Source organism: Octopus sinensis, linkage group LG3 (assembly GCF_006345805.1).
Source record: "Octopus sinensis linkage group LG3, ASM634580v1, whole genome shotgun sequence".
Lineage (NCBI taxonomy): Eukaryota > Metazoa > Mollusca > Cephalopoda > Octopoda > Octopodidae > Octopus > Octopus sinensis.
Window position 1 is genome coordinate 126,574,144 of NC_042999.1, and position 144,179 is coordinate 126,718,322.

The 144,179-nt window shown below is 34.5% G+C and overlaps 5 protein-coding genes across 10 annotated transcripts in view; 2 read left to right on the plus strand and 3 right to left on the minus strand.

Annotated features, from left to right (window-relative positions):
- Positions 1-8,472: 8,472 nt before the first annotated feature.
- Positions 8,473-92,538, minus strand: LOC115209187 (serine-rich adhesin for platelets). 3 transcript variants are annotated; one of them, XM_036501287.1, is made up of 16 exons: positions 92,519-92,538; positions 83,366-83,459; positions 51,642-51,789; positions 37,351-37,472; positions 33,248-33,324; positions 31,978-32,100; positions 28,458-28,542; positions 26,163-26,257; positions 25,416-25,453; positions 24,640-24,783; positions 22,808-22,879; positions 19,466-19,585; positions 17,716-17,838; positions 16,668-16,785; positions 14,861-15,036; positions 8,473-11,684 (listed from the first exon to the last, which is right to left on the minus strand). In XM_036501287.1, the coding sequence occupies exons 3-16, from the start codon at positions 51,782-51,784 to the stop codon at positions 8,948-8,950; spliced, it is 4,173 nt and encodes a 1,390-aa protein (XP_036357180.1). In that variant the 5' UTR covers positions 51,785-51,789; positions 83,366-83,459; positions 92,519-92,538; the 3' UTR covers positions 8,473-8,947. The 3 variants fall into 3 exon arrangements, with proteins under 3 accessions (XP_036357180.1, XP_029633291.1, XP_036357182.1); XM_029777431.2 differs by lacking the exon at positions 92,519-92,538 and having other exon boundaries at positions 83,366-83,523; XM_036501289.1 differs by lacking the exon at positions 92,519-92,538 and having other exon boundaries at positions 83,352-83,523.
- A 4,135-nt stretch (positions 92,539-96,673) lies between these two features.
- LOC115209293 (leucine-rich repeat-containing protein 14-like) lies at positions 96,674-115,123 on the plus strand. 4 transcript variants are annotated; one of them, XM_036501291.1, is made up of 5 exons: positions 96,674-96,748; positions 103,619-104,134; positions 110,892-110,969; positions 112,221-112,393; positions 114,298-115,123. In XM_036501291.1, the coding sequence occupies exons 2-5, from the start codon at positions 103,693-103,695 to the stop codon at positions 115,054-115,056; spliced, it is 1,452 nt and encodes a 483-aa protein (XP_036357184.1). In that variant the 5' UTR covers positions 96,674-96,748; positions 103,619-103,692; the 3' UTR covers positions 115,057-115,123. The 4 variants fall into 4 exon arrangements, with proteins under 4 accessions (XP_036357184.1, XP_029633484.1, XP_036357183.1 ...); XM_029777624.2 differs by lacking the exon at positions 96,674-96,748 and adding an exon at positions 96,765-97,983; XM_036501290.1 differs by lacking the exon at positions 96,674-96,748 and adding an exon at positions 98,122-98,247.
- Positions 106,801-107,422, minus strand: LOC115209294 (60S ribosomal protein L31). The gene has a single exon (XM_029777626.2). It carries the CDS (start codon positions 107,390-107,392, stop codon positions 107,027-107,029), a length of 366 nt encoding a protein of 121 aa, XP_029633486.1. The 5' UTR covers positions 107,393-107,422; the 3' UTR covers positions 106,801-107,026.
- A 3,147-nt stretch (positions 115,124-118,270) lies between the features above and the next one.
- LOC115209658 (general transcription factor 3C polypeptide 4) lies at positions 118,271-142,454 on the minus strand. Its single transcript, XM_029778126.2, has 19 exons — positions 142,300-142,454; positions 139,040-139,172; positions 137,952-138,069; positions 137,606-137,684; positions 137,155-137,275; positions 134,617-134,785; positions 132,972-133,051; positions 131,865-132,019; positions 130,282-130,402; positions 129,529-129,612; positions 127,084-127,244; positions 126,485-126,548; positions 125,034-125,181; positions 124,115-124,181; positions 122,947-123,109; positions 121,546-121,701; positions 119,999-120,052; positions 119,016-119,111; positions 118,271-118,482 (listed from the first exon to the last, which is right to left on the minus strand). The coding sequence occupies exons 1-19, from the start codon at positions 142,426-142,428 to the stop codon at positions 118,400-118,402; spliced, it is 2,181 nt and encodes a 726-aa protein (XP_029633986.1). The 5' UTR covers positions 142,429-142,454; the 3' UTR covers positions 118,271-118,399.
- Positions 142,455-142,505: 51 nt separating this feature from the next.
- LOC115209869 (histidine protein methyltransferase 1 homolog) overlaps positions 142,506-144,179 on the plus strand; it is a 12,393-nt gene continuing 10,719 nt past the window's right edge. Inside the window, exons 1-2 of the mRNA XM_029778446.2 lie at positions 142,506-142,667; positions 142,943-143,007. Of these exons, the coding sequence (XP_029634306.1) occupies positions 142,583-142,667; positions 142,943-143,007 (150 nt within the window). The 5' untranslated portion in view covers positions 142,506-142,582. The remainder of the gene's footprint in view (positions 142,668-142,942; positions 143,008-144,179) is intronic.

A 144,179-nucleotide genomic window follows, 5' to 3' on the forward strand; every position in this document is an offset into this window, starting at 1 on the left:
TAACTAAACTGACTCTGAATATATCTCTGTATGTGCTAAGTCTGCAAGTGATTATTAAAATGTTATCATGTGAATTCAAATATTTCTTCTAGTTTTATGTTAATGGTTGGAATACAATTCAATATAGCTTTAGTTCCAATCTTATATATTCAGGGAAATTCTAATTACTTCAGCCAAATGTTTTGACATATAGTCAATAATAAAGACACTGGTGAGTCAAAATTTATATTGAGATATGAAATTTTAAAAAAAATATCCAGTTATTTTAATACTTAAAATCTTGCAGGTAAAAAAAAAAAAATAACAGTGATTTCTCACATACCCACCCATTTTTATATTCCCTTAATGTGAATGTGGTCCTTAGCCAAAGGAAAATTTTGCTATTTTCACTTTACTGATCAAAATGTCGATCGGATTCACTTGAAATTAGGTTCAAACCAGGTTTCTCTACTCACATGCCTGTTGCCTTATTCACTGTTTTATTCACAAATATTATATAAAAGCAGTTGAATATAATATTTGTTTTGAGTTACTATATTGCTGTAATAATAAGTTATTAGTTAACTATAACAGGTGTCAAAATAATTTCCTTTCCTGCTTCAATCTTCCTTTACTACAACTACATTATGTATTACATTTAAATAACTTCTTTTAATACAAAATTTAATTGGTTTCAATTACATTTGTTTCATACATTTTAAGATTTCCACTTTGGAAAACATGATCATTTCATGCATTCAACTTTATTCTGCTGAGCCAAATCCTTCTTCTCAACATTTGTTTTATATAAGAAAATATAAACATAAACCCATAGTTGATTGAAATTTATAAGTTTTCTTTTAAAGTTTCCTCCTTCCAAACTTTTGATGAAATGATTGAATCATTACAAAGGAATGAAAAAGAGAGAGTATGTCTGTATGATATGTGCAGTATGTACCTTGCATTTTTTTATTTTCTAAATTATTCTCTTTTTAGTAAAATGAAAAAAAATTTTTAAATGTTTGTTTTGGTGTTCAGTTTTGTCATGAACCAACACTGATTCAATGTTGTTAAATGGTGTATCAAATAAAACCTCAGGCCTGATTGTTTACTTCTTCCCCACCCCTACTTTTCTTGATTATATACCGTTTCCTTGTTATCACTATTTTCAGAGCAATTCATCATTTCCACTCGAAATCTTTAATTAACATCCAATAGATATTACCAATTTAAACACACTGAAAAAAATACTATACTGTATCGAGTTCAGCTATTTCCCTTTTTTTTTTTAAATTAATAAATAAAAAATGAATATTCAAACTTTCCACAAATTGCACAATTTTCTTGATACAAACTTCAGTTAGTTTCCAGTGCCATGCTGCATATTCTAAACCTTTAAATGTCTCAGTGAAAAGTCTCTTCTACACATTGTTATACATACAGAAACTACATTCACCTGTTTTGTTTTATTATAAAGACTTCATTAAATACTACTTTTTAGTTCTCAGAGATATGCAGTCGTGCAAATTTCTAATTTGTTGAGATTAATAAATGCCTGTAGAATGCCAGAACACTGTGGTGCTATTGAAAGTCAGTTTACAACAGCCAACTTAAAATCCAGTGTCATCTGGTGCTACTCTAAGTATATTAAACTGTCTTAATAAAAGGCCTTTTCATCTACCACACATTAACTGTTAACATTTCTATCTTGCTTGATACATTTCAGTTGTTGATACAACACCAAATAGAGACAGTAATGAAGTACCTTTTTATATTCATTTGTTTGTTTTTCTCAACAGCTGAACTTCTAAAATGTTGAACTGATAAGGATGCTACTGTCTTGTCATTTCATTGCAATATGATTTGCTAAACAGAATTTTAAGATCTGAAGTTTTCTTAAACAAATTATTGGAAAGACTTGTAAAAGAATATCTAAAAAAAATGACAAAAATATTCTTTCTTTAAAAAGAACAAAAAGCTAGTTCTAATTAAAAAGATTAAAAAATTTTTTTAACTAATTTATTATTTATTGTTATTTTTCATGCTATTTAAAAAAATCATATTTGTTGATATTTAGTGAGCAAATCTTTAGAGTAAAATACAAAGATTAGAATAAGCTTCAAACATCCTAAATGTTTCAAACTGATACATAAGACTATATCTTTTCCCATCATTTACCTCCTTAAACTTGATTTCTTTGGAAGGACAAATAAATACTTTTCCAGTCTGCTGATGAATGGAAAAAGCAATACATACAAACTTCCAATTTTCAAAATCCTTATCTCTTGAGAAGACCTTTTTAAGAAGTTTTATTTTGAAGTGTTATGTAAAAATTCATCTCACTTTTCAAAGTAATTTATTTCATGTAGTATTTGTTTTATAATATTCTGTTTTGTATTATATTATTTTGCATAAAATCATTTCAAACATTTACCAATTCATTTTATGGAAATTCTAGTGTCAGTGTTTTCCTAGTGAACTTTATGATCCAATTGTGTCAGCTTTATTACAAAATATAACCGTCCATCTTCTAAAGAGAGACTCTAAGATTTTCATCTCAAAATTGGACACTCTTAAGGAAATAATTTAAAAGTTTATATTCAGTTACTTAAATTATGTTAATTATATTACTTATAATAAAATCTAATAAGAATGTCCTGCAGCTTTAAAGACCTTTGCTCCAGTGAACCTATCTTTTTAATTCTTATAATTATGGCAACATTTGTGTGTATAATTCTGAGCCCCTTTTTGTACTAATATGATCAAAAGTCTACAGGATAAATATTGAGGAATATTTTAAAGAATTTAAGAGTTTTGTTATATTTCATTTCAAAAATACAAAAGATAATAATCAACTTAAAATTTACTTAAATATTTAAAAAAATTTTATATCCCTCATAGGGCCCCTCCCCTGAAACTGATAAACTCCTGTAACCAGGGATGTATTGATATCAAAATCCCTTGATAGTCCTCACCTTCAATAGTTGAGCTGTTGGATTTTCGGTGCAGTTTCATAATTCTCGATTAAAAAGGCAGGGATAATACAATCAATGAAAATGTTAAGCTATATATATATATATATATGGGTGCAAGCATAGCCGTGAGGCAAGTAGCTTGCTTACCAACCACATAGTTCCGAGTTCAGTCCCACTGCATGGCACCTTGGGCCAGTGTCTTCTACTATAGCCTCGGGCCGACCAAAGCCTTGTGAGTGGATTTGGAAGATGGAAACTGAAAGAAGCCTGTTGTGTATATATATATATATATATATGTATGTATGTATGTATATATATATATGTGTGTGTGTGTTTGTGTCTCTGTCCCCCCCTTCATTGCCTGACAACCAATGTTGTTGTGTTTACGTCCCCGTAACTTAGCAGCTCGACAAAAGAGACTGATAGAATAAGTACTAGGCTCACAAAGAATAAGTCCTGGGGTCAAGTTGTTCGACTAAAGGCGGTGCTCCAGCCTGGCCGAAGTCAAATGACTGAAACAAATGAAAAAATAAAAGAAAAAAAATATATATATATATATATATACACACACACACAGCACCATGCTAATAGCTTAGGAGTGAAATTTAGGATTTCTCAGTTTTCTGTGAATTGATTTTGATAAAACTTTTCCCAGCTGGTTTGCACACTATGACAACACTTTTCTTTTTATTTCAGATTCTTCAGTTTTTGGGTGAACCATGCTAATGGCTTTTGAATGAAAATAGCCCATGTAGATTTTTTTTTTCCAGAAAATGAAAGGTAATGATACATACTAAGCATACATTGAGTATAGATTTAACAGGAAACCATATTATATTTATTGACATAATGAATTATTTAGCCACATGAACACAAAAGAAATGATCCAATTGAGGGACCTCCAAGACTGTGACAGCTAGGGATTTAAGCAATATTTGCTGCAAGTTATGTGGGAAACGTGGACAAACAAGCAAAGCCATTTTCACACCCTCTGGACTTCCTCATGTACCGGAAACCACCAGAAATCACATCCTTGGGACCATGGTTGCCATGGGAGAACCCCTGAAATTGCCTCTTCACAGGAGTTTGAGGCTTCAATGGGCCCAAAAGTACATGAGTTGTGTTCTGTTTACAGACAAAACTGGAGGCGAGCCTTGATGAACCTGATAGCTGGACAGATAGTTGGATCTATTTTGGAGATGAACATCACCAATGTTTACAATGTTAACAACATGCTGGAAGAGTCATGTTGTGAGCTGGTATCATTCGGGACAGACTTCAGACTTGTTGGCCCAGTCAGGATGCCTGAAGAGGCTAAAGTGACCACAGCTGTCTACTGCAATCTCCTGAAAGAGGTCTTAGATCCCTGGCTAGATGACATACTGCTGTCACTTCTAAGAAATCATCTATTCATGCATGACAACACTCTCTCCCACTCTACCAGGATCACCTAAACATCCCTAGGATCTTATGGCATACAAGGAGAAAGGTTGATGGTGTGGCTGCTAGCATCTCCAGATCTCAACCCTATTAAAAATCTTTGGCCCATCATTAAACAAGATGTTTATGCCAATGGACGCCAATTTACGTCAAAAGATGTCTTATGGGTGACCATCAAAGCTACAGCAGGGGCAGTCCAACTTGCTTGCTACTATTAAGGAATTGGCAGATACCATGACTAATATGGTTTTTGAAGTTATCTGTTGAAATGGTGCCAATGTGGCTAAATAATTCATTGTCAATAAATGTTATAATATTATTATGGTTTTCTATTAAATATATACTCAATGTATGCTTAACATGTATTGTTACCCTTCATTTTCTGAAAAAAAGAATGTCTAGATGGGCTATGTTCATTCAAAAGCTATTAGCATAGTTCACCCAAAGACTGAAGAATCTGAAATAAAAAAGAAAGCCTGTTACACAGAGTAATGAAAACATAACAATGGTGTTGTCATAGTGTGCCAACCAGCTGGGAAAGGTTTTATCAAAATCGATTCACACAAAACTGAGAAATCCAAAATTTCGCTCCTAAAATATTAGCATTCAGAGTGTATATTCCTTTTAGAGTTGTGTGTGTATATAGTTATATCTGTACAATTAACACTGATAGTATGTGTATTAGAAACTTTAATTTATGTGTGTTCAAAATGATAAATGAAACCAATTATTTAACCCACCTGAACTTATTTAGCTGTTTGCGTAATAATTTGTTTTATTATTATTATCAAACAATAATGGTAAGTGATCAAAATAAAAGAAGCTAAACAGTTATGTGAAATAGTTTTAGTACAGAGTTCAGTTTAAACCTCTAGCATATCTAGCAATTTTTTTTTTTTTTTCCTCAATTTCTATATTCTACTATTACTACTACTATTATTTTCCAGATTTCATAATTTTTCACTGGTTTAATGCTGCAGCATTTTATATTTGAAACTCAGAACATCTAAAGTCTTCTGTGTAGCCTACATCAACATACAGAAAAAATGTTTGACTCAGTGGCCATTCAAAACCACACATTCCATATTTGTTTCAACATATCAAACTTTATTTTATTTTATTTTTTACTTATATCAATAAACCTCTTTGCCCCAAACCCCACCACACCCTGCTCAATGCTCTGTATGAAGATAATAAATATTTTTTAAGATAAAGTATGCATTTAATTCTCCTTTGAATCCAATTAATCAAAAAAAAAAAAGATTTTTTATCATTTTTTAATAGAATCAAAAATTACAAGTTGTTCTTTGTTTTTATTATGCTTAGACTTGAAGGCAATATTCTTAAAATAAAAATATTTTTTAACAATATATGTCTTGCATTTCCAATAGAAATACTTTAATGTCTAATGACGCTCATCTCCACTCATTCTTTCTTCCCATATTATGTTGTTATACAATTTCTCTTGCCAATACATATCTTGCATTTTATCTTTAAGCTTCTTTGTACATAATTTAAAGTATCAACTTAAATTTGCCTCTCTCTGTACATGTGTCTGTGCGTACCTGTGTGTATATATTTTGATAACAGTTTGTCTCAGCTCCATATGATTTAAAATTTTGTGGGCATCTAGGATGAACCTATCTCATTAGAAATCTTCTGATTTTTTTATGAGATAGGTTTTTCTATGCAACCATGAAACTTAAAAGTCATATGCTGCTGAGTCAAACTGTTATTAAAAACCATAAAATTCGTACAAAATGTATTGAGTGCCACTTTCTTTCATTTGTTTACTCACTTGTATGTGTGTGTATGTATGTGTGAGTGTGTGTGTATATATGTGTGTGTGTGTATATATATATATATATATATATATATATATATATATATATATTCATTCCTTCACTCTGATTACTAAGAGTTCTGCTACTTAGGTAAGTGTAACTTTTTTAAGAAACAGTTTAAATGGAAAATAAAGCTAAGAACTATAGATATTAAAATCATCAAGCCAGACTAATTCTGTTGCAATTTATAAAGACAATAAAATCACCAAGCTTTGTTCCTCCACGTTAGAATAATATATAAAGGAGTTTAGTTTATTAATTTGTCTGGGGTTAGAATAAGTGTACTGCTCAGACACATTTTTAAAAGTTAAAACTGGCTGAAAATACCACTATACTTAATTCTGAAACACTTCATTAATGATCATAGAAAATTTTGGAGTTGTACTTTCAGCTTCACTCATTTCTCTATTGCTAAACATCTTTTTAAAAAAATAATTTTCTTTATAAATGCTGGCAAATACTCATTTACTTCAACTTCAGATTTTGCCTCCTTAATTTATGATTTTTATCAATTTTCACCATAAAGATCTCTTGTATTTGTTAATTGTAGCAAATTTTTGTTTGTTTATTTTTTGTTGTTATTTTGTTTTTGTTAAATAGAGACCAGCAATTCTCAGTTGGTTTCAAGCTAAAATAAACGATATGTGGTTAGCAATATTTTTATTCTATTCCTTTCTTGTGTATTTTATTTTATTTTTTAATTTTCTAGAAATACTACCCAACAATATGAACCCACTAAACATATATCTAAGACACCTTTATAAATAATTATCAAATACTGTAAGTGAGCACATCTATTAGTCTGTTCTCACATAATTTGACAGACTGAGCAAATTTTGTTAAGCACAATAGTCTAATTTTACCATTTCATTTCATAACTTGTTCAGTATTTGTTATTTCTTTTTCAACATATATAAGCTCATGAGGGACAATGACTGTGGTTGACATATTAAACTACATCTTACTACTTCAACCATTAAGGAAGTACCCTTCAGTAAGGCATATAATGTTTGGTTCTATTAGTTTACTCCCGTCCCTACTTCATGATTGAGTAGGAAAGGTATCTAGTTGTAGAAACAACTGTTTGTTACAAATTCATTTTCCTTCTCATGCAACTATGGTAATATATATATATTAAAATTGTAAATTAGGGTGTCTACGAGATACCCTAATTTATAATTTTAATAATTATTACCTTTGAAGGTTATTTTTTCCATGCTGACCACTTGATAAAATCGTTATTTTATTTTTAAATTAACGATCTTATCCTTATTTATATATATATATATATATATATATATGGATATGGAAGCACTCCGTCGGTTACGACGATGAGGGTTCCGGTTGATCCGAATCAACGGAACAGCCTGCTCGTGAAATTAACGTGTAAGTGGCTGAGCACTCCACAGACACGTGTACCCTTAACGTAGTTCTCGGGGATATTCAGCATGACACAGAGAGTGACAAGGCCAGCCCTTTGAAATACAGGTACAACAGAAACAGGAAGTAAGAGTGAGAGAAAGTTGTGGTGAAAGAGTACAGCAGGGATCACCACCATCCCCTGCCAGAGCCTCATGGAGCTTTAGGTGTTTTCGCTCAATAAACACTCACAACGCCCGGTCTGGGAATCAAAACCGCGATCCTATGACCGCGAGTCCGCTGCCCTAACCACTGGGCCATTGCGCCTCCACATATATATATATATATATATAATATATACACACACACACATACATACATAATGTTCTTAGAAATTAAATTTTTTTTCTCTTAAAATACTGCTGGTGTTAGATGGTAATTTAGTAAAACATTTATCAAGAGTGATAAATTCTTCTTTGATTCTCTTATAAATTCTAACATCCATATAATTGCACCATAATATCCTGTTTTGTAAGGCATTACTGAAGGGACCACTTTTTATAACACAATGCTAATCAGTTAATTTTCAAAACTCAGTCTCAGATTCATAAAATTTCCAAACTGAAGTGGAATATTTCAAAGAACATATCAATAGATACCATCAAAATAATCCAAATTCATCTAACAAGAATATATCTCAGTTGTTAAAATTACTTACGATTCACTCTTACCAAGACCATTGGTCTTCTTTTTGTCACCATCCCCATACTTATATAACTCCAAGTTTAATCTTGTTTTTATATTTAAGGAGTTTACTTGGTGAGTGCATATAGTAAAAGAAAATTGAAAAAAAAGATAAAAAAAAAAGACTGAAGTCCATAGGAAAAGATAATTTAATCAAATCAAATCCCTCAGGGGAAAAAACCTGATAATTGAAATGATTAGCATACATTCACAGAGAACAACCATGTGCTGCACAGCTGTGAACAACAAGATAGATTTACAAAGTGAGAGAAATGGTGGGGGACAACAGTCTGCCAAGGAACAAAGAATGAAAAGTAAGCTATTTCAGATAAAAATTGTCCATGTGAAAGAATACCAACCTCCAATAAATGCCAGTGCCAGAGCATAGAGGAACATTTTGTAGTTCTAATAATACTAATATTCTGAGGCTTTTTACAAGATGTTTCTCTCTTCAACAATAATGGATAGGATGAAGCTGGTGATTTATATCAGATTCAGGCATTAACTTAGACTATTGAAAATTAAAATGGGAGAGAAAACCACAATGACCAAGTTTCTCCTTTGTAGAAGCTTATTTACATAAAAAAAAATGACTTCTTTCTTTATTCACACTTTTCTCCATTTTGATACTTTACCTTCAGCCATCATTTGTTGTTTCTTTTTCTCCTTCAATTGACTTAAGAAACTCTCCAATTCATCAAGAGTTTCTGTTGACTGAATCATTTTTATAGTGTCATTAGTGCTCTCATTGAAACTTTTATTTCCATCTTTATAAATCTGCTTCCCACCCACTTCTTTCATTTGTTTCTCTCCATCAAATATCTGCTCTCTTTGAGTAGTATTACTATTAGAGATAATTTCTGAAACACTTTCATCTTGTTCTTCAACCTCTTCATTGTGTCTGCATAACTTTGAATCTTTCTTTCCTGCTGTCTCAATCAAAGGAGAAGAAGGAAGTGGAGGTAACAGTAAAGGAGACTGTTGTTCAGGAAATGGTGGAAGAGGTGGAGGTGATACACAAGTAGGCAAAGGTGGCTGTTGTTTATCTTCATTAGTCAGTAAACTAGTTTCATTTTCTGAACAGGATTTACTAGAACTATTCATTCCCATATTCTCAAAGCATCTATCAGATTTTACAAGTGTTGTTTCTGAACATTCCTCAGTAATTTGTGACATATTTTTAACTTTCTGTACTGATTGATTGCAGTCACTTTCATCACAATTGCCCAGTAAAGAAACTTTAGTAACAGAGTTAAAAGTCTCATAATTGATTTGTTTTGATGCAATATTTCTACGTTTCCGATTGTCTTCACCAATACTTAAAGTAACAGTGTCTTTAAATTCAGTATTTTCATTATCATCTATAGTTCTTACCTCGTCTGAAGAACATTTAACAAACCTTGAACATCTATCAGTTTCTGGAATTTTTTTCACATTTTCTAACTTCAAAGTATCAGTATCTAGTGTTTTACCACTAGATTCTGAATCTTGAAACAAATTTTTCCTATCCATAAATTTCCTGTCAGCTTCTAGAAATTTATCAACAGAATCATTAATTCTAGAAGATGAACCTACTAATTTATCTGAACCTGATGGGCTCTTTCCAGTAGCTGATTGATGGTAATAAGCATGAGAGCTAGAGTCTTCTTTATTAGATTTTGGAATGTAACATCCCTTTGAACTAGACTCAGATGATCTAGAATTAGTTTCTTCTTTTCTACGTCTAAAATCATTCTTATCATCTTCATGAGACTTTGTGTGTTTGGAACTCCTACTATGGCTTGATCTATGACTTTTATAGTCTTTATTCTCAGGCTTTGATAATTTTTTCTCAGACACTGTCTCTTCTTCTTTAAGTTTTTCAGTCTTTCGTAAACGTTTTGCAGTTGTTTCAGAATCCAAAACACATTTCTTTGATTGATAACTCTTTGATTCATCACAACTGTCATTATGTTTATATTTTAAATTAAAAACTGAATGATTATCTAAAGATCTCTTCAATTTATCTCGAGTTCTGTTTGAAGAAGCAGAACTAGAACTAGATGAAGTATTTGATGAAGGGGATGAGGAAGAAGATGAAGACGTAGAAGTGGATGATGATGATGATGATGACGATGATGAAGATGATGATGATGACGATGATGAAGATGAAGAAGAATCAGTAGAACTACTTCTGTGTCTGCCACATTTTCCTTTCCTTTGCAAAGATTGCTTTATATTAGTATCAAGACTGCTGGATTCCTTTGAACTTTGATGTTTGCTATTAGAATTAGACTTTTTATTTACTGAATGTGTATGTTTCTGTCGTGGTTCAATACACACACTTCTCCTATGACTACGGGTACTTTCAACAATATCTGGTAGTTTGAATTTTTGGCTGCCATCATCATCGCGATTCAGTTCAGGGAGACTTGCAGTTGGTGAATGTTTCCTGGCATATTTATAAGCTGGTTCATTAGACTTGTGTTTTCTATCCCGACTCAGACTTCGTTTCTTGCCTATTTTATTATCATGTGTGAAATACAAGTCAGAATCCTTTCCACCTCCTTTCATTGAGTAGGATTCATCAACAGCTTGTTTACCATGAAGATCCTTCAATTGTCTTCTTTTACTTGATTCTATGTGTTGATGAGATGTTAAATGTTTATTTGACTTTTTGCTGTCATTGCTAGGTGATCGGCTCTTCACCCTATAGTTACTTTTCCTGTCTTGGCTGTCATCATAACACTCCTTAGAATTTAAACTGCTGTATTTACACATAGATTGATAATTATCATCAAAAATGACTTCTTGTAATGTCTTTTTTGACTTGGAATGGCTCTCTTCATTTGGAGGAAATCTATGAGATCTTTCTCGGTTGATATAAATCTCTTTGAACTCTTGACTCTGTGATCTGACTTTAGTCCTGTTCAAATGATCACTGATGTTAGATGAAGGTTTTCTATAAGTGGAGGGCACAGAGTCATAACTATGTGGAGAATTATCTCGAGATAACTTTCCATCCCATACTGAATAGTCAGGAGATTTAGAATTAGTCCTACTCCGTCTGTCACGGATTGACTTATTTTGCACTAACCTGGTTTCTGGATTTATCTTATAGCTTTTCCCAGGTGAGCTATGCCGTTCCCAATGGCTATGGCTGAATTCAGAGACTGTTTGACTATCAGAAAAGTGGGAATCACGAGTATCGGAGCGACTTTCATTATGTGTCTCTGAGTGGCGACTATGCTGGGATTTATGGGAGTCTACATCAAGAGAACGATGCATTCTTGATGGATTCAGGTTTAAAGAATGTGAAGAGGATGCATCAGAAGCTGAGCCATCATGGTACTTGTGATCTTTTCTGAGAAAAAAAGAAGAAAGACAATGAAAATCAGATTGAAAAATAACTATGCATTCATATATATCTACAATATACATATACATAGGTGCAGCGTGGCTGTGTGGTAAAAAATTTGCTTCCTAACCCCATGGTTACAGGTTCAGTCTCATTCCGTGGCACCTTTGGCCAGTGTCTTCTACTATAGCCTCCGGCTGACCAAAGCCTTATGAATGGATTTAGTAGATGGAAACTGAAAGAAGCCTGTTATATATGTGTGTGTGTGTGTGTGTTTTTCTCCCAACCATCACTTGACAACTGATGTTGGTGTGTTTACATTCTCGTAACTTAGCAGTTTGGCAAAAGAGACTGATAGGATAAGTACTAGGCTCACAAAGAATAAGTCCTGGGTTCGATTTGTTCAACTAAAGACAATACGCCAGCATGGCTGCAGTCAAATGACTGAAACAAGGAAAAGAATATAAATATATATATTCAGAAAAAGGAGATTATTTATTTAACACTTTCATTTCATTTCAATCATTCATCAGGAATGATGCTTTAACAGAAAACTCATGCCTTTTATATAAATACTAGCAGTATCGCCCGGCGTTGCTCGGGTTTGTAAGGGAAATAATTATATAAGCATTTTTAGAGATGTAAAGTATAATAGCCATCTCAATATGGCTAACCACAAAGGGGGAGGGGTGTTACTGTAGCTTTTTACGTTCTGAGATTTAATAATAAATTTTAGAGAGTCACTTCCCTTATATATGTCAAAAATGGATTAAAAATGCGAAAAATTGATGGTAAATTTTTTTTTAAATCGTAGACTCATCGTAGACGCGCGCTAATACCCAGACGGTCTCGATATGAATCACGACTATAAGATACCCGGTTTTGGTTAAACTGCACCGCAAAATGTGGGAGTAGTTAGGAATCTAAATCGTAGGAGACAGACACAACCTCACTTTTATATATAAAGATTTCCTCTATTTACATAATATTGAGGTCTCTTTCTTTCTTTTGTTATCTTACTGTTTTTACCAATATATATATATATATATATAAATATATATATAGTTACAGAGATGTACTTGCATAGCAAGTGACTTGATCTGAGATCGTGTGCTGGAACGAAAACAGTTGCAGCGTTGAAGGTGTTTATAAGCCATTTAAGAAACACACAAAAACCGTTAGATTCACTTCAACATTTAAATTTAATTTGTCAAAATATTTTCGTCGCTTTGAGACCGCGACCTGTTAGCACGATATTTTTGTCAGTGAACAGGTCACGGTCTCAAAGCGAGGAAAATATTTTGGCAAATTAAATTTAAATGTTGAAGTGAATCTAACGGTTTTTGTGTGTTTCTTAAATGGCTTACAAACACCTTCCACGCTGCAATATATATATACACACATATATATATATATGTATGTATGTATGTATGTGTGTATATGTGTATGCATGTATGTGTGTGTGTGTGCGTGTCTGTGCTTGTGATTGTCCTCCACCACTGCTTGACAACGAATGTTGGTTTGTTTACATCCCTGTCACCTAGTGGTTTGGCAAAGGAAACAGATAGAATAAGTACAATGCTTACAAAAATAAAACTGGAGTTGATTCATTAAACTACAATTCTTCAAGGCATTGCCCCAGCATGGCCACAGACCAATGGCTGGAAAAAGCAGAAGAATAAAAGAATACATTCTCTGCTTTGGTCTTATGTTCAAGGCATGAGAAAGCTTGAGTTTACATGAGAAGGCCTAACAGACCTGGTAGAAACAGCAGCCAAATCTCCCTCAAATCACACCTTACTGTCTTATGTATGTATATATATATGAGCCAATGAGGGGGACCTCTACATGGTAGCTAGACCTGGTAGAAATAGCAGCCAAATTTCCCCCAAATCACACCTTACTGTCTTATCTATGTATATATGTATGTATGAGCCTATGAGGGAGACCCCTACATGGCAGCTAGACATGGTAGAAATAGCAGCCAAATCACACCTTACTGTCTTATGTATGTATATATATATATATATATATATATATATATACAAGCCACTATGGTTATTTAATGTAAAGTCTTCCTCAAATCACTCTCGCTATTTACTCTCTTCCAAGAACATTTTCACTCACTCTTATCTCTTAGCTTGCCATACATTTTACTCATGTATCTATCAGCGTGATAGACAGAAACAAATATGCCATCGCCATCGCATTCTATTGTCTACCTGTCAACACACACACAGTGAATTACTTTCATTTTATTCGTTGCACACTGCGTGTGCGTGTGGTGTAAACCACATTAAGAAAAGCATTTGACATACACACCAGAATGTGAGTTTTCTGTAAATTTTGCTTAATTGGAGTTTAAATTTTAAAAACTGGACCTGGCATGACCCGATGCATTCTACTCTTAAAAATGCTAGGTAAATTGTAATTGAAGAAATCCTATATTGTAGATTTCTATAACTGACAAAGGGAGGCAGATAAAATCTGCCTTTTATAATAAGAGATGTGAGATAGTTGAAAATGTCTGGAGTTGAATTGGGAAGAGAATGTTTGTGTGTGTGTGTGTGAATGTATGTGTGTGTGAGCATGTGGTTAAGTAATTGGAAGTTTGGTTAAAGGGAGAAAAAAGGAAAGAAAAAGAGAGAAAGGTATCTTTTTCAGGGATGGCAGAAATTTTTCGACTCAGATACATAAAAGGCATAAATTTTCTGTAAAAAAATCATTTCTGATGAATCTCTGAAACAAGATGAAAGCACTAAATAAATAATCATCCAAAATTCTGACTACTTCCTTTTCTTAATATATAAAAATCTCTGTACACCACTTCAAACAATTTATCTATCTATCTATATATATATATATATATATATATATATATATATATATATATATATATTATATATATATATATATGCATATATATATATATATATATATATTTGACATAGAGACTATGCCAAATCAGATTGGAGTCTGGTGCAGCCCCTCAGCTTACCAGCCCTGGTCAAACTGTCCAACCCATGCCAGCACAGACAATGGACATTAAATGATAATGATGGTGATATACACACATACATATATACACACACACACGCACGCACACACACACACACACACGCGCACGCACACACACACACACATTAATTCATAGCACTCTCACTAAACTGCAATCTATTTACCTATAATGTTGATATTTATCAGAGACAACAACCCTCTTGTAGGAATGTCCAGATTTATCTAGTTTAGATTTATGTTGTGAAAAGCTTCCTTCCATACTATCCAAGTGGGATGAATTTCTATGTCTTGAGGAAGAAGATTCTATATTACGGCCAGCTGGAGTGGAATTAGGATCAGCCTGCAAGCAATTGATCAAAGTATGTTTAGTGTTATCATCACAAAAAAGAAAATAATAGTTGCAGATAATCCTTTGTAATTAAAGAGAATCTGCAGCAGATGGGTAGATGTAAAATCTACTGGATAGGCTAAGCAATTGAGCAAAAGAAAGTGAAAGGAAGTTGAGAACATGATATTGATTATTAATTAATAAATGCAAGGGAAACATTTCCAATGATAATATTTTTTACTAGGAGAGCAATCTGGCGGAATTGCTAAAATGTTAGGTAAAATGCTTAGTAGCATTTTGTCTGTCTATATGTTCTGAGTTCAAATTCCGTTGGGAACAACTTTGTCTTTCATCCTTTCAGGGTCAATAAAATAAGTACCAGTTGAAAATTAGGGTTGATTTAATTGACTTAGCTCCTCCTGTAAACCTTCTGGCTTTGTGCCAAAATTTGAAACCAATATTTTTTTTTTTACTAGTCAGTCTAAAGACAAACACTAATTCTCTTCATATCCATGCAATTTGATAACAGAAATAATAATGTGAAATTACTGCAATCAACTCTTTCGGATAATTGTTAAAAGGAAAATGTAGACAGTGAGGCAGACCTAGAGAAGTACCTGTTTCCAAGAAGAACTAAAGATGACATGAGGAGATGAGGTGAATGAACCAAGTGAGCTTAGAGGGAAAGAAACTGACAGACAGTGGTTTCAGCAGAAACAGAATGTCATAACTCAATGGTGAATGAATAGTTATAGTTTAACAGGTAGAGAATAGTTGTCTTATTAAGACATACATGCTGATGGATTAAGTCTATCTTAGTATAGAACATACTTCTTCCATACTGTGAACAGTAGTAAACTCTGTGCCTAGAAAACCATCCTCTGTCATGTAGTCTTGGTTATGTAATACGTCTAGTTTCTACGAAAGATTAACAGAGACCATAAAGCCTAACATTTTTAGGGAATGTAATATTGTTAATGAATGAAGACACAGCATGGAAGACAGACATTAAATAATGATGATGATGTGTAGAATATATATTTCGATGGTGTTGAATGAAATTTGGTTATCAGAAATCTCTAAGCATTTTGTTTAGCATACTAACAATTTTATCAGTTCACAACAACAACAACAACAATAATAATAATGGTTTCAAATTTTGGCACAATGCCAGCAATTTCAAGGGAAGGAGCAAATTGATTATATTGATCCCAGTGATCAACTGGCACTTATTTTATCAACCCTGAAAAGATGAAAGGTGAAGTCAACCTCAGTGGAATTTGAACTCAGAATATAAAGACAGATGAAATGCCACTAAGAATTTTGTCTGGCATGCTAACGATTCTTCCAGCTTGCCGTCTTATATTATTATTATTATTATTATTATTATTATTATTATTGTAATGACACCGCCGCCGCTGCCGATGATGATAAAAATAATAATAATTAACATCATCATTGTCATTATCTATTTCACCATAAATTCTTTACTAATAATTTATCTGCGCAAATCACTTAACTTGCAACAAATTATATTTTTCTTTTTTTTTTGTAATCAAATATCTCATGGAAATCCTTAACCTAAAAGTTAAATATATGTAGATGTTATTCAAAATGTTTTTTGCTTTAACACATTTTCTAACCTTTGACTTAAACAAAATATGCCGCATATAACGACTGGCATCTGTATTAAGTGGATCCACTTGGAGTGCCCGCTTATAGTAGTGCTCTGCTTCATCTGCTTTATTCTGTTCTTCCAGGCTAGCAAATGAAATCATCACAGTTGTGAAAGATAAACAGTTCAGGCAACATTGCAAATATAATTAGATGAAACAGAATCATAGTTATTCACCCCTTTTTATTTCTTAAAATATTTTCATTTCAAAACAAACAAACAAAAACACACACACATGTATATATATTTTAAATCTTATTTCAATTACAATTCTGATTTTAAAAATACAAATTATTATTTTGTTTATAAAGAATTAATAAATAATTTGTTTAATATATGCTTACATCTTTCATTAAATTGATAAAGACAAATTTAATTAAAAGATACAAATAATAAAATCAAACAAAATTATATTAAAATTATATATACTTATAATAAAAATACGAGGGTGAGTCAAAAAGTAATGCCATTTTGTTTAGGACAGGTATAACTACCAACGCAGGAACATGTATCATACATCAAAATGAAGATGGTCCTTTGTGTATCACATCCCTACTTCTCAACATAGTCACCATTTCTCTCAATAGCAACGTTCCACCTTCGAATGATAGCATGTATCTCTGCCCCCAAAAATTCTGTTGACTGTTCTTTGAGCCACTTCTTCACTACCTCCACACTCACCAGATTTAGCGCCTTCAGACTATCATCTCTTCGGTGCCACGAAAGAGGGTTTGAGAGGCAAACATTATTCCAGTGACAAGGAAATGAAAACTGTAGTTAAGAAGTGGCTCAAAGAACAGTCAACAGAATTTTGCGGGGCAGGGATACATGCTCTCATTCAAAGGTGGAACATTGCTATTAAGAGAAACAGTGACTATGTTGCGAAGTAGGGATGTGATCTACAGAGGACCAGCTTCATTTTGATGTATGATACATGTTCCTGTATCGGTAATTATACCTGTCCTAAACAAAATGGCATTACTTTTTGACTCACCCTCGTAGAAAAAAAAGCTTACATTTTCCCATGAGCTACAAGTGTTTGACAAAGATATTTGCAGGCATTTTGATGGCGAGGATTTGTGGAATAAGCTCCTTCAAAGTCTTCAATAGCTCTTTTGTAATTTTCATTATTAGCATATCTGAAAGATTACAAGTTACAACATAAATATATGAATATAGCAGAATATAGTGTGTGACTGTATAGGGATAAAATTATCCAGATAAAAACCATGGTAGCTCTCAGGCATACTCCAGGTTACAGCTAACTTCATCAATGATCATTTAGTGTTAGCAATCATACTATAATTCTTCTGACAGGTAACTCTGGGCTCACTTCCCTGGATTATGAATATGATCAAGAGTATATATTTCAAACAATTATAAAGAATATGGAGACTGATAAGTCATCAATTTTTTCTTTTAATTTTACAGATGCACTGTATGACCAACAGTAAAAATTAAAAAAAAGATTTGTTGATGTACCAGTCTCTATACTCTTTATAACTGTTTTATATATATATATACTGTTGTGTCTGGGGAGAATCATTTTCTTTTTGTGCCTTTTCAATAGTCTTGAGTCAAGACTATTGAAAAGGTTGCAAGACACAACGAAAATTTTAGGAAAATAAAAATAAGAAATAAGTGGAAATTTTACCGGTGAGTGTGTTAAATTATAAGGCACAAAAAGAAAATGACTCTCCCCAGACACACCAAATATGCTTCAACATATGAACTCACATAAAGAATCTTGCAAACCAAATCCAAAAACGATATATATATATATATATATAAAATAACAGAAATTAATGAATACATTATACTCTATTTAAATACAAAAATACAATTTTCAAACTAATAAAACTACAGCAGGGAAATTTTAGAGACAAATTAAATTCTGTCAATTTTGAACAGGATGAATTTTTTCTTTCCCCTCCCCACGTAAGGGTGAATTGATAATTTTTACAGCTTTTCTTAACATTAATCACTTCACTTCCTCTGGTTCTCCTAAATGAGAAAACCCCAGAACTACTCCTACTTCACAGTTGGCAGGTGGTTAACAGTATTTGGATAATAGGGGAAAAACCTCCACTTATCTTAGCAAGAAAATATAGAGACAAAAAAGGAAAGAAACTTACAGACAGTAGTTTGTTTGTGTTATATGATTGTTTTGCCATGCATGAATGGGTTGCACAAATATGTTGAGACATTGTTTTATAGCTGGATACTCTTCCTGATGCTAACTCTCATCTGTTTCCAAATAAGGTATCCCTTTTTCTCCACAAGGCTTCAAACACATGAAGTACCCAGATTATTTGTTGACAGGAGAAACTGACAAAAACATTGCCCACCACATTGCCTTAAAAGCAACTGGCGACAAAACACACACATATATATACATTCAGGTTCCCATCTACCAAATCCACTCACAAGGCTTTGGTCAGCCCAAGGCTGTAGTAGAAAACACCTGCCCAAGGTGCCATACTAAGAGGGACTGAAAACAAAACCATGTGGCAGAGAAGCAAACTTCTCAACAACACAGCCATGCCTCTGTGTGTAAGCATAAAGACTGCATGTTTGCTTACTGAGATCAAGTAACTTGTTTGCAATGTCAGAATCCAAGTTAGACATTGTATTATATGGCTGAACAATTTTTTGAGAAAGTGTCATTTCTTTCCTTTTTTTATATATAAAGTTGTAAATTAAAAATACTAAAAATACATGAAAAAATAAAATATTTAACAAGTCCTGATTATTTCTTATACTTACAAAGCACCTCGAGCAACAAGAGCTTCTACGTTGCTGGGATCTATCTGAAGAGCTTTATTAAACATCTGCATTGCTTCTAATTCTTGGTTTCTTTTAAATAATGCAATTCCTTCAGCCACACTATAACGACAGAATACAAAATAAATCTTAATATTATTCTCATAAAATACAATTTCAGGTTTATTGAATAAAAAACATTTTTATAATAAATCTTTGATGAAATTAAAGATTAATTAAATATGTGGTGTATCCCTGATGGCGAGCTATCATAGATAGGGAGGCAGTCTCTTCTAGAATAATTTGAGGCAAGTTTGGAAGTTTGAAATTTAAAAGAGGAAAGAAGATGGTGTTCAGAACAGTGGCGGCTCGTAGATAAAATTAGTGGTGGTGCTGCTTCAGAAAATTTTTAGCTATTGTTTTAATATTGTGTAAAAGGAAACAAACATATAAAAAGAAAATTTATACATAAACTTGATGAGTTCACAATTTAGCCACTGCTGGGTAGTGTTTTTAATTTGTTCACTGAACACCACTGTGAATTCCACCTTGTTTTTCAAAAATCCCCCTAAATCACAAAATAGGGGGGGGGGGGCTATTTTTCAAATACTGACAACAACACTGAAGCTGAAAGCTGGATAATAATCTAATTCTACACTTTATGACATTCAAGAACATAAACACGTTTTTAAGCACAACACATGTGGAGTCAAAAAGAAACACTACCTTTCACCAGCACACCAGTGCTCTCTCTGCCTAGCATGAAGCTTCCTATCTTGGATACATGAGCATGTGCACAACAGCCAAACACCACATCGCTGGAACTGTGAAGCACACAGTCTATACAAGGATTTTTGTATTTTTTTCATAAATTAAGGGATGGCTACTGACATTAAGCATAAGGATTATATAATGAACAAGTATAAAGAATGAATTAAAGAAAAAAGGACTCATTATATTGAATGTTATCAATAATATTGAGTGGAAATAGGGGGTGCTGCAGTTCTGCAATGCCTATACACAAGCTGCCACTGGTCCAGAATATACACATTTAATATTTCTGTTTCCTATACATAAAGGTATTAAAATTTCTAGTCATTTGTAGTCATGTAAAGCATCTTTTCATCCTTCCTTTAGTATAGTCAGCACACCAAGACAAATAAATTATGCTAAATTCTACATTTTACAAAGTTAGGAAGCTATAAGTTATCCTCACAATTATTTGATTTTATTTAACAGTCTCACTATAAGATCATGTTGTGAAATTAACATTGCTATTTCTAATAGAATGGAGAAATAACAAATTTTAAACACTTATATACTGTAACAGTTATAATCATCAACAAACAAATTAGCAGGACTTTTATATCTACTTGGTCTGATAAGTGAGAAGTCAAAACTAAGGGAGATTACCCATTGACACGATCCAACTATCGTAAAACCAAGAAAAAAATCATCTATGAAAAAATTATCAAAACTATATATAAAAACAAATTAGTTGTCTTAAAACTAATAGAGTCGCTACTAATTATATTAAGATATGGTGGCATCTTAAATGTTAAAAAGCATAAAGGACTAATTCTAATGCTTGATTTCAAGATTGTTTTTTATTTGTTTTCATCTACACTCGCATTTTGTTTCCATTTACAGATTTGGTCATTTTAATAACAAATATTTTTATGTTTGCATTAAATTAAATTTTCCATGTTTCTGTTAGCTCAATTTTTAATCATACTTTTATACTATACAGTAATTCTCAATGAAAACATAGGTGTCTGACTTAGGATTCTTCCAGATTACTTTTATTCTTTCTTCTTTATCTCTCCATTTGTAATCACCATGTTAACATCTTGATTGAAAAGTCGTGAATTTGTATTTGTTCATTGGACATAACACAAAACAGCTTCTCACACGCATGCTTGACTGAATAATAACAGGTTGAGATGAAGCAATGCAAAATGGATTTTTTTTTTTTTGTGCTTATACTCCTCTCTTTTATCTCACTCTATAAGTTCATCTTGCACATTCAATATTTCATACTCATATTATTTCATTTGCGTTCTGGATATATTCTACCTTCATTGTTTGTATGCTCCATCTCCTGCTAGATCATCCTACCAGGCCTTTATTCTCATGTACCAGCTGCAGGCTGAAAGAGGCCTCATGGCAGGCCCCGCACCAAATGGCTGAACATGATTGGGGTGGATCTCCAGAGGCTCAATGTCACCTTGGAGGATGCAGAAGGGCTGGTACGGGACCACCAGCAATGGAGAGTACTGGTGGACCTGATCCGCTCTATGCACATAATGATGTCTCTGGTACCACTAGCCTGGAGTGACCCCAGTCCCATCAAGCAAGAGCATGAACCAAGTAAGCAAGCAAGTAATATATTATATCTGATACAAGCCATCTTATAAACATGATTTCTTATATGAAGCAGAAAAGAGAGAAAGAGAATATATTTGTCACTTGCAAAATAGTCTTCAAAGCCTCTTCTTCGACCTAGAAGCTATGCTATTATTGAGTCAATCCCATGAAGCTGTTAGGCAACCTTTTCAACAGAACTTACCTACTACCTCCAATGAATCAATATATTCTATAGAATTCACACCTTAGACGCACAAACACATTTATTTTTCAGAAACCACTTTAAAATACGTTCACTGTTGGGTTTCAATGATGACAACAACAATAATGGTGGCAACAACAATAATGACAATGTATTAAGTTCTTTAATTCACTTAACTCATCTTGTCTTTGAAAATGTTTCACATTCTGTAACAACTATATACATATCTTCCCAAAGATACCTGGCACTCCATCAGTTCCAACAATGAAAGTTCCAATTGAGCCAATCAATGGAACAGCCTGCTTGTGAAATTAACATGTAAGTGGCCAAGCACTCCACAGGCACATGTACCCTTAACATAGTTTTCAGGGAGATTCAGCATAACATAGAATATGACAAGGCTGGTCCTTTGAACTACAAGTACTACTCATTTTTGCAGCTGAGTGGACTGGAGCATTGTGAAATAAAGTGTCTTGCCCTAGGGCACAATGCACCACCAAGAATTGAACTCATGACCTTATGATCATGAACCAAATGCACTAAGCTATGCACCTTCACTACCTTTCCATAGATAGTTACTATAACAATTGCTCATATAACTTTACATGGACAACCATTTTAAAAATATTTCAGAATAGCATCAAATGTGGAAATATGTTGATGGTGACTGAAAACAGAGCCTTACTCCACAATAACTATAATTTACATACTGCAACAATAAAAAAAGATTCTCAAACACACTTTATATAAATAAAAGAAAAACAATCAAAACTCACCTCTTGTTAGCCATTCGTCTCGACTGAGCATTGCTAAGTCCTTCTGCAAATTCAGTTTCAGGAAGTGAAAACCTAAGAGAAAAGAAATAGGATCAGATAAAAATATGTCAAATACACTTTTTTTTATTATTATTTTTAGGATTTCATGATTAAATAGTGATTTTCATTGTTGTTTTAATTGATTTTTTTTTTTTGAGAGAGAGAGGAATTGTTTTGCATTGCTTGATGTACATTCTATTCAGCTATAAAATAGGTGTGGAACAAGTCTGTTCAGCTATAAAATAGGTGTGGAATAAGACATGGTAAAGAGAGTTAAATGTCATGTACAAGGCAAAAAAACATTGCTATATTGAAGCAGAGAATGAGAGAACTTTTACAGTCACTTAAACCACACCTTAGGATCTTGAAAAAAAAAAAAAGGTATACATTGAATAATCTTTAATAATAAATTCAACAGAGCAATAATGTAAAAAATAAACAGGAAATGGATGTTAAGGAAAAAATGTTCTGATTAGAAAAATAACATTTTATAGATTTCTACCACATGTATAATCTAGTGGAGTTAGAAATATTGGTTTCAAATTTTGGCCCAAGGTCAGCAAGTTTTGGGGTTGGGGTAAACTGATATCAACCCAGTGCTCAACTGGTACTTATTTTATCAACTCCAAAATACTGAAAGGCAAAGTTGATCTCAGCAGAATTTGAACTGAGAATGTAAAGATGGATAAAATGCCACATAGTATTTTGCCCAGCCTTCTGGAGTTGAGTTAGAAATATTAATAGAAAAATATACACAAGCATGCACATATATATATATCATCATCATCATCGTTTAACGTCTGTTCTCCATGCTAGCATGAGTTGGACGGTTCGACCGGGGATCTGGGAAGCCAGAAGGCTGCACCGGGCTCCAGTCTTATCTGGCAATGTTTCTACAGCTGGATGCCCTTCCTAACGCCAACCACTCCGTGAGTGTAGTGGGTGCTTTTTATGTGCCACCTGCACATATATATATAGCTGTGTAAATCTATGTGGTGTGTGTGTGCATTTTGTGTATGCATATATATGCACACAATGGCCATAATGTAACAATCACTATAGTGTACTAATGTTCTACAGACTAATCATAATAGCAATAGAGTACCAGTGATACCCTTGTTTTTCATCTATATCATCAATTATAACAGAAAAATTATCTTTATCAATACATTCAAGTTTTACATCACAACTGGACATGCATACACATAATCATTACAAACCACTGTATGTTTTGATCATACAGTCTTATCAACCTTCATAATGACTAACAAGCGATCCTGTTAGCCATTCAAGTGTATAAGTCAACAAGTAACAATTCACTAGTTCATTACTTCAGTAATATATATATATTTTAGATGCCCTTCATAAAAGATCACATGCATATTCTATATCGATGTGACCTTTCATTAATATACCAGCACTTACTTATAGATACAAACACTACACAGTGAGTCATTTTTTCTTTGCTTGTACACATAAATACATGTATGCATACATACACATCTGAAGTAATTCAAATCACAACAACGATACATTTGTTATACATATTTTTAAGTGTATAAACTCTATCATACACTTAAAAATGATAATTCAAACTAAGAAATTCCTAATATGAAAACACATGAAATTAGCAAATTAGAAATGAAAACAAGCATTATCTCCAAATTATTGTATTTATTAAAGACAGAATTTTAACAGTTCTGTATTTAATAGATACATTACCACAACATAGTCAATTTTATAAGTCAATTTGAAGAGCTAATGAGAAGGAAATAATGAAAATTTACACTTACTTGTTCAAGCTTCTTGTTAGAGAACCTGTGTCTTCAGGATGTTTCAACAACTGTAGCAGGTAAGGAATACAGCCAGAATTGTTAAAGCCAATCACAGTATGAATCAATTCATCATAAGACAAACCACAATAATACATCTTCCGTCTGAAATACAATAATCATAATGTAGGAACCACTATGGTGTAAAAATGTTTTACAGGGTAATATTAAATCTAATAGAGTGCTACTGATATTCTCTGGTGGATAATGGAATGATAGAGATTACTTGTTTCTAGCAAGTCAAATGATTGTTTCTTCATGTCAAAAACATTTTTAACTACACCTGGCATAACAATTCATTAGTAAAGCAACCACACTATAAACTCTGCTTTTCATTAACCATCTGGATTAGAAGTTACTTGAAACTTTGACTTTGTACTGTTGATGGCAATTTTAAAATGTTGACAGGATAGAAAACATATTCTTAATATCACAACAAAAGTATATCATTTTGTTCTGTTATTTTAATCCTTTCATGGTGAAATTAAATTTTATAGTTATTTCAGTAATAACGTTAAATATCTGCCAAGAAATAGAATTGGTGTCTTCTGGAAGTCATGTTGTTACAATAAACTTGATATATCTCAACAGAAAGTACTTTCAAACATGACATTCCTTAACAAAAGATAGATTGGTATATAAAACAGCTTTCCACAGTTATGAAATTTTGAGTGGAAGTATTTGCTGTCTGCAGTAAAATGACTTTAAAAAACCCACAAAACAAAATAAAATGAAACCTGTAGTGAACTGGTAAATCTTCTGTCGTAATAAGGCCCTGAAAAAAAAAATTGGACAAATTTATATCAAAGAGAAATCAAGAAATTAGAGAGAAAATTTTCAATTCCAAAAACAATACCTTACACTTACATATAATAACACTGTAACAGAATTTATACTTTACTTTTGTCTTTGGTCAGTAAATGTTATTTCCTATTTGCTTCAGTCTAGAAATCAAAGGAAATGACTACTATTCCCTTCAAACTTTGCTTTTGTAACCTGGACATCAATGTTTTGAAACTGACCTATTTTCCATTACATTTCAGACAGATTCAGTACTGAGTTGCTGAAGCAGAAATATTGTTATAGCAAATATTTTGGTCAATACCACAGATTTGCTTGTTAGTTTCTTGACCATAACCACTTGAGCATGTCTCTTAGTGGACCACAATATGTGCATCACTGAGTAGTGGGGGAGAGCTTACAGCCATATGTTGAGAAGAATTCTTCGGCATTTGAATAAATGTATTAAAAAAATACAAATTTTGAAGAAAATATTAGCTATTTGTTGTAGTTTCTAGGGGTAAGGAAATAACAATTGCTACCCAAGAACAAAAATTGTGTTACACAGTGTAAGTAGAATTTTAATTTCCAGATGTGGGCCCATGCATTTCCACAATAAAATTGGATCTATTTCCTTCAAGTTAACATACTTAACACAGCAATGATGCATTAGAGAATGAGTAAGGATACAGAGAGCAACTTACCAGCTTAGGAAAAGGGTAATTCTCAGTTGAAAGGTACTTATCAAGCATAGATATCAAGATTTTCTTATTTTCACGGTTGACATTAACAACTACACCTGAAATAAACACCATAACATCCATACAGCCTGTACATAATCACTTGACTTGCTACAAATATTAGTTAAATCTCATTCAAATCACTTAAAAACCATCTTTAAAAAAATAAAGTTGTCCTAGGACTACTTTATGTCAAAAACAAAAAAATGAAGACAGTTTTAAGACATAGGCATAGGAGTGGCTGTGTGGTAAGTAGCTTGCTTACCAATATGGTTCCAGTTTCAATCCCACTACGTGGCACCTTGGGCAAGTGTCTTCTACTATAGCCTCAGGCTGACCAAAGCCTTGTGAGTGGATTTGGGAGACGGAAACTGAAAGAAGCCCATCGTATATATGTATATATATATATATATATATATATATATATAATATATATATATATATATATATATATATATATGTATGTGTGTGTATATGTTTGTGTGTCTGTGTTTGTCCCCCTAGCATTGCTTGACAACCAATGCTGGTGTGTTTACATCCCCGTAACTTAGCGGTTCGGCAAAAGAGACCGATAGAATAAGTACTAGGCTTACAAAAGAATAAGTCCTGGGTTCGATTTGCTCGACTAAAGGTGGTGCTCCAGCATGGCCACAGTCAAATGACTGAAACAAGTAAAAGAGTAAAAGAGAGTAAGAAGAGTTACAGCCGGAACAACTTCATCAATCTATTTGATCAGGATTGACCTGGATTTAAACAAAAACACTCTAATAGGTTAATGATATCATCAACCATGTAATCAAACAAACTGCAATACTGCTCACAATTTGGGACAATGCTGCTGTTGCTGCTACATTCACAACATTTTAGGCTATATCCAGAAGAAGAGCATCTGACTAATTTTCAAAAATTTACCTCTCAATATACACCAACCACTAGCACATGGATATGATGTTGCTTACTGCACTTTTTTATTTCTGAAATGGCCACTGCTTCTCTGAATTAGCTAACTTCAGTTTCCATATACTGAATGTATTCACAAGGCTTTTCCAAGAAGGCTTTTGCTCAAAGATATAATAGGAGGCAATTACCCAAGGTGCCACATGGTAGGATTGAACCTGAAGCCACATAGCTGAGAAGTGAATTTCTTAACCACCCTGGTATGCCTGCATCACACCACACACCATTATCCACAAACCCACACGCAATCTTCAATAGTATCACCACACATACCACTATATGAACAATCACACACACACACAGTTTAACTCAGTATATACACCACAAACCATCATGCACACTCCCACATCCACACAAGCACATAAAACCTGAACACAGACAATATATACACACACATGCAACACGAATAGACAAAGATAACTTTCACCAACAAACATACACTATAAACATGCACACTATTTCATCACAGACATACATACATACATATGTACACACACCACCTGAACAAGCACACACACACACGCACATACATTAGACTCACCCACTCCCATTCACACGTACACACGCACATGTACATTAGACTCACTCGCCCCCATTCACACATACACACCATTCTTGCATGCACACACATGCTTGTGCACCTTAGTTCGTTGGAGTCACCATTACCTTTACCAGTATTATTATTATCTCCCTTTCATTCAACCTCTTTTTTTCCAGTCATCTTGCCATGTTGGACTATGCACTTTTTTCTCTCTCTGTTTTTTCTTTCTCTCTCCATTTTTTTCTTCTTAATCCTTTCTATTGAAGAGCATGGGCTTGAAACATAAAAGACTTTTCCGTTTTTCCTGAGTGTTAAACTAATACACCTGCTTGTTGTTCCTACACCTGTCTTCATCTTTTGTTTTCTATAAATTTGAACTATATATATCATCATCATCATCACCATCGTTTAACGTCTGTCTTCCATGCTAGCATGGTGGATACATGAGTTAATTTTGGTATTCTTTAGGCTTGACTATTAGGTTAAAAAGAAAGACTCCAGCTTATCTCCCTATACTTGCTTTGCAATACAGACATTTCTTTACTTTTAAGCATTCATCTGCTTATCACACATTCACGTTTTTGCAACACTTCTTCATACTTTCATACTCAAAGAGGAAACAATTTTAGACATTAAATGTGCAAACATGCAGCTTAAAAGATTGATATAAAGTGGTGATATAAAGAAGAGTATTAATAAAAAGTCACTGAGATATGGAAGAGATATGTTAAAACCTAACAAGATATGGCATTGATACCTACCTCGTACTTTATCATTGACTTGAAATGCTTCGATAGGATTTGAATAGTTGTAATGCCGAGGCAATTCTTTGCAATGACAGAAAGCCTATGAAAAAACAGAAATAGGTTTGAGAAGAAATGGAAATTACTGTGTGATACAGAGAATACTTTAAACCATTTTGATATCAACCTGCATGAGACAGCCCCTTGTTTTATGATACAAATACTGTTTTAAGGCAATCTAAATTAAAACCTTCCATCAATATATCATGTTAACATAAGTTGCAAACATTATCTTAATAATCTTTATTATAGGCACATCATCATTATCATCATCATTATCATCATCATCATCATTTAACGTCCGTTGTCCATGCTGGCATAGGTTGGATGGTTTGGCTGGGCTGGTATGCTGGAAGGCTGCACCAGACTCATCTGATTTGGCAGTTTTCTATGGCTGGATGCCTTTCCTAACGCCAACCATGGGTGCATTTACATGCCACCAGCACAGGTGCCATTTGCATGACACTGGGGTGCATATATATGCCACCCACACAGGTGCCAATTTGCATGACAGGTGCCAATCTGTCACAACTGCAATTTTGCTTGGCTTGATGGGTTTTCTTCTCAAGCACAACATAATGCCAAAGATCTTGGTCATTGTCACCATGAAACCCAACACTTGAGAGGAACTCAGCCACTTTGCCTCTGTGAGACCCAATGCTCAGAAGAAATATATATACACACACACACATATATATACAAGTGTATATAGACATACACATATATATATATATATATAATTAAGAAAATGGAGAGATTTAATGGATGTAAATCAATTTGTTAATAATTTATATTCATATGAATTGGGATGTGGGGTGGGGGTTAGCTAATTAAATTGACTCCTGTGTTCAACTGGTACTTGTTTCATCAACCCTGAAAGAATGAAAGGTAAAGTCAACCTCTGTGGAATTTGAATTCAGAACATAAAGACGGACAAAATGCTTAGCAATATTCTGTCCAGCATGCTAATGGTTCTGCCAAGTCACCATCTTAAACACCAGCTCAATAATGATTGTTATTTTACTAAATTCTTCATTTTCCCAAAATTAATAAAAAAAACAAGCAGTGTATCTCAACAGAAATATAGTAATGAAAGGGTTAAGATGATTTTGACATTTAACCCTTTAACATTCACATTATTCTATCAAAGGTAACACTTGTTTATTCAAATTGTTTTGGAGTAATCATACATTAGCTTGAAGCTTTGAGATTTTGATGATGTGATTATTTATTTTAAAATGACACTGTAGGGAAGGTATGAGAGGCCAGATCTAGCCAATATGAACATAAAACAAGTTGAATATTTGGGCCAGATATGGCCAGTTTAAATATCAAAGGGTAATTATGTTTTTTTTTTATATAATTATCTTTCTTTTCTGTTGTTCCACATAGTTGAATAAATATCAGTATCAACATGGAAAGAGGTAACAATGATAGAGAAACTACAATCTCTTATTTGATGCTCTATTATATACGATTTGAGACCTCCACTATTTTTAGCTCAGTTATTGTCCAGGCTGATCCCTCTTAAAACAATAAGAATCAGTAATATAGTAACTATATTAAACTAGCTATGCTCATCCTTCACAAAAATAATTAGTTCTGCACCAACACAAAAGAAATCAATATCATCAAAAGAACTGATAGGCATTTGGCAATTTGACTGCCTTCCCTAATATGTATTATTAATTAACAAAAACTGAGGAAAACAACATATTAGGCTACCTGCCACAATCAACCTACCAGAAAATACGTCTTTATCCATTCATAAAATACTAGCTCTAAACAATTGATATAAATGTCTGAATTCACAAACAATACAAGATGGCTAAAGATGATCTATTTTCACTACATAATATTGTTTTCTTCTTTTAGGATGAAATTCAGCTATGTATGTTACATTTTCAGTGATGATAGACAATTTTGATCATGATTAATATATTTTGATGATGACCATGATTATGACAATGGTATTCTTGATCACAATCCCCATTGTAGCTTGGTATGGCTGAAAGAAACATTTAACTATATCAGTATGACAATATATTTTTCATAATGCTAAAATATCAAAATACATTTCACATAAAACACTAGCAGACATATAATTCTTACACTTCTAATTCTTTACAATTCCAATTCAACTGAAAACATGAAGAAGTAAATGTCCTATACAGATTATGCATGGATAACTGAGCTGAATGACAAAGTTAAATACTAACACAAGATAGGTTTTGTGATATCATGTTGATCTTGGAACTATCCATTTTCAAATTAACTCACATAATCTTTTAATATAATTTATCAACTTGAAAAAAAAAAACATTTCCAACATGGGGATGTGTGATAAAATATTTTGAGAATGAAATTCCAAGCAAACAACTCTAAATATACAAAGATTTTATAGTAAAGGAAGTCATCCTCTTATATCGTTGTCATCATCATTGTCATCATTTTATCATTTTAATGACCACTTTTCTATGTTTGCATGGGTTGGAAGGAATTTGTTGAGGCAGATATTCTTCATGTTGTTAACCTTCAGCTGTTTTCAAGTAAGATAATATTTCCCAATGGCTAGGCATGTTTTCACAGAAGACTGGGAATAAAGGTCACTACTAAATGATAGTGAAGCTTACAACAATCACACAATGTCAAAATAAAGGGACACTAACTCTCTCTCTTTCTCACACACACATACACACAACAGGCTTCTACCAATGACAATAATGTGATATAGACTTATGCACCTTTTAAAGAATATTTATAAATAGGTATGATAAATATCTTTCCTGAAAACAAGAGGAATTCATGAAGTAAATGCTTAGCTTTAGAGATAAATGAATAAGAAATAACTGTTCTCCTGAGTATGATACCAATGTAGCATATATAAGATACATATATAATTTACTTGCAAGGCTTTGGTTCACCCAGGGTCATAGTAGATGACACTTGTCCAAGGTGTCATGCAAAAGGGCTGAACCTAGAACCAAGTAGTTGTAAAACAAGCTTCTTAACCACACAGCTACACCTGTACATGGAAATTTGTTGAAAATACTAAAACAATACCAGCTCAGATGAGTTATCAAATCACCAATGACAATAATGTGATATAGACTTATGCACCTTTTAAAGAATATTTATAAATAGGTATGATAAATATCTTTCTTGAAAACAAGAGGAATTCATGAAGTAAATGCTTAGCTTTAAAGATAAATGAATAAGAAATAACTGTTCTCCTGAGTATGATACCAATGTAGCATATATAAGATACACATTTCTAGGTAAATTGGGGAAGACAAAATTAGGTGTTCTTCTCAGTAAAGCATTGACAAAACACTAATAACAAATATAAACTACAAAACCAAGATTTAAAAAGATAGATATGTTTTGAACTGAATTAGGAATTGGGCAAAAAGGAAAAAGCAAAATGGTTGCAGTCTGAATTAAAAGTTTCAGTACGAATGTAATGTAGGTTACTTACAGTAACTTTTAAATGGTCAATATCTCTTGCTTTAACACCATCCATACAAAGCAAGGTAATGATAATTCCATTATCAATTATTGAGGTTACGCTGCCAATAAGAATATCCTTCCTTTCCACACTCTGAAACAAATCACAAATAATTTGCATGAACAAACACAGACACATTGCAAAGTTCTTTTTTAGTCATTTCTTTATGTGAGAAAGAGCAAATGCAAATAATATTATAATAATAATGATGATGATGATAGTAATAATAGTAATCATCATCATCATAACATCCACTTTTCCATGTTTGCAAGGGTTGGATGAAATTTGTTGAGACAGATGCCCTTCCTATTGCCAACCATTACCCGTTTCCAAGCAAAATAATATTTCCCCATGGCCACACATGTCTCAGAAGATTGGAAATGAAGGACACCACTTGCATGGCAATGACACTTGCTTACAACTATTATGTGATGACAAAGCAAGAAAAAAGTGACGTACACACATACATGTATGTATGTGTATGTGTGTGTGTGTGTGTGTGTGTGTGTGTGTGTGTGACGGTCTTCTTTCAGTTTCTGTCTACCAAATTCACTCATAAAGCTTTGGTCAGCCTGGGGTTATAGTAGAAGACACTTGCCCAAAGGGCCATGCAGTAGGACTGAACCCAGAATCATGTGGTCAGGAAGCAACCTTCTTTCCATACAGTAATGCCCTAACACTGAATTTTTGCTAAATCTGTCATTAAATTTGATGAGAGACAGTGTAATATTATAACTTTAAAAAAAGTATTAAAAAAAACAGTAATTTTCAGCTCTAGCTAGTCTTCAATTTGTGATGATATCTGTAACAATATCCAAGACAGGAACAAGGCAACACAACATTGAGGAAGGATGTCTATTTGAGTTAATCATCCTCAATACTTGATTGATATTTATTTTATCAAACCTAGAAAGATGAAGGGCAAAGTCAGACTTGATTAGATTTGAATTCAGAACATAATCCCAGAGGAATGAAAGACAAAGCTGACCTTGAAGGGATTTGAACTTTGAATATAAAGAAAGCAAAACATTTTGTCTGATGCTTCAACAATTCTACTAATTCAATTAGGCACAAGGCACAAATTTTAGAGGAGTGGACAATTGATGAAATCAACCCTAGTATTGTTACTTGATACTGTTACTTTTACTTGTTTTATCAACACTAGAAGAATTAAAATTGGTTGCTCTCAGCATGATTTCAATATAGAATGTAAAAGAACATTTTACTATATTATGCATACCTGATAGAAATGTTCCTTGCTATCCTCGGGAGGTAACCCCATGAATGACTCCACAGGAGGAAGTATTGAATAGAAGTCTGAAAATACAAAAGAAAATAAATCCAATAAAATACTATAACTAAAAGTGAACAAACATACGATTATGTAGATAACAATTATATTTCTACTTATGAGACAAGTTATATGCCTTTTTATGAGACAAATCATATTTCTAGATATTCATACAGTATTCAGATTAAGGGCCAATAAAGAGAGGAGTAAGAAGGGCATGAAAGTAGCATCTTTCTGTTCCTCACATTTCCTTTTCATACACTATGATTGTCTCCCACTCTCATTCCCTGCTCTCACTGCCCTGCTCGCTGTATTGCTGCTTTCAACCACCCTATCTTTATACCCAGGTTTTTGCCAGTTACTACAATCCCTATTTCTGGGTAATATTTGACTGCGTATATTATGACCTTCATACCTTGAGGGCATGCCCTGGCAATTGCCACCATTTATCTCTCTCTTCCTTACTCTACCATCATATCTATGCTCTGATCCTTGTTACTTATGAGCAGGGTTGCCACTCATCAAATAATAAAACACCCAGAATAATTGATGCATAAAACCCAGATCCTATATTATAAACCCAGATGTTAGAAAATAGGTATATAATTGGCAATTTAATGATAAAATATGTTATGTGACAAAATGAATACAGAATTTAATACTTATTTTATATCATATGGCAGCTAATTTGTCAATTTGTCTTATCCACATTATCTTCATTCACTCCTTGAAAGGTGATAGACTCATTTTCATCCTTTTTTAATAAGTTTAGCATTCAGCTCCCAAGAAATGCATGATGCTCCCTTTCTTGTAATTACTTGTTTAGCAAGTAGACAAGTGATCGTTTTAGCCTTCAACCTACTAGTGAACTTTGTCATTGTGCAATTTACTTGGGAAAATATGCACTCTACGCACGCTGATGAATGCGGTAACACTGTCAAATTAGTCATGAATTGTGACAGCCTCTCAAATTTAGTGTGGTCAAGCCCGTCTTTAAGATTGCGTATGGAATACCAGAATTCAGGGATGCTTTTTGAGGAAACAGGAATATCTTTATATTGCCGAAATAATCTCCACTCATCATCTGGTTCATCAAGTGTGTTTTCTGGTGCAATTACTGGAAAGTTTGATGCCAAGGGAATTATCAACTGAGAAGAGTTAGTGAAATCGTGCGCTACTTTTGGATCAAGTATTTCTAAGAGGGCAAACACTCCAGCTTCATCAAGAGGAAAATGCATTTTTAGTTGAGAGCATAATTCTATTAAAAAATTTTGCAATCAGTTTTGAGTCTAACTGAGTCACCAATGATGGGGTTTTGTTCCAGATATCTTATTGCACATCCACTGAGGTAAATATCACTCATATCTTTGTAATTTGTTGTGTTATTAAGATCAATATCTGATAATTTAGATACAGCTAAAACATTCTTTTTTATAAAGTAACTAAGGATATCTTTATATTCACTGGATACAAGTGTATGCAACAGATGCAGTCAAAAGTGTTCTGATTGAAACACAACATTAAGAGCATTTACTTTCTTTAATATATAATGTAAGAAGAGCAGCATGTGCTTTGTCCCTTTGTTAATCATTGTTTCTTAGATCCTTTTTGGTCTGTCTGCTTTTTCTACTTTAGCCTCTGACTGAAAATAAAGTACAAAGGCATCCCACTGTTCTATTATAACGTCAATTACATTTTCATGCGACAACCATCTAGTTTGCAAAAGCTTTGTTTCTTTTGTGTCAACAACACTTTGTATTATATTGAAGTCATTTTGACATTTGCTACTTCAAGAAAAGTAAAAAGTTAAGTCCTTTAAAAAGGACTCGAGATACAAAGGTAACACCTTCACTACATGACTTGAACAAAGTGCAAACGAATGGCAAATGCAGCCTGTTGTAAATACAGTTGGAATATCATTTCTCAATAGCTTTTGAAACCTATTCTTGTTACCCATCATTGTTGAACAATTATCACTGGCAAGTCCAAGTATGTTGCTCATAGATAAATCTTCTTTTGTAAATGTAGACTTGACAGCATCGTACAAACTCTGAGATAAACCATTTTCTACTACAATTGCATCCAGAAGAGCATCCTTGACATTAAGCGATTGTTCATCAAAAAAGCAGACAACTATTGCTAAGATTTGTGTCACTGAGATGTCTGTACTCTCATCTATCGATAAAGAAAACTTTTGTTTCTTGAGAATTTCCAAGATTTCATTTTTGTTCATAATGTGCAATTCCATCTTGCATAATGTATGTTATTTTTGTTTTTCATTTGTAGATTTTTAACTATTTCATTATCGAGAAAGGCCTTTTAACAAATTTCAACTAAGTGATTTATATGGATGAAAGATACGTGATGTTCAGCAACATAACCTGTTAGTAGCAAGTCTGCCTTAGCTACTTTTTCATTTAATGTATCATGTTTTATTTAACAATAAATGAATCTAATTTAATAGCCGATTTCACACAATCAAAAGCTTTCTTGTGTTTGGCAGTGTTTTTATGAGCTAACAGCATTGATTTGTTTGCATTTTTCAATACAACATTGCAGTAAACACTGTAGCAGATGTCAGGACTTTTATCTTCTTGCCATAACCAATTTTTAAGCTCAGCATCCTCCAACACGACTTCTTGAAATTTTAGGCGTATCACTTCCTCTTTTTGGACACACTATTGTCTGCCATTACTTCATAAAGGGTTACAAAACAAAAACACTCACACAAAATGTTGTTAAACAAATTTTAAATTGCACGTAACAATCGAAGCGTACACCGTCAACACAGTCAAGCTGTCAACTAGTGGTGTCAGAGTTTCAGGCAAGTGTACAAGCAGTCACCAACACGTAACTTGTAGTTACCCGGTATGATACAAGTATAAACAAATAATGAATGTGTATGATTGGTAATTACATCACATACAATATTTGTATCGATAAATTCAATATATGAGATGATCATGGATGGTATATAGAAAGTTTACAAAGTATTAGAAGAGGTGCAACTTTGGTACATATTGCATGCAAAGAGTATGACACCAAATTCTCTTTAAAAGATAAATTTGCAGCCAAAACTAACTTAAAAACCCAGATTTAATGTAAATTTGGAAATTAAAACTCATAAAACCACCACTGCTTCAAAAACCCCATCAGTGGTATCACTGCTTGTGAGTATACCCTGGCACTTCACCACCATCTCTCTCCTGTTCTCTCTTGTACTTCTGCTGTTTCCCATTCTTTCTCTTTCCCTTACTCTTCTTTCTGGCTGGGTAACCATGTATCTCCTCTTTCTGCCTTCATTCTTGATCTCTCTCACTCCCTCTCTCCTCTTGCTCTTCCCTTTGACTAGGTAACCTAGTATCTTCTTTACATCAGTACACCTGTTTCTGTCCTCTTTCTTGTATATCTCTCTCTCTCTGCTCTCTTCCTCTCACTCTCTCTCTCTGTTTCAGCTTCTCTATTTCTTATTTCTTTATTGCCCACAAGGGGCTAAACACAGAGGGGACAAACAAGGACAGACAAACGGATTAAGTCGATTAGATCAACCCCAGTGAGGCCTGAGACTGGCACTTATTATATTGACCCAGACAGAATTTGAATTCAAAATGTAAAGCCAGAAGAAATGGTGCTAAACATTTTGTCCAGTGTGTCAACCATTCTGTCAGCTCACCGTCTTATTAGGAAACAAGAATATTCTTTTTTGTTGTTTATCTAGAGAGACAAGGCAATCCAGCTCACAGACTGAAAATCTCTCTCAGATAGAAAGGAAAAAAAAGATTTGGAGAGTTCAGTGTTTGGAGTTATTAGTATTTTTAATACAGGGTTTATAATAAGTGAAAAGAAGTTACTATTTTTAAGAATGAGACTGAAGAAGAAAATGATTTTTTTAAAAATGCAGAAATTTTATAGGAAGCCATATATGGAACTGAAGTTCATTTTACAAAGAAGTATTTTATTACCATTCATATGTAGCTATTTTTTGTTTTATTAACTGTGTGAGAAAATGAAATTTATGTAGTAGGAAAGGTTGAATCAATAAAATAACTTACCTTCCCCCAATCCATAGGACTTATAGACATGTGGTACCTCTCTAGGAGGCTTGTCATTGCTAAACAGAAGATCAGCTTTTCTTGCAATGAAACGCTGCACAGTATTTGTAAACACTCGGTCTCTGAAAAATATATGAAAAATTTTATTAGTCTGACACTTGAGAAAATAGATGAAACACAAATATTAGGTCTGTCTTAATAAAACTCAAAAATAAAATAATTTTTTTTTTTTTTCAAAATAATCAATACCACAGAATAATATGGTTCATCAATTGTAATAGATTTTACCAAATAATATTATTCCATACAGATTGATCCATGATTATTTTCTTTTAATACAGTACTGCGTAATAATGAAGCATTCAATATGTTCCCTTAACATAATCTATCAATTCAAATACAACTACCTTCAAACAAAACACAATTTAATTACTTTAGCACATTGGAAATATGAAGTTATATTTACATAAGGAGTAATAATATCCTGGAGTAACAAAAGACAAGTAACATATGTTGCAGAGTAGAATTGTCATAATTGATTAATATTGGGTAGCATCTGTTTGATCAAATGTTTAGTAGTAACTAAACGTCAACACCTTACATATATCACTCTTCAGTTTGGTCTGAGATGACACTTTAAACTTGAACATAATACTAATATAATTCTGTGATCTCTGACTTTTAAAAAATCTATGAATTATTTATTCTGATAAATGTAAGTACAGTTGTGTGTTCAAGAAACCATATGGTCCTGGGTTGAGTCCTACTGTGCAGCACCTTGGGCTAACCAATGCCTGGTGAGTAAATGTGGTAGACAAAAACTGTATAGAAAGCCAGTGTGGGTGTGTGCCTTTATGTTTTGTGTTTGAAACCTACCACCACTTGACAACCAGTGCTCATTTGTTTATTTCTCTGTAACTTAGCAGTTCAGCAAAATGAGACTGATACAATAAGTACCAGACTTAAAAAATAATAAACCAATTTGTTTAACTAAAACCTTCAAAGAAGTGCTCCAGCATGGCCACAGTCCAATAACTGAAACAAGTAAAACGTAAAAATTAAACAATCCTTATTTTCCTATGCTAACCAATGTAAAAGATTGTACTTTTAGTATTTCTTTCATTTCTGTTTTAGCAAGTACTGTAATGGTTATCCTTTGTTGATGAGGTAAGACTAGATTGAAACATATCCAGAGTTATTTTTTCTTACTTGGTGAAAAATCTATAATTTTAGTCATTGAAATAATTATGCAATGAATATAAAAGCCACTGTGTTATTCTTTCTAGTTAGCTGTGTATTGTTCTTTGATTTAACTTTGATTTAACACTAACTTATGATTTGACTACATATAACTAGAATTTAATTCTTTTATATATGAAGAATGGTGACGTTTTTCAGTATCATAAACAACATGGTACAATAGCCTTCTTTCAGACTGGTCATGAATAATGTAACTTTGTCTCCAACCCATGCCAGCACAGAAAATGGATGTTAAACAATGATGATGATGAGTCAAGAGGGAGCATGAGATTATATCTTCATGAACACAAAATACATTACATCATCATCATCATCGTTTAGCGTCCGTTTTCCATGCTAGCATGGGTTGGACGGTTCAACTGGGGTCTGTGAAGCCGGAAGGCTTCATCAGGCCTAGTCAGATCTGGCAGTGTTTCTACGGCTGGATGCCCTTCCTAACGCCAACCACTCAGTGAGTGTAGTGGGTGCTTTTTACATGCCACCCGCACAGGTGCCAGACAGAGCTGGCAAATGGCCACGAACGGATGGTGCTTTTTATGTGCCACCGGCACGGGGGCCAGGCGAGGCTGGCAACGGACACGAACGGATGGTGCTTTTTATGTGCCAGTCGGGGCGGCGCTGGCAACGGTCACGAACGGGGTTCTCTACATATATATATATATATATCATATACATACAGGCACAGGCATAGCTGTGTGGTAAGAAGCTTGCTTACTAACCACATGGTTCCAGGTTCAGTCCCACTGCATGGCACCTTGGGCAAGTGTCTTCTACTATAGCCTCAGGATGACTAAAGCCTTGTGAGTGGATTTCGTAGACAGAAACTGAAAGAAGCCCATTGTATATATATATATATTTGTGAGTCTGTGTTTGTTCCCACCACTATCACATGACAACCAATATTGGTGTGCTTATGTCCCCATAACTTAGCAGTTTGGCAAAAGAGACTGATAGAATAAGTACTAGGCTTACAAAGAATAAGTCCTGGGGTCAATTTGTTTGACTAAAGACCACAGTCAAATGACTAAAACAAGTAAAAGAATAAAAGAAATAAACATATATCTCTTTTACTTGTTTCAGTCAACAGATTGTGGTCTCACAGAGGCACACTCTTGAAGTGTTTTAGTCAAACAAATGATCTCAGTACTTATTTTTAAACCGGGTACTTATTCTATCACCCTCTTTTGTTGAACTGCTAAGATACAGAGACATAAATAAACCAACACCAACTGTCAAGCATTGGGGTAGGAACAAACACAGACACAAAAGATACACACATATAGATATATATCATCATTTAACATCTATCTTCCATAGTGACAAGGGTTAGACAATTTGGCAGGATCCAGTGAATTGTAGGAACATGCTGAGCTCCAATGTCAGCTTTGGCATAGTCCTACAGCTGATGCCTTTCATAACACCAACTACTTTACAGTGTGTACTGAGTGCTTTTTTCTCTCTCTCTCTCTCACACAAAAGAAAAAAGAATGGGGAATTATACATTATTTAATCAGCTTATGTATGTTTCAGATAAATTGGCAAATTCGAAAAATCTACAATGCTGTAATCATGAATATTAATTAAACCCATATTTGAGCAACTGAGATACTACAGAAATAGAGAAACTGGACACCATCCCATCCTTATCAAAACTATGCCATACTGCTTGGAATAGATGTTTTAAGGGAGACAGATAGGAATAAAACAAACAATATTTGACCAGAATAAAGGGTAGGAAGGCATTTCAGCAGACCTACTTAGGAATTGTATTTATCAGATCATGATAGAATTTTAATATGATACTTTTACAATCCTACTTGTTGAAGAATGTTTATGGCAAAATTCTTACCACATTTAAACCATTACTGACCAATTCATATACACAGACGATGAAGTAGAATCAAGCTATATATTATTTAGTTCATGAAGGAAATATTCAGTCAGTAATTGTAAATATAAACTATGAGTACGAGAAAAACGGATGCAATAGTGAGAATTCAAAAGTAAAATAATCAATATATTATTCACGAAGGAAGATATTCCATTTCAAAAATAATTTTTTCTTAAAAGAATGAATTTTTTAAAATTAAAATACTTGCAATATGATTAATATAAATTAAGATAAAAAGTAATATCAAAAAATAAATTAAAATAAAATAAAAAAGTTATCAAAAATAATCTAATTACAGAATTTTTTAAAATTTACATCATCATTGTTTAACATCTGCTTTCCAAGCTGGCAAGAGTTGGACATTTTGACTGAGGACTGGCAAGCCAGGAGGCTGCACTAAGCTTCAATCTGATCTGGCAAGGTTTCTTCAGCTGGATGCCCTTCCTAATGCCAACCACTCTGAGAGTGTAGCGGATGCTTTTTGCATGTCACTGGCACAGGAGCTAGTCAGGTGGCACTGGCATCAACCATGCTCAAGTGATACTTTTTATCTACCACTGACATTGACCACGCTTGAATGGGTGCCAGTCAGGCGGTACTGGCATTGACCACAACAGCGACTTTACTTGACTCAATAGGTCTTCTCAAGCACCGCATATTGCCCAATGATTGAAGGGAACTCCTAAATAGGCTTAGTTATGCGACACTGGCATAGGTCATAGCTACAATCTCAGCTTGAAAATTAAGATAACTAAAATAATCAGATGAAGTAAATATTAGTGTATCTACTAAATAAAACTAGAAGAGTTATATATACTAAATATACCTGACCAAGAAGTGAGACCTAACCTATTATAACAGGGTACACTAATCATTCATTTGGAAAGGTTTAAAAAGTTCTTCTAAATAAATGCAAACATCAGAATATTAATTCATTTCTTTTATTTAATAAATGAGATTTGAATGAAAGGATATGAAGTATTTTCTTGAGGCATAGGTTACATTTTAGTTTCCTTCCATTATATGGTAGTGCAAAATTCATTATAGAGCATTTAATATTGTACCTTTGAGGCCCCAGAAAAATTTACTTCAAGAGGAAGTTTTCCTTCTTTCTATATTTAAACAAAGGAATGTGATTATATATTCTTGACTTAAAATCAATTGCGCAAGCACCTATATAGTAGTAAAAACACATTCCCTTGTTGTTACTGAATATTTATAAACTAAGTTTTTTTTTCTTAAGAATTTGGTTATCTAATGTTCACTTTAGATAATTTTTACAGTCGAAAGATTTTTCATCTGAAAAGTTTACATTCCATTTATGGTCAATATCAGTTGTTGAACAATCACTTCTGTATTAAGATTTGATATACATGTTTTCTCTATTCGAGCTAAATATTTCAAATTCATTATATATGAATCTAAGTTGTATTTTTTATTACTATTGTTCACTTGCCATTATTACTATGGTTATTATTATCATTATTACTACTATTATTATTATTGCAATAATCATCATTACCCTCACTGTTATTACTGTTACTATCTTTATTACTATTTTCAAGTGGATTTGCTAAATCCATTTCAACAAACTCTTTTAATTTAAATATACACACACACACACACACACATACATACACATAAATTATGAGTATACATATACATAGAAGAGTGTGGTTTAGTAGTTCATGTGTTGCATTCATGATAGTAAGACTGAGCTTTTAATTCCTGGACCAGAAAATGTGTTGTGTTATTGAGCAAAACATTTTTATTTCACAATACTCCCACCCACTCAACAGAAAAATATATGTAACCCTGTGATTGAATGGCATCCCATCCAGAATGGGAGGGATATATACACCAAAGAATCGAGGAAAATGGCCTCACGAGCTTATGGCTCAAGAAAGATCTTGTATTTTTCATATACATATATAATACATATACACGCAAATATATACATATAACACACACACATGCAAATACATATATCTTGCAATTTCATGTACATGCATGTTCACACTGATTATGGTGGATTGTAAGTTTGATCAATGTGAAACACCATTCATATAAACTGCAAAGCTGTAAATATAAGACAAAGAAGTAAAGATTATGAATAGAATATTAGAGAGAGGAACAATTAGAGAAACAAATCTATATCATACCCCCTAATGTTCTGTTTAACTATAATTTAAATCTATCTTCAAAGTAAAAATTATTTAAAAATTACAAAGAGCATATTGCAACCTTAACTCATAAAATGCCATTGTCAAAACATTTGTAATATTTTATTTTTCTCTAAGACTTTGCACTATATATTTCTTTGAAAACATCATCATTATTCTCTGGAGCAAGCCATCTCCAGACAAATTTTGAAAATTACATGATGTAGTCACACCACAATGAGAAAGGTGCTAACCTTGGAAACACCAAAAGATATTGCCTTTGCTGGGTGATTTTTCATCTGTTAGCTTGGGGATTACTTGCTTGGTTTTTATCTACATTTTTGAACTCGTGAACTAATGAAAAGTAAAACAGTATCTGCTTGGTGTGGCTGATTCTGTCTTATTGGCAGGATTATGTTTGATTTAAAGTATCCTTGGAATTTTGGTATACTCTATGGGGCAAACACCAGCTCATCTTCATAATGTATTGAATGCTCCCTGCTGGAGTTTTTTTCTTTCTAGTGGCTTGATGTCTTGGGATTCATGGTCAAACAGTTGGGTGGAATTGCATGAAAAATTACACAGATGTATAGAATGATCCAGTGGTGATACTGGGCTTTGTATTTTTTTCATAGCTCCCATGGTTCCCGAGATAATCTACGATAATAATGCTCTTATGTTTATGAATGAGAAAGGAAGGGGTGATATATGAATAAGGAAGGAAGGATGAGCATTTCAACTCTGTGTGAATATGTGTGTATGTAAAAAGGGGGTATATGAATGTGTGTGTGCATGTACATGTGCACAGGCAATGGAAGTGGGATGGTTCATCTTTGTTCGCTTAGTATTTGGGTTTATTTTTTGATTTGGTTGAATCTTGGTTGGTATTTTTGTTGTTGTTGGTCAGATTGGTCAGTTATTTTTAGTGTTTTGACAGAAATTGTTTTTAAATGTAAACATGCCCAAACAAATCGACTGCTTACACAGAGCAGGTTTTACAGCCACATCATTCAAATCAATCAGGTGAAACTGGGCTTAGCTGCTAGTTCCATATAAGTGACCCCATCTTGGTCCTGTCTTATTGATCATATAATCTGCTGTCTTAGATTTTTATAACTTTGAATGTTGTTATTGATGACATGATGATTGCAAACTTTACTTATGCTAACAACATTGCCCTCTTGAGTTCATACTTCAGGTCAAGCTTGCAAATGTTTTAAGATGAATTATCTTGATAGAGCCAAGTCCAGCAAGTAGAACTCTACATTACAATGATATCTATGAATTTGCTTGTGTTGGGGTAAACCTTCCAACTAATCAGTCAATTTAAGTATGAAAATTACAGAAGTATCAGCCAAACCTATGTAGCTGGTTTGTTGTTGCCATTTAATGCCAGGGCAACCCTGATTGCCAAATGCATTTGTACAATGACCAGTTCATTTTGCTTGTATATCATTATAATTTCCCAATGAGTCCTTCTACATTTAAATGTTAGAGAGTGATTGAGGGATATTCTAGCAAATCAAGCGATTGTGTACAGGCTCTTTTGTTGATTTAAAACTACTACTGTTTGTTTGTATAGGTTGATATCCTCCTAAGACTTTCAAATGTACCACCATTTACCATTCTCCATATATGTGCTGGCAGAGCTATTGTGACAACCTGGAGCAAGCACAAAGTTATGTGTTATGCTCAGGTACACAAGCACAATGCCAGTAGTAAGATCTGAACTTATAACCATATGATCAGGAGTACAGCATAATAACTTCACTGCTAATTAGAAGTAAACAAAGAAAACTCATATAAATAATGATTTAACGGTAGTATCCTTTATACTTTTCTCTCAATTTATTTTGATGTTGGAGGTTGGGATTTGGAACTGTTCATATTCAAGAATAATTTGTAGCCAAAACACTTCTGTTTGTAGAGACCATTTTGCTCTTGATCATCCTTCAAATCTTGATTCAATCCAAGCATGAAAACTTGTTGAAGTAATTTTCATTTCACTAAACAGAAGTTCACTACTACAACCTGTGAATCAGGGAATTATTTCTACTTTAAACATACATTATCTTAGAAGAATTTTTCATCAGTTGATTACAAGAAGTAATTCCAGAAAAAATACACTATGCAAATAATTCAAAATATTAGAAACCCTTAACAAGTCAAACATACATGCTTGCATGATCAGATGGGATTGAGACAGATCTTTGATGGATGCCCTTCCTGACACCAACCCTCAAGTATTATCAAGCAAGGCAATGTTTTCTCATGACCAGACATGTTTGTTTTGTTTTTTTGTATGGATGATAGTAAATGAATGACACTTGTTTACAACCATCAACTGATGCCAGGACAAAGGAACACACAATCTACTACATCCATTCACAAGGCTTTGGTTGAAGTGTCACACAGTGAGACTGAAGCCAAAACCACATGGTTGGAAAGCAAGCTCCTTAACCACACAGCCATGTCTGAGCCTGCACGCAGACACACACAGATAGAGAAAGTGAAACTAAATAAGAGCAGCAAAGATGGATGGATCAATGGAAAGAGGAGAGGATACAGTATGATAAGAATGAACTAGATTGATACATGTATGTGTATGAATATATAACAACGGCCAAATATACTATATACATCATCATCATCATTTAACGTCCGCTTTCCATGCTAGCATGGGTTGGACGGTTCAACTGGGGTCTGGGGAGCCCGAAAGCTGCACCAGTCCAGTCAGATCTGGCAGTGTTTCTACAGCTGGATGCCCTTCCTAACGCCAACCACTCCGAGAGTGTAGTGGGTGATTTTATGTGCCACCGACACAGGTGCCAGACGAGGCTGGCAAACGGCCACGCGCGGATGGTGTTTTTTATGTGTCACCGACACAGGTGCCAGACGAGGCTGGCAGACGGCCACGCTCGGATGGTGTTTTTATGTGCCACCGACACAGGTGCCAGATGAGGCTGGCAAACGGCCACGATCGGATGGTGCTTGTTACGTGCCCACAGCACGGAGGCCAGTCGATGCGGTACTGGCTACAGCCACGTTCGGATGGTTTTATTGTGTGCCACGTGCCACCGGCACTGGTACCACAAAGATACAAATTCCATTGATGTTCATCTATTTTGATTTGTTTTGATTTGATTTTCACTTGCCTCAACAGGTCTTCACAAGTGTCACAAGAAGGAAGGTATGCACAGGTGGACTGACTACGTCCCAGGTAGGGGCCATGGGTTATGGCCTGACTAGTCTTGCCGGGTCTTCGGATGGTGTTTTTATGTGCCACCGACACAGGTGCTAGATGATGCTGGCGAACGGCCATGATCGGATGGTGTTTGTCATGTGCCCACCGCACTGACTACAGCACTGATGGATTTCTTGTGTGCCACAGGCACTGGTACCACAAGATACAAATTCCATTGATGTTCATCTATTTTGTCTATTTTGATTTGATTTGATTTGATTTGATTTGATTTGATTTTCACTTGCCTCAACCGGTCTTCACAAGTGTCACAAGAAGGAAGGTATGCACAGGTGGACTGACTAGTCTTGCGGGTCTTCGGATGGTGTTTTTATGTGCCACCGACACAGGTGCCAGATGAGGCTGGCGAACGGCCATGATCGGATGGTGTTTGTTACGTGCCCACAGCACGGAGGCCGGTTGATGCGGAACTGGCTACGGCCACGTTCGGATGGTTCTCATGTGTGCCACCGGCACTGGTACCACAAAGATACAGATTCCATTGATGTTCATCTATTTTGATTTGTTTTGATTTTGATTTTGATTTTCACTTGCCTCAACAGGTCTTCACAAGTGTCACAAGAAGGAAGGTATGCACAGGTGGACTGACTACGTCCCAGGTAGGGGCCATGGGTTATGGCCTGACTAGTCTTGCCGGGTCTTCGGATGGTGTTTTTATGTGCCACCGACACAGGTGCTAGATGAGGCTGGCGAACGGCCACGATCGGATGGTGTTTGTCATGTGCCCACAGCACGGAGGCCAGTCGATGCGGTACTGGCTACGGCCACTTTCGGATGTGCCCACAGCACGGAGGCCAGTCGATGCGGTACTGGCTACGGCCACTTTCGGATGGTTTTCTCTTGTGTGCCACCGGCACTGGTACCACAAAGATACAAATTCCATTGATGTTCATCTATTTTGATTTGTTTTGATTTGATTTTGATTTTCACTTGCCTCAACAGGCCTTCACAAGTATCACAAGGAGGAAGGTATGCACAGGTGGACTGACTACGTCCCAGGTAGGGGCCATGGTTTATGGCCTGACTAGTCTTGCCGGGTCTTCGGATGGTGTTTTTATGTGCCACCGACACAGGTGCTAGATGAGGCTGGCGAACGGCCACATATATATATATATATATATATATATATAATTACTGACAGGGACATCATATTTTGCTTTGCAACCATAATATACCACCTAGTATATTAAAGGCTTATCAGTGTCCTATCCTACATTTTGTGTTAGCAATGTGTTGTTTTCATTTTTAACTTTATCTCTATAGATTTTCTACTGAAGTTAGAGTCAGTTTTAAAAGTTACCAGGTTTCATATATGAATACATCTATATAAACATTGTGATTGGAGATAGAAAAATAGGTAATGAGTGTATATGCACATTTCTAGAGTTATTGCTCCTTCTTCAGCACCACACCCATCCCATTAACTACCCATGAATATATTACTTAAATAGACACTAAGTTTAGCAGTGTAACACTATTAGAGGGACCGAAACACATTCCTGACAACTGATATGTACAATTGCTAGTAGGTAGACCATACTTTGTTTTGCAACTATGGTATACCACCAAGTATATTGAAGGTTTATAAGTTTTTGCATTAGCAGTGTGTTGTTTTCATTTTTTAAGTTTATCTGTATAGATAGTTAATGGGTTGAATGTGATGCTGAAGAAAGAGCAATAACTCCAGAAATGTGTATATACACCTATTACCCATTTTTCTATCTTTGATTGCATTGTTTATATAGACATATTTGTATGCAAAACATCATGACTTCAGTGCTGGTCTAAATGCTGTTGAAAATCTATGGTTGCTATTAAGCCAGATATATATATTAAGCAGGTTTAAGTCTGAAACATCTGAGATGATGATTCTTCAAAAATTCTTTTCACAAATGCAATTTTGTAATTTACCTCTCAACCTACAAAACTATACCAAAAAGTTATCTTTCCAGGAGTGTATAAAAGTAATTATGATTAGTGTGTGTTTTATACAGATACACATACCATTCTACTATGACAATTTTGAAATATATATATGTGTGTGTATGTATATATACATATACACACACAGAGAAAGAGAGAGAGAATTGTAGTATTATGGTTACATTTAAAGCATAGAAATTTGTCATCCTCCACACTCTCTTTCATACACAAACACATACATCTATAATCACAGGTATGCACACACACATGCCTGTTGTTCCCGGTATCCACCATATACCCATTTTGTTCTTCTTTAACCCTTGGTCTGTCCTGTTTCAGCAGACATGTTAAAAGCCACTCCAGAGATGATCATCCCATCACTTTTGTATGACTACATTGTCCATGTCATTTCATTTTTTTTGAGACCTCATCATTTTTGCATCCACTTTCCATGTTTGCATAAGTTAGATGTACAATGCAATTTTAAGATTTGGCTGTTATTTCTAGCAGGTCCAATGACAGCATACAGTTTCCTTCTTTTTATTGGTCAAGCAATGACTTTTGATGAAAAGTGTCCTGGCCATGATCATCCCATTTTATATCTGAAGTGTCCCTCCACCCTCTGAAAGACAGTGGGGTGAAGGAAACTTGATAAGGATAGATAAAGAAATATCAAATAAAGAGATAATTGCCTTTTAAAACTATTTTAAGTAATATATTTCAGCTCAGAATAAATTTTATTATTAGAAATAACATCCATTAGAGTTTACATACTTTTTGCCAACAGAAAAACAAGTCTTTTTATTGTGATAGCATAGAATTCTGGACTCCTGGAACTGATGCATTTTTCAAAGGTGTTTTGGGCTGGTGCTTGGCTTTTGAAGACCTTCATTTGCAAGAAGTTATTGAAATGCTTGAAAAATTGGTAGTCAGCTAGAAAAGGGCTCCAAAGTAAACTGAGTAAAGTAGTGTTTGCTCAGTTTTTACAAAATCAGCTGAAAGATTATCAAGGAGAAGAATTGATCCTTTTGATTGACCAGTGCTGGAACTAAACATTGCATCTTGGTGTATTTTATTGATTTCCTGGCACGGCTTCTCTGCAGCGATAGTTTCACCAGGATTTAAGGAATTATAGTGGAAGATTCCACTTACTGACAACCATCAAACAGTGACCAGAACCTTTTAATATAGCTTTGGTTTAGGAGATACTTCAGTTCAGCACAACCACTGCAATGAACACTGTTGGTTGTTTATTTAATTCATTTTCCATCACATCATAAGACAATCAAGAAATCGATTGTTTTTGTTGCACAAAAGAAACACAGACAAAACTTCGCAATGGTGATATTCTTGATTTTTCTTCGACACCTGCAGTATCCATTTATCATTGAGTGTTTATTTTTTTTTTAACATTCCAAAGTGGTGCAAATATCAAACAACTGTTGAATGGAGACAATTTAGTTTGCTTGCAACTAAGTTGTTTTGCATGGGTCCCTTCAATATGATCCTCAGTTGGTTGTCAATTGCAGGTCACCCACAGCCTTCCTTTTTCTTCAAGGTTATCTCCATGGTAAATTTTGGGGACCTATGTTAAGCTGTACATATACTGACAGTCTCCTGGTCAAATGCTTGGTTGATATTGCAAACAGAATATACTGCTTTGTGTTCCATTTTGAACTCATACAATAAAATCACTTTTTCCATCTTTAATTTGACGGCCTAAAATAAACAAGAATAAACAGTGAAAGCAAAACTATTGGTATATAGATCAATAGACCAAAATCTGCTTTTCAAAATGGTATATTACATGAACACAGTAAAAATAACAGGTTATCCCAAAGTAAGCATCAAAGTTTAAAAGAACAAAAGCCACTATTATTTTTGCAGCAGCCTAACAGGCAGATAATAGATGTATGTTGGTTATATTTATGATATAGTAATCACTTCTCTCTCATACAAAAACACATGTACATATCCATAATCACACACACATTTATATTTTTTGTTGTTCAGATTTCTATTAACTAACATATAACTGTTTTATTGTTGTGGTTTAGCCTTAGGTCTACCCTGACTGATTAGATATATGATGAACGCTATTTCAGTCTTGTATATCTCATTTCTCCTGTTTTGTTTGTGCAGTTTCATATTCTAAGACAGCAGATTGTAAACTGAGGGAAATTTACCTACTATATCTAGCAGGCCAAACAACTGCTAAGGATCAAGCATACATACAGCAAAAATAAATATTAAACATTTCCAAGCAAGCTTTCTTTTTGTAAAGATGTGTTTAAAGTTCACATAACTGACTTCTTAGTGTTTTGCATACACTGTTTTAATGATATAATACATTTGTCACATACATATGTGACAAAGTGCAGGTTTCTGTAGTTGATTTTTCAATGAAATAATTAGTGAGAAATGTTTAATGTTAGTACCAATTATTTATGTAATATGAACACTTGTTCATTTTACACCCCCAGCTCTTCTACAAGAATTTGCAGTCATCCCCACTTCTCTCCTACTCTAACTCTTTATCCTATGACATAAAGCTGACACCCACCCATGCCAACTGCCTCAGGATTCACAATCTTGCAAAGCTGCATGGAAACCTTAATAAAGCTGGTGGCATGAAAAACAGACCTCTATATATGTTGTAAAGTGGCTAGCATTAGGAAGGGCATCCAAGTGTAGAAACCATGCCAAGGCAGACATTAAAGTATAATGCAGTCCAAGGACACATTGGATCCTGTCAAATCATTCAATCCATGCCAGCATAAAACATGGACGTTAAATGATGATGATGATTTTCCATGCTCCTATGGGTTAGACAAATATATAACTGTGACATTGTATTACATCTTCAAAAGCACAAAGCAAATAAACACTTTTTGACAGAAGAAATGATAACAACATCACTTGTAGTTTGTGACTATCATTCCATAAATATAGAACCTGTATCATTTGTAATGATAAATAATTCTATATAAGAATATATCGCTATCCTTACTCTAAAGCAGTTTTGGAATTATAACTCTTTAGACATAATATTCAAGATTGTTTGAAAGTAAAAAGAGAATTCACATCTTCTAGTGTGTGTGTGTGTTACACAATTTCCATCATACTCATGTAACTCTGCAGACAAGTCATGGTAGTATGAATAACAGTTATCATCATCTATGACAGGAAGATTTGCAGTTTGATGGCATTTTGCCCACCCCACTGTAAATTACAACAAAAAAATAAGAATCACAAGTAAAACAATATTCAAAATATTATTTTGAACATTTAGTCTTAAACAAACAACCAAACTATTATCAAAGAGGAGTCATCGGTATTAGCAATAGTGGATGAGAAAACAATAGTAACTTTTAGTTTGGTTATACACCATAACAAGGAATAAACTACATGTTAATATAAAACAAACTGCTCAAAATACTTTTAGAGTGTGCTTTTTACTGACCAATAACATATAACAAAACAGGGAAATAGAAATCTTGGGTGGGTATTATTTATTCTCCATTATATGTGTTTCTGAAACTCCACAAATATTTCCATAATTCTCAATTTTAGTATGTATTTTGACTAACATACAGCAGCAATTGTGGTCACATAATGGATTGTAATAATGGAATAAGCAGATATGCTTCAAGAGGAAACAGCTGGTATTTACCCCAACTGCTTATTATATATGTGAAATCATCAAAGTTCTTAATTAAAATTAAACAAGGCCTTGTGTAAATACAAAAAATTAAGTTGAACGATAATATTTTAAAAGAAACAAAATGCCCACCTGATTTCAGAACGATTTCGGAAGTTATCTCTTTCAGGTGGAACTACAAGATCTTCTCCTACATTTTGTCCTTCAAAGATAAGATACTTAGCAAGAGTACTCCCATGATAGTTAACTGATCTTGTCAGTTGATGATAGTCCATAATATCTGTAAATGATAATAAAAGATGAAGATTTAATGCAACACTGAAGTCACCAATTATTACAGAGAGTTATGTCAGGACTAACATCATCATCATCATCATCGTTTAACGTCCGCTAGTAAATAAAGAACTACTATTTAGTTAAAATAACACTTGTATCGAGAAGAAAAGATCATTACCTCAATAACTGGTCCTGGTCAAGAAAGATGAGAAAGATAACTGTGGAATCAAAATTAATGAAAATCATGTAGGCATCAAGTGGGGGTGGGGTAGTGAGTTTAATCTTTAACCATATGGGGATAATTCTAGACATGTTTCAGTATTATCAGACCAACTCAGCAGATTCATTACTTGTTCTTGCTAGACTTAATATAACTAAGAAATATAAAGACTTTTAAGTAAATGAACACTGGTAAATATAACAATTTAAAAGAATGACCATGAGAAATTATCCAGTGGCATACATTGGCTCTATTTCTCTTGAATTATATTCAAAGACAGTTTAAGTGAAATAGAAATATATTTAAATAGTTAATTCTATATTATTCAACTACAATATTCTTAACGTAGCTTTTTTGTCACAGTTGGCATCTTCCAAGCAGTCTCACTAATTCAGTTTTAATTGAAATCAAATTTAGTTTTTTGAATTATTATGTTTGACTAGTGATAAGCTACATTTAGACATAAAATACTTAAAATCTGGTGCAGTAGAAAAAAAGTCAAGAGAAAAAATGTATAGAATAAACTAGTTGACTGACAGGTAGTAATACCCGACATCGACACTCTGAATCCACACCATTCTTTTAATTTTGATTAAGAATTATTATAGTGATATTAATATGAAAGAAATGTTAAAGGAATATATTGGTAAAGATTTCGTAAAATTTTGTCCCTTAGAAAAAAAGATATTTAATTTTAATTCTAAAATTTTTATTAATTTTTGTGTGATATTAAAGGGATACTACTCCTATATGAATTAAAATATTTCTTCAGTACACACACAACAAAAGATAAAAGACAACACAAATCAATACGAAGAGTTCTAATATTTATTTTCATTAGTCTAAATTATTTTTTATAAAAAAGTAAATTTTTTTTTGCTTAATTTTTCGTAGTATGGCTTTTTAAAGTCCATTTTTGAATAAATTATTTAATAAAATATTTTTATCTTTTTGATTTTGTCTCTTTGAGCAGTACTGAATCATATAGTTGGGTTGTTCAGAAAAGGCAAATGACAAAAATTCAAATATTTTAACAGTCAATTTTCACTATTTAAAAATTTTCAAAATGGAGTTAATTATTTGCATGCTAAAAATGACTTTATTTATAATTTAGTTATTAATTTTATAGTAAATAGAATATGACTATTTGTGGGTTTGTCTCTATGAGCAGTACTGAAGTCGGTAGTAGGGCGGTTTAGAAAAAGCAAATGATGCGTGTAAATATATTCTTTAAATATATTTTAGTACATAATGTACTGAAATTGCAGTACATACATTATGTTTACAAAAGGCAAAGTTGCAATGATTTTCATTCATTTTTAATTTAATTTCTAAATGAGAATTAGTCAAATGAAAAATCAAAATTTTGTTTGAATTTTCTTGGAAATTTTTGAATTCAAAATGACTGCAAAAAATGGTACTTTTAAATATTTTTAATTAAAATTTTACTATTACTGCGAAACCTGTAAAAACACTGGACTAGCCAATGAAAAATGTGGACACATACTAACAATATTCTTAACAATTAAACCTGGAAAAGTAGAAAACAAGAAAAACTCATTAAAATTAGAGCTTAAAATATTGCTGTTAAAATAAAAATTTAAAATTTGTTTATTAATTCATTTAGTACAAAAAATAAAATTAAGATAAAAAAGGAAAAGTGAAATTAATTGAATTTTTTAAAAAATGTGAAAAAATACCTTTTTATATTTTAATTTTAGCAGCAATATTTTAAGCTCTAATTTTAATGAATTTTTTTGTTGTCCTCTACTTCTTCCAAGTTTAATTAAGAATATTGTTAGTATATGTCTGCATTTTTCATTGGCTAGTAAAAATATATTTCTAACCTTACTCTATAAAGATTTTAATTCTAACTCATAAAGAGGCCCCATTACACATTATGTGAAAAATTCTAAGAGTCTAAAACCATCTCTGGAACCTAAGTAATGTATATTCCCAGTTTGAAGAAAATCAGTTGCGAACTTCAAAAGTTATGCAGGTTTACATACACACACAAACTGAGTTTTATATGTATAGATAATATACTACTATTCAATCAATCAAAATTCCCTTCCCTATAATAAACTTGCCTTGTGTTTAATCATCGTCATCTTCTTTAATCTGAGGCAGTTCAATCCTTTCTTTTCCAAAAGAACAAATAAAAATAATCCTTTCTAATTTTGGCACAAAGCCTGACATTTTGGGGAGGGGGTCATCAATTACACCAACCCCAGTGCTCAACTGATACTTATTTCATCACCTTAAAAGGATAAAAGGTAAAGTCAACAATGGCAAAATTTGAAATTGGAGCAAAAAGCTAGAAATGCTGCTAAGCATTTTGCCCAGCATGCTAACGATTCAGCCAGCTCCCCATCTGAATGATAATATGAGTTTGTGATTTAGACACAAGGCCAGCAATTTTTAGGGGGATGGGGTAGTCAATACCATCAGCCGGTACTTCATTTCATCAACCCTGAAGAGATGAAAGGCAAAGTTAACCCTGGAGGGATTTGAGCTCAGAATGTAAAGTGTTACAAGAAACATCACAAGGTATTTTGTCTGATACGCTAACAATTCTGCTCAATATGATGATGATGATGATGATGACATATTGTTCTCAATTTTTTTTATGACCCATTAGGGGTAAAAATTGGTTTGTGATTTATATTCAAGAGAAGATAAAGAGTTTCTTTTACTTAATCTCAACCAGAAGAGGACTGCTGATACTACTTTCTTTGGTATGATCAAGTGTGTACAATATTTGTAATGTTTTTGAAGCTACAACTACGATAATCCTTTCTACAACAGGCACAAGGCCTGAAATTTGGAGCAAGGGTGCTAGTTGATTACATCAACTCTAGTGCCCAATTCGTAGTTATTTTATCAACTCTAAAAAGTTGAAAGGCAAAGTCAACCTCGGTGGAATTTGAACTCAGAAAGTAAAGACAGATGAAATGCTGTTAAGCATTTTGTCCAGCATGCTAATGATTCTGTCAGCTTGCTGCCTTAGCAACACCTATGATATTAGCAACTGTTTGGAGATATAGTAAAAACGTGCATACCAGATGTATAACTGAAGAGACGGTATATGGTGAAATCATTCCAGATGCCACTTAAAAAACATTTGTATAAACTACTCTACCGACTGTTTGTTGTAGCTGGAATCACAGCACTAAAATAACCATGTTGTAGAGCAGGAATCATAGTACTAAAATTAACTGGAGCTGGAACCACATCAATAAAATGCTTTGGGATGACAGTATTGAAAGATCTATGAATATTTATAGATTTTTTTCTCTCCCTTCCATTTTTACATGCATGCATGGAATGGTGGAATGGTGTGTGTAGTTATTAATGGTGATTGTTTTTTACAAATAGACGTCTTTCCTATACTAACCATTCAACTGTGAAATAACACAGAGCTTCATTCCCTGCTTACTCCCACACATGCAGTCAAGCAAATTAGAGTAAGCAAAGTTATGTGCTATGCTCAGAAGCATAATGCAATGATGGTTGTAGGATTTGAACTTTTGACCATATAGTCTGCATTATACTAGAATTTAGGAAGTAAAAACAAGAGAAAAACAGGAAAAAATTAAATCCAATACAGATAATGATTTAACTTTTGTCTTTGATAACTTTCTTTTGATTTACAGCTTTAAAATTTTTTAACAAGAAACATGTATATTTTATCATTTCATTTGTCATTAGACTGCAGCATTGAAAGGTATATATAAAAAGATAAATGCACCCTTTTAAAGCCTAGCCAGGCTCATGGGCCCGGTTTCAACGGTGTATGTGTTCCCCAGCTGGACGGGATGCCAGTCCCTCACAGTGTTACTCATTTTTGCCAGCTGAGTGGACTGGAGCAATGTGAAATGAAGTGTTTTGCTCAAGAACACAACGCGTCGCCCGGTCCAGGAATTGAAACCACAATCTTATGATCATGATGCTGACATCCTAACCACTAAGCCACACGCCTCCACCCTTGAAAGGTACAGTCAAACAAATCGACACTGGTATTTATTTTTTAAGTTTGGTGCTTATTCTATCAGTCTCTTTTGCTGACCCACTAAGTTACAAGAACATAAACCAATACCTGTTGCCCAACTCAAACAAACACACACATATATATATATATACATGACAGGCTTCCACACAACTTCTGTTTACCAAATTCACTTATAAGGCATTGGTCAGTCCAAAGCTATAGAGGAGGACATTTGCGCAAAGTGCCACACAGTGAAACTGAACCTGAAACAAAGTGAATTTCTTAACCATGCCCGCATCTGTGTTATGGAATTTTTTTAAAAACAGGAAATATAGAAGTCATGAAGGTGACATTAAAAGCACCCAGTGTACACTGTAAAGTGGTTGGCATTAGAAAGGGCAACCAGCTATAGAAACAAAGCCAAATCAGACTGGAACCTCGTGCAGCTTCATGATGCTGTTAGGACCAGAGAAGAAGCCAGCTCAACCCGCTCTGGGTGAACGCCGACACAAGTACAAGTACAGCTTCCCAGTTTGCCAACTCTGGTCAAACCGGCTAACTCATGCCAGTAAGGAAAACAGACATTAAAGGATGATGATAATGATTATGATGATCGTGAGGATGATAGCCATAAATTTGTATGGAAGGCATATAATCAATTAAAATTATTACTGTTTATTTCTGATATTTATTCTATTGAGCCTTCTTGGATCGAAAGAAGTACTAGAAATATACAACCCTGACAGAATTTGAATTCAGAAACAAAAGTGCACGTCTAAATATTACCAAAGATTTAGTCTGGCACTCAGACAATTCTTCAATTCTACCACAATGAAAACAGAAAATATAAGACATAACAATTAGATCCTTGCTCCAAAGGATAAAGATAATCAAATATAACAATATCAGATGTGATTCAATTTGCAGATCAGCAGCAGCAGCAGATAAAGATGAACCAGATAAAAGCCAACCTTATTACAATTAATTTTCAGACAGTAGTCAACACATGCAATCTAAAACAAACGAGGTTAAAACCAACATTAGCATTGATAATTGAAATGACTAATGTTAACTATACTGATGTTAAGCAATGACATACTGAATGCTATTACTGTATCGACCAGACTGCCAGGTGTGGTAATAAACCATTAATCACTGTGTATTCCCTCACATTGGCCTTCAAATGATGCCACCTTGCTGACTAGGTGGGCAAGCCAACATTCCCACTGAATGGAATGCTAGTCTGTCACAGGGTTACACATTTACAGCTGAGTAAACTGAATGATATAATTTTTAACAAAATTATCAATTTACTAAGAACTGCCACTTAGTTGAAAAATAAAATAAAAACCAAGTATAATTGTTAGTGATTCTCTAAGAAAAGAAGGATAATTTCAAGAAATTGCAAATTATCTCTTGGAATTACATACTTAGGAGGAAATTTGATCTTTGTCTACAAACAAGAGATGGCTATGGTTTTCATTTGAGATTCATCAGCATAGCATACTCAAACCTGCTTTGATCATTTGACAAAATATTTATGTAGAAAAAGAGTTAGACTAACCATACTGTTTATAAGTACTTGATAAGAGTAACAGAAAGAAAAAACAATGTAAACTTTTAAAAAACAAAAACAATGGCTTGTTATTAATAGCAACTTCAGTAACAGACTGACATTTTCATAACAAACAAAAGAAAAGAAACAGTTGGTATTTCCAAACTTTTACTTGCTACTCGAAATCTCAACCATAGACGAATAAAAAAAACCTGACCTACATTAAATCAATGGGAATCAGTAGCTGGCTTAAAGTTTACAGAATATTAACAACAGAATAGTAAAAATAATTCACATATGTAGAAGTTAGTGAACATGATCTGAAATACTGACAACGATAGGGAAAGAGAGGAAATCAGGCAAACAGAAGGAGCCATGGTGGAAGCGGAGAATTGAAGGTGATATTAAAACCTTGCATAAAGATGTGAGTCATATAGAAGAATGGTCTAAAGGGTAATGGAAATATACTGAAAAAGATGTGAAGGCATATCTTGAAAAAAATACCATATAGAAAAGAATGGGTTCAAAACTGTTATTGAAACCCTAAAACAACATATTCAAGCAAAAGCACTGAAGGTGCAATGCTACACTGAATGCATATCACAGAGGTTGGTTGAGATTGTAGATGTGCAGCAAGGATACAGGAATGGACTTCAGGATCTGAAAGTGAGCAGTGCTCCCTTTAAAACAAGGGAAAAGAGCAGATTGCAGGGGCATAGATTTGCCAAATGGAGAGTGAATGGAAGACATGGATGATGGTGGGTACAAGTATCTTGGAAAGTTGGAGCTGGACAATATCTTGCACAGAGAAATGAAAGACAATGTCACTGCTGCATATTTGAAACACCTCAAACATCTCTTGAAGTCAAAACTCAATGCAAGGAACCTTCTGACTGCCATTAACATATGGGCTGCTATTGTACATTGCTAGTGCACCCATTCTGAAGTGGACGTCAGTGAAGATTGACCAATTCAATCACACTATCCAAAAAACAATAACAATGCATGGTGCCCTCCACCCTAAGGTGAACGTATACAGGCTGTACATGAAGTGGGTATGGGTGGACATGGCCCGATAAGCGTACAGGAGAGTATCAACAGTGAGAGAGAAACTTGACAGCATATTTGGTCAACATCAAACAAGACCTGCTAAAGTATGCTGCTAATGCAGAAGGATTTACCAACAATGGATTTGAGAGTGCTATTGAATTCTGATCATGAAAAGCCAATGAGAGAAGAAATACAACTCCACATGGAATTACATGATCAGTTTCATCTTGAAACTAACAACTTAAAAGACAAGGAAGCATCATGGATGTGGTCCAGCAAATGTGACCTAAAAAAGAGGACTGAAAGCCTGATCGTGCTGCCTAGGACCAGGCAATGAATACCAACTCAGTGTAAAGGGATATATATGCCATTTAAGTGCAATGAATCCCTGCAGAATGTGTGGGAAGAAGGTCAGAAGTGTGATTCACATCATTAGTACTTGTGAAAGTCTTGCACAGAAAGAATACAAGCACAGACATGACAGGTCCCTAAACTTTCACTAGCTACTGTATCAGAAGTATGAAAGTGAGATAATGGGCACTTGGGACCAACATACACAAGAAATGGTAATGGACAGAAACAGGAAAGCAATGATCCTCTGGGACTTTAATTTCCAGACACACAAAGTGCTAAGGCACTGAATGCCAGATATAGTAGCCATTAAGAAGTACAAGCAAGAGCGCCTAATAATTGACATGGAAAAAGAGAAAAAGTCAACAAATATGGAGACCTGAAAATTCAAACTGCCAAGATGTGGCAGCTGCAAGAATCAAACATAAAGATCATTCCCATTGTCATCGAAGCATTGGGTTCAATACCACCAAACCTGAAGAAACAACTGGACACTTATATTGGATACTGTGCAACATCTTCAATAATAATGAGGAGAAGGAGAAGAAGAATGCTTTTTTTTATTAACCATAAAGGTTAACAAAAAACCAAGCGTGGTATAGGAGGATATAGTGTAAGATTATATATATATATAAATATATCAGTAATGCAATACAAAGTATTGTCTTCCAGTAAAAAGTAGCCCGTGAGGGAAAAATACACAAATTAGTATTTATTTACTAATTTGTGTATATATAAATATATATATATATATATATATAAAATGAGAGAAATAATAAAAGCAAAAAAAAATTGAACTAAGTTTGGAGATCTCTGAGGGCTACTCATGAAAACATCATAAAATGACAGTTACCCTCACCACTAAGGCCATGTCTCAATTGTCCATCTGCAATTTACAAGTGCATGTTCAGAGCAGACCCATTCTCTCAGACCATGCTTGCTACTCTCATTTCATATACCTTTCAACAAATTTGCTGGAAGACAGCACTTCCCTTATATACATATATATGGTGGGTTCAGCGTAAACAGTGGACATAGCAAAAGTGTAGTGGTATCACATGTAGGCAATGAAGAAGACAGCTGTCATATAGGGCAAGTACATAAGGGCAATAAGCACTAAGAGCACTCAGGGGAAATAGATTCTCTTAAATGCCTGGGTGCCTCCCTAGTAGTAGTTGACAGTTTCTGTTACCTAGGCAGCCTAATTCTGTAAATATAGTAGCCAGAGCAAATATGTATTGGAAAAGGTTTGGGGAACTATTACCTCTACTGGCAATAAATGCTCTCTCTCTCTCTGAGTGAAGAGCAGATTGTATACAGCTTGTACCAAAGCGCAATACTGTATGATAACAAGATATTAGCCTTGACTGCAGTGCATTCATGAAGACTAGAAAGAAATGAAGTGAGCATGATTTGCTGGATGTATACTTCCACAAGGAGGGAAAAGGTTATAAAACCAGGCCAACAAGTAAAGTATACGAGATAGACGAAAGATGGAAGGGATACTGGGAGGTGGCCACGGACTTGGAAAGACAAGTAATATTTCCACTAATAAAAACAACAAAAAGACCGGATTTAGTTCTTTGGAACAGAGACCGGAGAATGGGAATTTTACTAGAACTGACAGTACCTTGGGAAGAGAACATCGGCAATACAGAGGAATGAAAGGAGAAGAGGTATAAAAAGCTAATCGAAGAATGCAGAGAACAGGGATGGAATGTCGAATATTATCACCTGGCAGTGGGGGCTAGAGGCTTAATTGAAAAGAAAATGACAACGCTTTTCAAAAGAAGATTTGTCTTTTCTAGCCCCGAGCTGCGTAAACTAATAAGGAGAGTACAGGAGGAGGTAAAAAAAGCCAGCTTCTATATATGGCTGAAGCAGGAAGACCGAAAATGGCTTGAAAGTCATAAACACGCCGACGGGAAATAACATCATTAGGTGAGACAAGCTGACTGACAGGTGACGGTCGTTCAGAAAAAGCGCGGGCTAAAACTACGCGCCTTCACTAGTCAGTTAAGGTGAGACAGTGTCACGTGACAACTTGCTGGGGCTGCCTGCTGGAGCCTATGCAGCAGGTATTTAAAGGGAAAAATTTGACAAGACAGTCAGTCACCGGCTGACACTCGCTGACGATACATCGAAGAGGCCAGGGGCCAGGGAACAGAAGAAAGAAGAAGAAAGAAGACATGCACCCAACACCAGAGCTGAAGACACCTCCGAAAGGGGGGGGGCCCGCCACGTCAAAATGGTAGAGGAGTAGGGGCCGAAACCAGACGTGGTTCCTCCTGATGATGTCTTGAGCTAACTGGATCCTATAAAGGAGCTGTTGTGGTAGCAGACCACGAAACACGGTTGTAATTCCTGTTAACATGCATTAATGGTGGAGTACAAATGAGGTGAGAGAAAAACTGGATATAAAAGGAATCAAATGTAGTGTTTAAAAGACAAGACTGGGCAGGTATGGGCATGGTAAGTGTCAAGTATTGAAAGTGAAATGAAGAGAGAGAGAGTAGAGAAGACACAGACTAAGTGGTGAAAACTGATCCCAAGACATTGCATCTCATGAAAGAACTGGTAAAGGAGCATGTTGATTGGTGATTTTATATCTAGCAATGCAAGCATAGCAAATACCATCTTAAAATAAAAATTAATGATAGAAACTGGAATATAATTCAACTGGGCCTTTTACCTACTTTGTAGCTACCAAATGTCCATCTGCTGCCTTTCTTGTCTATCTGATACCCTTTCATCTCCCCCACTCCCATCTATTCCCAACACCATGCCACCCTTCATGCTCTCTTACCATCAACTATCTCCACAACCCATTACTTGCCCCTTTTTTTCTCAAACCAGCAATAATACAGCAATCACTAGCAACTTTCTTTCCCACCTACCCTCTTTCTCTCATTATATTCTGCCTTTACTGCCTATCTTTATTATTCCTCTAGCACTTTTTCAAACTCTCTCTCTGTCTCGCTTTCTTCTTTCCCCTTCTCCTCTTGTTCATCTTTTAAAATGGCTATCTCCTGAAGTGAACAAATGGAGACAACATCAAATAGTGAATATCTCTGTCTTGCCGAGTTCAAGGCAACCTCACAAGTTCTGGTGCCATGATAGAATGTTCCAATACATTCTATAAAGCGGTTGGTGAATAATCAGAGATATTATAAGGTCAAGAGGACCATTTAGGTGACAACTTCTCTGGTGTTGGTGTCATAATAATAAAATAATAAAATGCACACAGTAGTTGGTGTAAGGAGAGTCATTCATCAGTAGAAACCATGCCAAAGTAAAATTCATGAATAAGAAGAGATCTCCAACCATGCTTGGGTGTAACTCTGAATGAAAAATGATTCAGACTGTGACAACTGCCCAAAACATGCCAATATGGAAAGCAAATATAAAATGATGATACATACAAAATGATACAGAGGAGAGGAGAGAAGACTCTTCAGTCTGGTTAGCAATGTACAACCTCTCTAGTGCCAATGGCAATACAAATTGCTCATAGTACACTCTGTACAAAATGGCGTGCACAGACAAGATATGATCCCTGAAAGTTGACTTGCAGGCTATGCTTCTAAGAGACCAGTAATTCCAAATAAAACTGACACTTAAGATAACCCATCCAAACCACACTAGCATCAAAAATTGAAATTTAAAAATTATGATGATGATTTTAAATAAGATTTTCCATATCTTCTTAAAATTGCTTTTCTCATTATGATTCTGTACCACCTTATTTTTAGTTATAATGCAATTATATTTGATGTAATAAAATCATCTAGCTTTCATTGGTCCATATCTACCACAAGTATATTCTATCAACTCCAAGTCTTTAACTATCTAGTATCTTCTATTCACATTTTATATCTGTACATAAATTGTCTCGGTTGTATCCTAGTCATGCCTAATCATATGTACTTTATCTTGCTAAAAAATTAACATAAAATATTCAACATTTCATGTCTCTTTTGATATAAAGAGAAACAATACATACTTCATAGCTATACAGAATTTCATTTCTTACAAGTTTTATTTACTCTGCCTTTCATTCAGAAATAACTAATCATTGTGACAGCTGGAGGAAATGAAAGAGAGTTGAGATCCTTGGTAAATAATGGTGTTGCTATGCCAGACTTCAAAATTAACACCACTTCATCATTCTGTTTAACTAAGCAGGTAACTAAGCCAATAATTATAACTACTGACTAATATACATAAAAAGGCTATTTGTAGCCATTTTCTTTATATACACAAAATAATATTGCTCTCAATATTGTTCTGCCTCTAAAAGAAATGAATGTAAACTAGTTATGAGCCATAATTCTTAGTGTGGTTATTGCTTAGTTAAACAGAATGATGAAGCACTAATTTTAAAGTCTCTTAGCATAACTTAATTGGTAGGTGATTATTCACTAGCTGCCTTTCTGAGATTTGTGTTACATGAGGGCAAGGTGAACATGTTTTTGTTGCTATCAAGTATTTCTTGTGAACTCTGCTTATAGAAAGATAGTTAATAACATGTAACCATAAATCTGCACTACAAATAATATATTCCTTTGAATTACAGAACCCCAGCATTCTCATGTCTCCTTTGTTCTCTTAATTTTTGTTGTTTTTTTTTTTTTTGTACTTAGAACATAAACTCTACTAGACACACTAATGTATTCATCCACATCTTTAAGAAAATTAATATGAATAGTTGAATCTAACAAATGATGCCAAAATAATAATAATAATAACCTGGATTTTAATGGATGTCAAGATGTAGTTATTTATACTTTAGTCAGTTTAATACTCTTTGGAAGGTGATTTACCCACCAACTTTCACAGCAATCTAACCAAAACAAAATATAAAGTATAGCTGGCAGAAGATATGGAACTAAATCAGTGTTTAGCTGTTGAGACAATTATTTTGCTAATCCATTAAGAAGACAATTATTGACATAAAATCACAAGAGTAAAAAAATATAAGCACTTCTTTATCATTAAGAAAAGATATCAAAAGTGCTTTACCATCAATAGATATAGACTGAGCTAAACCTCCCTCAAATTACATGTATTACCATCTTAAATAAGGGAAACATGAGATATACTCTAACTAAAAAAACAAAAATCTGATCACATCTACAATTTCTTTGAAGATAGATCTGTTTGCTCAATCTAGATTGATCTAGGTTTAAACAAACAAGAGACACAACAGATTCAAAGTAAGAAAATAATCAATTCATCAGCAAATAATATATACTATCAGCCAAATTAATATATATTATCAGCCAAATAAATATATTTATCAGCAACATATTTTAACCAGCAAATATATATATTGAATATAAAATATTCTAATTCCCCAGTTTCAAGGGTAAGGTTTTGCTTGCTTTATGAAAACAATATTTCAATATTCTAGAAATAGTTTAAATTTCTGTAACTGTTTTCTTCTGTCAGGGTGACCTTCAAACAATGAAATGAAACTTTAAGTTGCCACAAAACCAAGTAGAATTACAAAAACTAAATATAAGAAAGCTACACTTACATCTCTTCTAATAAATCCTTCCCACGAAAAGAAATTTCTTTAAAGTTTTCTACAGGATATGCAGATTATATAATTAGTTTATTAACCTACTTCTTTTGTAAAACAAAACAGTGTGTGTGTGGGGGGTTAATTGATTTTGTATGCACACAAACATTAGCAGCATGTTCTGATGACAAAAATGTAAGGATAAGTAAACTATGAGCTAATATATAAGTTTTGTCTGTTGCTACAAGAATAAGCAAGATATTTCATATTTGAGTGAAACCAAAGACAGGGTATCAAATATATATAAAGTGTACACAGAATAGGAAAAATCAAACAAAACTGTTAAACTTTATTGCAATAAAATATTGATGTCTATATGTAGTGACTGACAATATTTTCAATATTTCATTTTTCACATAAATATTTCTCATGAGACACAGTATGTACATGCATAGAATAGCTATGAAAAGGGCCATTCTCAAAACATAGCTATATTTGTTTTCAAGCAGATGATGAAAGTGAGTAATATAGTTTTCTATGCCAACCAGATAAGTTCTTGCACATTTTATTGGTGATCTTTCCATCACTACTTTAGCAGATACAGTGAAACTTATGCTTTGCAGATGAGGTTATAATAAGATTACCTCATGCTCAGAGTTGTCTCTAGCACTTACCAAAATAATGGTTTCAAATTTTGGTACAAGGCCAGCAATATTTTAGGGGAAGAAGTAAGTCCGTTAGATCAACCCCTGTGCTCAACTGGCAATTATATTTTAAGGACAAAAGTTAAAGTCAACTTGTTCAGAATTCAAATAAGACTTGCAATTATATTTCAATAATTGTATAAGAAAAGATGGTTATTATGAAAATAAAATTGTCAAAATAAATATAATGAAGGAGTTGAAATATTAATAGTTTGTTTTAATTTAATTTTATAAGGTTCTTTTCATATGTTATAGCCTAACTCTAAATATACATGACTTACTGCTTAGGTGAGTGTGCAATATTAGAATATAAAAGCTTATCATGGTATAAATATGGAGTCTTAATTCACATGGTAATGTGTCCTGCAGTTAAAGCAAACACATCATAAATCACACAGACACACATAAATAGTCAATATAAAAGCTGGTTAGTTGGTTTATTTCTCCAGTTATGCTTTGTTTCGTCTGTATAGAGAGAATGGAAATGTAAGAGTTAACAGAAGAGTTGGATGAGTGCACATTATTAAAAGGATGTGTTATAATACTATTTCACATATGCGAAAACAGCCATACAAACAATCCAACATACTGCCATCATGTTTTTTTTTTGTTTTTGTTTGTACTTAGGACACAACCTCTACTAGACACACTAATGTATTCATCCACACCTTTAAGAAAATTAATATGAATAGTTGAATCTAATAAATAAAGCAATCCATATGCCAAAAAAAAAACCTGGATTTCAGTGGATGTCAAGAAAAAAAATCATTTCTGACAAGATCAAAAGAGTGAATTAGTTCCCATATTTTTCTTCCTTATTTCTAATAAGCATTATATCATTTGTTTAGACAGAACAAAAATATAGCTAATGGAAGAAAGTAATAATTGCTTTAGCTCTAGTTGAGCATTCAAAATCTTGTTGCAAGGTGCAACAAGACTTTTAGAAAAATAAAAACGAAATAAGTGGAAATTTTACCGGTGAATATGTTAAATTATAAGGTACCAAAAGAGAATGACGCTTCCCAGACACAACAGAATATGTTTCAACACACGAACTCACATAAAGAATCTTGCAAACCAAATCCCAAAACGAAATAAAATGTTACAAACTGACACTGAATTAATAGGCATAATAATGAATATTACAGCATGCAACAGTTGATGCTGACATTAACACATTGCATCACACACACACACATATATATGATCATCATCATCGTTTTAACAGCCATCTTTCCACACTTACATGGGTCAGACAGAATTTATTGAAGCAGATTTTCTACAAACTGATATCTTTCTAAATCCAAGTAAGGTAATAGTTCCCTCATAGCTAGACATTTCTACTAAATCCATTCATAAGGCTTTGGTAGGCCCAGAGTTATAGTAGTAGAAATTTGCTCAAGGTGCTACCTGGTAGGACTGAATCTGAAAATAAGTGGCTGGGAAGTAAATTTCTTCACACACACACATTGAATAGTTATTTCACAGCACAGAGCATAAATTAATTTTTAATCTCAGCAATCACTGCCCCTGCTCAAATGTGTCCACTTTATACTTATGTGAAGTAATTTGCATAATTTTGTTTATTTAGGCATGTTTTCAGATTCGCTTGTTATGCAACAGATAAACAACCTTTGCTAATAACACTTAAATGTTTAGCTACAAACAACTAAACAAGCAGTTATTTGTTTTATAAAATAACTCAGTTTACTGAAGTTCATACCATGAGCCTGGTCATTAACTGCTCAAGGAAAATTTCTTATAAGGTTTTTGACATCTATGCTTTTTAAATTTTACACTCATTTGAATACAATTTAAGAAACAACTTTTAAGTGAGGACATAAAGATCACTTTATAATCACATACTTTCAAGGTTTATCTTACTGTGTGGAACCTTGGACACGTGCCTTCTGCTGTAGCCTTAGGCCGACCAATATTTTGTAAATGTAATTGGTAGATAGAAACTGTATGGAAGCCTTACACACACAGATGAGGGAGTGCTAAAAAGTTCCTGGCTTTAAGGGTATAGCAAAAGGCCACATTGGAAGCCCCACCTTCCAAGTTCTTTTAGGGCTTACGAAAACTGAAGGACCACTGCAAAAAGTGTGTGAATCTGAGAGGGGAATATGTTGGATAAAATCATAATTAACTGATCCTCCTGGACTTTCTTTTACCCAAAGCCAGGAATTTTTCAGCACTCCTCTCATATATAATTTGTGGGTTAACAAGGAAACCAATGATTTCATGTGAAAAGATCTTCCCAAATGTTTAAGTGGGACACATGGAAGTATAGGTACTCATCTCTGGACAACGAGTACCAATACTTCCATGTGGCATGTTTGAACAATTGTGAAGATCTATTCACATGAAACCATTGGTTGCCTTGTTAACCTACAAATAAAGAATATTCATTCACCAATACAGTGTTGAACACTCATTCTCACTGCTCACCGTTCAATATTAGTATATGTGTGTATATGTATGTATATAAATATACATATATATACATACATATATATATATATATAGATATATATATATATATATAGCGAGAGAGAGAGAGCACATAACCTAGTGGTCAGTGTGTTGCACTTACAATCACAAGACTATGGGTTCAATTCCTGGGCTGGGTAGTGCTTTGTGTTCTTGAGCAAAACGCTTCATCTCAAGTTGCTCTGCAATCACGTTGACATTTTATGTATGACAATATTGAGCATCTGCACAGACAATGTCAATTTGATGGAGGGAGTGATGTAACATGTAGCACAAACATTTGATCACATCAGCACATGCTGCTCAGCAAGAAACTGCAGAACTGTCTTTCTCAGATTCAAGAAACTGCCATAAAATATGCATGTATGTGTGCATGTGTATACACACATATATATATATAAAATATTCTATAATTATATACATAATTATAATTAGGGGTCAGCTGAATGCTTTGCCACATACCAAAATTAGAAATATATATATATATATATATATATATAATATATATATATATATATATATATATACACATATATAGTTTACAGACGAGATCCAGAGATTCTCCAAATAGAAGACACTTGTAGTGCTCAAAAGATCCAAACTTAGATTACAATGTCATTACAGTAAAGAGGGATAAAGTTGAGCAGGTATAGAGGCAATTATGCAGATAAACAAATTAGATACATTATATATATTAAATTGCCTATATATAGATACACATACACACACACACCCACATATTTATACATCAAGTTACAGGTAGGTAAGCAAACCAACACCAGTTGTTAAGCATAAACACTGGTGCGTGCACACATACACACACACACAATGAACTTCCATACAGTTTCCATTTACCAAATTCACTCACAAGGCACTGGTCATCCTGGGCTATAGTAGAAGACACTCAACCATGGTGCCATGCAGTGGGACTGAACCCAAAATCGCGTGGTTGCAAAGCAAACTTCTTAATCACACAACCATAAAAAATAGTTACTTCCTCTGTAAAACAAAATAAAACAAAGTAATCAATATGTTCTGTGCATATAAGATGATAACATGATCACAAACATGAGCAAGTAAATGTGTAAGACTGAAGAGGTGGGGACCGAAATGTAGTTTATTGCACATGTAATGCAGAAAAGGTTGACTAGAAGAAAGTTAAGATAAGTAATTTGATCTCAACACAAACTCTTTTGTTACCAACATATCTGAGACCATCCTTATTTCTCTGACACAAACTTCCTGTTAAAAGTGATCTAAATTTAAAACTGTCCATCAAACTTTCATGTTAATCTATGTTCAAAATATCAGCTTAATAAGGACAAAGTTAATTTATGAAATTCTTCTTCATTTTCAAAATTAACTGAAACAAAGACTGTGTATAGCTGCAGAAATATGGTAACAAAAGGGTCAACCTACATTTGCAGCAGTGAACTAAGATAACTGGATATGTCATCTTTTATCTTTCACTTGTTTCAGTCATTTGGCTGCAGCCATGCTGGGGCACTGCCTTGAAGGGTTTTAGTCAAACAAATCAACCCCAGGACTTATTTTTTTTAAGCCTAGTACTTATCCAATCAGTCTCTTTTGCCAAACCAGTAAATTATGGGGACATAAATACACCAACACCAGTTAAGCTTTGGGGAAGTGGGGACAAACACAGACATGAAGACCTGCATACGACAGGCTTCTTTCAGTTTCCATCTACCAAATCCACCCACAAGGCTTTGGTCAGCCCAAGGCTACAGAAGACACTTGCCCAAGGTGCCATGCAATGCGACTGAACCCAAAACCATGTGGTTGGAAGCAAGCTTCTTACCACACAGCCAGGCCTGCACCTAATATGAATGAATAGGAAATGTTGAATAAAAAATGATTGTGAATCGATAGTAAAAGGTACTTTTCACACATTGATCTCAATAGAAAGAAGTTTTTAGATCAAACCTAAAAATACTGAATGTCATAGATAACATATGATTGAGATTAAAGGAAAGTCACTATATTGCAGAGCTGAAGAATCCAAGTCAGTATCAGAAAACAGAAATTAAGGCATTTATGACGATCATGATAATTTCCAGAAAGGTATACTCACAATCTCTCAGACAATAGAATATATGTATAGTTAGTAAGCCTTGTAAATTCAGACAATTGCATGATCTGATTAGATTAGTCTTGATAGTGTTTATCATTCAAACAAGCTTTATTATTTCACTAACTTAATTTAGCCATCAAAATTACATTCTACATTCAATAAAGCATGCTTATATCATAACTCTAGCTTTTTTCTGGTCTTCTATTTTCGATGCCCATATACCACTGGGAATTTTGATTCACTCAGAAGAATGCTTACTATCTAGCCTTTCAATATAATTGCTATTGGATCAACAGCTTATACTGACCATCATTAGCAGCAGCATCTTACCCCTCCCCCACCACCATCATCATCATCATCATCATCATCCCCCCACCATTTTCTATAATCAATACAAGCTACAACTACTCTTCTACTGTCAGGCCAGCCTGCTATCATAGAGTCAATAAAACCCATGCTCTAGAAATTATGCTTCCACTCATACCTCCAATTCCTTTATAGTTGCCAAGTAGAGTTCACTAATTTTCTTTGTTTAAAAAAGATGTTTCTTCAATGTTAGATATTAATAGTTATAGATTTATCTCATCTTTTGCAGTATTGCTTAATATAAAAAAAAAAAGAAAGAAAATCTTTATATCTTTGCCAGATCCCAATCTCAAATGGAATAACTATTTGGATGCAAGTACTAGCTAATTAGGATTTTTTTAAAGTCAAACTGATACTTTTACTCTGAACAGTTCAAAATCTCACATCTCGTCCCAAACTTTGCAGCAAACATTATATACAAATCTACATTTAAAAAAAACAAAAAAAACTTCCTATATTCTCCTGCCTTACACTAATCACCAATTTTTCAACAGCATGTTTAAGTCTGTGATTCATTTTCACTGTTTGTTTGATTCAAGACATCTTTCTCCTCAATGGTCTATAGACAATGTCCTTTCTTCAAAGACAGTGATAAAATATAACAGTAATGACAGATTTTAGCAATAGGCAGAAATATCAGAAAAGATAAAATACTAGCAACTTTTTAAATTCTGGATTAGGCAGAAAGAGAAAGGCAGCATCAATGGTGTTTTTTCAGGGCCTCCAAGACTAACAGGGAGAAAGTGAAGAAGCACAATGTATCAGTTATCCTCAGACTAAAGACCTAGCCTGAATTCTTGCAAAGAGCAGACTTTGCTAAACATCCAGAAGGTGGTGTCATGTTGAGCATGGAAACAAATATATAGTTTCCATTCCTTCAGTTTCACTTATAAGGTTTGGGTTAACCCAAAATTATAAAAGATACTTGCCCAAGGTGCTGTGAAGCAGGATTGGATTTCATGTGATTGTGAAGTAAGCTTCTCAACAAATATTTACATGCCTGCACCCACAAGTTACACCTACTTTTGTTTCCTCTTTATATATATAGGTTGATTGCCAGCAAGAGCTGCACACTAGCCAAAACAAATAGCAATAAAATTCAAAATGTGAGTTTGATTGTTTTGTACTACAATTATGCCAACCTAACTGCAGATTCCTGTAGAATATATGTAGTTTAAAAAAAATTTTAAGTGCAATTTGAAATTTGAAAATAATTTTCCCAATTTCTTTAAGCTAATAACAAGATCCCTTTGCAGGAAGATCATAAATCATTTTAGTCTAAGGAGAAGGATTTCAGCCAGAATGTACCATCAAGAAAGAATACTGTATTTAATAAAAGTGAAACAACTTTCATCAAAGCTGCATGCTGGAAATGCATCAGAAAAAGAACTAATACCTGGATGCTGACAGATGTTGACAATCTATGGAAAGTTACAAATATGTATATTTAAAATGTCTAAGAAAATCAGACTGACATACCAAACTGGCTTGGGCACAAACAGATCTTGTAATCAAGAATTAAAACACTAAGCATAAACATTATGTATAAAATTTACACAAGTTGTTTCAACGAGACCATTTTGAATCCAACAAGGTAGTGAGTGATGAGCAAACAGAAAAAAGAGACTATAAAGTTGTACTGCATATCTTTTGATAATGAAGTGGTACTCGCTGACATAAGAAAACACTGCAAAGACCTTTATTAAAATATAGCTTGATTACAGAAAGGCATTTAACTCTATTTGCTATCCATGGTTTCTGTAATCACAGCCATTAAAAAATGGATAAGACTGCCCCAGTAGCTGCCATTGGAAAGCTCAAAACAGACCTGGTCAACAATCTTTATAATGTGCAACGAGAGCAAAACAATTGTTTTTGATGTTATAAATTTCCACAGGAGTCTCCAAGGAGACATTCTGTCTGTGCTTCTGTTAGCAGTAAATCCAGTCATTTTAAAGTAGTTTCTACTAGCCAATATTTGCATCCAAATAGTCGTTCCATTCACAAAAACATAAGGAGATAATGTAACTCGTAATTTCTTTGTGGATAATTTGCAAGATTATACTAGAAGCATTTACAATGCTGAGAAATAGCAGGATTTAGTAAAAGCATTTTCAGCTAATCCAGGAATAGAATTTAGCTAAAAAAATTATTCATATTTCATAGCTGAACACAGAAAATCCATTTTCCAAACACCCAAGATCACAATGCATAACACCACATTCAGTAAGTTTATCTGAAGTTATTACATGCATGGAAGTTGTGACAGGAAATTGGTTTTTCAGTAACTTAGCAATGTTTATTACCTTTATTTGTGTTTGATCACTGTTAAAAATACCATATCAAGCTCATATCTCTGTATAATGTTATGTTATAATGAGCCCATTTAGCACTGTATTTTTGAGAGCGTATCAAGAATGCTAACTGAAATATTATTGTCAGTGTATGTATGCATCAACATCATCATCATTGACATATTCATATCAAATTTTCCATGCTTGTATGGGTCGGATGAGATTGCATTTCAACAGTGTTTCTACAGCCAGATGTCCTTTGATGATAACCATCACTGTTTCAAAGCAAATTAATAATCCCCTAGTCTACTGAACAATGAATAGCCTAGGCAACTAGAAATAAGCATTCTTTGAATAAATGTTTTGTTTAAAAAAATTGCACAGTATGTCAAGATATGTAAACACACACACACTTCAAAACATCTAAGGCAACCTGTACTTGGAATACATTACAAATGAGTGGGTTCAAAAAAATGTCCAGTGTCACACTGGCCTTTGTGAAGATTTTCAATCAATGATGAAGAAGCTGAGATACTATGGCCATAAAACATGATTGAGTGACTTTACAAAAACATTCTTCAAAGAGCTGTGGAAAAGGCGTGACAAACAAATGGAAAAATTGACAATGTCAAGAAATGAACAAGCAAATCATTAGTAAAGTTCCAAGCTCTAACACATGGCTATGGCAGATGGAGAAAACTAGCATAGAGTATGTCATGACACCATCCTCCATGAATTCACAGTAAGTTGAGAGCTCAAGACAAGAGAATTGCTTCGGAAACCTGAAATCATCAAGGGGGATGAGTTGACCAATCCACTACATATGATATTTGATGATGTGAGCCTCCGCACTGAGACAGACTGCTTTTTTTTTTTCCAGTAATTCTGTGTTAGGTGTAAAAAATTTCCAGCTGATGTTTAATATACAATTTGGACATTTCGGGTGTAATCTTTTGAGTATTTTGATGTGCAGTGAATACAGAGTTTAAGTCTTAAATGAGTACTGCAGAAAAGTGACAATGCAAATATCATAAACTTATTAGAAAGTTTCAAGTCCCTATCTAACCAAACTTATTTCTTCAATGTCCCAAATGCAAGTGAAGCTTTCTCAATTCTCAAGTTGATCTCGAAAAGCATGGAAGCATCCCTAGAGACTGAGATACCAAGATACATAAAAGAATCCTCTACATCAAGTCTTTACCATTTTTAATGGTCAACAGCAGCACACCTGTAGATGTGTCCACTTGTTTACATTTTTACATTTGTCGCTAAATTGAGCAGCTGTCAGAAGCAATAAACTGACCAAATTGTGGAAAAGGTAATATTTTCTAGTCACTTTCCAGTACTTGGCTATATTATAAGGTACTCTGCTTGGTTATTCTTCTAATAACCAAGATTAACCCTTTAGCATTTAGATTATTCTGTCAGATGTAATGCTTGTTTATTCACATTGTTTTGAATTAATCATGCATTATCTTTTTAAGATGTGATTGTTTATTTTTAGAATGGCATTGTAGGGCAGTTGTGAGAGGCAGGATCTGGCCTGTTTCAAAATAAAACAAAATAGAATATTTTGGCTGGATATGGTTGGTTTAAATGCTAAAGGTGAAAGAATATGATGTCAAAATATATTGCTTGCTACCAAATGTGTAGGTTTGTAAGTGCATTTCCAACTCATCAAGTTTGAATACTTTGCCAAAAGGCTTTGAAAGACTAATATAGATAACACTGGTTATTCGATTCTTTTCCTTTTAAAATACTTCAAAGAATGGATAATATTAGTCATAAGTGACATAATGTATTGGCGGTGTCCAGAAGTATTTGTGCATCATTGAGATTATAACAATAGACACTTGTACAACATAAATACTACTAAGTATCAGCTAGTATGTTCCAGTGTCAAAAAAAGGTCAAGTTGATTGGTGGAAGCATCGACCAGATACTTTAGCCATAATACACATGCACAGACACAAATGCGTGTGTGTGTGCATATAAATACATGTTGTTTTAATAGCCTCTTTTCTATCCTTGCCAAGGTCAATTGGAAGTTGTTAAGGCATTTTTTTTGTATCCAGACGACCCTCCTGTTACTACTAGACAGTATCATACAGTACAACTGAGCACAGAATCAGTTCTGAAGCAAACTTTTTAACCACACAACCATGCCTAAGTACAGGCATATGTGTATGTTAGGACATTAGCTGAGAAGAACTATCTTTAGACTGAAGGAAGAGAAAACTGACAAACCAAGGGTAGTGAGCATAGGGATAACTGAGAGAAACAATGAACAAAGTGGCCAAGTTCAAAGAAGAAAAGAGCATATGTGAACAGGAGAATTCTGGAAAAGATGAAATATTAGATGGGGAAAGGGAAGAGAGACAAAGAGGGAAGACAGAAAGGGAAAGTATGAGAGAAAGATGAGAGAGAGAGTTAGAAGTAGAGAAAGAAAAAGACAGGTGACAAAAAAGATGAGGGCAGAACAATATAAATAACAATGGTAAGCAAAAAATTCTACAATGGATTAGAATTAAAATCAAAATAGAGAGATATATACAGTGATTAAGTAAAAGGAATAGGATAAGCATACACATGTACATTTGTGTATGTGTGTAGGGTGTGTGTGTGTGTATATATATATATATACACACACACACCCTACACACATGCACAAATGTACATGTTTTTGCTTATCCTATTCCTTATATATACATACATACATATCAAATAACAGTCTAACTCAGCTTATTAAATACAATTCTAATCATGTGTTGAGTGCATGTTACTTTCCTTTGTTCACTCCTATGTGTGTGTGTGCATACGCACACACCATATGATGGGTTTCTGTCAGTTTCCAGCCTGAGGCTATAGTAGAAGACAAAGGTGCCACACAGCAGGATCAAACCCTAAACCATGTGGTTGGGAAGCAAACTTCTTACCGCACCGCCATGCCTGTGCAAGTTAGCAATTCTTGCACATGACATCATTGATGAGCTGTTAGGAAAAGATCATCAGCAGAGTCAAGGTGAGAGAGAGAGAGAGACATACATTCTGTGAATGCCTTAATTACTTCTACAAGATGGTGAGGCCTTTGACTAGTATAGAATTAAGATTTTACCTTAGGATGTAGATTACTAAAATCAGAAAAAGAAAGGAAAAGCTGTTGCTGGAAACTCTTTGGTTAGACAGTCTGTGCTTCTACAAAGCTTCATGGTTTGGTTTTAATAATCTCATCTGAGATATATAATTCAATGGGAAATTTAACATGGCCTTTCACTTGACATTATCAAATGCCTTGGAGACATACACATCTTTTGTTTAGATATACTGAGCTTTTCTATGATAGTTCTAAGATATATATATATATATATACACACACACACAAACACACGGATGTGTGCATAATATACCATCATCCTTTAATGTCCATTTTCCACCAGTTTCACCAGAGTTAGCAAGCTGGGAAGCTGTACAAGGTTCCAGTCTGATCAAGGCTTGGTTTCTATGGCTGTATGCCCTTCCTAATGCCAACCACTTTACAGTGTGTGCTGGGTGCTTTTAACATGACACCAGCCTGACCACCTTCATGTGGCATCAGCATGAGTGCATCGTACGTGGCACTGACATGAGTGCATTCCACATGACACCAGCATAGGACTCTTGCAGGCCAATCCTCTTCATCAGGTGATGCAGCCTTGAAATTTAGGCTATGGAGAACTGACCTTCTTGAGTAATCCTGAGTACTATATATATATATATATATATATATATATATATATATATATATATATATATATATATATATATATATAAATGCATATATGTATATATATATGCATTATCATCATCATCATTTAATATTCACTTCTGTATGCTTGTATGGGTCTAATGAAATTTGGTAAGGCAGATTTTCTACAGACAGATGCCCTCCCAGCCACTAATCACCACCTACTTCCCCCGTAACCAGATATGTTTTTCACAGAAGACTGGTAACAAACATCACTGATTGCTTGTTTACAACTATCATGTGATGTCACACATGCATACACAGGCTCACAGAGTGAGCGATTTTTTGACATTGTGCAGTAAGAAAAACAATATGACAAAGAATGGATGATGAACTCAACAGTTATTCCCTAGTGTGTATATATGTGCATTTGCATAGGAGAATGGTACTATGACATGAAACCTAGTCCCTAGCCATATTGCTTTTTGCTGGTTTATCAGCTTCAAACATATAAAGGTGTCACACTCCTGTCTTACAAAATTTAATTGTGTAAACACAATCACTGCACATGGAGAAAATATCACACTTTACTCACATTACCTAACATCAAGAGTACATCACTAAACTCCCAAGACTGCCACAAATGCTAGACCTCACCAGCAATCAAGATCTTTTCTAGCAAGAAAGCATCCTCAACATAAAAAAAAGGGCATCACAAAGATTGAACATCCTCTTCAGAGACAAAAAAAACTTCACCTTCAAAAACTGCTAATTCCCTAATCAAAGTTCAAGTGTGACCAATAATAGGGTACTGTTCTTACATTTGGGGTGTTGTTGCTGCAACAGATATCTTCCAACAGCATTCAGAGTAAAACCACTTAGCAGAGTGACATGAACAAGAATTCACCATGACAAACAGCAGTCAAATACTATTAACATGAGCATGATCTATGTATATGCAAGTCTAGAAGTACAACTCTTTTAAACTATGAATGAAGCATGTACTCTTAACAGTTTATGATATCAGCAAATCTAGGACATATATGAATGTAGTCCTCAATATTATATAAACAACTAAGCAAACATGCTTCAAGTTTCAGATGACTGTGCTTAGTAATATTTAAGGTGAAACAATAATGTCACAAACACAAAGATTACAAGTTTTCTGAAATAATCTAAGTTTGACACACTCATACAGTCTATCAGGATCAGAGCAGTTACCCAAAACATCCTTTTTAATATTAGAAAGGATTTTTCTCAATATCAGACCATTTCTAAAGTTAAGCTATCAAAATATATGAAATTATCAACAACATTATCAAAGCTAGTGTCCAGAGGTTGCAAATTAAAATTTAGTTGAGAAAATGTATCAACATGAGCAATGTAGTTCCCCTTAACATATGTAATCATCCTCATTGTCCATGTTTAAGCTGGCAAGGATTGGACAGTTTGACAGGAACCAATGGTCCAAAGCTGCATCATTCTCCAGTATCCGCTTTGGTATAGTTTCTACAGCTGGATGCCATTCCTAACAACAACTACATTACAATATGTACAAAGTGCTTTTCTCATGCCACCAGCACTAGAGAGATCACCATGCAGCTCACAAGACTATGAAACCTGAGGTGAAGCTAGTCATTTTGTTAGGAGATAAGGGTTAAGGTATGAAAGAAGTGGTTGAGGCAGAGCAGATTCTTGTAGAGGACCTACTTGGCTTCTCACATTTAGAAAAAAGAATGAGAACAAATTAGTAGTAGCTGCAAAGAAATAAATAATGATGATGGGAGATATAAAAATCAAATGCCGTCAGCTGCATAGCTCACTTCAGTATTCTTGAATATGTAACCTTTGGAAGTTCTTTGGGTGAATTAAACAGGAATATAAGAAATTTATTACCACACCCAAGTAGGAATTTTTTACCAAATAAAAAAAAATTATGGATGTGGTTTATGCTTCACACAATTACTAAAGCTTCCTTCACAGTGGTTAATCTCCTTAGGGCTTTGCCAACATGTAGTGAGCTACAAAATCACTATCAATAACATTTTAAAATTATATATATATATATATATATACACATACACACACTAGCAGCTAAGCCCAGTTTCACCCAGTCTGTTTGGATGATGTGACTGTAAAACCCACTCTGTGTAAGCATTCGACTTGTTTGGGCATGCTTACATTAAAAAACAATTTGAGAATGACTTTTTCTGTCAAAACGCTAAAAATAACTGACCACTTATCATCATCATTGTCTTAATGTCCACTTTTCCATGCTCAGATTGGTCAAATAGAATTTATTGAGGCATATTTCCTACATCAATTTGCCCTTCCTGTAACCAATCCTCACCTGTTTTCAAATAAGGTAATAACTTTCCATGATCAGACATATTTCCATGGTAGATTGGAAATGAAGGACACTGCTTGCATGATGGTGACATTCAGTTACAATTATTGCATGAAGTCAAAGCAAGAGATAGTAACACACAACCCCCACCCCACCAACACATGCACATACATATGATGGGCTTCTTTCAGTTTCCATCCACCAAATCCACTCAAAAAGCTTTAGTCAGCCCAGGGCTATAGTAGAAGACACTTGCTCAAATTGCCATGGAGTGAGACTGAACCTGAAACCATGTGGTTGGGAAGCAAACTTCATATCACTCAGCCACAGCTGCATGTGCATTGTGTTCAGAAAGCATAGTTACCAAACAAAGAATAGTGCAGAAAAAGTTCAGGAAGCTTTTACCTCTTCTGTGATGTACATGTACTAAGTGTGTTGCTGCTTGGTAGTGAAATGTGAGTTTTAAATAAATTAATCAAACTTTCTTTATATTTATTTGTTTTGTCACTTTGACATATTTAATTTATATAAGTACAAAAGATAAGATCTTACAACCATAAGGGAGAAAGCCATGCTCATTATATAGAAAAAGAGTAGGTAGAAATTCTATATAGCATACCAAGTGTAAATTTTATGTGTAGTCAATCATTAGCAAAGAAGGTAGAATTCATATATAATAGATGCACGGGGATAGTTTACAATAAGAATACATGAAGTAAATTCCTTTAAATGCTCAGAAGGCTTATTAGAAGTAGATGATACTTTTTTATTACCTAGGTGACCTGATTAGCAGTAGCAGTAGATGTTTTGAAAGTGTATATGTATGTGTGTGCCTGTGTGTGTGTGAATATGGGTGTTACTATATCTATATATATTTATATACATAGACATGCTTGCACACTTAAAGTATGAAGAGAAATTTAAATACCAATGCCTTCCCAAAAATGGAGAACATAGCAAGGTTTGAACTCCTGATGATGTGGTACATAGTTTAGCATTGTAAGTTATCAATCATATGAGAGCCTCAACACAGTTGCTTAGCCTACTATAAATATCAGCAAAATCTCCCTCCAATTACACTCTACCATCTTAAGGAAGAACACATTAAACAATACATTTATTTATATATATATACTCTACTCTTTTACTTGTTTCAGTCAGTTGACTGCGGCCATGCTGGAGTACCGCCTTTAGTCGAGCAACTTGACCCCGGGGACTTATTCTTTGTAAGCCCAGTACTTATTCTATCGGTCTCTTTTGCCGAACCAATAAGTGACGGGGACATAAACACACCAGCATCGGTTGTCAAGCAATGCTAGGGGGACAAACACAGACATACATGCACACACACATATATATATATATACACATATATACAACGGGCTTCTTTCAGTTTCCGTCTACCAAATCCACTCACAAGGCTTTGGTCGGCCCGAGGCTATAGTAGAAGACACTTACCCAAGGTGCCACGCAGTGGGACTGAACCCAGAACCATGTGGTTGGTAAGCAAGCTACTTACCACACAGCCACTCCTGCGCCTATATATATATATATATATATATATATATATATATATATATATACTGTCAGAATAAAAGACATGATAGTTATAGCTGAAATACTTGTGATTGAGATCTGAACAATAACCATTGATGATGATCATCATTTTAATATCCACCTTTCCATGCTTGCATGGGTCAGACAGAATTCATTGAGACATATTTTCTGCAGCCTGATGCCCTTCCTCTCAGTAACTCTCACCTGTTCCCTAGTTAGGTAATATTTCACCTTGTGCAGATATGTTTTCACTAAAGACTGGAAATGAACGACACAGCTTGTATGACTGATATTCACTTAAAACTAACACATAAAAACAAAGAGATGCAAACACACTGCACCATGCACACACACATTATATATGTGTGTGACACGCTTCTTTCAGTTTCTGTCTATCAGATCCACTTGCCCAAAGTACCATGCAGTGGGACTGAACCAAAAACCACATAGTTTAGAAGCAAACTTTTTTTACACAGCTGTGCCTACAAAAAATAAAAAATGCAAAACCCCAAAATATATGCTAATCATACTTGTTATGACTTGTGTGCTGATCACATACATTTCACAAGACTACTTGGCTCAAATGTTGACACTAAATCATAAATATACTTTATGAGTCTCTATCTGGGACATTACATTCACCACACACACACACATTTATGAATGCATCCAATAAAGTGGGACATTTGCTTACTAGACATTAGCAATTGTTCTATTAGCTGTTTTTATATATATATATCATCATCATCATTTAGCGTCCGTTTTCCATGCTAGCATGGGTTGGACGGTTCAACTGGGGTCTGGGGAGCCCGAAGGCTGCACCAGGCCAGTCAGATCTGGCAGTGTTTCTACAGCTGGATGCCCTTCCTAACGCCAACCACTCCGAGAGTGTAGTGGGTGATTTTATATATATATATATATAAGAATGACTGTTCCTACAGATCTGTGAATGACTGATCCAATATTTGCAGCTGCTGAAGTGTAAAGATGCTGATATGCATCCATACTATGATTTGATGACATCATTTATAACCCAATGATGTGTTTTCACACACATTGTTTAAGAGGAAAATTTTCTCCCAAGACAATTTCTGCAGTGGAAAGTCTTCCCATGTCCAAGTGTACACAAACCTGTTAGATATTATTGTACACATATATTTCATTTGATACTGCTGAGTGTGCGAGTGTGTGTGTGTGTATATACATACACACACACACATATATATGTTGGGCTTTCTTCAGTTTTCACAAGGCTTTGGTTAGGCCAAGGCTATAATAGATGACACTTGCCCAAAGTGCCACGCAGTGGGACTGAACCTGGAACCATGTGGTTGGTAAGCAAGCTACTTACCACACAGCCACTCCTCTCTCTCTCTCTCTCTCTATATATATATATATATATATATATATGCATATATATATGTGTGTGTGTATATATATATATATATATTACATCCACCTAAATCCGTTTGTTGATTTTCTTTTCTTTTTCTTGCTCGATCACACTTTTCCCTCATTCTAAACACTTATCAATACTCTACAGTACACCATCCAGCTAGAACAGGAGTGGGCTTTATTGTACCAAAAGTGAATTGCAAGTGCATAAGAACCTGTAAGGATAGATCTGCACTGAAAAAATAAACAACAAAACAATGAATCTTAATTTACAGACTTAAAGATATATAAACATATTAAATTAGTTTTGATCTGGCAATTTCAAGTTTAAATGCGGGCATGAAATTTCCCTTCTGCTCTAGATCTTCCCGTTTACTCATGCTCCCCCAGATATCCCAAACCTGAAGAAAGAAGAAAAACGCTAAGTAGAGTGTATAAAAGCTATGGGCACTTCACCGCTAGACTCAATAACAATAAAGGAAATGCAAGTTTGAAAATGGACGTGATATAATCGATTGAACCAATAACAGCATTTAAAAAAATCCTAGTTTACTAACTTCCACCTCTCTCTAAAACTGACTAAATTTGAACAAAACACATAGACTCTCTCTCTCACACACACACCGCATCAGTTCCACCGCCTTTGCAAGAACACGGCGTAGAATCCACATGATAGCAGAGAATGAGAATGGGCGGTGTTCGCACTTTCGTGGGTGTTGTTTGAGTTTTGGCAAGTAATATATACAAAAATTTAAGTCTAACAGAAAATTTGTCATCTTCCAAGAGCTGTTGTTTAACCCCCTGGTTAACCCTGATTCTGCAGACACATGATCAAAGGGCTTACAGCCGTCTTTTTATTTTGGGGGCATGATTAGGATCACATCATCCAATGTGTTCGTTCTTTATATTAAAGCTGGTAGACTGCGATCTGAGGGAGATTTAGCTACTATTTTTAGTAGGTCCGACGAAGTTTTCTTGTATGACAGTGAGAATTTACATCATTGTAGGAATTGGGTCTGACATAACTTTACCAACCACCATGTTACACCCACACACATGCATAGATTCATGTGTGCAACATACATGCGCACACATATATCTACTGATCTCTCTCTCTCTCCACACACACACATATATATGTGTGTATATATATATATAATATATATATATATATATATTATATATATATATATATATATATATATATATTGTGTGTGTGTGTATGCATAGGACAGATAAATTACAAAACTACTGTAATAACAAACAACAAAACGATAATTGTAATTTGCCCGTCCGTTGAATTACGCCAACTTATAAAATACATTCACTCAAATCTCTATAGTAAATACGTCTCGCTTATTACACAATAAAGTTATGTTTATTCTGATTCTGTTTGTGTTGTTTCAATATGCAATTACATCGACAGAAGATTGAAACAAATTCTTGCTGCTGTCACTGTGTATTGCGATAAATAACAGCACGGATTTCTTGAAAGACAGCTCCAACATAAAATAATTTGATTAGAAGGAAAATGATAATATTAATAAAATATCAGGGTTTTTTTTTTGGTTTTTTTTTTATCAACACGGAAATGTTCTAGATGGCTCAATGGTAACAAGTAACATACATGCACAGAAACAAACACATTTGGAGAGTTTTGTTACTTAATACATAACGACATGTAAATAGTTGACAAAGGATTTCATACGATTTTCAAGTTTTTTTTGTTTTTTGTTTTTTTGTTACTCTGAAACTCTGGACAAAATTAAAGAGTTTTTTTTCCCCCCAATCAATATATTTATCACTATGACTTACAAACGAACAAGAGGGTGAGGAGGAAACAAATCAACAAAGTCACTGAACAACACAACCAACAGGTAAAATACATTCCAAGTAAACTTACTAAGATTCACTTACAATGTTATGAGTTTCTTTTCCTTAGGTTTGTTAAACATGAATAAACCAAACTCTATGGTGATTTCATATAAAAAATATATAATAATATATATATGTATATGTATATACGGCTACTATGAAGGTACGAAACACAACCGACTACGACATAGTGAAATAAGAGTTAGTCATCAAGGGAAGTAACTTTACGAAAACTAGACGCTAGCGTGCTTGACGTAATACACTAAAAACGTTTGATTAAATAAAATTACACCCTTAACGATGAGAACAATTTTCTAAATGACTTTGTTCAAAATTCCAAGGAAACAATCCTAAGATGTTAATAAATTAAAATTAATTAAATATAGAATGTAGCGAGAAATGACAGGCACTGGCCTTTAGCTGTACAGCGACAACTTAGGTAAATTTCGATCTTATTGAACCTCATCAGCGAAGGATAGTCTCACTGTTACTGCAGATATTAGAACGAATAGAAAAGTATATAAAATTTTTGTGAATGAGCACATAAGTGTATTATAAAGTAAAACAATGACGTGTGCAGTGGAAGCCATTCAGGAATAACCACTGCATGTAAATTTAATAGGAAAATGGGTGTTAAAATTTTTCAGTTTCTTAAATTATGTCCTTAGAGATTAGAAAACTCCTTTTCTAAAAGATTAATTCTGGTTACTATTTGTTGTCCACTCTGTTCCTTATTTGTCCATTAGCAACATTATCTCTATTTTGAGAATGTACTTTCAGGATAATATTCAAAAATGGCTTAGATAATACATAAAATTCATTATCTGGTTTATTAATGGATTTTTGAATTCTGAGACAAAACAAGAAGTTGGAGAGATATTAAATATTAAATTTTCAGTGTTTTCACCAATACAATGATTCATCTATTCTAGAGTTCTGGGGTTTTTGTAAAGTCAAAGTCATGTTTTACTCAAATATCATAAACCTAATCAACCGAATGAAGAATTAGGTTGAGAGCAACCATCAGAGAATATCCAGAGAAACAGAGGCAAACAAATGAAAACAACATCAGGGAACAATGAATAAAGAGATTAAGATAAAAGGAGCCAGAGAAATATATAAGACTTTTAGGTTTAGCTGCTGAATTCCTGCATGTCGGCTAATGTAGTATGGTTAGTTACTGTCTTAAATTAGTGAATTGTAAACTTTATATGTTGCCTTCTCAACCTTACAACTGTAGATATACAGAAGAGTGGATTACACAAGGCTACAGAAGGTAATAGCACAGGTCATAATGAACCCAGTGTTTCCTTCACTTATAACACTTTCTTAAACTCTGATACAGGAAAATTTTACTTGGGAGTTTGGTCTCTAATGATTATCATCCTTTATAGGGACATAATATGGTTCTCATTCGAGGATTGATTCAAAAGATGCGAAAAAATTTTAAGACCTTTTATAGATGAATTTTAGTTATTTGAAATGTTTGGCTGAAAAAATAGATCTGAATGAATTGAATGCTAGAATGATTAGTTATTGAGAATTCTGATAGAAGATAATCATGCAAGTAAGAAAGATATTTCTAACTTAGAATCTCCATATTGTTTCCAAAGCAAATTATGAATACAAAATTGTCCAGTGGGATCTCTTGTAGGTTCACAAGTGTAATTAGTTGTAAAAGCATCCAAGAAATAAATGCTCTCAATTACTCAGGATGCTTGTGAATAGCTGGTAGTTTCTCTTACCTGTGTCACCTAATCAGCAGTGAAGGCAAGTGTTTCCAAACTGTAGTGGCCAGAATAAGGATGACGTAGAAAGAGAATGAAAAAAAAACAATGTAGCTATCTCTTTTCAAATGAAGAATAGACTGTATAATAGACTGGACATCAAGGATATCTACTATAATGTATAAAAGAGAAGACTGCAATGTATGGCCATGTGATGTGCATGAAAATTTATAGGTAGGTGAAAGCTGTGTGTGTAGAAGGAGGTCACAGAAGCAGAAGATGTGTATAAAAGTGGCTCTCAATGACTTTAGAATCCTGAGCCTCACAAAAGAGTTGGCAAAAGATTGCAACAAATGTAGAGGTGCTACACTGAAACTGGTCAGTATAACTTATGAAAAATTGGCCTTAAAAATGATGGTGATCATGATAATGATTATGATGATGATGACGACAATGACAAGGAAGAAGGAAATCATGTAGAGTATTACTGTTTATAAGAATATGCATGGTGGTGCCCCATACATTAATGAGAGAGTGCAAATTATGTATCTGACTAAATAAGAAATTTCAAAATCTTCAACTAACTGGAAATAGGATTTGAGAAAGTGATACACTAGGAAAAAGATATTCTTAAAGCAATATTTTTTTTGGAACTGGGAAGGTAAAGACTGTTATTTGAGATAATATTCTGAAAGAGTTTGGAAAGGAGTAAAATAAAAAGAAAACTGGGATTGCTAAACATACAATCTGGTTTAGAAAAAATAGAATGCCTGTCGAAACTGGAATTCAGAGATAATTTCTTACAAGAAAAATAATTTAAATACCTTTTTAACATCAAGCCAATTGATATCAAACTTATCTATGAACAAAGCTGTTTTAGTTGTGCCCACCCATCTTTTATTTCTTTTTAAACATAGGATATCTATGTTATTGAATGCATCTCTTTTTTTAAAACACTAGACATGTGATTAAAGGGTGGTTCGGTTACTATTTCTAACAGGTTTAACTGCTATGTAGAGGATTTTTTTTATTGGTTTAAGGGTGAATACGTAATGCAAATAAATTGTGAGAACTGAATGAAAAGAAATTCTGAATTGATATTTAGATAGTTAAACAAAAATTAGAAAGATACTGCTGAAGTTGACATTAAAGAATTGAAAATAGTAAAATAACTAACAAAAGACAGGAATAGTCAGCAAGCATGTTTATTAGATTTTAACATAGGAAATATTTATGGCTATTTTATTTTACATTCTATTTAAGGATTTTATATCTTGTGATTGGACAGTCACGGAAAATTCCATTGACTACAGTGTTTGGCTCCTGATTCAGTTAAATGGATGAGAGGTAAAAACACACTTATAAATATGATTCCAATATATTTGTAGATAATATTCTGTAAGAGCATATAGTGCATATATTTCAGATAATGAAATATGTAAAATGAAACCTGTAGAATTTAATGTTTTGCCCAGATGTTGAATAAAACCTAAATATCAGATTTGAACTTTGAAAGCATAGTAATCCAATACATTATTCACTAAGACATTTTCTCTTTACAGTCAAATAACTTATAAGTTTATTGATTCATAAAAAATTTACTGATTAAAAATGATGAAACTTAATGTATTATCAATACACTTCAATGGTAATTCTATGTTTCTCAATTTTTGCATTGCTTATAAACATGGCATATTGTTTTCTAAAGATGATTACTCTTCATCCTCATCATCATTATCGTTTAACATCTGCTTTCCATGCTAGCATGGGTTGGACGATTTGACTGAGGGCTGGTGAACCAGATGGCTGCACCAGGCTGGATGCCCTTCCTAACACCAACCACTCCGAGAGTGTAGTGGGTGCTTTTACGTGCCACCGGCACGAGGGTAAGTCAGGCGGTACTGGCAACAGCCACGCTTATATGGTGCTTTTTATGTGCCACATGCACAGGAGCCAGTCCAGTGGCACTGGCAATGACCTCACTTGAATGTTTTTTCACGTGCCAGTAAGACGACCCAGGTAATGATCATGCTCAAATGGTGATTTTTACATGCCACCGGCATGGAGACCGGTTTGTTGCTCTGGCAATGATCATGCTCGTATGGTACTCTTAGCAGTCAACTAGCATGGACGCCAGTCATCGAATTTGATTTTGATTTCACTTGCCTCAACAGGTCTTTGTACAAGTAGAGTTTAGTGTCCAATGAAGGAAAGGCACATATAAGTGGGCTGGTTACACCCCTGGCATAAGCCACAAGGTTATGGTCTCACTTGGGCTTGCAGAGTCTTCACAAGCACAGCATATTTCCAAAGGTCCCGGTCACTAGTCATTTCCTTGGTGAGGCCCAATGTTCAAAACTCATGCTTCACCACCTCATCCCAGGTTTTCCTGAGTCTACCTCTTCCACAGATTCCTTCAACCGCTAGGGTGTGGCATTTTTTCACACAGCTATCAACATCCATTCTCACCACATGACCATACCAGCGCAGTCATCTCTCTTGCACACCACATCTGCTGCTTCTTAGGTCCAGCTTTTCTCTCAAGGTACTAATATGCTGTCGAGTATGCACACTGACATTACACATCCATCGGAGCATACTGGCTTCATTCCTTGCGAGCTTACACATGTCCTCAGCAGTCACGGCCCATGTTTTACTGCCATGTAGCATGGCTGTTCGTACACGCGTCATACAGTCTACCTTTTACTCTGAGCGAGAGGCCCTTTGTCACCAGCAGAGGTAAGAGCTCTCTGAACTTTGTCCAGGCTATTCTTATTCTAGCAGCAGCTACACCCTCCCTCGCTACTGACTTGGTCACCTAGGTAATGGAAGCTATCAACTACTTGTAGTTTTTCTCCCTGGAATGTGGCGGAAGTTGTTCTCTGCACATTTTCAGTGTTCATTGCTCCTGAGCATCTGCCACATACAAAAACTATCTTCCCAGTTAGCTTTCCTTTGATATTGCTGCACCTCTTATGTGTCCATAGCTTACACTGGGTACATCTTATAGAGTTTCTACCTATGCCTTTTCTACAGATCGAGCAGGGCCATCTACCTGAAGGGATTTGTGGTTTGCCTGCCTTCCTACTTATTAGGACTTTGGTTTTAGCTAGGTTGACTTTAAAGCCCTTCGATTCTAATCTTTGTTTCCACACTTGAAACTTCTCTTGTTCTGATAGTGACTTAGCAATCTTATTTGTTAATACCATGTTCAAATACAGTATCTTCCTCAGTACACACACTTTTACTGTTGGGAAGATTATCTATCCAATAGCCATAGTAAGTGATGGAATTTGCTGGATCATGTGACATATTAAAATATAAAGGCGGCAGTACATAACAACTAAAAAAAGACAAAGAATTAAATTAGAAAAAATATGTATTATGATATATATGTATTATAATGTAATATATATATATATATATATATATATATATATATTCTTTTACTTGTTTCAGTCATTTGACTGTGGTCATGCTGGAGCACCACATTACAGGGTTTTTTGAATGAAGAAATCAACACCAGGACTTATTCTTTGTAAGCCTAGTACTTATTCTGTTGATCTCTTTTGCTGAACCACTAAGTTACAGGGACATAAAAACACCAACATCGGTTGTCAAGCGATGGTGGGAGGAGGGGCGTGCAAACACTCATAAACATATACATATATATGAAAGACTTCTTTCCATTTCTGTCTACTAAATCCCCTCACAAGGCTTTGGTTGACCCAAGGCTATAGCAGGAGACACTTGCCCATGGTGCCATACAGTGAGACTGAAACCTGAACCATGTTGTTAGGAAGCAAACTTCTTACCACACAGCCATGCTTGCACCTAAATATAAATATAAATATATATATATATATCATCATCATTATTTAATGTCTGTTGTCTATGCTGGCATGGGATGGATGGTTTGATAGGGGTGACATGCTGGAAGGCTGCACCAGACTCCAGTCTGATTTGGTATGATTTCTACTGCAGGATGCCCTCCTAATACCAACAACTCTGAGAGTGTAATGGGTGCTTTTACATGCCACTGGGGTGCGTTTACGTGCCACCAGCATAGGTGCCAATTTGCATGGCACTGGTATCTGCCACGACTGTGATTTTGCTCAGCTTGATGGGTCTTTTTCTCAAGCATGACATAATGCCAAAGGTCTCAGTCATTGCCTCTGTGAGGCCCAACACTCAAAAGAAACTCAGCCACTTTGCCTTCATGAGGCCCAATGCTCAAAAGGAAATATATATATATATATGTACACACACACACATATATATATATACACACAAATATATATATATATATATATATATATATATATATATATATATATATATATATATATATATATATATATATATACATATATATATTGATAGAAATGGCAAAACAACAAAAGAATGAAAGAGACCTCGATATTATGTAAATAGAGGAATTTATCTGTAAATATAATGTGACAATTATTCTGCAGCCATGGTAAAACTCCAAGTTTCGGATGTCGGGGTGGAAACCCACGCCGGCATCTCTTCAGTTATTGGGCCATCGAAAAATGCTATGAAAATGACCATTAAACAAAGGGAAATTACTGTATAATTGACCGTTATTAAGACAAAAGAGCTATTGGAATGACTGCTAAGTAAAGGGAAGGAGTAAAGGTAAGGGAGTAAGAATGTTCATAGTAATCACGTAAGCATGCATGTCTATACATACACATGCGTGTCCGCACACCCACATACATGCACCTATATGTATTTACTCACCCACCCTCACTTGAAACATACACACACTCAACCACACATTCGCCAAAAAATATATACATACCCGCATACACACTCGCACACACACATGCACACAAAAAAGGTTCATATTTACGCGATTACTATGAACATTTTTAATCCCTTACCTTTACTGCCTCCCCTTACTTAGCAGTCATTCTAATAGCTCTTTTGTCTTAATAACGGCCAATCACACAGTAATTTCCCTTTGTTTTAACTGTCATTTTCATGGCATTATTTTTGATGGTCCGATAACTGAAGAGATCTTGGAGTTTTATCATAGCTACCGAATAATTATCACATTTTATATTTACAGATATATATATATATATATATATATATATATATATATATGGCGTTAGGAAGGGCATCCAGCTGTAGAAACACTGCCAGATCTGACTGGCCTGGTGCAGCCTTCGGGCTTGCCAGACCCCAGTTGAACCGTCCAACCCATGCTAGCATGGAAAGCGGATGTTAAACGATGATGATGATGATATATATGTAAAAGTAAAAAGATACAAACTGGGACAAGAACATGAAACATTAGAAGACGACACAAAAAACACGGACGGGACATTCAAAGCCTTCAATCTTCAGTCAAGAACCGGATCATCTTCGCAATTTCGGCTGATTAATCTTGAGATTGCTCCGACCTGGCCAGCCCCAAAGGAAAATCTAAGCCAAGCGCATTAGATTCCTTGGAAGAAAGCCTCGAATATATATATATATATATATATATATATATATGATAATGATGATGATGTTGATATATATATATATCGTGATGATGATGATGATGATATATATATACATACACATATATATATGTATATATATATATATCGTGATGCTGATGATATATATATATATATATTATATATATACATACACATATATATATGTATATATATATATATATATATATATAAATATATATATATATAATATATGAACATCAATGGAATTTGTATCTTTGTGGTACCAGTGCCGGTGGCACACAAGAAAACCATCCAAACGTGGTGGTAGCCAGTACTGCATCGACTGGCCTCCGTGCTGTGGGCAAGTAACAAACACCATCCGATCGTGGCCGTTTGCCAGCCTCATCTGGCACCTGTGTCGGTGGCACATAAAAACACCATCCGAAGACCCGGCAAGACTAGTCAGGCCATAACCCGTGGCCCCTACCTGGGACGTAGTCAGTCCACCTGTGCATACCTTCCTTCTTGTGACACTTGTGAAGACCTTTTGAGGTAAGTGAAAATCAAAAGAAAACAAATCAAAATAGATGAACATCAATGGAATTTGTATCTTTGTGATACCAGTACGGTGGCACACAAGAAAACCATCCGAACGTGGCCGTAGCCAGTACCGCATCGACTGGCCTCCGTGCTGTGGGCACATAACAAACACCATCCGATCATGGCCGTTCGCCAGCCTCATCTGGCACCTGTGTCGGTGGCACATAAAAACACCATCCGAAGACTCGGCAAGACTAGTCAGGCCATAACCCGTGGCCCCTACCTGGGACGTAGTCAGTCCACCTGTGCATACCTTCCTTCTTGTGACACTTGTGAAGACCTGTTGAAGCAAGTGAAAATCAAATCAAATCAAAATAGATGAACATCAATGGAATTTGTATCTTTGTGGTACCAGTGCCGGTGGCACACAAGAAAACCATCCGAACGTGGCCGTAGCCAGTACCACATCGACTGGCCTCCGTGCTGCGGGCACGTAACAAACACCATCCGATCATGGCCGTTCGCCAGCCTCATCTGGCACCTGTGTCAGTGGCACATAAAAACACCATCCGAGCGTGGCCGTCTGCCAGCCTCGTCTGGCACCTGTGTCGGTGGCACATAAAAAACACCATCCGAGCGTGGCTGTTCGCCAGCCTCATCTGGCACCTGTGTCGGTGGCACATAAAATCACCAACTACACTCTCAGAGTGGTTGGCGTTAGGAAGGGCATCCAGCTGTAGAAACACTGCCAGATCTGACTGGCCTGGAGCCTTCGGGCTCCCTAGACCCCAGTTGAACCGTCCAACCCATGCTAGCATGGAAAACGGACGCTAAATGAATGATGATGATGATGATATGTATATATACAAGTATATATAGACATACACACACACACACACATATAATTTAAGAAAATGAAAAGATTTAATGGATATAAATTAAGTTATTAAAACTGTTGATAAATTAATTTATACCTGTTAAATCTCTCCATTTTTTTTTACTTAATAATGTTTGATATTTATAATATACCTATTTTTATATTGACGAGATATTTCTCAACAATATAATATATTAAACCAGTGTAACTTGGATGAAACCATCACCACAAGAGGTTTATTTATCCTCCTAGCGACTGAAAACTATATATATATATAACAATACATACATTCATATATATACACGTTATGTGTATATGTACTTATATATATATATAAAAGTAGATAAATAGAGTTGAATGCAGAACAACTCCATTTATTTACTTATACTACACAAATTACTGCACATTAATCCGGAGTTTCTACCTTTGAATAGGTCGCTTCATTTGTGTTACCTGCGTGAATTTTGCTACCCTGGTAACTGTTTATTGAATTTTCCATGTTAATGATAAACAAAGGATAATTCATTCATCCATTTACATATTCTTCTACAGATATATATATATATATATATATATATATGTATGTATGTGTATGATGTTATATTTCCCATTATATCATGAGGCTTGATTCCAAAAAGCCAAGTGTTAATATTGAAAGGAAAGATAATTTACAAACTGAGTAAATAAATTTGCTGTGTTGTTATGGTAACCAGGCTTGAGTCAATTTGTATTCTACATATCCTCTCTGAGTACCATGACAACCACAGTTACATTAATTAGGATTTCATAAGTCATTTCTTGATCAAAACCCTCAAGATATAATTACAGCATCCTCTTCAGAGAATGCTACAGAAAATCTTAGTGACCCTATTTAAGAGGTAAATCTACAAAATTAGCCAATATCAATTGCAGCTCGTTGTTTCAGGAATGGAATGTTGTCAATGGTTAATAGCCTAACATAAATAAAATTTGTGTGCAATATGTGAGATCATACTCATGGCTGATGTCAGTGTCAAATCAATGGCACTCATGCCAGTGGCACATAAAAAACACCCACTACACTCTTGGAGTGGTCAACATTAAGAAGGGCATCCAGCTGTAGAGACCATGCCAAATCAGAATGGAACCTGGTGCAGCTCCCCAGCTTACCAGTTTTCAGTCAAACCATCCAACCCATGGCAGCATGGAAAGCAGACGTTATATGATGATGATGACATTAATGAGACAGAAATACAACAGCTAACAGAGTCATTCACAAGAATTTGGTGGGGGACTATAGTAGATGGACAACACCTCAGCTCATCTGCTATAGTCCCAGTTTCCACATGGTTGGAGAACATACCACTTAACCACATTGCCATTGAGTGATAAAGCAAAAAAACAAAAAAAGGTAAAATGCAGAAAGAACTTCAGTTGTATGGATTTTTCAAATAGTGGCTCTTGGTTTATTTATCTATGCATTTGGCTTCTTTTTTTTTAAATGGTGGAATCTTGTCATACACCCAAAATCTTACATCTGATATCAAGAAGATTAAAAACTAATTCTATTTTCTGACAAAAATAATAATCTATACAAATTAGACCTAAATGTATATGGAAGCTCTCAAAAACTATAAAAAGACAACTAGTTAAAGTTACAATGACATTAATATAAAATTTAAATATATATAAAAGTGGTTAAATATATTACTAACAAAGTAGGATTATATAACAGAAATTAATGTTGATCTAGGCAAGTAGTTTATATTACAGTAAAGGATCATGAAGATAATTCTGACATCAACTCTAGATTTAGTCTTATATACCCAGTTAAAACAGAAGTTAGAATAATCAGTATCCTATTTAAAGTTTTAGAAAGTAGCAAACTAATCTTGCTTAAACTTCCCCTGTGCAGGCTGCAGCTCCACAGGATATACAGGATGCCAGCATTTTAAAGCTACAATAACTACAGAACCTATTGATTCTTAGTATAACCAACAAACTCTTCATCAGAATAGTTCCATAAAGGTTTGAGAAATTTACAGAGTATATCCTGTGTTACAATGAGGTTTCTGCACCAACAGGTCCACCATTGATATAAATTAGTCAGTGTAACTTCCATTGACCTAACAAAAACCTTTGTCCTCACCAATACAGAGAACCTGTTTAGGATGTTACCACTCAATGGTTGCCATATAAGCACACACACACACAAGTGTAAGTGTGTGTATATAAAAATAAATGAAGGGATGCTGAAAAGTTCCGGGCTTTGAAGAAAAGAAAATACAGGAAAACCAGTTAATTATAATTTTATTCAGCATATTCCCCTCCCAGATTCACATTTATTGCAGCAGACATTCAGGTTCTCTAAGCCCTGTAAAAGAACTCAGGTTAGGCCTCCAACCAAACCTTTCACGATACCCTTAAAGCCAGGAACTTTTCAGCACCACCTCATATGCATGCACAAAATCTAGAGACTGAGAAACTCGGAAGCATGATGAAAACTCCTAAGCCTTGATGTCAACACTGTGAAGACCAAAATGTTAGAGTGAATACATAATCTCGGTGACATCCAGAAAGTTATTTTGCTTCTTATGTAGAAAAGTCATTGGTAGGAATTCAGTACAGAAGAAAGGGATAGAAAACTGAGATGCATTGGGATTTCTGAGACTGACAGCATCAGGGTATTAGATCTTAAAGATACACAAGTGCACTTCAGTAATAGGTGCATCTATGAAGTGCTCATGTGTCTCACTAGACATTGTTAAATAATTTCTGCTACTAACTAGTGTTGATTGTGTTTGTAGCAATATTATCATTGCTAGAGGTCAAAAGAGAAAGAAGTTCTCAAGAGCTCCTGATACTGACATGACTAGGAAGCCAAGAGGCTCCCTTCCATCTGAATCACCACATCATCTTGCAATAAGAAGCATAGAGGTTTGAAAGCAGTGATAAACTCTCCTAAAGGACAAGAAGTAAAGGAAGAAGGGATAAAAGAAATGTGGCTAAAATAGGGAGTTAAGACCCATGAAGTGAGGCACATCCCAACCTAAGGTGACATGAGATTCATGGTTGCATCAAATACCAATAAGTAATTGATGAGAATAATATATGGTAAGAAGGAAGATGAGGTTGTTAAGGGGGAAGAAACAGGACCAGAACTCAAAAGACACTCTGACGATATACTACTTATGACAACCTCATTGAAACTGAAATGCTTAGAGGACATGGGATGCCTTTTACTTTGTCTTATACATCCCAGGATGTTTACTAACACTTTTGGATGTATCATGTTCCAATATAAAGTGTAGAAACTAGTTGTTATAAGTTACTCCAATCTTTTGGACTGTATTTAACATTGTGTGCCCTGAGGTACTTTTTATGATCTTGTTAATTTTAATCATGTATAAAGCTCCAATTATTATTGGTATTGTTTTGCTTGTTTGAATTCCAAGTTCCTGGTACTTTGTCAATTTCTCTTCTTCCTTCTGGGCAATGTTTTGATCGTTGGAGTATAGACATTTTCATTCCAGTTTTTGAGATTAAAATCTGGATGTTTTGTCTTGATCCCCTTGTCAGCCAGAACAGGCATATTCCAGATAATTGTGATCAGGTCGTTGTCATGTAGTACATTTGGTATATATTTATACTGCTTCTTATGCATTTTTACAATGGATATAGCTGATGGCTCCATTGTATCCATGCAAACTAGGCAAAGATTGGGCAACCAGAAAAGATATGTTTATTTGTTTCATTGTACTGATTGCACATGGTGTTATCCATTTTCAGTATTATTACTAAAGCAATGGATAGGTAGAATTGTTAGACCATCATACATAATGTCTTCTCTTATTTATTCTGGTTATTAACATTTTGAATACAAACGTTTCAGAGGTCAACTTTGCCTTTCATTCTTCCTGGCTACTGAAATAAAGTATCAGTCAAGTATGGGAATCAAATCCTTCCTAGATGCTAAAATAAAGTATGGAGATCTATTTAATCAATTATATATCTCTTTCCCCAAATTTCTGGCTTGTGCCTGTTTTAGAAACAATCACTATCATTAAATGGGAGAATAACAACAATGGCATAAAGGCATTTCATTATATAAGTTTATTTCTCTCCTTACTTTTTGAATTCAAATCCTACCAAGGACCATTTTACCTGCCATTTTTTGGGGTTGTGAACAAACACGTTAGGTTGATTCAATCAACTTTACCCTTCTTCATATTGTCTTGGGACCATATGAAAAATTACGGTAATTATAATTATAATAATGAGGCTGCTGGAGTGATAGAAATAGTATGCTAAATTAAATGTGATATTGAGTTCAAATTTCAGTGAGACTGATTTTCTCACTAGTTTTGCAGGATCAATAAAATAATATATTAGGCTTGTTTCAATCAACTTCACTCTCTTCTTACAAATTTGTGGTCTTGTGTTAAAGCTGTGGTTCCCAACCTGTGTACGCAAAGGTAGTACTGGAGGTCCGTGAACTAAATTCAAAATGTCATATATATACATATACATAAGGATAAGCATATTAAAAGGGGTCAGTGGGAAAACTCATTTAAATAAAAGGGGTCCTAGGTAGTGAAAAGGTCGGGAACCATTATGTTAAAGTTAGAAATTATTATTATTATAGTTCGGATACAAACGGTGTCTCAAAGACTCTTTCTAGACTTATGAAATTAACCAATCAAAACTCACCACTGCAGTAACTGCCAACAAATATCAATTTGCAGCAACGCGTCCATTCACAGAGGCTGTGAAACATATATCATAACTATCATCACATGATGCACCACTGTTATATGCATTAAGGGTGGGTGTGTGTGTCGAATTTTGTTAATTTTTTTTTAATATATTACATACTTGTCTGGCATATACCAGCAAAGACTAAATTACAACAGAACTCATTATTTGTGTCCTTGCATGAGCACTGTTTGACTTTTCTTTGGCTCACTCGCTCTCAATCTGAGCAAATTCACGTAGTATATCTAAAGACCCATACCCAGCCCTAGTTGATAAATCAGTATTGCTAGTTTGTTCTCACTTCTTTATACACGATTATAAATATCAAAAGTATCAAGATGGTAGAAATCCTAGTACAATGAACCAAACGCTGGAATGAATTTTGAGTTTTATATCCCTTCAAGTGGAAAAGTGAGAGCCAGTAATATACTGGAATTGATTCGAACAATGTCACAACCAAAGAAAAGACTATTATAAGCATTGAAACGTGCCCCATGAAGCTAAATAATCCAAACAAGGGGCGAACAACTGTTTATTTACATTGTTACAAAATATAAACTATGAAATAAGACATAAAGTGATAATTGTTACATTTTTTCATTTTTTAAAAAGTTTTATTCTGTCAACCTTTGTTGTTTCTTGCACAAGTGTTATAAGCGAAATATGAACATTGTAAAAGCAAAATTAAACTTGTCTGCAAGAGTTTAGCAGAAACAATTTTGCCAAACGAGCAGATGATTTCATTCGAATAGATCTAAACTTTTACTTTCGAAAATGTGATTTCCTTTATCACCTGTAAAAAGCAGATAAATTATATGTGACTGCTACTAAAATTGATTACTTTAGAGTTGGTGAAATCATGATTAAAGCAGTCAAGGCTGAATGAAAGGCGTCAATTAATTGAAGACACCTGTAGTACAGAGAGTAGCGTGCATTCATACAGACTAATGTTAAGTATGCATATATATATGTGTGCATGTGTAATTGAGAGTGTGCGCTAACACATTAAAAGCAGTCTTACATGCACGCAACGGTAAAAGAAATTAATAGCAATAAAGCATCTTAGTAAATAATTAAAGTGCAAAAGAATATTTAAATCAATAAGCTGCAAGTAAATAAATGGTTATGTGAAAAGTTTATAGGGAGACTTTTTGAACGGTTGACTGTTTTCTTTCCATCGCGGCTATCGGTGTCTTCCGAAAAATCAACAAAGGCCGCTTTGCCAGTGAAAATAATAATAAAAAGCTTCAGCCATCATCCAGATATCTTCAGAAGCCGCACAGCAATCGACATTTACCAACTTCGGTAAGTTGCATTGATATTAGTCTGTCTCTGCACTGTTGTAGCACGACATAAGTTAGAGTGGGAGAAAGTGTTAATGAGTGATAGTACTATTTTATTCTTTCTTTCTTTAATTACATTTAAAATAATAATAGTAATAACAACAAATGAATCTAGCAAGACTCCGAGTGGCTCAATATTTTTTGCTAGTATGTTGTTTATGGAGTTCAGTTCATTAGAAGGAAGTTCAGATCAGTCGCGCAGAATGTTTATTGAAATAAATCATCTGTAAGTACGTGTTATGAATAATAAATCATAGCTTCGACAGAAGACACGTGCATCCATTCTAATTCTTGATCTGTCTATATATATACAATGATAAAATCGGTATATTTACAGTATAATGTGTAAGAATTGAGCACTTATAATGCTAATATTTAAACAAACATCAGCAATTAAGTTTAATAACAATCATTACGTTAATTTCTTAAATAAAACGCTTTAATTTTTATAAAAAATTATTATTTGCATTTTTACTATTCGCGTTATATTTGAATGTTAACCACAATTTGTAGCTTATTAACTGTTTTGAGGGGTTCCTCTGTATGGGTAAGTATTAATTAGGTTTTATTGTTTGCTGTCTCAGCAGTTATGCTTCGATCTTATGTTCACTAAATTAGTAAAAATGCATATAAGAAACATGTTTCAAGCATAAAAATGAATAGTTCAGGAAATGAACTTTTTAAAACGTGTTTTCTTCGAGCTACAAATCTTAAGTTTCCGTCTTGCTTTTGACGCCATTTTTTTAGTTTCTTTTGATAATGTCGATAAATAATGAAAACGAACTCTTTATTGATTTTAGTGAAGCCTATCTAGATATTTCGAACCTGTCTTAAGTTTTAAAGATATATTTAAATACTTTTAAAATATCTAGAGTTTATCGAAGAAATATTTAAAACAATCTCAGAGAAGTTTTATGGCAAAATTTTAACCGGTTTCTTGAGATTACTTCCCTTGGATTGGAAATTTTCTATTTCTGAAGTTTGTTTTTCTTTTGTTATTGATAGCACAATCTTAATATTTTTTGCTCTTGGAATATTTTCCCCAACTTTCCATTGTTGACTATCTTTTGCTTGTTTCACTTTATGGGCAGTGGCCATGCCGGGGCACCACCTTGAAGGGTTTAGTCGAACAAATCGAGTCAGAGGTAAAGAATACGCACACCACCCATTTTCGGCGTAACCCCAACCCTAACCGCCGAAAACGGATGGTGTGCGTATTCTTTACCTTCCCCAAATCGATTCCAACAGTTATGCTTTTAAGCCTAGTACATATTCTATCATTCACTTTTTCCGAACCGGTTGTAGGAAACAGACATCATCATTTAATGTCCATTGTCCATGTTGGCATGGGTTGTACGGTTTGACCGGGCTGCGCCAAACTCGTCTGATTTGGCGTGGTTTTCTACGGCTGGATGCCCTTCTTAACGCCAACCACTTCGAGAGTGTAATGGGTGCTTTTACGTGACACCGTTATCTGCTACGACTGCGATTTTGCTCGGTTTGATGGGTCTTCTCAAACGCGGCATAATACCAAAGGTCTCGGTCATTGCCTCTATGAGGCCCAACACTCGAAAGGAACTCAGTCTTCGTGAGGCTCAATGTCACCAGCACAGCACACTATATAATATATATACACACAACGGTTTTTCATTTCCCGCCTACCAAATCCACTCACAGCATTGGTCGGCCCTATGTTATCATGGAAGACACTTGCCCGAAGTGCCGTCCGGTGTATCTCAATCCCAAACTACATAGTTGGGAAGCTTTTTAGACCAATGTATTCTAAAATTATTTGCATAATTTTCTATATTTTTTTCCTGACACTTTTCTTATCCTATATTTCTTTAGGTCTTTTTCACATAAACTATCTTGCTACAGTATTCAAGTCACTCTTTTCAGCTGGTTTTGATCCCTCATTGAAATGCAGATTATATCATGAAATTATACAAATTTCAATCTTAACAATTTAGTATATGTGCTTTGTAAAAAGTCATTATTCCAACCATTTCTCATTAGAGTTCCAGGATTAATATGGTGTTATGTCTGATAATTCTTGAAGTGCAATATAAAGAATATAGTCTCCTCTCAACCAACCTGACTTCTTTACTCAGCTTTCACCCAAATTATGCATTTATTCCTCTGCAGTTTTCATATATAAAATAAAAACTTTCTTGCATTTATGTCCACCAATCAATACATTAGGTCTGGTTAAATGATTTATATAATTATTAAATTAATCGTATTTGAGACAAAGCATAATCTTTATATAGTTTGGGCACTTTAATAATAAGAAAATATCTTAAATACAAGTAATCATTTCAAAATCTAAATAATCTTAATCTCTTATACAATATTATACTTGTATATTATTTGCACCCTGATTACAATAATTTTCCTATTGGCTTTCAAGTCCATGAAAAGATATATCTTTTGTTCAAAACCTGATCAGATTCATGTTGACAGTATTTCTGTGTGAAATGCCTTTATCACCTTTTTCGTCCTCCATACATAATAAAAATAAAAAAATTACGATATGCACTTATATAATTCGCAATGCAAGATCTAAAATAATTTTTCTATTTGAAGAAAAAGTTACCTTCTAAAAGAATGCAGTGAGGGTCTTTTTACCATTCAGATTACTGTCAAATGTAATACTTTTTAAAAAAAATAACATTGTATTGTAGGTATGAAAAGGATGGATCCGGTAGAATATTTCGGCCAGATATGGCTGGTTTAAATGCTAAAGGGTTAGAAATGTAATAAAGATTGCAGTGGCTACAACAAAAATCATAGCTTGATAGGTGTGTACATAAAGAAATAAAATATTAATTAGGTTTCAGAGACCTTGTTGGATTATTGTGGTTAAAAAAAGAAAAGCAAATACTGAAAGATTTTAATGTTTTTTTTTTCAGTCATAAAAATCCATTTATAAACTTGGTATGATTGCAAAGCAAGGGACATAAAAAGAAAAGTAATGGCGAGAATGCTAGAGTCAGTAATTTCTTGTACTCTTTATTGCAATTTGAAACAAATGAAAATATCTTTCCAGTCATTTTGATTAGGCATGGGCCAGCATTCTTGACAAGTGAGCTTGTCACCAGGTGGGTTGCATTACTAAAAAATTCAAAGTATTTTTATGATTTGCATGCCGTTTGTGAAGTCCTGCAGGCTGCAGTTTGCCCACAACTGATGTAGATCAAGTGTCCCAGTAAGTTTTCTTCATTCATTAATTATATATTTTAGTTTTACAAATGTTAATGCAATGTGATAAAAGTCCAACACATTGCCTTTTTTTTGTTTCACTCTGTGACAAAGATGACCCACACTTCTTTGGCTAGATTGATTAGCAGTGTATGAATGGACTAACTGAAAAACAAAGCGAGATAAAATCAATAAACATATTAGTAGATGTAAAATAAAGTTGCTTTTATTACTGAATATCATAAACCAAGTGAATCCACATAAAGAGACTTCAAAACCTTTCCGAATAGAGCAAGCATTTATGTTGCACTCATCTTTCTGCCTTCTTTAACCCTTTAGCATATTCATGCAGTCTTATACTTTTGAGGTTTTGATGATGTAGTTGCTTATTTTGAGAATATTGTAGGGTACTTGTGAGGATGAAACCAATCAGATTGAAGTACATCTATTTGGGCCAGAGAGGTACTTTAACTCTTTAGCATTAAGATTACTTTCTCAAATATAATGCTTATTTATTAATATTGTTTTGAATTAATCATGCATTATCTCAGATTCAAGATTTCGATGCTGTGATTGTTCATCTTTTAGAATGACATTGTAGAATAAGTGTGAGAGGCTGGATCTGACTGGTTTGAACATTTTGGTTGATTTAAATGCCCCTTCATTAAATATTTTTCACCAAGCAGTTAATCAAATTAACTGTCACATTCACGTCTTTCCTTGCTGACAGTTTATATGGGCTGTACAAAATCCCAATCCTTGTCATCTGGAACCTGCAACAATGAAATCAGGCTAACTTTGTTGTACTGGACATCATTTCTAATGTTGCCTTTGATTCTTCTTGGAATGACCTTTTACAGCTGGATGCCCTTCCTTATCTTGTCAACTATTTTACAACATGGACTGGTGCACTTCATTGTACTGTACACTAGAAATTTCATTCCTTTCATAGAAATGAAACCAGAATTGTCAATGTGAGGTAGTCTGCAACAAAAATTCATGAACTTTGCATTTTCCTCTCTAATGACAGGTGTTGCTGAAATTAATCTTTCCAGTAGCACATAATTGCATTCTAATTGAGACATTTTTTCAATGCAAGATACTCTCTTTATTTCCTATGCATCTGATTGAGCATTCCAGCCATCACCATCTGCCTAGGACTTAGATAATTAAGTCGTTTATATAAATTAACACATTTATTTTTTAAGGCAACAAGGTATAAATTAAGGGATATTAGAGTGCCATTTCTTACTGGTTAAGCAACTTCATTGACTGATATTTTTCTATAGCTTTTGTTTTTAACTCATTTCACTCCTTTTCGAAAACTGATACTTCATTTGAAACAGCAAAGCAACATAACAGGATAACTAAAATTGCCCAAGATCTACAAAAATTTACTCTAGAAATCAGTGTATTAAGTATTTGCTTTAACCCTCTAGCATCCAGAATTCTTGCAGCTTTGAGATTTCAATGACATGATTATTTATTTTTATAATAACGTAAATAAAGTAAGTGTGAGAGACTGGATCTGGTCATTTAGATGCTAAAGGGTGAAGTTAGAACCCATAACTTAAAGCTTTCACATTGGTGACTGATACCTGCTGGAAAATAAGGGCCCAGTAATTTTAATATGCAGCATCTGAAAGGTAAGACAAGTTAATTGTAAGGGTATATGGAGTTCATCTGTGAATCTTTACCAGTCTCAAAAGTTTGTTCCCTGAAAAGCTAAATTTGAAGCATATTCCCAGACATGTAACATCTCTCCTGTAGGATATGTTAGGGTTAGTCTTTGATGTAAAGATACATGAGGTAGCAAGATCAATTCCCAGACCAGACTGTGTTGTGTTCTTGAGCCAGACACTGCTTCATATTGCTCCAGTTCATGCAGCTGTAGCAGTGAGTTGCAATGTCACTGGTGCCAAGCCACATTAGCCTTTGCCTTTCAATTGGATAACATTGATGACATGAAGGGGAGGCTGGTATGCATTGCCGACTGCTGGTCTTCCATGAACAACCTTGTTCCTTGGAGTGGAACTTTCTAGGTGCAATCCCATGGTCATTCTTGACCAAAGGGGGTTTCACCTTTATAGCTGTTGGTAATGAATCATTTCAGTCTTATTTTGACGTAATATATTACATTGAAAAAACAAGTTTCCAAATATTTAAAATTAGAACAGGTGTCTATTTAACAGCTTAACCCTTCAGATTTTGAAAGTTTCTTGCTGTAAGTATTCTTGTCTAAATAGTATACAGTATCTAAATTTGCATTGACACTTCACTCCACTAAGCATGTAAAAAAAAAATCCACATCAACATTAGATGAAACTTGTTAGCTTCTTTTTAAAACTATTGCCATAAGACATTAATTTATATTACTTTGACTTTTCAATTTGCAGGCTACCACAAAAACCATACATTAAAGATACAATGACCAACTAAGATATCTTGTTTACATTAAGCAGAAGCAACCATGTTAGTGCACCATGTTGAAGGAGTGTGTACTTACACATATGACCAGGATCTTTATATCAATACAAGTAACATTCGATCAAACTCTCTTCTTGACCTTTGCTGCCAATATGTTGTTCAACATGCTTCATTAACTTTGCAAGCCTTGGATTATCTTCCATCACATCTCTATAGAACTCTCACAGGATTTGCAGTTGTTGGCCATCGAGATAGGGCTTTAAACTTCTTATTACCAAACTGGCCAGATCAGAAAATGAGTGTCTTTGATTTAGTTCATGATCATTATACATCATTTAGTACAGTAGTACCTTGTACATGGGCAGAAGAGAAATACTACTTACCCAACTTCATTATCACAACATTTGTTCATAAACTACTTCATTGCTTAGAAAGGGAACTTCCTCTAACATTGCAGTTGTTGGACTTAAGCGGTTTTAATATAGGTAAGTGCTAAATACTTTGACATTTCATATGAAATCAATGTTTTTTAAAGTCAAATGACTGGTACTTTGTATTAAATCATTTCTCATATTGCTTCTGGGCCACTTTCTCAAAATCTTTAACTGTTAAAAGAGTATGTTTGTAATCAAGTCATTTTCCATAAAAATCAGTTTCACTCTTTCGAGAATTTCAGTTTATTACCTGTAATTTCCGCAGACTCTGCCAGCTTTCATCCTGTTTAGTTTGCATGTTTACAAGTCCCTGAACTTAATGGTCAAACTATTACCAAAACGATTTTAAATAAGCATCAAGATCGCTTGACTTGATGCAGGCATTGGCGTGTGGTTTGTCAACAGTCAACTAATAAATGAAATGGTTAGGGGGATCTGACAAAAATATATCCAAGGTGTGGATGACTATCGTTGGCAATGGGTTTTTAGAGCTATAACTTAAGACAAAAGTTTCCTTAGGAGACGGATATTTTCTCAGTATCACATTGTTTTCTATTTTACCAACACGCAAGAACGCTTAAGTAAAATGTAATACTGAAAAGGTGAAATGCACCTATGTTGTGTTAAAAACACACAAATGTTACTTAACTCATAAAAAGGGAATATAAAGGATGGGGGTTCCCATCAACTTCCCAGTTGAAATGGGTACTTGTACCAGTGTATAAAACATTTCACCACTTTTGTTTTAATTCTGAATAATTTCAACGTCAGTATACACACAGCTGATAAAATGGCACATCTAAAGGCCTAACTACAGATTTCTGCCCCTCCGATATTCGATGATCATAACTTTCAGAAAAATGGATATTTTTAAATAAAATTTCCTGCGAATATGTATTATATCATGTAGATTCTGAATATACAAATTTTTTTTGGCGCGGGGGGAGGGGGCGACTTTAGGAGGGGGGTTGCATATTTTTAAATGAAATTCTCTGCAAATATACCTCGGACAGGAAGGGGGTTATTTTTTAAAACCATTTCCCACTCGAGGGTGTTTCGGAACAAGTCGTCCATATTTTATTTTCTCCGCTTTTCCGATGTAGTGAGAAAAGTTCAAATGGGGAATTATTTAATTCATTACAGATTATGTAACAAAATTAATTTTTAAAAAATCTGCGAATGAGATGAAATAGATCCACAAACTACACACTTCTATATTTAACTGAGCGTGCATATTTCTTATTTATGCTTCTGCCTTTCTATTAGATACGTTTACCTGGGAATTTACTAAAAGAATAAAATCGTATGCAACAGATTAAGTTGTCTTAATAGCATATTTTTGTGTACCAGACCGTTAGGTGTTATTTTTAGCATAACGAGCTTTCTGTTGAGGGCTTCATTTGCCTTCATTGCACGGATGAACAAATACACAAAACGGGGAAACTGAAACAAATACGGACGACTTGTTCCGCCCCCCCCCCCCGAGCGGGCTACCCGAAGATAAATGACATGGACCGTACCCCCCCACTTTTCGGTTACACTTTCAACTATGATATAGTGCACAAACAAATTAAGATTGGGATGGTTTTTAGAGTAATCAATAAACTGAATGTTTGGGGGGAATAGATTATAAAGCTAAATCGTCACTGGTCACTAATCTGAGAACCCAGTCGAACAAGAACTACCTTATCGCCCGCATAACCGATATGGTCTTACAATTTATCTCAATTTGCAGCATCATAAGCCATAAAACTCAAGGCATTAATTGCTAGGAAAACGAACCACGTGTACGCCATTATATTTGCACGATACAACCTAACACGTTCGAGTTACATCGTTACCAATCAATATGCTATGCATATTATAAATAGTAATAAAATACAGTAAAGAATTCAGAATTTAATACAAGACATGGATTCTGTACTGCACTGTAATTTTTAAAAAATATTAGAGGGGTCGTTTGCCGGGTACTATTTAAGAAGATTGGTCCCGGTGCGCGCATTCGCTAGTCGATCCTACGAATACCTAGCTAAGTAAATAAAACAAATTTTTTTTTACACAAACTAAATGTTTTAAAACAATGGATCGACTAGTCACGACTAGCGCGGATGCGCATCGGGACCACTCTTCTTAAATAGTTTGTCGTAGGAAAAAAAAAAACTGTTTACTTTTCCTATGCGTATAGGTTAGTTATACTATAACTTCAACTCACTAACAATATATCTAGCATATGAATTTAATTTTGAAGCAGAAATCTTCATACCAAGTTGTGAAAATGACACTATTCAGAATACCAATTTGTGAAATATATAAAAAAAAAAAAAAAATGAACGGATGTCGATATTTTCATTTCTGTTTAGTGTCTTCGGGGGACACACTACTCTTTTTACAGTAAACTGTTAATTAGGTAAGAACGTAACGGCGGTGTTGCAATTTTTTGGCTCTAATTTCTGAAAATGATTGACCGCCGCCATGTGAGCCTCACTTCAGAATAAAAATGGCATCCATATTGTCGATGAAGAAATTGCCGGAACGAAATTCAGAATGGTAACCGATAAATGAAATAGGATTGTTAAATGGAAATCAAATAAATGCTAGATAAATCAGACATATTAAGTGTTCAATTGATATAAACGATAACGTAAATAACGGTGGTAGAAACGGAATATATTCATGAACAGCGAACACACAAAAAATTCAAGTAAATAAAAAGAAAATTATACCTCCAATACACTCCTTTATTCTTGACACGCATTACGTGAAAATGAACAATTTCTGATTAGAATAATAATAAAAAAAAAAAAGAGTGAGTCTAAACAGTCATTTTTCCACAGGTGTGTCTTTTTCCCTTAATGTTGTTAAACGAAGCCAAATTAGTTAATAAGGCCAATAGGGGGATTTGAGAGCCACGTGTTCGTTAACACGGATGGAGAAAAAAGTTCTTCATTCATTCTCTACATTCATTGTCTGAAGACCTTTGAAAGTAGCACATGGAACATGAGAGACAAGTGTGTAGAGTTTGTGTGGTGAATCTTCATCTTCATTACGTCGGCGAGAAAGCTTAACACGCACGCGGAAAGGTACATGTCGGATGCCTTTAGACCAAATGTGTTTGTTCAGCTTTGTGTCAATACGAACATCCTTGGTTCTCATCATCTTTTCAGCGAACAACTTGATCTTTTTTATGGCTTTTGGTGCCTTTTTCTTCAGCTTCACGCCATAGACTTTCTTGTGTAGATGAATGGTACATTCCTTAGTAATAACATCATTCATAGAAGACTTCTTCCTCTCAAACTTTTGCTTCGCCATCTTTAGTCAGAAAGACCGGAACGAGGCTTGAGGCTTAATTTATATCAGTCGCCACTACTGCCACCTAGCAGCGAGACTGAAGGGGAATAACTCTAAACTACACTTAGTTTTCGCTTTCCTACTGCAATTGTTTACTTTCTCTTTTGTTATGCTACTAGATAAGTACATAATTAATGCGGCTTTTTTTCAACAAATTTTATTCAACAAAAACAATAACAATATTTATCTTTAAATGACGGTCTGACCGTCTGGGATGGTGAATATGGTCTGGAATAATCATTTAAACATGTTTTTGTTCCATGTTATTGTTTTTGTTGAATAAAATTTGTTGAACAAAAAAAGCCGCAATAATTATGCACCAACCCAAGAGTATTGTAAACTAGTTATTGTAAAATAACTAATTTTATTTCTTATATCCTATTTAATAAAGATTTATATATCAAATCATATATGGTAAAATTTTTTTTCAAGATTATCTGTAGAACTTAATATATGTCGTAATCTGGACTCGGAGGCGTATCAACTCGATATGACACAACTAATTGGAAGGAGAGGGGAAGTTGGTACTAGAAGATGTGTAAGAATCATAGGGGCAAGGCAGAAAATGTGTCTGGATGAAGTGGAGGCAGACGATGGAGCAGAATGTCACCTGGTGGATATAAAAGTAGAACCCACAGAGGGTTTATGATGTCCTTCCCAGGCCATCCAACCTGTTTACTTAAGACATAAATGAAAATACCTGCATGACACTTGTGTTCTAAGAGAGCCCCCGCTCTCCTGAACACATCCAAAGCAGCTGTTCTGAGGCACTAAATGAAGGAGACTGTGACAGCATTCGCATTTAGATTCTCAAGTGATGTTCAGCAAGAGGATCAAGTGACAGTGGAGATGTCCACACTACGTTAAGGGAGCACAGCTGAAAAATGAACTAAGGATATCTCTGATAGCTTGATTTCTACAGTACACAACTGGGTGATGAAAGTTGAGCTAGAGAATGAGCTAAAATTTACATAAAATATTACTGAGAATGTGTTGATACCACATATTTTGGTTTCTGAAGCAACAAGTTAGCTCATCCTAGTGGAGTTAACTGTATATTGGGAGAGGAAGGGAGCTGAGTTCTAGAAGGTGGGCAATCAAAGATTTGCAGATCAAACATTGGGCATTGCAAAAATGAGCAGAAGAAGAACCATCTAGAACAACTTCTAGAGGTTGCTGAGAAAGTATCTACTTTGTTCTAGCTGAAGAGAGGTGAGTTGTGGGGTTAGTAGAGCACCATATGTTATAAGACCCAAAACATCCAGTAACTCCAGGATTCAGTACTGGTGATGTGTCTAGGTACTGAGTCTGTAGACATTGAATTACATAATTGCTTAATGCATATACTCTTTTATTGGGTTCAGTCATTGGATTGCAGCCATGCTGGGTCATCACCTTCAAAAGGTTTTAGCTGTATTGACCTCTGGCACTTATTTTATGAAGTAAAACCCAGAAACGTATTTACCTTTTAAGAGCAGAAAAACAAAGTTGACATGCATGTAAAAGCATGGTGTGGAACAAATATATGCAGTATATTTGTTCCACACTATGCTGGTATACATTTGAAATATTTTCACCTCATGTATATAAAATTTTGAAGCAGATTATTTACTCCATCATTATTCTGAGTGCCTCTATGTGTGATCTTTACGTTGGCAGAAAGATTGCATATTGCAAAAAAGTCTTAACAACATCAGAATGAATTATCAATTTCATGTATATATATGTGTGTAATTTATATATATATAGTGTAGATCCTAGTAGGGTAAAAAAAATCAGTGTATTTCCAATTCAGCACTCTATGCGAGCTCTTGGCTATCTACAATCTCATACAATAACTGAGAAAAATTGGAAATCCACTGATGTACAAACTCCAGGTGCTTTACTAGTAAAAGCAGTATATAAGCATTATGAAAAGTACTATATAAGGAGATGGAGAGCAAATATAATACAACTTTGATATTAGTTACAGTTGTTTCTGTACCACTCCATTCAAACTACATTGCATGTAAATAACTGTGATGGTTGAATACATCAGAGTGGTGCTTCATCAAACTAGCATTAAGTCATACCTCTTTTCATTGTGTAAAGAACATATGTATTTTATGTTGTTTGTATAGGGAGGAAACAGAATAAAGAGTTCAAAAATAATAATAAAAAATAACATTTTCTATGTTAACCACTAAAGGTTCACAAAATGATCTAGAACAATATAGGTCAATACAATGTGGTATTACATAAAAGAGTGCATAAAGAGAAAAATAAAATTGACAGTAAATTACAATAATGAATAATTACCCAAAAGAGGGATTCTTCTGAGAGCTACATCTGGAAACCATGCAAAACTTTGTCACTCTGACCACTAAGACAAGTGCCTTCTCCCTGTTGTCTTCATTCAGTCTAAAGGTGGCCATTCACTCAGATAGTATTCACCACTTTCATCTACCTTTTAACAAATTCACTGGAAGGTAGAACTTCCCTCTCTACTTTCATTTTCTTTTTCAAAACAATTGAAAAAGTTGATGAGAGCTTGGCCAAAGAAGGTGGTGGTGTCTGTCTTCAGTCTTTTCAATCTGGTCCACTACAGAACCTCTTTTTGCAAGAACCACCAGACAAATGAACACTGCCTGTCATTCCTAGCCAAATGAAAGTTGTGAGATGATCTCCATCAACAAACTCATTCAATGACAAGATCCATCCTACATGTAACTGTAGGTGTTCAACATAACTCCACAAGTCAGCAGTGTTTGGGTACAAGATGAGTGCATACAGAACAGTTTCATTGCTGTACCTGCATCTCAGGCAGGTGCTACAGTGGTGTTTACCTTTAGTTGGCAGTGCTCCTCAGTAGCACTGTCAGACGAGGGATTTCTGGAAATTATCCATGGGCCCTCACCTGAAAGTCCTTTGGAATGAACCATCTACTTGATCAGCTTGTCAGTCTCTTTGAAGATGATGTACAAGATCACTTTTATGGAAGAAAAACTTTTCTTTTTCAACCTTAGTACATGACTAGTACTTATTAACCACATGAGAATGAAAAGTAAAATTAATCACAGTAAGATTTGAATTCTACATGAAGGGGAGTTAGTAAATACCACAAATCACTTTGCTGCTCTGTAGATTCTGCCATTTACCATCATAAGAATAGTAATTAAAATATGTTTCAAAGAAGTTTAAAGGAATAAATGATGATGTTGTTTAGCTCCATGTCAGTCCTGATTGAGCAGCTCTGTAATCAAAGTTATTTCAGGATTACATTATCTAATGTATTGGTCCTTTTTAAGATGGTTGAGTGTAATGTGAGATGCAATTTAAGTTTTGGCTAGGTAGAGTTATCATTTCGAAGTTCCTTTGTTGGTTCATTTGACTGAATGTAATATTAGTAAATTACTAACTCTATTCATAAAAAAAAATTTTGTTTCTTTTGGAAATTATTTTTTACTGATATTTATTTCAGATGACCCAAAACTGCTGAAACTGTGTGAATATGTCATTGGAAATCAAAACTTTACTCCTAGAAAAAATATACAATCTGGTAAGAACAATAAAAAAGTTCTTTCAATCAATTAAATTTCAGTGTATTCTAATAATTGTTTCTTTTTGTTCCTTTTATTTGATGTCATGTTGGCATAAATTCAATAGCTTTCATTATATTATATTTTCCAAGGTAGCAAGCAAGCTTACAGAATTGTTTGTATGTCAGAGAAAACACTTAGTGGTATTTCTCATTACAATCAGATTTCAAAGTCAGCTGAGGTCGACTTTACCTTACATCTTTTTGGTAGAGTCAATACCAGACTTATTGCTGCCAGTCTAAGTGATTATTGCACCACCAGAAAATCACTGCTTCAATCTGTGAATAAACATAAGTGACTCATATGGGCCAAAAAACACCAACCCTGGACCATTGATCAATAGAAACGGGTCTTCTGGACTGATACGGATCCCAATGTAATTCATGTGAGGTGAAGAATTGAAGAACAGGTGACTCCTGAGTGTATAATTCCTACTGTAAAGCATGGTGGTGGTGGGGGAATGTGATGATCTGGGGATGTTTTGCATGCAATAGTGCTAGAAAGGTAACAAGAATATTGAACCAAAACAGGTATCACTCTATCCTCCAGCATCATGCCAGTCCATCTGGGATGAAACTGATCAATGATAATTTTGTGCTGATGCAAGATAACGATCCTAAACATACTTCTAAGCTATGCGAAAAAGGTGACTGTAATGGAATGGCCAGCCCAATCTCCCGATTGCAATGCCATGGAAATTGTGTGGGATGAATTGGATCAGAGAGACAGAAAGCAACAACCAAGTAGTGCAGAAACCCTCTGGACACTCTTACATGAAGAGTGGCAAAATATTACCAATGAATATTTGCTTTCATTGCTTGAAAGAATGCCCAGGGTAGGGATCAAATAGACCAAAGCACCAATCCTCATTTGTAATGTTTCATATTTAGTAACTTCAATTCTTACAATATCACTTGCTATTGCCTAACCTTATCTAATTTAATTGAAACATTTGCAATTTTTAACTTGTGTCAGGTCATCTCTTTCTCAACATATCCAACATTTTACTCATGTGCAAACCTAATTTCTGTATTCATTAGTCTTCTGTGACAGCTAATTGCACTGCCGCAACAATTCTCTTTCATAGGCTAATTTTGTACCAATATGGTAATAAGCAAAGAAAAATACAGTTTGAAATCTGTATATATATTATCAATGAATCTTTATTTCAAAAATATATGGCATAATTTTTCTGATGTTTTACTTTTCAGTGGCAATACGATTAAATGCTGTTTTGACTAGAGCAGATACTTTCAAGAAACTGGGAGAAGCTTTGGCAAAATGTATGAATTGTCGCTTAAAAATACAAATCAACAGACTAGACATTCGATCAATGCCATACATTGTTATCAAACGTTTGCTGGAACTACTGAGTGGCAGAGAGGTAATTGAATTTTTATTTTTTAAAAGTACTGTATTTGATGGCATTAAAAAATACACAGACATATTAAACACACACCCAATATCAGCAGCACATGTGCAGGATAAAAGTTTTTAGTAAATTAACCCTTCAAACTGGCCCAAATATTCAACCTGTTTTATGTTCAAACCAACCAGATCCAGCCTCTCAGACATATCTTTCAATGTCATTCTAAAAATAAACAATCACATCATCAAAATTTTGAAGCTGTGAAATAATGCGTGACTAATTCAAAACAATGTGAATAAATAAGCATTATATTTGACAAAGTAATCTGAATGCTTAAGGGTTAAAGCTTTTGGGAGACTCAACTTCACATATAGGACCTGGGGTGATTTTTTTAGAGACATTTATTTTTGGAAAAAAAAAAAATGGTGCATCTTATATACTATCAAATAGTCATTTTCTAAACTAGAATGAAAGAATAACACACTTCCTTCATTCCACTTTGAGGAAGTGATACCACTTCCTTCATTCCACTTTGAGGAAGTGATACCACTTCCTTAGCTTTGCAATCAAGTAGAAAGTGTTGGGTGCAGAACATCAGCTGAATGTAATGATGAATCAACTCTATTTAAGAGCTAATTCATGGCTGGATAATGTTGAGCTTCATTTTTTTTTTCATGCTAGATAGGACATGGACCAGGATAACAAAGCAAATGTATGTCAGAATAAAAGTAAACATATGGGCAATTCATCTGAGTTGTTAGAATTAGAACAGATAGAGGTCTGCCCACCCATGCGGTAAAGGTGGTGCACCTATATTTGATTAGACAAGCATAGGGGTACAATGTAGAAGCGACAGTGGTATAAGTGAATGTACAACAGAACTAACAATTGAAATGAACCCCAAATTCAGCTCAAGAATTTAATTGTACTATAGGTGCAGGTGTGGATGTGTGGTTAAGAAGTTTGCTTCCCAACCACATTATCTCATGTGTGTGGTACCTTGGGCAAGTGTCTTTCACTACATTGAAGCTCATCATTTTCCACCCATGAATTAGCTCTTATTTGCTATATGGAATCTGAAAGAGGCCCATCATATATATAACTAGTGACTGAAATTTCTGGCAATTTCCTGTGCTTGAGAAGCCACATTGAGCTAAGTGAAATCACAGTTGTGGCCAGTGCCACGTGAAAGGTACCTTTGCCGATGACATGTAAAAGACACCCAGTATACTCAGTGGAGTGGTTTATGTTAGGCAGGCCATCCAGTTGTAGAAACCAAGCCAAAACAGACTGGAGTCTGATGGTAAGCTCTCTGGCTTATCAGCTCCAGCCAAACTGTCTTACCCATGCTATCATGAAAAATGGATGCTAAATGATGATATATATATATATGTGCGTGTGTGTGTGTTTGTATCTTTGTCTTGAGATCACATGGTTGTTGTAAATGAATGTCACTGTCATTCTTTTCCAATATTCTACAAAAGCATGTCTGGCCAAAGAGGAAATATTACCCTACTAGGAAATAGATGAGAGCTGGTAACAGGAAGGGCCTCTGGCTATAGAAAATCTGCCTCAATAAGCACTGTGCAACCCAATCAAGCATAGAAAAGTGGACATTAAAATGATGATGATACAAAGTACTCAACAACTTAAGTGAAATGTTAATTATTATTAATATCAGCCTGCCATTTCTGTTCACAACCTATGTGATCATCAAAAGTTTATAGGTACTAAGCTATCCTTTTTAAAATGAAATATCAAGTAAAATATGTATGTACATGTATATAATCTCTTGTTTGACTTCATGTTCAATGACATGAATGGAAATGGTGTCTTATGCAGAATTTGATGTTATGTGTCTTATTAATTATGATTAATATTGTTGTGTTCTGTTAAATTTCTTTCTTTTCAATTTACAGTATATTCATGAAATCACTCTAAGGTACAACCATTTGATGGTGCGTGGAGTAGTAGCCTTGTCACCTTTCCTTCGAATAATGACAAGGCTGACCCATCTAGATCTGTCTTGCAACAACATACGCCTGCAGGATCATTTTAACTTTGGTACACAAATTTTAGGAGAACTTTTTGCACAGCTCAGCTGCTTGAAAGAACTGAATATGAGCAACAACTGGATAAAAGGAAACCTTCATTTACTACTTTCTAGAATATCACAGCCTCTTGAATCTCTCTGTATCTCTGGTTGTGGTATATCTATTGGAGATTTAAACTATCTGTCCAAATGTATTCACACCACTGGCCTAATTCATTTGGACTTGAGTGAAAACAATTTAAGTGACAAATTGCAACCCATGTTAGAATTTTTAAGTGCAGCCCGCAAAAACTTAAAGCATTTTGAAGTACAAAATTCCAGGCTTTCAAGTCACCACATGGAAGATCTTGGAAGAATGGTTTGTCAAATGGAAAAACTTGAGTACCTTAATTTGTGTTCAACAGTAATTTGTGAGTCTGACATGTTTAAATTGTTACGAACAATCTGCAATGCTGCTAACTTAAAACACATATGTTTTACTAGTCATATTGAGATGGGTCTTAGTATAGACAGCACTGGTTTCATAGCAGGAGATATACCAAAACAAATTCACACAATACTTCTACAGAACAGAAGAAATACAGGACTTAAAGTCTATTTTAAAATTACTCCTGATACTTACTAATTTGCATTTTGTATATCATTTCTAATTTTATAAAGCATTCATATATAAATGATATTTCAAATCAAAACATGCATCATCTATATTTTGCGAAATAAGAATTTCATTGTAGATATTTTCAAATGATGCATTGATGTGGCTGTTTGGTAAGCGGTTTGCTTCTCAACCACAATTTCTAGTTCAGTCCCATCATGTGGTACTTTGGGCAAGTACCTTCTACTATAGTCCTGGACCGACCAAATCCTAGTGATTAGGTTTAGTTGGAAAAAAGAAAAAAAAAACTGAAAGAAGTATGTCCTGTACATATATGTGTGTGTGAGTGTGTCCTGTTGTCTTCACATTGGATGATAGTTGTAAAATAGTTGTCCAGTGTCATTTACAATATTTTACAAGAAAATGTCTGACCAATGCAAACATGGAAAAATGAACATTTAGGTGATAATGATGACATTTTCAAGCCAGAATTCTACTAATGAAAACAAATATTTACTTCTGTTGAGGGAAGTTGTGGAATGGGGAGACTCAGGAAGACATGGAACGAAGTACTGAAAGCTGATCTCAAAATGCTAAGCCTTATGAAATATGTAGTACATTGCTGTACTCAAAATCTGCCCACAATAACAGACTCACAGACTTGATATTCTAAAACCAAGGTGCCATGTAAAAAGCAGCTGGTACACTCTGAAGTTGTTGGCATTGGGAAGGGCATTCAGCTGCAGAAACCAAACCAAAACAGACTATTGAACCTGATGCAGACCTTGGCCTTGCTAGTTCCTGTCCTGTCAAGCCATCCCCACCATGCCAACATGGAAAACAGATGTTAAATGATGTTTTCAGTTGATTAATATTTGAGTTTGTTTGTTTGTTGAGGGCGGTAAGCTCGCAGAATTGTTATCTTGCCAAGCAAAATGCTTAGTGACATTTTATCCATCTTTACATTCTGAGTTCAAATTCCACCAACGTCAACTTGATTTTTTTCATCCTTTCAGGGTAGATAAAATAAGTATCAGTTGAGCATTGGAGTCAATGTAATCAACTCCTTCCTCCTCCTCACCCAAACTTGCTGACCCTGTGCCAAAATTTGAAATCAATATTTGAGATTGTTGCTGTTGTTACCAAAATGCTATGTCATTATTGCTGAATGTGTAAGATGTCATTTGTGGTATTAGATGTTTGGTTTGGATAGGAGTTAGCTAAGCTACAAATTGATGACATAAATATATGCAGCTAAAAATATTAGCAAAGAGATAATTGATTTTATAGGAAGAAAAAGGTTGTGGAAGTGATTTGAAAATACCCAATGTGGTACTGGATATTGGACATGGTTTCAAATCAAATTACCATGTGAGGAAGTTGTAAATAATCATATTTCAATATGTCTATAAGAATGGAAGTTAATTCAAATATTTTCACAGTTGTGGTATTCTTAGGTAGGTTCATGGTGAAAGAAAAAAAATTAGGTTTAATGCAGGCATGGTCTGTAGTAGGTGCAGGTATGGCTGTGTGGTTAAGAAGTTCACTTCCCAATCACATAGTTTCAGGTTCAGTATCACAGTATGGCACCTTGGGTATCTCTTTCTCAACATATTCATGATTGAATTTCATCTGATATTACACACTTTGCTCATGTGCAAACCTAATTTCTATACTGATATATCTATGTAAATGTGCCAACCAAAGCCGTGAGAGTGGATTTCTTACATGGAAATTGGAAGAAATCTGTGTGTGTGTGTGAGATAGTGAGTGAGTGAGTGAATGAGTCTCCTTGTCTTGACATCATGGGATAGTTATGAGTGTCACTGTCATATAAGTGAAGTTCCTCGTGAGGGTTGATGATAGGAAGGGCATCTTGCCATAGAAAAATCTGCCTCAACAAATTCCTTCTGACCTATGCAAGCATGGAAAAGTGAACATTAGAACAATGATGCTGATAATAAAGACAAGAATGACCTCAGTAATGTATAAGTGCAATTGCTGAAATGTTATTAGGACCAATTATTTTGTTTGTAATAAAGACATATTTTACAGTTTACAATTTTAAGTATGAAAAGGGTTTGAAAGAATTTTGTAAAATAGATTTAATATGTATGGAAAAAAAACGAAGATGGACATAATGGAGAAATGAATGTGTTAGCTTTCGTAGCAATGGTATTAATGAGCAAACTTTTTCTACTGAGAATTTAAAGATATGACAATTCACCAAAGTTCATGTAAATATATACTTTACAAGCAAATAACAAGTGTTTTGTTAACTCAGCCTTATACTTTCAGCATCTCCTCTACTACTCTTAAGTTGTTGCTGCTTTCTTCATCATCATGTTTTTTAATGAATGACTATGATGAACATTAGAGTTATAAATGAGCAGGAGTTTAATTTTGTTGAACAAATTATCTGCAGAAGTAGGCTGCGTGGTTAAGAAGCTTGTTTTCCAATCATGTGGTCTTAAGTTCAGTTCCATTACACAACACCTTGGGCAAGTGTATTCTACTGTAGCTTCAAGCAGACGAAAACCTTGTGAATGGATTTTATAGACGGAAGCTGAAAGAAGCCTGTTTTGTGCACGTGTGTGTGTGCTTCCTTGTCTAGACATCATGTGATGGTTGTAAATAAGCATCATAATATACAAGCAATATTTGTTTCCAATATTCTGTGAAAAACATGTCTAGCTATGGGAAAATATCTTGCTTGGAAACAGATGAGAGTTAGTGACATGAAGGGCCATAAAATATTTGCCTCAACAAATTTCATCTGGCCCATGCAAGCATGGAAAGTGGGCAATAAATGTTGATATGTATCCACAAAATCTGTTCACTTTGTATTAACTGACCATTTCTGGAACTTAATTTATCTTCTTGGTATGCATCAATTGGTACTGAAGTTTTGAACATGGAGAGTTTGTACTTGCAAGGGATTCATGAAAGAAAATCATTGGTCACATAACCATATTTTCCAGTATACAAGCTGACATTGTACATAGTGTAAATATTCAAACATTGTCACTATATTTCCAAATCCTGCTACATTTCACATAGAATTTTTGGTCCTCCAAAATCATCTTGGTGTATAAGTTAACCTACCATTTTTGGCTGCAAAATTTGGACTGAAAAATTTGACTGCATCCCAGAAAATACAGTAATTTAAGTAGAAGCTTAATTGCTGGTTCTTTGATCAAGTGGTATAACAATTCAAGTGGTATAATAAACAGAGAGGCGAGAGTTCAATATGGCAAAAAGTACAAAATGACTTTATTTTAAGTCCTAAAGCACTGAAATACTGAATTACAGTGATTGAATATTCTGAGATTACTAAATGATAATGAATTCAGATGGTGGAGAAGTGACTGAATTAAACTAAATATCTTGATCCACAAAGGGAATCTTCACAAAAAGTACAACTATGGGGTTCAGTTGTACATAGACCAGCTGCATCTGGTGGTGAAAAAGAAAAGAAAAAAGACAATTTTAGCTTAGAAATAACTGGACATTTTTTTTTTAAAGCTAGCTGATTTGTTGAAACATTACAATTTACGAACCAAATATAGCAGGAATGTATAGCATATCATAACATTTTTTTGCTTAATGTTATTTACACTTTCCTTTGTATACTAGAATAGACATGATGATTGGCTAAATTCACATTTGCAATAATTATTGGTGTAATTATTTTACAACCGATGTTTTTAAAATTTTTATTCTTTATTCTCTATTTTTGCAAAGTGAAGTAGCAGTGGCTATAGTTATCTTGTTAGTGTGTAGTGAGTTTATTCTGTGACCTTAGTAAACTTATTATGAAACAATTTGGTTCAAAATGTCAAACTAAAAAAAAAACAAAAAAAAAAACTGAGGACAAGACACACTGTATTCAATAATAAAATACATGTAACTTCTGAAATCTAAAAGCATAAAGATGACGAGAAAGACTGAAACTGAAAAAGTACTTAGAAGGATAAATATATACTTACCAGTAGTTACACTTATCGGCATAGCAACACTACTACAGAGAGAACATCTTCGGTAAGGAATCTCCTTACAGGGAAGTAAGGATTTACAGCATCGACCTGTAATAGTTGAACAAGATATTTTCAAAAAAACCAGAATAAACTGATTAACTTTAGTTTAGTGCTGCCTGCTTTTAGCAGTGATACTGAAATGTATGAGTGTGTGTGTATCTCTCTCTATATATATAAGAAAGTAGCAGGTTAAAAGAAGCACTGTCAGACTATTTAGAATCAAGAACTCAAAGTAAGAAGTTTGAAAGTCAAAATTTTAATCCATAACTCTGACAGAATATATTTTGTCAGACTCACAATTATTGATTAATATATATATATATATATATATATATATATGAAAGTGCAGGCTTAGTGGTTAAGGTGTTGCACTCATGATTACAAAATCGTGGGTTCAATTCCCAGACCAGGCATTGCTTTGTGTTCTTGAGCAAAACACTTCATTTCATCAACTGTCATGTGGTACATGGTGCACCTGTACAAATAATGTTGATTTGATGGAAGGAGTAAGCTTACATGTACACAAACGTGTGATCATTATAAACAAATCATGTGTGGTTATTTGACAAGAAATTGCTGAACCCTTATATATTGTCTAATGACAGGAAAGTCCATGATATATATATATATATGCTGAGTTCAAAGGACTTCAACAGCCATTGCATTTTTTCCAGCCAGTTGGTGGGTTGGCTTTGTGAGTAAGCACCAGAAATATTTGGGCATTTGCTTACAGACTTCCCAATCAGTCTGGGAAATATGTTGAACATACACATGTCAGTGTAATGTTCTGCCCACTTACACATGAATTCAGTCGATTGAACAACTTCATTTTCAAATGAAATTTTCATTGAAGCTTCATTTCCAAATGAAGAGGTCCATCACCATCATTTGAAACTCTGTACATGATATAGAAATTAAAGAGAGAAAACTCTTACCAAATGTATGGTTTCCAGAACAAGCTACTGACATAACATCCACATCTTCAAGAAGTAAAATAGTTAAGGAGCAATTCAACATTTCAAAATGAAAGCCAAGTCCACATTTGACCTTAATACTGAACATCGTTTTCAACAAAATTTGTTTCAAATATTGATGTTGTTCAATTTCCATATGCTATTATATTGTATATCAATAAATCCCACTAACTATTCAAGAATATCCATCAAAAGCCGATAGAGGTGGGCACCAGAGTCTTTTTAGGGTGTTCACCTTGCAAAGCCCTCAACCAATTTGGCTTCATAGAGAGGGCAAAGAAGAGGGTCAATTCTCAACCACTTGGGCTTCATAGAGGAGAAAACTACCAGATGTAATTTGGATAAAAAGTGCTGATATATGGACTGCTGCTGGGATGCAAGTGGAGAGATCTAATGAATCCTCAGTTGGGTTCACTGGGTGAAGATGTCTGATGTTGAAAGGCTCAAAACACCTGATGACCTCAGGATACAACACTGATAATGTGTCCCAGTTCATCCAAATGTAACTTGCACAATATTTGAAGACCACATTAAATAACAAGTTTGACAGAATTTTTACCAATTTTTAAGCATATATAATAGGTAAAACTTTAAAATGTTCAAGTGGCCTAGTGGATAAAAAACATTATTAACCATAGTTTAGAAATAAAGATTCTTAGTTCAAATCCAGTCTGATACTAAGTATACACCCAGAAAAAAGATGAAGTCAGTTGAACTGTAGATGTAAACATTAAAAAAAAAAGTGCTCCCTAAAGATGAGGTTAACAAACTAATAAATTACAATCCTGTTAAAATATAACAAGTAATCCCAAAACACTATTCAAGCTAATGAGGGAGCCTCTAGATCAGAGGTCCTCAACTTGGGTAGTACCATCCCCAAAGAAAAGGGTATTAGGCTTTAGAGGGTGGTGACGTAACATATTTTACCTATTGTAGTAATTATATCATAGAGGGTAAAACTAGTAATGGTTATTAAAATAAAATGAAGTTTCATAAGGCAGGGAAAGTCATTAACTTGTAATGTATAAAGTAAATTTATAACTTTTATCTTTATCAATTTTTTTTATCATTTCACAGTTAAAAGCTTACATGATCCATTTTTAGGGAAAAATTTATAAATTATTATCATCAATGGAGAAAGTTACTTTAGTTATCATACCTCACTCGCCACTTATGTAGGTGCTAGGCATAACAACTACTTATGGTTTATTTACATTGCTGTAACTTAGTGGTTCAGCAAAAGATACCCAATAAACTAATTAGTCATCAGAGGCATAAACAAGACTGAAGGGAAGAGGCCAAATAAATTATCGGACACACTATAAAACGACACCGCTGACCAATAAACTAGGTACTAGGCTTTAAAAAACACATTGCCTTGGAGTCGATTTGTTTAAATAGAACCATTTACCACAATACCCCAGCATGACTGTGGTCCAATGACTGAAACTAGACAAAACATAAAATGATTTTACTTTATCTGTTAATTTAACAAGAAAAAAGGATATGTTCTCCACAAATTGGACAATCTTCTTCAAATATGATGATTGAATGTTCTATGGAAGAGAGCATTTTTTTGACCGCTGCTGCAATAGAATCCCATCTGGAGAAGTGGTACATCCGGGCATTTAACCATTGGCAGATTGATGAAATAATTCGTAATTCTGTATAAAAGATAAAAAGGAAATGGCTTTAAGTTAGCAAAAGTGCAAGTTTTAAAAGAATAAACAGAAATCAAAGGTGGAAGATATTTAAAAAGAAAAAGATAGAGAAAAAAATCATAAAGGTATGTTCTTTATGTCCATGCCTACCCACCTCTGCACACAATCTATCCCCAGACAAACCTCTACCCCATAACTCATCTTCCAACACCTCCACCTCTCCCAATTGGACTCATCACCCACTGTATTTCCCACCCCTTTATCTCTCACTCACCTGCACAAACCTACTGGCACACATTTTGTCCTTATTGAATCTCTTCTCCCATAATATATCCTTCAAGCACACCCCTCCCTCTATCTACTAGCTGCATTTTCCTCCACCTTCCATCTCCTACTCTCTGTTCACAATCTTGTGAACTCACCCACCCACCCACTTACCCTCACCAATCCCCAGTCCACTTTGCTATATACACCAACCTGTAACTAAGGTACGTCTCCCCAACACCACCATAACATTTCCATCGTCTTCTCCCTCACCCCCGAGACAGCCATGTTTCTTTTCTTCTGCAAGACATCTTTTTTCCGTCCCTTGCTACTACTCTTCCCACTCAGTTGCAGTGTCCTATTTTGCAAGTTATTCAGTGACTTCATAATTGCTGGTGTCATGTAAAAAGCACTCAGTACACTCTGTAAAACCATGCCAAAGCAGACAGCAGAGCTTGGTACAATCTTCTGACTTGCTAGTTCCTGTCAAACCAGCCAAGTCATGCCAGTATGGAAAATGGACATCCTGTCACCCTCTATTATGCTTATGCATAATACACATGACTGGGGTACATACATGCAACAAACATCATATTGTATTTTTTTGCTATAATAATAAGGAAGCATGCCAGTTGGCTGAATAAAACATGTGTATGTTATAAAAAGCTTAGAAATGCCAATTACATTTCCTGTTTTTCTTATTACTATACACACACACACACACACAGAGGCATTGTATCACTGTTTTATATCTGCTTTCCAATGCTTACATGAGTTGGTCCAAGTCAATTCTTATTTTGAGTCAACAAACAAAAGAAAATTGCCTAAGAATCAATTTTGCAGAACATAAAATTAAACTAATATAGTGTTATGTGCTGACATAAGCCATTTCAATGTAAAAAGGCAAATATGAATAATACAAATCATCTGTGAAAAGCAAAAAATATAAAATACTGCAATGAATCTTTCATTATGAGCACTTACCTAAATTATCCAGTTCTGTGATGCGTGGAATCAAAGTATTGACAATATAAGGCTGGATAAACTTGAACATGAGCAGAGTATGAAGATACTTCAGTGATTCTTTATTGTTAGATGCAAATGATGAACTTGATGATGTAAGTGATGGTTGAGAAGATTGACCATGCTAGAAACGACAACAACAGTTATTATTATAATTACCACCACCACCACCACCACCACCACTACTACCACCATTACAACCATTGTCAAAAGACAGATACAATAGTGGCAAAAGACCACTTTACAACAAAAAGGTTTCTATCTAGCAAAATCTGAAAGACAGAAAATAAAAGCAAGAACAGCAACAACAGCAGGCCACAGAAACTGTTATTCTCAAAGTACCACAATTCAAGGCCTTAGAGATCATAGTAAGAGATTTCTTTGAGTGGTCACAAGTTGCCTCAAAATAGCAACTGAAGACCTCTACATCACAAAGCAAAAATACTGAAAGTACAATCGTACTCATACTTTCTAAGTGTGCAAATACCTAGCTCAGTACCACAACAGAAACCCCACATAACTCCAATTATTTTCAGATCCAGACAAAAAAAAGAAAGGTAAGTATATTCACAAAATTCAATAAAATTCATATGGTCTAGAAATTTGTTAACAATGAAAAGCAAAGAGACAACAACAAAGAAATTTTACTGCTTAGCAGTTGAAAATGCACTTTAGGGTTACTTGCTTTGAATATTAATAAGTGGTTATCCATCACCTGACCAGCTTATGATCAATAAGAAAGAAGGATGCCTACCACTGAAAACATAAAAAATACTAGCACAATTGCACAACAGTTTCTGGTTCATGCTGAAGAGCTACTGCAGTCAAATAGAACCAGAAATCACCAACGTTTGTCCAGATTGCAATTGTCCCACACTTCCTAACTATCCCGCTAATCTAAATACAGTGGACATGAAACAATCCAGGAAAATAGCAGAATATCTTCAACTCAAATTGCAACAATGAACTTCAATTGAAGCAGTGACAACACAACATTAAAACTGAAACAAATTTGAAGTAACTATATGAGATATTGCAATTCTTTAACTGCTAGGCCATTTCACCTGCATTAAAAAATGTCATTTTTATTAAATTAACAAAGTCAAAGAAGGAAGTAAAAAATACTTACAAGGTCAAAGCTATGTTCCCCCATGATTATAAGTTTGCGTGTATTTTTATCCAGTGATAAAAGGCATCTAAAAATGAATTAATCAATCATTGAATTTAAAAAAGAAAAAAAAAATTATTCTTTGTTTTAATAAATTTCTAATGATGTGAGAAATGGATTCATGGTAGATGTATGAAAATGAAGGTGACCCCAAGACTGGTGAGAGAGGTTGTTTGTGGAAGATATGAGAAAGGAGCTGGAAGGCTGGATGAGGTGATGAGGTGGAGACAGTGACAGGGTTTTGTTATTTGGGAGATGGGGTGAATGTAAGTGATGGATGTGAAGCAGCTGTGACAGCAAGAGTGAGACTTGGCTGGGTGAAGTTCAGGAAATGTGGAGCGTTGTTATATGGGAAAAGGTTCTCATTGAAGATGAAAGGAAAGGTCTAAAGGAGTTGTGTGAGAGCTGCAATGCTGTATGGGAGTGAGACATGGTGTTTGAGGGAGAGAGAGATGGCAATTTTGAGAAGGACAGAGAGCAATGGTGGGAGAAATGTGTGGCATGAGGCTGTTTGATAAGAGGAGGACTGAGGACTTGATGGGGATGCTGGGGTTGGAGGAATCAATAGAATGGCTGGCAAGGGCAAATGGAGTGTGTTGAGGAGGGATGAGGAGCATGTTCTGAAGAGGGTGCTAGAGTTTGAGGTAAATAGACAGTGAAAGCGAGGTATACCGGGGGACAGGTGGAGGAAGAGATTGGGAGGGTTGGCTTGAGAAGGGAGGACACCCAAAACTGGGCAAGATGGCGAGATGGTGTGAGGGCAGTTGCTATGGCATTGAGGTAGATCTGGCCACCCCTGTTAATGGGGACAAAACCTGAATTTAAAATGATGAATGATGAACTCAGAAATAATGTAAAACATTTAGAATAACATAAATACCTGATCATTCGTAGTTGAGTGAGAGAGAGACCAGGCCAGGAGTCCATATCTGTGAGAAGGTGCAACACAGATGGAGCTATCAGAGGTTTGTCATTCATCAAACCCCATAGATAAAGAAGCAGTACATCATGGATATCTCGAATTCCCCCTGAAACAGACAAGAACAATTAGTAAACAATAATACAGAGAAACAACTTTTGATAAGTTATTTTCATGGAGAACATGGGATGAAATGCTAAGTAATATACAAGTGAGGAGCCAAACAACTATAATGAATATTAGAATAAACTAGAAATCAACCCATGCTTCACTTACTCTTCATTGTGCATGACTATAAGTCATCCATAACACCACATTATCTAGTAGTTGTTTAGCCCCAAGTCAACTCTGATTAAGCAAACCTACAATCAAAAACATTAAAATTATGACAATCCCCTTTTTTTCAGGGAAAATGTACCCTGGATTACATTATCCAACCTTTTTTTAAGATGGCAGCATGTGATTTGAGTGAGGTTTGGCTTCTATTTCAAGTGGATTGATTGACCACTTAGATAATTACTCAAAGGTTCATATCTCAATATCTTTTAAAAGGCAGTCTCATCATCATGGTAATAGAAGGAACATATAAATATTCATTCTCTTTAATCTTTGAATAGAAATAAAAGTCTGTAATTTGGCTAAGAAACAAGCATTGTAAAAAGTAAATGTGAGCTGCAATATAGTTAACAATTTAATGAAGAGAAATATTTTCGACAGTTCAGGTTTTGCTATTACATTTTGAAAATTTTTACTTTCATTTAGCCACTCACTTTGACCATTTCTGCTCATTCTCCTTCTTTCCATCAAAACAGTTTGATAACACTGTCTCACAAATTCTAATTTTTTTTTTATCTTTAGTCAATAAATATTATTTCTTATTTGTTTCTGTCAAGAAATCAAAGGAAGTGACTACTATTCCCTTCAAACTTTGTTTTTGTGACCTGGACATCAAGAGGATCAGTTAATTATAATTTTATTGAACACACTTATTGCAGTGGTCTTTCAGTTTTTGTAAGCCCTGTAAAAGAACTCAGAAGGTTGGGCCTCCAGTCAGGCCTTTTGCAATACCCTTAAACCCAGGAACTTTTCAGCACACCCTTTAGTCAAAATTTATTTTAAAATTCATCATTTACTTTATTTTTCATGTTACATACTTTTCCAAACATTAAAATTGGATACTTGCAAAAATATAAATTGATTTATTTGAACTGGTGTAAAAAATATATTTTACTGTACATAGTTAATCATTCAACTAAAGAAAGCAGATAAATGTGGATAAAAAAGGAACATAAAACAATAACTGTATTAAGATTTCTACTCATTATATATTCAAGCATGTATTATTTCACACCAATGATGTATATTTACTCTCACATTTAGTCATGATCAATACAAATCAAAAAACTACTTACTATGTTCAGAGAGCTGCAGAATATCAGGGTATTCTGGCCACAAGCTCAGACGGCTGACACACAGCTATAAAAATAAACAGAGACAAAAAATAGTTATTTCTTACATAAGCAAAAGCTCCTAGACTTATAGACAGAGAAAAAAATGAGAGAGAGAGAGAAAAGAAAGAGTGCAGGGGAAGGTTGTATAAAAAGTAATATAATGTCATAGAAGCAAAACTTGAACTACTTTTGCACAGTAACATTACAATGTAAGATATGTGTGCATGTGTGCTTACCTCCAATAACTGATCTAATTTTAAGAGTATTCCATGTAAATGTACAAAATAGTAATAGTGAATGTGTGTGTGTGCACACATATATATATATATAAAACTATAGAAAAATACAAATATGTGTATCATGTTGTAATTGTAAGAGTATGTTTTTTGTTTCTTTACATGTGTATGAAGATGTAATCCACTCAATTTTTTGTATTTCTCCACGTATAAGGTAGATCTTACTGTTTACTATTAGATATGAATAAATGACAATTAGGCTAAGGGGTATGCTGAAAGTCTGGAAAATGACATATAATAAAAGATGACAATATCTTAGCTCACCATCAAAGGTTCCTTCAATTGCTTCTGATCAAAAGGGCAAGCAGGGCATGCGACAACAGCTAACAATGAAGCATTTGGTGAGAGAGCTACACCGATGTATTGTAAAGCAAAAACGGGGCAGTCGATAGTTATAGGAAATAATTTACTATCCAACTTTAACTCTGGAAATAGGGTAAAAGAAAATGAATGAGTACAAAATCAGAAACTGAAGATTATTTTTAAGATTAATCATAACAAACATTAAAATTTTGACATGATCAATTGAAATATTGATTTCAAATTTTGGCACAAGAGCAGCAATTATGATAGAAGATCTACTCAATTACATTGACCCCAGTGCTCAACTGGTACTTATTTTATTGACCTTTGAAGGATGAAAAGCAAAGTCGACCCTTGGGGAATTTGAACTCTGAAGGTAAAGATGGACAAAATGTCACTAAGCATTCTGCCTGGCGTGCTAATGATTCTGGCTGCCTTGATCTATTGAAATATTAATGATTTCATTCTTAGGGTATTAACTAATCACATATTCTGTTTTATAGGTAGTTGATAATATAAATAGTGATTGATTGTACAATCTTGTTATAAACACTAATTTTATATAAGTAAATAAGAGGTACATTAGTTGAGGGGTCAAAATGCTGGACTATTGAGTATATGGTCATAAGTTAAGATCTTACTAGAGTTGCACCCTTAAACAATCTACCTAACTTGTATGAGAAGAAAAAAAGTGGTTCAACTCCTACTCTATGGTTAAGTAATTGGCAATAAAATGATATACAAACTGCTGGAGAGAACTGCAGTTTGGAACATAAGCTTGGTTTAACTTATTAACTCATTGCTTTATCACATCCCTGCTCACTGCTATTGGAGCAGAGATGGCTGTCTGCAAGGGTGAGCCCTGTGAGTCAAGAGTGGATGTTCTAGCATATGTCCCTCACTATCCTCCAGGGCAACACCTTTTCCATTTTGTCTGCTAGGACCATGATGCAGTCTGAATTACACTGAAAGCTTATTATATTACGATGTTACTTAAACATTTTCAATTAATTTTTAAATATGATATCATTTGTATTGTTTGGCAACTTGAGCTAGATTCTTCGAAGGAAATGCTTATTGTGAAACATGTGTCTTGAATATTTATAAAATTATCTTCTCATATGAGAATTTGTACAGAATTTCTAATTGTGATAAAGTAAATAACTGCTTAAAAAAACCCAACTCATTGCCTCTATTTTCTTTTTTTGATCCCTAGGATTCATAAGGCTAGTTACCCATTTTCCATGGCATACAAATGACCAAGACTACAACACTCTTTCTGAATGGGACACTGGCCCAGTTGCATGGTTTAAGAACAGAAATTTAGAGGAGGTGGGTGGCAAGTCAATTACATTGGTCACATTATGTGAGTGGTACTTTATTTTATCAACCCTGAAGGAATGAAAGACAAAGTTGACAGCTATACAAGCATGGATGAATGACTGTAAAAAAATTAAAGATTGAATCAAATCAGTATACATGGGGATACTGAAAAGTTCCTGGGTTTAAGGGTATCACAAAAGGCCTGGTTGGAAGACCAGCTTTCCAAGTTCTTTTACAGGGCTTACAAAAACTGAAGGACTGCTGAAATAAGTGTGTGAATCCGAGAGGGGAATATGTTGACTAAAATCATAATTAACTGATCCTCCTGTATTTTCTTTTACCCAAAGCCAAGAACTTTTCAGCACCCCTTCATATTATTGGAATGTATTTTATCAATTCCAGATTATGAAGTATCAAACTAATCATCAAAGGTAATTTACATGCCATCAAAACTATCTTCATGCAGTTTCCAATTTACCTAACAACAGATTATATATTACATAATTATATATCAGATGACAGTAGTAGCTTGCTCTGTTCTGTTGTTTTAGTTGCTCTGTCTCAGAAAAATGAGGGTTGTTTCTTCCCATTAGCTGGCAAGGGCTTTTTTTTAATCAGACAGGTTGGTGTGACACATAAATGGTTAATACAGGTATTACTGAGTTAGGAATGTCTTGTTTGGTGAGAATATATAAGAGAGAAACAAATTCTTATGAAGGACTGCATGTATTATTTGATGTATGCTTTATAAGTAAAGAGAAATAAGATTGAGTAGCAGAAGAAATGAAATGGCTAAAATTGAGGATTAAAAAAAGGGGTCTTTGATTTAAATTGTAGGTAATTAGACCCTACTCCCTCAGTTGATTGTTATCATCTACTTATAAAATCTTATTCATATTTTGGCAATAGAAAATAAAGTGCTTTTACTCTTATAAGCTATATTATAGGAAAAAGAAAGCTTAGAGAAAATTAACAGACCTCACTGCCAGGAATGTGGCACAAATCAATGCAAATACTTAGTGTTAGTAACATAACTGTCCTGATATTATCTAACCACTATTGAGAATAAGTGTCATCATTTACCTTCTTCCTTCATTGTAGCTTTTATAAGTTGAACCTTTTCATCAGAAGCCGAGAGAACCAATGTACCACTACGCGAGGACATACCTGAAAGAAAATTAGTAAAAATAATTAAAACCTTATTAACAATGAAATTTTAAATGGAAATAAACCCAAGTATATGGGAGAAAATTAGTAAACTTGTAAAGATTTACTAAAAATTAGTAAACTCGTAAAATGACAAAGTCATCTGGAAAAGAAAGATAATTTGTAGACGGAAGATGATATATTTAATTTCTTTTAATTTCAGAAAGAAATTTATATCACATTTTGCAATAAACTGTGTCATTGGTTTTTAATGGGCCAATCATTGGTTCATTGCATTTTCAATGTTAAGAGTAACAAGAACTTAAGTACCAATTTAGTGGGATAAATTTCACAAGGTATTTTGGCTCAACAAACATATATTAATTTTCTAACCAATGGATATATATCATTCACCATGATACATGCACACAAACACACACACAGCATTTTGCATAATTTCAGTTTACAAACTGCACAAAGCCCTTGGCTCAGGTATAAAACATTTGATTAATTTTGAGGTGATCTTCTTAACCTCACAGTTCTTTATGACCCTAATTTATCTTTCACTGAAATTTAAAGCAAAAGCTTATAATTAATATATACAAAATTTCACTTCATAAAAAAGCAATGATGATGATGATGATTTTCATCAAGTAGTTTAATATGTATATATGTACAAATATATTTTACCTGTACAGGAAAGGTTGTACTGTCCTCTGATGTGTACCATTTGAGTACAAGTTAATTTAGCTCTGTCTAACACAAAAGCCATTATAAAAAGATCTTTTGAGGCAAACAAAAGCCATTGATCCTGTAAGGAAAATAAAAACATATATGGTTAGAAACACATAAAAGGAAATTATATATATATATTACCAATATTATGGTACTGTACCTGTTGTGTTATTTCGAATATTGTATGGTAAAACTAACTATAGTAACAAATTCTGTACAGTTAATGACACTTAAAATGGTTAAATGATCTCAAGAAATATTGAGAATTATAGACCTTATTGATAACAAAGTCATTCTCTTTTACTACAAAGGGGTGGTTATATGAACAATGTTAAAAGCACAATGTAGAACACAGGAAAAACAAGGTCAGTAAGGAAAATAGCATTAAAATGTTTTGAGCTAAAATGGAAATTAGTTAGGAATCAGCTGCGATAGAGAGACAATGTTAGGTTAAATCTATCTAAAGTGGAACAAATGCTTAACTATTTATGATAGTTGTGGTACTGGGTATTTTATAATTGTCATATGCTACTTAATAACATCAGAATTATTTGAGATTGAAAATATCATGCTTATGTGTACTGGTCCATAGTGCAATATAGCTTGACATTCTTTATAAAGGTTGAATAAACTACTCCAATAGTAAATGACTTCTGAAGTGTGAAATACATCCATGGTTAGATGCTGATTCTATGAAATGATAGACTACAACAATAACCTTAACCTGTATGCAGTTATGCATCAATAATGTTTTAATGCATAATTCTTTACACTTGTCAAAAATTAATTTAATGTACTTTAATGCATTTTTGTTTTTTTAATTAGTTAAGGTAGAGATATTTCCATTTGTGAGAAAAGTGTCCTGAAAGATGAGAAGCTAGGGTGAAATATGAAATAAGCTTGGTAAAGGTTAAAGGTTAAATGAACAAATATGAAGTACTAAGTTCATGCTGTTTTGATATAGTGTGGCTCTCATGCTGAGCTGAGAAAAACAGATTCTGAAAGTAGGATGAAACATAAAAGCAGAAGAGATAAAGCCAAAAAATTTGGAAGGAACAGAAGAAAGAAAAATGTTACATAAGGGATAGTGAATAAATGTTTTTCTTTAAACATTTCCTAGATTCTATCTACAAGTGTTAGTGAGAAGATTTTAGTTCTCTATTCCAAATACAATATCATTTTTCTACATTTTTTTTATTGTAGTTATTTTACATATATTCTTTTTTTTTACCATACTCGCATGGATTGGATGGCTTTTGTTTGAGCAATTAAAAAAAAAAATTTTTTCACAGTTGAATGCCATTGCTACTACTAACCAGTCAACTGTCAAGTAAGGTAAAATCAATTTTTGTTAAGTAAAGCAAACTGAAATAGAGTTATATGCCTTGCTCAAAGTATGCCACAATAGCTATAGTGATGATCTCCAAATTCTGTGGTCAGAAATCCAGCTCACAAACCTGGAGTCATAGCGCAGTTTATTCAAGAAATAAATGTAAATTGATGTAAGACTAAAATTTATTATAAGATCACATTCTAACCTGATGGATGTCGAGGCATTGCCAACTGAGAGCATTTACAGATATTAAATCAGGATCAGCCCAGACATCTTCGCTGTCAGACACAATGCCACATGTCAAGTTGAAACGAATCACTTTTATCATTCCATCAGAATAGCCCACAGCTAATATCATATCTGAAATTATTAAAATAATGGTCAATGCAATCAGCAAACAACAACCTTCAAATACAAAAATCAAATGTATAAGCAACAACAACAGCAAGACTGACATCTTACCTATGTACGCTTTAGTAATTATTTCCTCTACATATGTTATATACACTCTAACTTTCAAACAAATCAATGATGTCACAAGCCAGCTTCCAAATGGTCACTTGACTGCTAGAATTAGTTGCCAAATCTCCCTCAAAGCAGACAATGCTGTCTTAGTGAAAAGAACACATTGGATAATATGCATGCTGCTCTGCTGTGTTCTGTATTGCTTTACAATGAATAACTAAAAGGAATGCATTAGTGTTTAAACAACCCTGATTATGTAAGATGCTATGGATTCACATGTGTCATAATGATGTGTACAGAAAAGTAGAAGCAGTTAAGAAAGATTGACATTACCAGAAGGTGATAATGGTTATGTCAAGCCACAGTATAAAGAAATAAGATATCCTTCATGTGGCTATTTAGTGGAAAAAAGGGAAAAGAGATCTACATACAACTATGTCAGATTGCATGATGAGGAAAGGTTGAGAGACAGCTGGATTGTAAAATTTCAAGGACATCCAAGTGATAAAGGGCTGAATAAGTTAACGAAACTGGTTAATAAGATGAAGTAAACCTCCAATGAATAAACAGCTGCAAAACAAATTGCATGAGTATAAACAATTAAAAAATGGTTTCTACACCACAGAGGGATGAAGGAGTTTTAGACTCTGCATTAGTGCTCGACCTGCTAGAAATAGCAGTCAAAATCTCCTTCATATCATGCCCTACTGTCTTACAAAAAGAAAAATTCACAAGACAGTGTAGTCCCAAACATATATTAAGGAGGTGGAAAAACTTTGATCATAGGTTGGCTTAATTAGGGCTGACCTAGGTCTATACAACATCAACAACAATAGTTCTAGATTACCTTCTTGAGAAGGGCACCATGACATGGAAGTAGGAATGCTGTCATGTATAGAAGCTGTGGTCAAATATACACAGTCCCCACTGAAATAAGAAAATGGTAAAATAATGAAAGTATAAATAATTTAACAAATTTAACGAAATATTAAAAAAATCAATTATTACATTAGTAAATTGGTGTGGGTGTCTGTGTGTGCATAGCATCTTCTATACTAGCTTGTTGCAGCTGAGATTATATATCAAATAACCAAGGTGCCAATTAAAAAGCACTAGTGCTGGTACCACGTGAAAAGCACTAGTGCTGGTACCATGTGAAAGGCACTGGTGCTGGTACTACGTGAAAAGCACTGGTAATAGTGCCCTGTAAAATGCACTGATGATGGTGCCATATAAAATGCACTGGTGCTGGTACCATGTCAGAAAGCACAGGTGATGGTGCTGCGTAAAAAGCACTGGTGATAGTACCATGTAAAAAAGCACAGGTGATGGTGCCACGTGAAAAGCACCCTGTACACTGTAAAGTGGTTGGCATTTGGAAGAAACCAAGCCAAAATAGACTGGAACCTGGTGCAATCTCTGGCCTTGCTAGTTCCTGTCAAGCCATCCAACCCTTAGCATGATTATGATGATGATGATGAATATAGGTATGTAAGCAGGTTTGATTTTTCAATAATTATACATTTCACAGGTATTTCCCATTCTTTGAAAACCTGTATAATCAGTTACATCTTGCTTGATGGATTAAAGATCCAAGACGGACGTTTTGCCTTGCTGATAGTAATACCAGCATCAATCTAATACAAAATATATTCATCATTTCTCCTCTAGCTTCATTCTAAAATGTAGCTCAACTTGAGAGAGGCAGTGATGCAATATGGTATGCTCTAAAAGAGGAGCATCCAACTATAAAGCAATTGTTCCAACAATATATTCCTTTACTAGTTTTAGTCTATTTGATGGTAATCATCAAGTATTTTAGCCAATCACGTTAACCCCAGTACTCTGTCTGCTTCTTATTTTATCTATTGAATGGCTAAGTCCATCTTATGTAAAAGCATGTAACTTGGAAATAAATACTGTAAGGTAATTTTTTTTGCTGTAGTGACTTATTGGCCATTCTTTGCTGACACATATTCAACAGCCATTGCATAGTTTGTTTCCTAAATTTCACTCACCAGGCTTTGGTCAACTTAAGGCTCTGGTAGAAAAACACTTAGCCACAACACCATGCAGAGGGATTGAAACCAGAACTATGAGGTTTGCAAAGCTTAACTTCTTAACCACACAGCCAGTTTTGTAATAATCATTTCATCACATTAATATGGAAAGAAAAAGTTTTAAAAGCTAAAAGCAACATTAACCCTTTAGCATTTAAACTGCCTACACCCAGCCAAAATATTCTACTTGTTCTCTGTTCAAACTGACCAGATCTGGCATCTCACACCTACCTTAGAATGTCGTTTTGAACATAAACAATCACATCAATGAAATCTCAAGGTTACAAGATAAAGCATGATTAATTCAAAGCATTGTGAATAAATAAGCATTACATTTCACAGAATAATCTGAATGCTAAAAGGTTAAACATATACACAGTTTAGGTAGTAATAATAAATGGAAATGGAAAAAGTCAAGTCAGTTTAATTTACCTGCATATTATAGGAAAGTGGACCTTCCAAAAGACAACATCCCCGTTTTTCATTGCTGAGGCAAATATGGAATATTTGGATTTTTCAGTGGAACTTTGCATCAGCAGATTCCGATCATCTGGGTGTATTATAGCAGGGAATGTCTCATATGTGTTAGACCAGGCCATAGCTAATTAGAAAACAATCAAGTATATTAGGTTTGATGCATAACATAGTAAATTACAACATGATAAAATATATAACAGTGAAATTACTTTATTTTTCTACTAATTTCAGCCAAGAATTTAATATAGTAAATAAATCAATTTCCCCATATGAGCATGAGAGCAATAAACTTTCAAAAATTGCCCTTCTGGCAGCTAAGCAAGAGGTAAAAGTGAAATTTCTTCTAGTTATAAATAAATCTATTAAACAAATATAGGAAAAATTTTGTCATTTTGAAATGCTTCAAATTAATATTAGGAAATAAATGCAACAACATTAAGACTAAAAATCTACTTGAAAGGCCTGAATATTATTTAGACATTCACAAAATATTTGATTTGATAAGAGAGAGCTGGTGGATCTTATTTTCTTGTTTCATTCTTAAAAATAACTTATTTCTAAAATGTCTTCAAACAGATGATTAATTCTTTTGTGACTATATTTCTGATGAAAAATACTGTTTAAGTGCTTCTAATAATTTTGAAAATAAGTAAAAATTGTTAGGGATTTAGACAAATATGTAACTTCATTATTTTGTCATCAATAATCGCAGCAAAATCATCATCATTTAATGTTCGCTTTCCATGCTGGCATGGGTTGGACAGTTTGACGAAGGGCTGGCGAGCCAGAAGGCTGCCTCAGTCTCCAGTCTGATCTGGCAAAGTTTCTACAGCTGGATGCCCTTCCTAACACCAACCACTCTGAGAGAGTAGTGGGTGCTTTTACGTGCCACTGGCACAAGGGCCAGTTAGGTGGTACTGGCATCGGCCATGCTCAGTCATTGGGTATGACTCCTTCATGTATCACCTGGTTGACTATACGGGTGACTAGACTATAGCCGACACCACCAGATATTTTAAGCATCTCTGTGGTGATTGCTGATGGGCCGAGGGCTTTCCCTGTCTTCATACCTTTAATTGCTTTATCTATTCGGATAGCTGGTCCCTCTGTTGGGTCAACATTCGGCAAACTCTCTTTCTCCCATTCATTCTCTTCATTTAGTAACCTTTCATAGTGGCGTCTCCAAGTCTCTCTCCTTGCAGCATCACTAAATGCGAGCGAGCCATCATCCATGCAGAAACATTCCTCTCCTATGATATCATGATTCTCTCTCATACACTGTCTTGTAACACGAAACACCTCAAGTCACTGGTCCTCACGATGCAAAACATTGACAAATTTTTTCTTATCTGCTTCCTTCTGGCTAAATAAACCTGTCTCCTAGCTTCCTTTCTGGCAGTCTGATACAATTCCCTGCTACCACCATTCTTCCAGTCCTTCCACACCTGTCTCTTCTCCCTAATGGCCCTGTCAACTACATTGTTCTACCACCACATTACCTTGGGTTGAGAGGGGACTTTGCACCATCCACAGATCTGGTCAGTGGCCCTCAACAGGTTGTCCTGTAGAAACCTCCAGTTGTCTTTCACATCATGTGATGCTATATTGCTCTCTATTTCGTCAAAAGCTTTGAGTAATATGTCTCTGAATCTCTGTCCATTTGTTGGATCCTTAAGCTTCCAAACCCTTCTCCTCCATGCTAGTAGTCTTCTGGGCATCCATTTAGCCATGATCCTAACTACTAATCTATGTTGTGAGGTGCATTCTTCATCTGGGAAGGTTTTGGCATTTATAAGTAGCCATCTTTCCCGTAGGTGAATAGGTAACTGACAGGTTTCCTGAAGTTAGTGTTACAAACCATAAGATCATTTGCATTGAAGAACTCCAACAGCCTGGTTCCCTCCTCATTGTGAGAACTAAAACCATAGCCTCCATGTATGCCATGGAAACCTGCATGTTGTCCAACATGCCCATTGAAGTCACCAGTCACAAAGAGAAGGTCCCTGTCATTCGTCAATGCGGTAGTCTGCAAGTGGGTGTCATGAAATCGGTCTTTCTGTCCATCAGGTAGCCCCGGCTGAGGGGCATAGGCCGAGATAATGGTTGCTAACCCATGATGCAGCACTAATCTAATTTTAAGTATTCTATTGCAGACTCTGAGTACCTTGATTACCTTAACCCATTTCTCCGCAAGAAGTATACCCACACCCCCAACCCCGTCAGTGTTCCTTGCCCAGAAAATCTTACACCTATGTTTTTTGCCTGTGAGGAACCTAGCAGAACCACCTCTCCAATTTACTTCTTGGATGCAGCACAAATCTACACATCTCTGTTCAAGCATGAACATTTTCACATGAAATATGAACCCTTTAAAACAAAGTGTTTTGTGTCATGGAACTGAAAGTAGTCTTATAAAGGTTCGCATCAAAAAATTAAAATAAGCAAAAAAAATCAAAACAAAGATGAAACTAAAATGAGTGACTAAAAGCTTACCAACTGCTGCTAGTGCATAGGAGATTGTCTTCAGGTACTCAAAGTTTATCTCCTGTCCTTTTAAATAACTGCTGTTATTCTTTTTCCAAATGTCTTCATACACTTTGGAGCAGTCGATGACCTGAAAGTTGAAATTAGAACTTATGTGGAAATTTAAAAGAAAAATCAAGACAATACACTTGAAATAAAGTTCATACTATCTTGTTTTATATGTTAATTCACTGACTGACTGGTTATTATCAGCAAGAATATCCTGTTATTAAATCTTCACTTTAATTATGCATGCTTTTATACTTTAGTTATTATAACACTTTTGTGGATTTAGTTTGCTGACAACAGACATATTTAACATAAGCAAATTACAATATCTCAACACTTTTTGTGAGTAACTAAGTAGCTTGCCCATCACATTTAATAGATATTAATTGTAATGAACAAAACATGTACTTACTTTAATCCACACACTTCTGTATCTATCTTCCCGACAGATGGTGAGTCGGTGATCAATGGCCAGGCATGCAAGGACACATCTACAGAAGTAGAGAAAATAATATTCACGATAAGTTAAAATGCATTGTCAGAAATCAATGTAAAAAAATAGGAATGCAGTAAGTTGCACAATTATATTGTTCAGTCATTGATGTCAGAGACATATTATACCCAACACTTCAGTAATATCTATTGATAAATCCACAGACTTCAAAAATGTAGGGTGGTGAAATAAACTACATGTGTAAACAATTATCCTTATGCTTATATATAATGTGAAGATCTAAAGTATTAGGACAAGCTTTTACCTGCCAACATCATCTGCCCCTTTTGGAGACCAGTTTGCAGACTTATAACCTTGAGGAGGAATGGAATATTGGACTGTGGGGCTAATTGTTCTGTCAATAAGGATGGAGTTGAATTCCTCTGAAACGAAAAATATTATCACCATCATGAAGAGATTTATTTTTAATACAAGACAAACAAAAGACACTATATATAGATATTTATATTGCAAGTGATAATCTGGTAATATTAAAACAGGCAATTAACTCTTACTTCATTGCTTTTGATAACATCCATGAGCCATCATTTACTAAATTACGAACTATGCAAAACAATACTGAAGGTACTATTTTGTTCATTAAGGCAGAATCATTAGATCAGACAAAATGCTTAGTGGCATTTCATCTGCCTTTACCTTCTGAATTCAAGTCCACCTAGGTCAGATTTGCCTTTCATCCTTTTAGGGTTGATAAAATAAGTACCAGTTGCTCTGAAATTGCTGGCCTTGTGCCAAAATTTTAAACCAATATTTTGTTCAGTGAGGATTTCTTGAATGTGCTACAGATGGAATGTATTGTTTTTTTTTGTCAAGTCAGAAGCTCCACAAAGCTAACTTGCTCATGACACTATACAATATCAAAAACTGCAGACTACTTTCATATATGTAAGCTGTTCCATAGCAAGATGGAGGAAAACTTCCATTTTGTTATGGAAACTTTCTTATCAATCCTCAGCCATTACCATTATTTCCATGCTGGCATTGGCTGGATGGCCAGATGCCTCTCCTGATGCTAACTATTTTAGTTGCTTCTTATGACACACAGAGGTATGTGTACATATTCTAAAAAGCAGGATACTTACGGTGACTATTTCCCAAGTCATCCTGAAATAACATGCTTACAACCTGAATAAACACATTTATGAGGCACGACTAAGTACATAACAGTTGAATAAACTATAATCTATTTATTCATTCATTTATCATATTTAAATGAAGTCAATAGAAAAGTTGCAATATTTAAGTCCAATTAACCAACTAAAATAAAGACACAATCAAATGCATAGAAAATTGGTAAATTTTGGAATAGAAGATCAAAACTAATGTATTCACCTCGAGGTAGTCTGTTTTCAAGTTCTTCAAGATTAAAAATTTCTGTACTGTAAAAGATGTCTGAATGAGGTGAAATCATAGTTCTCCTTGCGAGAAGTGTTCCTCGCAAAAGATGGAAGTTGGTAGTTAGTTCCTTTCATAGAAAACAAAGCATAGATTTTATTGTAACGTTTACAGAATATTTTATTTATAAATCATGAGATACAATCCCTGAAACAATTTTTTGTCAATCAACCAGAAGGAAAAAAATGGTGAGATAAGTATAGTTAATGTGTAATTTGGTTCTTTGCAAGTGAACAGTTGGGGTAAAAATGTACACAGTTGTAAAGATGTGAAATTCTTGCAAGGGTTGGGAAAATAGTACATGATCTATAAAGTGAGATGATATGCTTAACAAGAGAAGAGATAAATAAATTGAATAAGTTCATATGACAGAAGAATGTAGTTAGTGAGACCAAGAGAATGGAATACTGCAAAAGTTAGAGATATTGAAAATATAATTACATATATAAGTATAGCTGTGGTTAAATAGTTTGTTTTGCTATTGTGGGGTTCTATGTTCACTCCCACTGTGCAGTACTTTGGGTAACTATCTTGTTACATTGTCTTATGAGTGAAATTGTGTGGATTACAATTGCAGAAGCCTGTCAGCCTATACTTTTTAATTCATCACTTGCTTTAACATGACCTTCTGGTCTTTGAGTGCCTTTAGCAGAGTCCATTCTGTTGCAAGCATTTGAACCATATCTCTAGACTGATGACAAATCCATCTTGACTTCACACAGTTTTTTACTGCAATAACTTTTTTAATGGTTTAGTTAGATAAAGGGTTTTGTGAGTAGAGGGAGAAAGGGAGGAAGTTATCCTGAAATCTAGGACATGGAAATGAAATATGTTGACGGATTGCATTTACTGGAGATATGACACACTGTAGTAATGTTTCCAAAGAATGATCAATCAATCAATCAAATACACACACACACACACACACATATATATATATATATATATATATATATATATATATATATATGGATGGATGGATGAATGGATAGAGAGACAGAGAGAGAGAGTTTAGTGAAAGTAAGGGCTAACTCTGGTATTCATGGTTCAAAGTTAACTGACAAGATACTGTCAGGACCTGTGATCTTGTTGGTTTGAAGTAATTATAGGTGCTTTGACATTTGTGCAAATGTATGTGGTAGTGATTCTGGTGGAGTGAGGCTAGTTTTGGAGCTTTACCTAGGGTATGTAATGTGGAGTTGGATGCAAAGAAGACGACAAATGTGTAGGTTTTTCTGTTGAGTTCTTTTGTAGAGTCAATATAGTTGAGAAATGGAGAGAGTGAGGATTCTGTAAAACTGAAAGAATCCATTTGGCAAATGGCTAAAGGGATTAGCTGCAGTTTAGAAAGTGTGAGTTCTTGTGGGTTATGTGATGCACAGATGCTTTATCTGAGTTTCAGATGGTGGTCCTGCAGGAGTTAACAGTGTTTAGTAAAAGCTATCCAGTTAGGAGGGGTAGGATTTTCTCTATGCATTGTGTTTTTTGCCCGAACTGTAATGCGGAGGGATATAACAAAGAGGATGGTTTCAGTCACCCACTTGGCTGTGGAACACTTGCGCTACCAAACACAGTTAGTATGGTAGGTTGATGTACCAAAACACTAACTACAAAATACGGATTCCATTCACTTGTTAATGTTTCATGCATTCCCAGAACGTATCAACACCTAAACAAATTTAAACTTATTGCAATAATAGACTTACGAGTTGTTTCCCTTCAAAAGCAGTCGTATGTATTTTTAAAATGTGACAATCGATAAATACTGGCTGTGTGGTAAGAAGCTTGCTTCCCAACCACATGGTTCCGGGTTCAGTCCCACGGCGTGTGACACCTTTGCTAAGTGTTTTCTACTATAGCCTCGGGCCAGCCAATGCCTTGTGAGTGGATTTGGTAGACGGAAACTGAAAGAAGCGGATGTGTGTGTCTGTGTTTGTCTCCCACCCTCCACCATCGCTTGACACCGATGTTGGTATGTTTACGTCCCCGTAGGTTAGTGGTTCGGCAAAAGAATGCATTAAAATAAGTACTAAGCTTACAAAGAATAAGTCCTGGGGTCGATTTGTTCGACTAAAAGGCGGTGCTCTTGCATGGCCGCAGTCAAATAAGTAAAAGAATAAAATATATAAACAAATTAAAATCCAACTCATTCTCTTCAAAGTTGGGGTTCACTCAACAAAATTAAAGCCTTTCGTGTGTCATCATGTTTGGAAAAACAATGGTTAATATTAACCAAAACAATTTACGTTGAATGCTAACATTCTAGAGAAAGACATTGCATTTTCCTTTTAAGAACCCCCCCCCCAAAAAAAAAATATATATTGCTATTTACAATATAAACTACATTGCAAATCCAGACAGTAAAGCTGTGTAGTCAACAAGCAAGTGTGGTATCATTAAGCAGTGGTAAGAAAGACAAGAGAAATCATCTGAACGGGAAAAAAATTGGATTTAAACATATGTTGTGTAATACAACTGGAATATTTAATTATGAAAAACCATTTTCGGTGCCATTTAACAAAGCGGAACCTAAATCTTTCAAATAGCCCAATGCCATAAAAAGAATCACTTGTTAATCAGTCTTAAAGTGGGAGGAGTCATTTTCTGCATTAATATTTCATAGCAGGTTATTTTTAAAACTCTTTATTGCTTTTATAAAAATTATAAGAATATCATTATTGCTCGTTATATGCCATAATGGATCAGAGATAGAAAATGAAACATTAAAAACTATAACATAAGAAATATTGATTATAAAATGAAGCACAAGTAGTATTTTATGCTTTACGTTTGCAATTGGAAATAAAACAAAACAAAAAAAAGAACAAGATATTCTATGCTCAGGAATGAATGAAAATTAGAATTTTTATAATTATAATTACTAACAAAATATCATGGATATAGCAAGCCTTTTCCACATAACTTTCATTATAAACAGGGAGTTGACATATTTAGAAAGCAAAATTTAGGTATTATTGAAATTAAATAAAAATTCTGTGCGTGAAGAGGAGCATAGAAATATACTGAGTAATTAAATATTTTCAAGAATATAAATTATAAGCTTGGAAAGAGAAAAAAAACAGGTATTTTAAACTAGCATATAAAAATAATATATATTCACAGACGAATTAGTATACCAAGACAGGCATCTCATCCGATTGGATATGAAGAATAGAATAAAATTGTAAGATTCTTACAATTATGAATACACCATCATCAGCACACATAGCAATCCGATTGTCATCGGACCAAGTTAGTCCATTTTTACAAGTTACATTAGTTTTAAAAGCCCACACAATAGAAGATCCATCACTTTGCTTCGCCATTTTTAACCAACTAAAGATGATTAGAACAATATCTCTGATTGGTCCACTTATGCAAGTTAGCCAATAGAACGAGGCGTTTTAGTGAGTAGTTACCGGTGCTTTTACACGTGCTTAATGTTTTGTTTGTGTCAGTGGAATATATCTAATACATTCTATGTCATTTTGTTTCAATTTCCCGAATCCCGAAGCTGATAATGAAAATCAGTATGAAAAAACTGGTAGTATTTCGACGGAAAAAGGTAATTCAGTTGTTTATTAGAGACTTTTATGTAAATAATTCCTCATACACACAAGTTTTGCTTCAGATCCTACTCAAATCAACTAGGAAACTTTTACGAAGTCGCGCTACCTGCTAGAAAGTGTTTTAGTTCTTTGATGAAAGTTGATCTCCACAGTGTACTGTCTACATCATGTTATCACACCTCTGTACTGTTGTTGATCTCATAGATAATTTTATACAAATATGTTCTCACTTTTTATTTCTATAAATTCAAATATTTATTATTTACTTCAGAATCACCTGATCAAGATGAAGAAGAAATACCTGCTATTGAAATGAAATTGGACTGGAAGCATCTGGTAAAAAAAAAAAAAAGAAGAGATATTGATTATTTTACTTGTTTTAGTTATTTGACGACGGCCATGCTGGAGCACCGCTTTGAAGGTTTTGATTTTTAGTCAAACAAATCGACCACAGGACTTATTTTTAAAGCCTAATACATCTATCGGTCTCTTTTGCCTCCGAACCGTTAAGTTACGTGAACGTAAACACACCAACACCGGTTGTCAAGCGGTCATGGTGGGATGGGGGCCAAACACTCACACACATACAATATATATATATACACACGATGGGCTTCTTTCAGTTTCCGTCTAGCAAATCCACTCACAAAGCTTTGGTCGGATTGAGGCTATAATAGAAGACACTTGCCCAAGTGGGATTGAACCTGGAACCATGTGGTTGGGAAGCAACCACACCTCAATAATTTTATTTTTGTTTTAGTCTATTTTTCAGCATTTGCCACAATTTCTAAATATCTATAAACTACACATTTTCTTGTTTCATTTGATACTATTAACTTCAAATTTATCTCACCCTATCACGTAGTGCCTCTTGATCTTCCATATTTTTGTTGCCCTACCGAAACTAATTCATACGCAATCTTTAATCTACAATGTTGTTATTTTTAAAGATACTTCAGTACATTTCATTCCAGAAATAAACTTACAGCGAAGTTTGGTAAGAAGCTTGCATTCCAACGACATGGTTTCGGGTTCAGCCCCAGTGCGTGGCACTTTGGGCAAGTGTCTTCTACTATAGCCTCGGGCCAACCAAAGGATTGGAAGTGGATTTGGTAGATGGAAACTGAAGGAAACCCATTTTATATACATATATATCAGGGGCGTATATTCCAGGTGTGCACTGCACACCCATCAAAAATGGCAAATTCATTATTGATATTAACCTTACTCATTAATTCAATCACAAATCTTATTGGAAAATTTTTGCTATACCCCTCCTTGAAATCTGGTAGCATTGGGTGTGGCAGCACACCCAATACAGCAACTACCATACGCCACTGATATGTGTGTGTTGACAACTGATGACGGTATGTTTACGTCCCCGCTTGACAACTAGTGTCGGTATGTTTACGTTCTCGTAACTTCGCAGTTCGGCAAAAGAAACCGATAGAATATGTACCAGGCTTAAAACAAAAAGTATTGGGGTCGATTCAAGGCGGTGCCTCAGC

Bases quoted from the DNA above. Each gene is read 5' to 3' on its own strand.
- LOC115209658 (XM_029778126.2), bottom strand. From the start codon at position 142,428: ATGGCGAAGCAAAGTGATGGATCTTCTATTGTGTGGGCTTTTAAAACT. The intron at 138,070-139,039 runs GTGAATACATTA...TTTTCGTTTCAG, and splicing joins TGAAAACAGACTACCTCGAG to AGGAATTCAACTCCATCCTT. The intron at 132,020-132,971 runs GTAATCTAGAAC...TAATAATTTCAG, and splicing joins ATGGTGCCCTTCTCAAGAAG to ATATGATATTAGCTGTGGGC.
- LOC115209293 (XM_036501291.1), top strand. From the start codon at position 103,693: ATGTTAGTGCACCATGTTGAAGGAGTGTGTACTTACACATATGACCAG. The intron at 104,135-110,891 runs GTAAGTGCTAAA...TATTTATTTCAG, and splicing joins CTTAAGCGGTTTTAATATAG to ATGACCCAAAACTGCTGAAA. The intron at 112,394-114,297 runs GTAATTGAATTT...TTCAATTTACAG, and splicing joins AACTACTGAGTGGCAGAGAG to TATATTCATGAAATCACTCT.
- LOC115209187 (XM_036501287.1), bottom strand. From the start codon at position 51,784: ATGGACTATCATCAACTGACAAGATCAGTTAACTATCATGGGAGTACT. The intron at 37,473-51,641 runs GTGGGCATTTTG...TATATTTTTCAG, and splicing joins CGAAATCGTTCTGAAATCAG to AGACCGAGTGTTTACAAATA. The intron at 17,839-19,465 runs GTAAGTATAAGA...GTAATCTTTCAG, and splicing joins CTTGTTGCTCGAGGTGCTTT to ATATGCTAATAATGAAAATT.
- LOC115209294 (XM_029777626.2), bottom strand. From the start codon at position 107,392: ATGGCGAAGCAAAAGTTTGAGAGGAAGAAGTCTTCTATGAATGATGTT.